Source organism: Elephas maximus, chromosome 1 (genome assembly GCF_024166365.1).
Source record: "Elephas maximus indicus isolate mEleMax1 chromosome 1, mEleMax1 primary haplotype, whole genome shotgun sequence".
In the NCBI taxonomy this organism is placed as follows: domain Eukaryota; kingdom Metazoa; phylum Chordata; class Mammalia; order Proboscidea; family Elephantidae; genus Elephas; species Elephas maximus.
The window spans coordinates 73535246-73677842 of record NC_064819.1 but is presented as its reverse complement, the minus strand read 5'-3'; the positions used below and the strand labels follow the sequence as shown (position 1 = coordinate 73677842).

At 41.3% G+C, this 142597-nt stretch overlaps 3 protein-coding genes, 1 long non-coding RNA gene and 15 other non-coding genes across 25 annotated transcripts; 5 read left to right on the top strand and 14 right to left on the bottom strand.

Annotated features, from left to right (window-relative positions):
• The first annotated feature begins 33367 nt into the window (after nt 1–33367).
• Nucleotides 33368–33441, top strand: TRNAN-GUU (transfer RNA asparagine (anticodon GUU)). Its single transcript has one exon. It is a non-coding gene; the product is annotated as a tRNA-Asn (tRNA).
• A 1464-nt stretch (nt 33442–34905) lies between these two features.
• Nucleotides 34906–40974, bottom strand: ABT1 (activator of basal transcription 1). Its single transcript, XM_049885870.1, has 3 exons — nt 40700–40974; nt 39890–40092; nt 34906–39743 (listed from the first exon to the last, which is right to left on the bottom strand). Exons 1-3 carry the CDS (start codon nt 40944–40946, stop codon nt 39363–39365), a joined length of 831 nt encoding a protein of 276 aa, XP_049741827.1. The 5' UTR covers nt 40947–40974; the 3' UTR covers nt 34906–39362.
• A 2261-nt stretch (nt 40975–43235) lies between these two features.
• TRNAY-GUA (transfer RNA tyrosine (anticodon GUA)) lies at nt 43236–43324 on the bottom strand. Its single transcript is given in 2 exon segments — nt 43236–43271; nt 43288–43324. It is a non-coding gene; the product is annotated as a tRNA-Tyr (tRNA).
• A 5729-nt stretch (nt 43325–49053) lies between these two features.
• TRNAY-GUA (transfer RNA tyrosine (anticodon GUA)) lies at nt 49054–49143 on the bottom strand. Its single transcript is given in 2 exon segments — nt 49054–49089; nt 49107–49143. It is a non-coding gene; the product is annotated as a tRNA-Tyr (tRNA).
• A 2990-nt stretch (nt 49144–52133) lies between these two features.
• On the top strand, nt 52134–52206 carry TRNAA-AGC (transfer RNA alanine (anticodon AGC)). The gene has a single exon. It is a non-coding gene; the product is annotated as a tRNA-Ala (tRNA).
• A 1954-nt stretch (nt 52207–54160) lies between these two features.
• Nucleotides 54161–54248, bottom strand: TRNAY-GUA (transfer RNA tyrosine (anticodon GUA)). The gene is given in 2 exon segments: nt 54161–54196; nt 54212–54248. It is a non-coding gene; the product is annotated as a tRNA-Tyr (tRNA).
• A 3094-nt stretch (nt 54249–57342) lies between these two features.
• Nucleotides 57343–63022, top strand: LOC126077005 (uncharacterized). Its single transcript, XR_007517641.1, has 3 exons — nt 57343–57420; nt 57907–58016; nt 61300–63022. It is a non-coding gene; the product is annotated as an uncharacterized LOC126077005 (long non-coding RNA).
• A 3010-nt stretch (nt 63023–66032) lies between these two features.
• Nucleotides 66033–66105, bottom strand: TRNAK-CUU (transfer RNA lysine (anticodon CUU)). Its single transcript has one exon. It is a non-coding gene; the product is annotated as a tRNA-Lys (tRNA).
• Nucleotides 66106–67362: 1257 nt separating this feature from the next.
• TRNAP-AGG (transfer RNA proline (anticodon AGG)) lies at nt 67363–67434 on the bottom strand. The gene has a single exon. It is a non-coding gene; the product is annotated as a tRNA-Pro (tRNA).
• Nucleotides 67435–68505: 1071 nt separating this feature from the next.
• Nucleotides 68506–68579, bottom strand: TRNAI-AAU (transfer RNA isoleucine (anticodon AAU)). Its single transcript has one exon. It is a non-coding gene; the product is annotated as a tRNA-Ile (tRNA).
• Nucleotides 68580–69109: 530 nt separating this feature from the next.
• Nucleotides 69110–69181, bottom strand: TRNAA-CGC (transfer RNA alanine (anticodon CGC)). The gene has a single exon. It is a non-coding gene; the product is annotated as a tRNA-Ala (tRNA).
• Nucleotides 69182–70072: 891 nt separating this feature from the next.
• On the top strand, nt 70073–70145 carry TRNAK-UUU (transfer RNA lysine (anticodon UUU)). The gene has a single exon. It is a non-coding gene; the product is annotated as a tRNA-Lys (tRNA).
• A 10404-nt stretch (nt 70146–80549) lies between these two features.
• On the bottom strand, nt 80550–89122 carry HMGN4 (high mobility group nucleosomal binding domain 4). Of its 6 annotated transcripts, none has more exons than XM_049885819.1 (4): nt 88780–89122; nt 85837–85882; nt 85577–85701; nt 80550–82350 (listed from the first exon to the last, which is right to left on the bottom strand). In XM_049885819.1, the coding sequence occupies exon 4, from the start codon at nt 82268–82270 to the stop codon at nt 81998–82000; it is 273 nt and encodes a 90-aa protein (XP_049741776.1). In that variant the 5' UTR covers nt 82271–82350; nt 85577–85701; nt 85837–85882; nt 88780–89122; the 3' UTR covers nt 80550–81997. The 6 variants fall into 6 exon arrangements, with proteins under 6 accessions (XP_049741776.1, XP_049741786.1, XP_049741758.1 ...); XM_049885829.1 differs by having other exon boundaries at nt 85643–85701; XM_049885801.1 differs by lacking the exon at nt 85577–85701.
• Nucleotides 89123–89318: 196 nt separating this feature from the next.
• TRNAV-CAC (transfer RNA valine (anticodon CAC)) lies at nt 89319–89391 on the bottom strand. The gene has a single exon. It is a non-coding gene; the product is annotated as a tRNA-Val (tRNA).
• Nucleotides 89392–89814: 423 nt separating this feature from the next.
• On the bottom strand, nt 89815–89887 carry TRNAR-ACG (transfer RNA arginine (anticodon ACG)). The gene has a single exon. It is a non-coding gene; the product is annotated as a tRNA-Arg (tRNA).
• A 4267-nt stretch (nt 89888–94154) lies between these two features.
• On the top strand, nt 94155–94228 carry TRNAT-AGU (transfer RNA threonine (anticodon AGU)). Its single transcript has one exon. It is a non-coding gene; the product is annotated as a tRNA-Thr (tRNA).
• Nucleotides 94229–95981: 1753 nt separating this feature from the next.
• Nucleotides 95982–96064, bottom strand: TRNAL-CAG (transfer RNA leucine (anticodon CAG)). Its single transcript has one exon. It is a non-coding gene; the product is annotated as a tRNA-Leu (tRNA).
• Nucleotides 96065–99652: 3588 nt separating this feature from the next.
• TRNAL-CAG (transfer RNA leucine (anticodon CAG)) lies at nt 99653–99735 on the bottom strand. The gene has a single exon. It is a non-coding gene; the product is annotated as a tRNA-Leu (tRNA).
• Nucleotides 99736–107230: 7495 nt separating this feature from the next.
• On the bottom strand, nt 107231–116336 carry BTN1A1 (butyrophilin subfamily 1 member A1). 2 transcript variants are annotated; one of them, XM_049885784.1, is made up of 8 exons: nt 116265–116336; nt 115407–115538; nt 114821–115168; nt 112435–112716; nt 111285–111434; nt 110755–110775; nt 110635–110661; nt 107231–107969 (listed from the first exon to the last, which is right to left on the bottom strand). In XM_049885784.1, the coding sequence occupies exons 2-8, from the start codon at nt 115483–115485 to the stop codon at nt 107932–107934; spliced, it is 945 nt and encodes a 314-aa protein (XP_049741741.1). In that variant the 5' UTR covers nt 115486–115538; nt 116265–116336; the 3' UTR covers nt 107231–107931. The 2 variants fall into 2 exon arrangements, with proteins under 2 accessions (XP_049741741.1, XP_049741733.1); XM_049885776.1 differs by lacking the exon at nt 107231–107969 and adding an exon at nt 108035–110228.
• Between the last annotated feature and the right edge of the window lie 26261 nt (nt 116337–142597).

The window sequence follows — 142597 nt, the reverse complement described above, 5'->3', positions numbered from 1 at the left end:
GTCATCTCTAAATATATCTTTCATAAAGAAATTAGTGCCATATGTGATAAGTCTTTTAGCTATCAACATGTTTGGAAGCCAAGATATAATCTAAAGTTTATTCGGAGTTCTTTGATTCTAGTCAGCTCTCTGACATCAATCAGTTGGGATGATCACCATCTCAGACAGATGATCACTGGAAATTTGTGTCTCTATGTTCCAGGTTCAGTAGAGAGGGACTGTGACTTACAAAAACAGTGTTCAGGGGCTCATTAAATGAGGCATCTCGTAGGGACTGAAAACTTTTAATGAGCACAGCAAAGTTGAAGACCCAGGCAGCCTAGTTAAATAGCTACCCAACTGGAAAATTTTCAAACTTAATGTGGTTGCTTGGAAACTAGTAGCTAAGTGCCAACTAATGAAAGGTAGAAATTACCATGATTACCAAACTCAAAAGGCCAAAGCAGTTTCATTACCCCTGGTGACATCTGACAGAGAAATAAGGCTGACAGTGGTAAATATACTTCCATCAGAATGATGTAGCAAACAAGTTAAGTTATAACCATTCCATGCTAATTAATACAATTAGTAGAAAATATGCAAGGACTTTTGTGACAGAAATGTTTTCTTCCACTGGCCTAATGTGTGAAGTTAAAATCAAATCACTGCAAATTTGTGTACATCTTGAATTAAAAACACTCTTTTTTGATGAACCCGGTATACGTTACAAAGAAAATATTCTATTAATCAGTCTCATATTTAGATTATGAGAGATGATTTATTCTTTCAATGGATTTTACACTAGGCTCTATTATATTCATTGCGTCAGAGTAAGGTATTTCTCATTTTTTAAAGGCCACCGAGTAATCCCATATAATCCTCAGTTACTGATTAAATCTTCTAATCAAACTTCATTTAGGGACATTTCTATTCCTGACATTAATTCATTATTTTTTTAAAGTACATTGGTTTTATTATTATGAAATATTTTAATGTTGTGTGGCACGAAAGGAGTGATATAATAAACACCCAGATAGCCAATATAAAAGTTTATTGTAGCTTAACCTTACAACTTATTTAAGGAAAAATATATTACACACAGAGTTGTGGCCTCTGTATAACTATCTACATTTGTACCATTCACTTCTTTTATTTCTGGCCATAACCAGAGGCATGAATTCATTCTAATCATTCCCAAGAATGTATTATATTTTGCTAAATATATATGTATTCATAAAAACAGCATAAAAGGCTTTTATACTTGATACATGAGATATTATATCTTACATGTAGTTGTCCAACTTTGATCTTTCACACATTGTTTTTTTTAATTCACCTATGGGAGTATGGAGCCCTGGTAGCAAAGTGGTTAAAGAGCTTGGCTGCTAACCAAAAGGGCAGCACTTCAAATCCATTACCCGCTCCTTGGAAACCCTATGGGGCAGTTCTAGTCTATCCTCTAGGGTTGATTTGAGTTGGAATCGACCTGATGACAATGGGTTTGGCTTTGGGTATGTGGGTATAAATTAAGTTCAATTCATTTGAACTTTTAACTACTTGTATAATACCCCATTGGATAAATACAATATCAATTTATTCATTTTCTACTACAGACAGAAAGTAGAAGGTCAGTGAAAAAGAGGAAGACCCTCAATGAGATGGATACAGTGGCTGTAACAATGGGCTCAAACATAGCAATGATTGTGAAGATGGCCCTGGACCCTGCAACGTTTCATTCTGATACACCTAGGCTCACTATGAGTCTGAAGTGACTCGACAGCACCTAATAACAACAACATATGTTCTGTTATTACCAGTAACAATTGCAGTGAATACTCTTTTGCCCAACTCTGTATAGCTGATTGTTCTTTTACTGTTTACTAGGGAGGTTGAGCATCTTTTATAAGCTTATTGCCTACAAGCATTTCTCTTTCAGTGCATTGGCTTTTATATCTGTGACATATTTGTCTGATGTACCAGAATGCTATTTACTCTATGCATACTATTACAAAAAAAAATTTTTTTTAATAATATTATGATCATATCTAGCAGCAATACAGATTTTCTGGAGATTTATTATGTTGATAATAACATTACCTGAAAATATCAATTTTATCTCTTCCTTTCGAATTATTTTGATTTTTAATTTGTTTTAATTTTTGTCACTTTGTATTGATAAGGATTTCCAGAACAATGTTGAATAGTAGTAATAGTGGATATCATTGCTCAATTCTGGTATTAATTGGGATATTTCAAATGTTTAAAAATTAATTTTTAGATTTGCAATATTTCTAGATACCACATATCAGATTAAGGAAATTATTTTTTATTCCTGACTTTCCAAGTGTTTTTATCATTATGGAGTGTTAAATTTAGTTACACTTTTTTTTTTTTTGCAACTATTGTGATGATTGTTTTTCTCATCGAATCTGATAATGTAGCCCAATATGTTTACAGGTATTTTGATATTAAACCATACTTCCATTTATGAAATAATTCTTATCCAATTATGATATTGGATGTACATGTATATTACTATAGTAAATTTGATAATGAATTTTTTAGGTTTTTTTTAAATTTATACATAATGTGATCGTTCTGTACTTTTATTTCTACTAGTACATTTGCTTAGCTTTGTTATCTAGATTATTCCAAATTATAAGTGAATTGGGTAAAAGTCTCTGGTTTATTGTTTGTTGGTTTGTCTTCCATTCTCTGGAACAGCTTGCTATAATGGGGATATCTGTTCCCTAAAGATTTCTAATAATTCTCCTATAAAATCATTTGGGCTTGGAGTCTGTTACACTTGAATACCTCTGATTATCCAATTTCTGTAATCCTTATTAGTTTATTCATGATTGTATTTTTTCTGAAGTTGATTTCATAATTTTTATTTTCTAGAAAATTATCCTTTTTTTCTAAAATTCCAAACTTATTGGCAACATTTTTTTTCTCTCTCTCTCGTGGAATGCATTTAAGGCCATTCCTAGCATCAGTATAGTTACCTCCCACAAACGTTGAAATGTACTTGTTCTGTTTCTTTATACAGTTCTTATGTCCTTTTAACACATGTGTTATATTTTAAAAATGACAAACATGCATAGCTTTATTACTTATGTTTATCTTTATTGTTTAATTTGTATTTAACTGCATTGTGGTAAGAAAATGGTGTCTATGTTGTAAAATTATTTGTCCAAGGACACTAGTAAATATATCTTTCTCTTAGTTTTCCCACAATTTTTCTTTCAAGCCATTCCCATTTTTACCTTCCTCTGGTTGAGATGAATATTTGTATACTTCAATTTCTCCTATCAGAATATATTCCATTCCAAGTTGCTTTACTCATTCTTTTATAAGAAAAATTGTTGACTGTTTGATTAGATACTAAACACCCAGAGGGCATCTTCTATTTCTTTATCATTTACTTGGTTGTACATTTGTTTTATCAAAAAGATATAGATCTAGTTTACCTGGATTGTGTTTTGGTCAACTACTGGCCTACTTTATTCTAATAAAAATGCTAATTTTTCATGAAATCCCTCAAGTTATTATGGTTCTGAAAATGGGCATTTTAACCACTTGGTGTTAGTTGCCGTCCAATTGACACCAACTTATGGTGACCTTATAACAGGATGAAACACTGCCCTGCACAAGTACTTAAAGATATATTCATAACTTATAGCAGCTTTTTCTTAAAAAAAATTGAAACAACTCAAACTGTAACCAATAGTCACAAGACATCAATCATGTGGGAATACAATACAATATTTAGCCCTACTCTAATGGGTAAATACCCTATTGTATTTTCAAACAGTTGATACCTTGAAATTGTTCAAAACAATGAGGGAGTTCTAGTTGGTATATATAGTCATTGCACATAGAGCTCCCTTATATTTTAAACACTTTAACAGCATGTATTTAGTGTTAAGAGGAAAATCCAATTTTCAAAAAATATTGATCATTCGAATTCATTTTTTAATTTCTTTTTTAACTCAGAAACCATAAACTGATAGAAGTGTGAGCTTGAGTTTCACTCTCTGTGAAAACCTGGAAATGACTTGAGCTCTTTAACCACTGTTTTCGTTTTTACACAAGAAGTATCCCAAACATAGACAATGTTTCTCATGATTATCTTGATCATATTACAGTAAGCTGCACACAACGTTTCCATCAAAAAAAGAAAAAAAGGGGGGGCCAACATGGTGCTATAGACAGAACCACCATGCTATCCTTCTACAGCAAACACCCGAAAAACTAAGAGAAGCAGATACAAATGTCAATCCTGGAACCTAAGTACCAGATGAAGGAATGAAGAACTCATGCAAGCACCAAATGGAATAAGAAACTGACAGAGAACAGAGAACAAGGAGAGCTATGGAGTGGAGTTCTCCTACAAACTAACACGGCCAGATTGGCCATCTTGGATTACAGCCACTAAAGAATGCAGACAGGAAGTTTGGGAAGGCAACTTTATAGAGCTCCCAATAGGAGACAGAGCACCCAGTAACCAGGGATACACACTTTCCCACCAACCCCTAACCTTCTTCCGTTTATGCCACCTCCGCCACTTTCCAACAGGCCATGGATACTAGGCCAAAGAGACATTACATTAGCTCAATACTGCTGGGATCCACCCCTCCCTCCTCCCCCCCCCACCCCTCCAGCTCCTTTTTTTTTTTTTTGCTTTTTTTTGTTGCTTCTCTCTCTTCTTTCATTTCTTCCAGCCAGGTAGACCAGCATGCAATCACCTCCACTTCTTGATGAGCTGTGATTTTTTTGGTTTGTTTGCTTTGTTCTTTTTTCTTTTTCTCAGTTTCTTCTCTCTCTCTCTCTCTCTCCTTTCCTTTCTTCTGCCCACCCAGCCATGTGCACCCCTGTCCCTTGGAGGCACATGCTGCATCATGTGCTCATGGTCTCCCTGTAGCTGCACTGTCATCACCAACTGGCTCCCTCAGGGTCATTTATTATTTGTTGTTTGTCTCTTTTGTTATTGTTTCTTCTCTCTCTCTTTTCTTTCCTTCCTTTCCTTTATCCCATCTGCCCAGCCCCATGCGCCGCTCCCAACTTACTGGTTAGCTGTGCTGTACTGCCTGACAGCCTTCCCAGGTCTGTGCCACCTTCATAGGCCAGCTCCCTCAACGCCATATTTTTTACTTTTATTTTTATTTCCCCTTCAACTTTTCCTTCTCCCTCCCACCTCAGCCCTGCACTGCCTCCACTCCTTCCTGAAAGGCCATACTGTGCCACCTGGCAAGAGAGACGTCAGCTCACCGCCACCCCAATTCTGCCCCATCCCCAAGAGCCAGCTCTCCCACCTCCATCGTTGTTTTTGTTGTTTATTTATTTATTTGTTTGATTGCTAGTTTCTTCTCTCTTTTTATCCTCTTTCCTTTCCTTTCTCCTGCCCACCTAACCCCGTGTGCCACCCACGCTGATTCAAGCCCTAGTGCTCAGCTAGACGGCCACCAGCACATGGCCTCACTGGGTCTGCCCTGCCCCCACCTGCTGAATCCTAATGCATTGCCATTTTATTGACTTTTTTTGTTTTCTTTTTCTTCCTTTTTTCCTTTTTTTTAAATACCTTTTTGTTTCTCTCTCTTCTTTCTCTTCTTTCACCCACTGACCTAGCTGTACACATCACATCCTCTCCTTTCCATCCTGCCCATCTGCACCATGTACTGAGTGCCATGCCCCTGAGGGGTACTGATGTGGCCTCCCAGACTCTGCCCTGTGCTATCCCCCATGCCTGCCCCATCAATCCAGGTTCATGCTGCCAACTATCTATTCTCCTCTCCACCCCAGCTACACCTGCCCTGCCACACCATAGCTGAGTGACCAGCCCTGCCCAACTGGACTAGGTGGTGTGAAGTATCATGCCCACAGGTGAACAAGCAACAAAACACACCCAGGCTGCCCCCCCCAGACATAACCAAACAAAACAAAAAAGCAGAATGAAACAAATCCACAATCAATAAATGAAGAAAGTACTTTCTGAATGTACCCAAGACAGCAGACAACATCAAAACATATTTTAAAAAGCAGAGCAGATGGCTCTAGAAAGCAGCCAAAATAAAACACCAGACAACTTTCTGCTAGAAGAAAAGGCACTGGAACTGCCTGATAGGAAATTCAAAACTCTAATATTCAGGGTCCTCCAACAGATGAAGGAAAATTCAGACAAAAATAAGGAAAAAATGGACAAAATCATGGAAAATACAGACAAAATTATGCAAAAAACAAAAAAGGGAAGAATTCAGGAAAATAATACAGGAACAAAACTTCAAAATACAAAGGAAACTACAAAACACTACTGCAAGAAACTAAAATAGACCTACCTAAATGGCAAACATACCATGTTTATGGATAGGTAGAATTAACAATAATATGCTAATGCAAAAAATAAGCATATAATAGCTATTACAGAATAAACCCTTTCAGTAACTACTACAGGATTATAGCGATGATTCTAAGCAGGTTATGAAGTTAGAACCAACAGAGAATAATGTCAGTGATATTGGAGCAGTACAGTGATAACACAAAAGTTAACTCTGAGAGAAAAAAATAGCAAAAATTCAATAGAAGACAAGAAAAAGCAATGAGTATTAAATGAAGCTCAATACTTTCAAGAACTAGTGTTAGGTGTGGGTTGGATACAGGTCTGCTCCAGAGTCTTGGGGAGAGCAGTATACACTAAGTTTCGTCTGCTTCTGATCTTTGTAATGTTTGAAATTCAGCTTAAGTCTTTTTGGTGGGCTGGACAGCCCAAACAGGAGCCACAGTCTTCTTTAATTGGGAGGGGTGTATTTAAGTCTTAACTCCCTGCAATTTAGCAGAAAAGGATTAGTAAGGAGAACTACATTGAACATCAGGAATAGTCTTATAAAAACCTTATGGTAATTCTAGTTTATTCAGTCCCATGTAGCTAATTTGGTTTCGTGTTATTTTGGATAAGCTGGAACTTCAAAAATTTTGTTATTTTCTACATGACTTCTAAAAATCTTGATTTACTCCAATAGGATCCATGTCTGAAATATTATAGTCCTCTTTATAAGTTTGATATAGTCCATTTTTTGTTGAAATATAATGTTCAAGCATTTTCAGCAAATCAGCAAAGTAAAACCTATCTGTGGATGACAAAACTTAATATAGCCATGATTAACCTATAATAATAACCAAAAAAACAAAGTTCATTGCCACTGAGTCAATTCTAACGCGTACCTACCTTATAGTAACCTTATAGGACAGAGTGGAACTGCCCCATAGCCTTTCCAAGGAGCGGCTGGTGGATTCAAACTGCCAACCTTTTGGTTAGCAGTCAAACATGTAACCACTGCATCACCAGGACCCCAACTTATAATAATAATACTTTTTAAAAGTGAAAGGCTTGACACAAATTACAAAAGTAATGCAAAGCCAAATAAAGTTAGTTCAGACAAAAATATCTCTAAAACCTTATTTTAAAAGAGCTTCAGGTATACCACACAATAATCTTGAGACATGGTACTATATAGTCAGGACACATCAAGAATATACTAAGGTTATTAAATCTCTAAACATTTGAAATGATGTGAATTTCCCTAGTTAAACCATTGGCTTGACAATGCTAGATTTGTCCTGATGGCGTAGCGGTTAAGAGCTCAGCTACTACCCAAAAGGTCAGCAGTTTGAATGCACCAGCTGCTCCTTGGAAACCCTATGGGGCAGTTCTACTCCGCCTTATAGGGACGCTATGAGTCATAATCGGTTCTACAGCAACAGATTTGGGTGTCTGGGAATTTTTTTAAGTTGCAATTCAAATAATAAAATAATGACATAATATCATGTGCTTGTTTATTATCATGCAAATATTATTGATATAAATTTTAACCATAATAAAATTTGCTACTTTTTCTAAACAACACATTCTATGTAACTTGTATTAGATTCTTTTTTGTATTACTATTATTTTGGGTTTTTAATAAAGCAGTAACAAATCTTTTATGGCTTCCTACAAAGTTTCAAAATTGTCATGTCTTAACTATAGGTTATTGAGAAATAATACTTGAGTTATCTAACCAAATATTTTAAAGATAAGAACATAGCTTTTTCTAAAGCCATGTGGCTTGGCTTTTGATTCAGACATTTATTTTGTTGAACCCTTGCCTTCAAAGCCGATTGCATAATGAGTAAAATTAACCTTTTAACTTAGTAATTAAGGAAAATTCTGTTATCGTAGCAGTGAGAAATCCAATTCTTTGTTTTATATATTATTTAACATTAAGCTTTAAAAAATTCTAATGAATTAACTTATTAAACTTTCAGTTGCAATAAACAAAACTTCAATTATATCAGACAAAAAAAGTCTTTAACAAACTTTTCGAACTCCTTGTCTTTGCAATATATTTCTTATAGCATAATCCCTTAAATGGCAAACACATTCATTATTTGACCCAAATATACATATATACATCTTTTCTATCTAATGTAAGTTTAGCCTTTTTTCTTTAGTATTTCTAACTTTCTATGTAATTTTCTCTGACCTTCTACCACTTTCTATAAATCTATCTATATATTTTTTCTTTTTCTCATCTTGGAACAATAAGTCTCTTTAATTTTAGGACAAAATTACTATTTTTTCCCTTGATAAAACATATTCCATATGTTCAGTTCAGCTTAAGTTACTTAAAAAGATCTTGAAAACTATCTTAAGTTGACATATTATAAAATATAAAAATTTTTATTAGAAAAAATTTACTTTTATCAGTTTCTGGGAATATTAAGACTTTTTAACTTATATAAGCACTTATTTATCATTAAACTAATCAAAGTAAGTTCTTAGAGGAAATGCTGTAATCTAATTTAATAAAACCATCCTGAGTGAAGAAATTATCACATGTTCATAAGCTTATTTTCTGCATTTTTACATTATTGTTGTTGTTAGGTGCTATTGAGTCAGTTCTGACTCACAGTGATCCTATGTACAACAGAACAAAACACTGCCTGATCCTGCACTAGCCTCACAATCATTGCTGTGTTTGAGCCCATTGTGGCAACCACTGTGCCAAACCATCTTGTAGAAGGTCTTCCTCTTTTTCAATGACCCTCTACCAAGCATGATGTCCTTCTCTAGGAACCTGTATAAGATCCTTTAAAGAAGAAATTTAGAACAATTTTTCTCTTTTTAAGGCCTTGTTATATCAATTAAACAATTCATCTTTTTAGTGTAGTTTTTAAATATATTAACTTACATTAAAGTTTCTCAGAGTAATTACCAAAACCGAGGAGCAAAAAAGTAGTTTTTCTTGGAAAAGTCAGTCTCATGAAAAACAGTAACTACCAGCCATAGCCTTCAACTTGATGAAAGACAGAAACTTAAACGTAAAATACTAGAGGCAAGATTTAAAAACAAAGTGAAACCAGAAAACTACATAAATCTAGGGTCTGTGAGGGCAACTCCAGACTTAGGCTTATAATACTATACAACATAAGTAATTTAGTTTCTTGTTATAAACTAAAAGTTCCTCAGAAGAAAGTGAAGACAACACAAAACCGGAAGTCATTTACTTAAAGTGATCACTGAGATTCTAAATTACTTCTAAGCATATTCAGCTTATAGTTGTTTTAAAACATGAACTTAATTTTTTTTAATAATTTTTATTGTGCTTTAAGTGAAAGTTTACAAATCAAGTCAGCCTCTCACACAAAAACCCATATACACCTTGCTACACACTCCCAATTACTCTCAAATTTTTTTTTTTTTTTTAATGAGACAGCCTGATCTCTCCCTCCGCTCTCTCTTTTCGTGTCCTTTTCGCCAGCTTCTAAACCCCTCCACCCTCTCATCTCTCCTCCAGGTAGGAGATGCCAAGTGTCCCTATTTTTTCTTCCATGATCTTTATCATTTTAGATTTTATATTTAGGTCTTTGATCCATTTTGAGTTAGTTTATGTGCATGGAGTGAGGTATGGGTCTTGTTTCATTTTTTTGCAGATGGATATCCAGTTATGCCAGCACCATTTGTTAAAAAGACTGTCTTTTCCCCATTTCACTGTTTTGGGGCCTTTGTCAAATATTAACTACTCATATGTGGATGGATTTATGTCTGCATTCTCAATTCTGTTCCATTGGTCCATGTATCTGTTGTACCAGTACCAGGCTGTTTTGACTACTGTGGTGGTATAATAGGCTCTAAAATCAGGTAAAGTAAGGCCTCCCACTTTGTTCTTCTTTTTCAGTAATGCCTTATTTATCCAGGGCCTCTTTCCCTTCCATATTAAATTGGTGATTTGTTTCTCCATCTCATTAAAGAATGTCGTTGGGATTTGGATCAGAATTGCATTAAATGTGTAGATCGCTTTTGGTAGAATAGACATTTTTATAATGTTAAGTCTTCCTATCCATGAGCAAGATATGTTCTTCCACTTATGTCTTTTTTTGTTTCTTGCAGAAGTGTACTGTAGTTTTCTTTGTATAAGTCTTTACGTCTCTGATAAGATTTATTCCTAAGTACTTTATCTTCTTGGAAGCTACTGTAAATGCCACTGATTTGGTGATTTCCTCTTCGATGTTCTTTTTGTTGGTGTAGAGGAATACAACTGATTTTTGTATGTTTATCTTGTATCCCGATACTCTGCTGGACTCTTCTATTAGTTTCCGTAGTTTTCTGGAGGATTCCTTAGGGTTTTCAGTGTATAAGATTATGCCATCTGCAAATAGAGATACTTTTACTTCTTCCTTGCCAATCTGGATGATGCCCTTTATTTCTTTATCTAGCCTAATTGCTCTGGCTAGGACTTCCAGCACAATGTTGAATAAGAGAGGTGATAAAGAGCATCCTTGTCTGGTTCCCAATCTCAGTGGGAATGTTTTCAGGCTCTCTCCATTTAGGGTGATGTTGGCTGTTGGCTTTGTATAAATCCCCTTTATTATGTTGAGAAATTTTCCTTCTATTCCTATTTTGCTGAGAGTTTTTATCATGAGTGTTGAACTTTGTCAAATGCCTTTTCTGTATCAATTGCTAAAATCATGTGATTCTTGTGTTTTGTTTTATTTATGTGGTGGATTACCCCTAATTGTTTTTCTAATGTTGAAGCATCCCTGCGTACCTGGTATGAATCCCACTTGGTCATGGTGAATTATTTTTTTGATATGTTGAATTCTATTGGCTAGAATTTTGTTGAGGATTTTTGTGTCTACATTCATGAGGGATACCCGTTAATATAGGTCTATAATTTTCTTTTCTTGTGGTGCCTTTACCTGGTTTTGGTATCAGGGATATGGTGGCTTCATAGAATGAGTTTGGTAGTAATCCATCTTTTTCTATGCTCTGAAATACCTTTAGTAGTAGTGGTGTTAACTCCTCTCGGAAAGTTTGGTAGAACTCTGCAGTGAAGCCGTCCGGACCAGGGCTTTTTTTTTGTTGGGAGTTTTTTGATTACTTTTTCAATCTCTTCTTTTGTTATGGGTCTATTTATTTGTTCTACCTCTGTTTGTGTTAGTTTAGGTAGGTAGTGTGTTTCTAGGAATTCATCCATTTCTTCTAGGTTTTCAAATTTGTTTGAGTATAGTTTTTCATAGTAATCTGATATGATTCTTTTAATTTCAGTTGGGTCTGTTGTAATATCGCCCATTTCATTTCTTATTCGGGTTAATTGCTTCCTCTCCTGTTTTTCTTTTGTCAGTTTGGCCAATAGTTTATCAATTTTGTTGAGTTTTTCAAAAAAAAACAACTTTTGGTCTTGTTAATTCTTTCAATCTTTTTTCTGTTTTCTATTTCATTTAGTTCAGCTCTAATTTTTATTATTTGTTTTCTTCTGGTGCCTGTGGGTTTTTTTCGTTGCTCTCTTTCTATTTGTTCAAGTTGTAGGGATAGTTCTTTGATTTTGGCACTTTCTTCTTTTTGGATGTGTGCATTTATTGATATAAATTGGCCTTTGAGCACCGCTTTTGCTGTGTCCCAAAGGTTCTGATAGGAAGTGTTTTCATTCTCATTGGATTCTCTGAATTTCTTTATTCCATCCTTAATGTCTTCTATAATCCAGTCTTTTTTGAGCAGGGTATTGTTCAGTTTCCAAGTGTTTGATTTCTTTTCCCTGCTTTTCCTTTTATTGATTTCCACTTTTATGGCCTTAGAGTCAGAGAACATGCTTTGTAATATTTCAATATTTTGGATTCTGCTAAGGGTTGCTTTCTGACCTAAAACGTGGTCTATTCTAGAGAATGTTCCATGTGCACTAGAAAAGAAAGTATAGTTGGTTGCTGTTGGGTGGAGTGTTCTGTAGATGTCTACGAGGTCAAGTTGGTTGATTGTGACATTCAGATCTTCCATGTCTTTATTGAGCTTCTTTCTGGATGTCCTGTCCTGCACCGAAAGTGGTGTGTTGAAGTCTCCTACTGTTATTGTGGAGCTGCCTATCTCACTTTTCAATGGTGATAGAGTTTGTTTTATGTATCTTGCAGCCCTGACATTGGGTGCATAAATATTTAATATGGTTATATCTGCTTGGTGTATTGTCCCTTTAATCATTACATAGTGTCCTTCCTTATCCTTTCTGATGTATTTAATTTTAAAGTCTATTTTGTCAGAAATTAATATTGCCACTCCTGCCCTTTTTTGATTGTTGTTTGCTTGATATATTTTTTTCCATCCTTTGAGTTTGTTTGTGTCTCTAAGACTAAGGTTTGTCTCTTGTAGGCAGCATATAGACAGATCTTGTTTTTTAATCCATTCTGCCACTCTCTGTCTCTTTATTGGTGCATTTAGTCCATTTATATTCAGGGTAATTATGGATAGGTATGAATTTAGTGCTATCATTTTGATGTCTTTTTTTGTGTGTTGACAGCTTCTTTTTCCAACTTGATTTTATGTGCTGAGTAGATTTTCCTTATATATTGTCCTTTCCTCATATTTGTTGTTGTTCGTTTTGTTTCTGCTGAGTCTGTATTTTTCCCTTGTTTTTTATTTTGATGAGTAGGATAGTTTGTCTCCTTTGTGGTTACCTTATTTTTCTAAATTTATAACTTTTATTTCTTTGTATCGCCGTATCTTCCTCTCCATATGGAAGGTGTATGATTACATTTCTTAGTCCCTCTTTATTATTTTAATGTTGTCTTCTTTTATATAATAACATCGCCGTTACCCTTTGTTGGGCTTTTTCTTTTTTTTAATTTTACTCTTTTTTTTTTTTTTTTAATTTCCCTGTCTGGGTTGACTTCTGGTTGCTCTGCCCAGTGTTCTAGTCTTGGGTCGATACCTGATATTATTGATTTTCTAACCAAAGAACTCCCTTTAGTATTTCTTGTAGTTTTGGTTTGGCTTTTACAAATTCCCTCAACTTGTGTTTATCTGGAAATGTCTTAATTTCACCTTCATATTTAAGAGACAGCATTGATGGATATATGATTCTTGGCAGGTAATTTTTTTTTCTTCAATTTTTTAAATATGTCATCCATTGCCTTCTTGCCTGCATGGTTTCTGCTGAGTAGTCCAAGCTTGCTCTTATTGGCTCTCCCTTGTAGGTGACCTTTCTTTCATCCCTCGCTGCTCTTATAATTGTCTTTTTATCTTTGGTTTTGGCAAGCTTGATTATAATATATCTTGGTGACTTTCTTTTAAGATCTACCTTATGTGGAGTTCGATGAGCATCTTGGATAGATATCTTCTCATCTTTCACACTATCAGGGAAGTTTTCTGCCAACAAATCCTCAACAATTTTCTCTGTATTTTCTGTTATCCCTCTCTGTTCTGGTGCTTCAATCACTCGTCGGTTATTTCTCTTGATAGAGTCCCACATGAATCTTAATGTTGCTTCATTTTTTAAAATTCTTTTACCTGATTTTTCTTCAAATATATTAGTGCCAAGTGATTTATCTTCGAGCTCAGAAATTCTAGCTTCTACTTGCTCAATTCTGCTCCTCTGACTTTCTACTGAGTTATCTAATTCTGGAATTTTATTGTTAATCTTCTGAATTTCTGATTGCTGTCTGTGGATTTTTCCAGCTTATTAAACTTTTCATTATGTTCCTGAATAATCTTTCTGATTTCTTCAGTTGCTTTATCTGTGTGTTCCTTGGCTTGTTCTGCGTATTGCCTAATTTCCTTCCTGATGTCTTGAAGGGTTCTGTATATTAAACTTTAGTATTCTGCATCTGGTAATTCCAGGAATGCACTTTCATCTAAAAGATCCCTAGATTCTTTGTTTTGAGAGCCTGTTGAGGTGATCGTGGCCTGTTTCTATATGTGACTTGATATTGACTGTTGTCTCGGAGCCATCTATAAGTTATTGTATTAGTTTATGCTTGCTTACTGTGTCGTAGCTGCTTGCTTTGTTTTGTTTTGCTATACCCTATGGGTTGCTTGAGTGAGCTAGCTTGATTATTTTTGTCTTTGGAGCTCTGGTGTCCTGTCCCCAGCTGGCTAGAGCTGTTATCAGGTATATCAGTCTAGTAGTCCATTCAGTTTTCTTGTATGAATTCAGCTGAGGTTTCAAGGTAGCTGATCATCAAGTGTGTGGTACAGGCTCTGTCCTACAGTCTTAGAGGGGCAGGGGTGATTGGCGTATATACCTGTATCTGATTGCAGAAGGGGGTCATGCTTTGAACAAGGCAGGGGGCTGAGAACCGACCCCCAAGTGTCCCCAAGGAAAATGTGTCTCTGTTCCCTAGAGCATGCTGGTGGGTGGGCTCTGCAGAGGGACCACGGGCACCCAAAGTTTTTGGTTGTAAGGACTGGGAGGTACCAGTTATCCCTGAACCCCTGTCGCAGGTGGCTGGGCGACCCAAGTGGAGCCACCAGTCCTTAGGTCCCTGTTGTGGGTGGGTGAGGACCTTGTTTAATAGGCAAAGCAATGTCAAACGTCAAACACCCACCTCTCCACCACACCGCTGAAAGGCTGAAGTTTGCCAACAAGGAGCTATTCTCCCGAAATAGACCCACACAGGTCCATGCAGATGGGAAAGGTGCTCAAGGTCCATGGATGGTTTATGCCTGGACAGGAGCACCTTCTGTCCTGAGCTCCCCCAGTTAATGGTGCTAGCAAATTGTCTTTTCCCCCCAGGTGCAAATTTTTTCGTTCCCCAAGGCCAGGAGGACAGCTCCAGGTGCTCACCAGGGTCTATCTCAGGCCTAGTGATTCAGCCGCTGAAACTTGGTTGGGGGGGGGCAGTAAAATATATGCAAGTACTTAGCTTTTGCTGAGAGTACCCTTCTCTTCAGGTTCCGGAGGTGTGAGTGGGCTGTGTGGCTGGCTGCTTCTCCCTGCGGAAACTGTGGCCAAACGCTAGGACCAGCCCGCCACTGCCGCCACTCTGGGAATGAATGGTGCCTGAGGGCTCTGCATGATTCAGGTCCAGTAACTGCTCTCCGCTTCTGAACGGTCTCTTCCTTCCCCTGCCCCTCAGTTCATTGTCTAAGCTTGCCTTTGTTGCTCAGGGCTCCCAGCTTGTCACAAATATACTTGTTTCACTTGTTTTTTCGGGTCTTTGGTGTAAAGAGGGCTCAATGGAAACGGCTGTCTATTCCGCCGTCTTGGCTCCGCCTCCAGTTGTTTTGATTTTTTAGAGACCTGCAAGGGAAAGGTGGTGAGACCAACAGCTTGATCTTCCCACTACTGGTTCTCATCTACCTTTCTGAACTCAGTGCAGCTTATCTTATCCCTAGTGAATATTTTTGTTGTTATCGTTAGCTAAGAATCCTCAATTAGTGGTCATACGTTGGAATATTCATCTTTTAAGTGCTTAAAAATGTTTTCTTCTGATTTAGAATTAGGTAAATCTCTCCTCCCATCCCAAAGAAGGCAGGCTTATCAGTGAGATGGTTTTGGAGGGGGGGAATGAAAGGGCAGAGGGCAGATGTCTGAGATCATTTCAGCTCTGTAATCAATGAAAATTCTAAGTTTGGATGGGAATTTTCATCCTATGTTGCAGCTCAGGTGACAAGCTCGCTGATGTCTCCAGCCAACACCCTGCAAGTATCTGAGGCCACATGAGTGATCTTGAAAGTGGATATTTTCCAGATGATTACAATCCTAGCTGACACCTTGATTACAGTTGTTTAGAGGCCCTGAGGCAGAGACACCCAGCTAACCAGTGCCTAGATTCCTGACCCTCAAAATCTATAAGATAAAATATATTTGTTATTTTGAGCTGCTACCTTGGGGATAATTTGTGCATTGGTTTCCTAGGGCTGCCCTGAAAAATTACCACAAACTGAGTAGTTTAAAAGAACAGAAATTGATTGTCTCAGAGTTACGGAAGCTGGGAGTCCAAGATCAAGGTATCCGCCATGTTGATTTCTTCTGAGGTCGTGGGAGAATTTTTTCCATGCATCTCTTCCAGGTTCAGAGGTTCCTTGGTTTACAACTGCAGTGTCACATGGTATCTTTCCTCTTTCCCTCTGTCCATGTGTCTCTACAGTTGGGAAGCTCTGCAAGAAGTGATTCTCATGTCTATGTATGGAGTGCTTTTTCTCATTTTAAGTTTCATTCTGAGGTCTTGAAGTCCTGATCTTGTCCACAAAGCAGCCCCTCACGATTTGATTCATAGTCTGGTCAGAAATATTAACTCTAAGACTGTCTTGCTTATCTAGTGCTGCTATAACAAAAGTACCACAAGTGGATGGCTTAAAGGAAGAAAAGTTTATTCTTTCACAGTCCAGTAGGCTACAAGTCTGAATTCAGGGCATCAACTCCAGGGATAGGTTTTCTCTCTCTGTTATCTCTGGAGGAAGGTCTTTGTCGTCAGCCTTCCCTTGGTCTGGGAGCATCTCAGCACAGGAATCTCAGGTCCAAAGGATGCACTGTGCTCCCAGCGCTGCTTCCTCGATAGTATGAGTTCCCGGTGTATCTCTGCTCCCTTCTCTCCTTTATATCTCAAAAGAGATTGGCTTAAGACACTATCTAATCTTGTAGAACTCATCAATATAACTGTCACTAATCCATCTCATTACATCATAGTGATAGGATTTACAACACATAGGGAAATCACATCAGATGACAAAACGGTAGACAATCATACAATACTGGGAATCATGACCTAGCCAAGTTAACAGATATTTTGGGGGGACACAATTCAATACATGACAAAGACCTTATGACTAATCAAGTACAATACACAAAGTGTTCCAAATTCAAGAATTTATAGGCTAAATCATAAAACAGCAAAGGAAAACACATCATAAAAGTTCTTATTTGAGAAAACAATAAATAGATGTTTAAGAGCTAATAGTCCAGTTCTCTGCAAAGTTTCCGTTAATTTTGTGTGTTTCAAACAATCCTTTTGTCATGAAAACTTTCCTGTTAACTGCAGTTCTCATAGTGCTATCCAGCATCTTCTGAACACCATCCTTTGCTAACTCATACCTGTGCACGTTCATCATCGTCATCATCCCATTATCAGCACAGTGAGCTCATATTACAAATTCTGTTTTCTTGCCAGGTCAGTGAGTAGGGTGCTCTGGTTAATCAAATATTTTGGCTGAAGGTTTTCTTGCTTGTCCATCCTGTGTTTTTTAGGGGAATAACTCTGCCCCAACTAGATGTGATTCTGATTGTTTTCACATCATGGAACCCCATTACTCTAACCACAGCTGCCAGTTTGTGACACAACATAGATAAAGCAGACTACTTTTTTATAAGACTTTAAATCCTGAGTGGAAAGGACACAGGGAAAGATGTACTCTAATAACCAATGGCAGGCCATTGTGGCTGGAAGGTGGTAGCGGGAAGATCCTGCTATTAATCAAACATGGACAGGTTGCCAAGGCCAGATCCCTGCATGGGTGATTAGGGATTGGGATCTATTCCTAGGGTGGTGGCCAGCAGCCAAATGTTTAAGCAAGGGATCTCGGCCTCTCAGTTTCAGATTGTATCTTTTTTTTTTTTTTTTTCCTCTGAGATTCTGCTCTTGTATATCTGTCTGTCCATGTCTCTGGAGATCTCTTTCAGTATCTCTCCATGTGGCTCTCTTTCATTTGTCTCTCTGCCTCCTTCTCTCCATGTCTGTCATCCTTTCTCTCTCTGCACCTCTAGGCCATCTCACAGAGATCCCCATAAATTCTACACCTCACCCTTATAAAGGAGCAGAAGAGCATGAAAGCATTTGTATGTCTCCACATTGGTTTCTTCACCACAGATGTTCTTAAATTAGTAACCTCCTGCAACCCACTGCCGTCGAGTCGATTCTGACTCATAGCAACCCTATAGGACAGAGAAGGACTGCCCCATAGAGTTTCCAAGGAGTACCTGGTGGATTCGAACTGCCAACCCTTTGGTTAGCATCTGTAGCACTTAACCACTGTGCCACTGGGGTTTCCCTCTATCACTTGCTGGCTATGTAGTCACTGGTATCTTACTTAACACAATTGGCTACTGTTGTCTCTTGTAAAAATACCAATGTCAGTGTTTACTACATTTGGCTATTTTGAGAATTTGAAAAGAAAATGCATGCAGAGCAGCTAGGTACCATGCTTAGCAATACTAATGCTGCAAAAAATATTATTTACACTGTTTTTCCTCAAAAGTTCTACAGCCTGATGTTAAAAAATAGAGAAGCAAAACAAAACAAGCACAAACCAAGACCGCATGACCTTACCAGTAAACAGTAAGTTTCTGTACCTATCGTTTGGAGATTCAGAACAGAATCTTGAGAAAATGGAGGTAGAATATGTACAGGTGTTTCTTCTACATAGCTCCAATTTTTATGATTATAAAATAAATAGATGTATAATAGAGAATACACTAAACTGCAGACAAGTATGGATTAAAAAAAAAAAAAAACATATCCTCCCATGTAAGAAAGTTACTTTTTCTTAAATAAGCTTTGTTTTTTTAGGACAGTTTCAGGTTACAGGAAAATGGTGCAGAAAATACAAACCATAAAAACCAAACCCACTATCATCAAGTTGATTTTGACTCTTGGAGACCCCATGTGTGTCAGAACAGAGCTGGATTCCATAGGGTTTTCAACCGCTATAGCCTTTCGGAAGTAGATTGTCATGCCTTTCTTCCGTGATGCCATTGGGTTGATCTGAACTGCCAACTTTTTGGTTAGTAGTCATGCACAAACTTTGCAGCAACCAGGGATCTCTGCAGAATATAGAGTTCCAAAAACCACCCCCACCACCACACACAGTTTCTCCTCTTATTAACATCTTGCATTAGTGTGACATATTTGTTACAATCGATGAACAAATATTGACACACTATTAACTGAAGTCCACAGTTTACATTTTGGTTCACTCTTTGTGTTGTATAATCCTATGGGTTTTGACATATACATACATCATATCATGTATTCACCATCGCAGTGTCATACAGAGTAGTTTTGCTGTCCTAAAAATGCCCTTCGCTCCACCTATTAATTTCTCCCTCTCCCTCAAACCCCTGGCCCCAGTAATCTTTTTGCTATCTCTATAGCTTTGCCTTTTCCAGAAAGTCATATGGTTGGAATCATACAGTATGTAGCCTCACAAACCAACTTCTTTTGCCTCGTAATATGCAGTTAAAGTTCTTCTATGTCTTTCGTAGCTTGAGAGCTCATTTCATTTTATCATTGGATAATACTCCATTCTGTGGAGGTATCACAGTTTTTTTGTTTTGTTGTGTTTTGTTTTTGTTTTATCCTTTCACTCACTGAAGGACATCTTGGTTGCTTCCAATTTTTGGCAATTATGAATAAAGCTTCTATAAACATTTTTGTGCAGAATTTGGTGTGGACACAAGTTTTCAACTCATTTGGGTAAATACCTAGGAGTGCAATTGCTGGATTATACGGTAAGACTTTGCTTAGTATTGTAAAAAATTGCCAGACTGTCTTCCAATATGGCTGATCATTTTGCATTTCCTCTAGCAATGAATGACAGTTCTTTTGTTTCACATCCTTGCCAGCATTTGTTGTTGTCAGTGTTTTGGATTTTAGCAACAAAGCCGCTTCATAAAAATTTTTTATTTTGAAGTAATTACAGATTCATAGAAAGTTGCAAAGACAATACAGAGAGATCTGTGAAGTCTTCACCCAGCATTTCCAAATGGTTATACCCATTGCTTGCAAGTGGATGCTGACTTGTAGTGACTTTATAGGACAGAGTAGAACTGCCCCATAGGGTTTCCAAGACTGTAATCTTTATCAAAATTAGAAAACTGATATTGGTACAATGTGTGTACAGTTGTCATTTTATTCCATGTGTAGTTTGTTCAACCACCACCACAATCTAGTACAGAACTATTCCATTACCACAGAGATACCCTTCACGCTAACCCTTTGTAGTCATGACCACCTCCCTCCTCATGCTCCCACCTAACATCTGCCTCTCATTAATCTCCTCCCTATCCATAATTTTGTCATTTAGAGAATGTTATATAAATGAAACCATACCATATGTGATCTTTTGAGAGTGGCTTTTTTCACTCAGCAAAATGCTCTTGAGATCTAAGTTTCTACATGTATCAATAGTTTGTTTTTTTCTTATTGCTGAGTAGTATCCTGAGGTATGGTTGTACCACAGTTTGCTTACCTGTTGACCCACTGAAGGACATTTTAGTTAGTTCTAGTTTGGGGATATTACATATAAAACTGCTTTGAACATTCATGTAAAGTTTTTGTGTGAACAGAAGTTTTCATTTCTGTAGACTAAATGCCCAGGAGTGTGATTGCTGGGTTGTGTGGTAAGTGTATCTTTAGTTCATTAAGAAACTATTTTCCAGAGGGTCTTTATTATTTTATATTCCCACCATCAGTGTATGAGTGATACAGTTTCTCCCCATCCTCATCATCGTTTGTCATTGTCCGGATTTTTATTATTATTATTATTTTAGCTATTCTAATAGATGCATAGTGATATCTCATCATGTTTTCGATTTGCATTTCTCTAATGGTTGATAATGTTGAACATCTTTTATCCTCTTTGATAAAATGCCTCTTTATGTCTCTGGCCCATGTGGAAATTGGTTTTTGTTTTTTTACTGTGGAATTTTTGAAAAAAATTTGTTTTATTTATGTTAAAAAATCAACTTTTCATAGTTCTCTATAAAATAGGCATGAAAAAGTACATATTAATAATGCAACATGAACTAAGCTACGTAAGTTTTAACTAATAATATTAACTAGCATGTAATGTTAATATAGAATCACCTTATGTTCTTTTTTTACTGTGGTAAATATACAGGTGATAAAATATTTGTTGCTTCTACATGTACAGTTTTAAGAGTTCTTTAAATTTTCTAGATAAGTGTCCTTTGTGAGGTGTGTGGCTTGGAAATATTTTCTCCCTATCTGTAGCTTATCTTTTCATCCTCTCAACAGAATATCTTGCAGAACGAAGGTTTTTAATTTTAGTCAAGCCCAATTTATTGATGTTCTTCTTTTATGGGTTGTGATTTTGGTGTCGTGTTTAAGAACCCTTCACCAAGCCCTAGGTCCTGAAGACTTTCTCCTATTTTTTTTTCTAAGCTTTATAGCTTTACATTTAAATTTATGATCTGTTTTAAGTGAATTTTTGTATAAATTCTAAGAATTAAGTTGAATTTTTTTCTTTATCTTTCTCGCTCTTTCTTACTTTTATTTATTTATTTGCCTGTGGATATTCACTTGCTCCAGCACCATCACTTGCAAAGACTATCCTTCCTCCATTGAATTATGCTGCACCTTTGTGAAAAATGAATTAGGCATACTAGTGAGGGTACTATTGTCCTTGTGTGCTTGTTTTGTTTTGTATCTTTATGTTTCTTCTCTTTTCTTTTTTTGGGTGGCAGGGAGGATTTTCAAGCTGAATTTCAAATTCATATGTAAATGCTGAGGTCTTAGATTAGCCAAGGAAATTTTAAAAAATAAGAACAAAACTGGAGGAAACTCAGTATAAGATAACGAGACCTACTATAAAGCTATATTAGTTAATATGGTGTGATATTGGCTCAAGTGCAGCAAACTGGACGAGGGGACAGAATAGAAATTCTAGAAACAGACTCCCTCTCAAATACAATGCCCTGGTTTGTGATGGCACTGCAGAGTATTGTGGGAACAGATGGTCTTCTCAGTAAATATTGCTAGGTCATTAGGATATCCACTTGAGAAAATATGCTATGACACCTACTCAAATCAACAATAAAAATCAATTCCACACTGATTGAAAATATTTATTATTATTTAACATAGAAGCAAACTAAGTCCTGACTTTCCTTTGAGGAGTGATTTTATTAATACTTATAACTTCTTTATCAGATATAGGACTATGCCAATTGTCTGTTTCAGTTTTGATAAATTATGTGGGAAAGACGAAAAAAGGGTGCAAAGTATTTGCCAGTCCACTCACAGAGAACAACAACAAAAAAAAACCAAACCAGTTGCCATGGACAAAATTCTGACTCATTGCTACCCCATGTGTTACAGAGTAGAGCTACCCCCACAGGATCTTCTTGACTATAATCTTTAGGATGCAGATCAGCTGGGTGACTCAAATGCCAGCATTTCAGTTAGCAGCCAAGTGCTTGACCGTTGTGCCACCAGGGCTCCTATGGAATGTGGTAGAAATGATGCCACACAATTCCTGTGGCTAGCTCTTTGCAGCTTTTACGTTTCTCTTGGAAAACATGCTATTGGAAACCCGAGGCTTCAGGTAAGAAATCTGTCTTCCCTGCCAGTGAGACCACATAGGCCACATTAGAGGCCCTGGAACTGTAATGCAGAAGGAGAGTGTTGCAGTGTCCCAGTTCAGCCTCCAGAGGACCCCAGCCCCAGCTGCTGTCTGCAACCACATGAGAGACAGCCAGTGAGAACCACCCAGCTGAGCTTAATCAACTCCAAGAACTGTGAGAAATCGTTAAATGGCTGTAGTTTTAAACCATTAAGTTTTTGGGTGATTCATTATAAAGAAATACAGAATGAAATGTTGTGTTATTCAAGGAATTTAATCAAAGATGTCAAATCTACTGGCACAGAATTCTTTATAATATCATCTTAGTATCTTCTTAAATGTCTGTAGGAGCTGTAGGGAGTCCTGGTGGTGCAGTAGTTGGCTTCTTGGCTGCTAACCAAAAGGTTGGCAGTTCAAATCCACCAGCCACTCCTTAGAAACCCTATGGGGCAGATCTGCTCTGTCCTGAGTTGGAATTGACTGGACAGCAAGGGGATTTTTTGTTTTTTTAGGATCTGTAGGAATATCATTTTTCATTCCAGATGTTGGTAAATTTGTAAATTTTTTTTCTTTCTTTCTTTTTCCTTGTAAGTCTTGCAAGTAGTTTATCAAACAAACAGGCAAGCTAACAGAAAAAGCTTTTGGCTCTGTTGATCTTCTTTATTACACATCTTGTCTTAGTCATCTAGTGCTGTTATAGCAGAATTACCACAAGTGGATGGCTTTAACAAAGATAAGTTTATTATCTCACCATCCACTAAGCTAGAAGTCTGAATTCAGAGCACCAACTCCAAGGCTAGGCTTTCTCTGTCTGTCTGCTCTGGAGGAAGACCTTTGTCATCAGTCTTCCCCTGGTCTGAGAGCATGTCAGCACATGCAACTCAGGTCCAAAGGACTCACTCCACTCCAGGCACTGTTTTCTTGGTGCTATGAGGTCTACCTGTCTCTCAGCTCACTTCTCTCTTTTATATCTCAAAAGAGATTGGCTTAAGATACTATCTAAGCTTGTATATCTCATCAATATAACTGCCTCTGATCCATCTCATTACATTATAGTGATAGGACTTACAACACATAGGGAAATCACATCAGATGACAAAATGGTAAACAGTCATACAATGCTGGGAATCATGACCTAGCCAAGTTGACAGATATTTGGGGGGGACACAATTCAATCCATGACACACCTCTTTTCAATTTTATTAATTTCCTCGCTTACCTTTATTATTTCCTTTCTTCTACTTTTTTTGTTGTTGTTAAATTCACTCTTGTTTTCCTAGATTAAGCTTAGCTGTCTGATTTTTATGTATTTCTTCTTTTATAATATGAGCAGTTTAGCTACAAATTTCCCTGCAAGAACTACTTTAGTTATATCTCACAAATTCCTAAAAGATTACATTAGGCAATATCTTCATGGCCTTGAAGTAGAAAAAGAGTTTTAAAATAGGATCCAAAAATAACTAATCATAAATAAAATGATTAATGATTATCCAGTAGTCGCAAGTATAATGTATTTAAATAGGGACACTAAGAATTATCAGGAAAGACAGATGACGGTCACAGAGGTGTACTAGGAGCTCCTGATGGGAACCTAAAATAAGCACGTAATGCTGATGCTAGGAGCCTCTCACCTGCCTGGGCTCCAATATTTGTGGTTAGGAATAAGAGAAATAACAATGACAGAGGAACACCCTCTCTGATATTTTGGAAGTTGCAAATGGGAAAGGGGCAGGTAAACCCAAGAGACATTAGCACAGATGTTGATGAATGTTCTATTATTATTAGAATTGAAGAAGAGGAAAGAGTAAAGGATAGTCAGAGGGCTAAAGAATATTTCTGTGAGTGGCGATTAAATAAATTCAGTATTTTCTAGAATATAGTTCCACTACTTGTCAAAATTTTTTGTCACTAAACTGTTCCCTTCTGTACATTAAGGCAGGTTTCACCCTTTTTTGATTTTAGAATCAGTTGGTAGAGGGCTTCTTTGAGAAGCTGATAACCTGAAATGTGCAAAGGCATAGAGGGGAGGGCAGAGTGGCATGGCAGAGATTACCTTCCTGACCATCACTTTCGAAGTCAGAAAAGGAAAATATTCCTTACTGGTCATCTTACTTTCCTCTTGATGCAAAGATATCAACTAAGCAGCACATTTTAACAGATCATTTACAAACATCCAGCACTATGACAGGCACCGTCTGGACTATAGAACCATGGCGTATGACTGGTGAAATTCGAAGAGCATACAATTATTGAACACCCCCTATGTTTAAAAGAATGTGCTAGGGGCTGGGAATACCAGGACAAAGGTCTCATGAAGATTAATATCTACTAGTAAAAAAAAGAAACATGGATGCATAGAGCATAAACTCCATTCAGCATAGACTTTTTATTCTTTGTGCACTCCTCTATCCCCAGTTCCTAGAATGATACCTGATTCAGAGTAACTGTTAATGGTTGTTGATTTAATAAACAATATATTGAGAATTAATATTGTTTGGTAATTTCCAAATTCAGTTGGATCACCTTTCTTGGGATTAGGCATAAATATGGATCTCTTCCAGTTGGTTCACCAGGTAGCTGTCTTCAAAATTTCTTGGCATAGATGAGTACTGCATCTGTTTGTTGAAACATCTCAATTGATATTCCATCAATTCCTGGAGCCTTGTTTTTCATCAATGCCTCCAGTGCAGCTTGGACTTCTTCCTCCGGTACCATCGGTTCCTGATCATATGCTGCCTCTTGAAATGGTTGAACGTCAACCAATTCTTTTTGGTATAATGCCTCTGAGTATTCCTTCCATCTTCTTTTGATGCTTCCTGCATTGTTTAATATTTTCCCCATAGAATCCTTCACTATTGCAACTCGAGGCTTGAATTTTTTCCTCCTTTCTTTCCACTTGAGAAATGCTGAGCATGTTCTTCCCCTTTGGTTTTCCATCTCCAGCTCCTCACACGTCATTATAATACTTTACTTTGTCTTCTTGAGCCACCCTTTGAAATCATCTGTTGAGTTCTTTCACTTCATCTTTTCTTCTTTTTGCCTTAGCTGCTTGACGTTCAAGAGCATGTTTCAAAGTTTCCTCTGACATCCATCTTGGTCTTTTCTTTCTTTCCTGTCTTTTCAGTGACCTCTTGCTTTCTTCATGTATGATGTCCTTGATGTCATTCCACAACTCGTCTGGTCTTTGGTCATTGGTGTTCAATGCGTCAAATCTGTTCTTGAGATGGTCTCTAAATTCAGGTGGGATATACTCAAGGTTGTATTTTGGCTCTTGTGGACTTGCTCTGATTTTCTTCAGTTTCAACTTGAACTTGCATTTAAGCAATTGATGATCTGTTCCACAGTCAGCCCCTGGCCTAGTTCTGACTGATGATATTGAGCGCTTCCATTGTCTCTTTCCACAGAGGTAGTCGATTTGATTCCTGTGTATTCCATCTGGTGAGGTCCATGTGTATAGTAACCGTTTATGTTGGTGAAAAAAGGTATTTGCAATGAAGAAGTTATTGGTCTTGCAAAAGTCAAATATGCGATCTCCAGCATCATTTCTATCACCAAGGCTATATTTTCCCACTACTGATCCCTCTTCTTTGTTTCCAACTTTTGCATTCCAATCACCAGTAATTACCAATGCATCCTGATTGCATGCTCGATCAATTTCAGACTGCAGAAGCTGGTAAAAATCTTCAATTTCAACATCGTTGGCCTTAGTGGTTGGTAGGTAAGTTCGAATAATAGTCATATTAACTGGTCTTCCTTGTAGGTGGATGGATATTATCCTATCACTGACAGCGTTGTACTTCAGGATAGATCTTGAAATGTTCTTTTTGACAATGAATGCAACACCATTCCTCTTCAAGTTATCATTCTCAACATAGTAGACTATATGATCGTCTGATTCAAAATGACCAATACCACTCCATTTCAGCATACTAATGCCTAGGATATTGATGTTTATACATTCCATTTCATTTTTAATGATTTCCAGTTTTCCTAGACTCATACTTCGTAATTCCAGGTTCCAATTATAAATGGCTGTTTGCAGCTGTTTCTTCTCATTTTGAGTCATGCCACATCAGCAAATGAAGGCCTCAAAAGTTTTACTCCATCCACATCATTAAGGTCGACTCTACTTTGAGGAGGCGGCTCTTCCCCAGTAGTCTTTTGAGTGCCTTCCAACCTGGGGGACTCATCTTCCGGCACTATATCAGGCACTGTATCAGACAATGTTCTGCTGCTATTCATAAGGTTTTCACTGGCTAATTCTTTTTTAATGGCTAGTTCTTTTCGAATAATATCATTAATATCAAATGCAAGCAAAATTTTGCTGAGGATCATTCAAAAGCTGCTGCAGCAGTATATCGACAGGAAACTGTCAGAAATTCAGGCCGAATTCAGAAGAGGATGTGGAATGAGGGATATAATTGCTAAAGTCAGATGGACCCTGGCTGAAAGCAGAGAATACCAGAAAGATGTTTACCTGTGTTTTATTGACTATGCAAAGGCATTCGACTATGTAGGTCATAACAAATTATGGATAACGTTGCAAAGAATGAGAATTCCAGAACACTTAATTGTGCTCATGAGGAACGTGTACATAGATCAAGAGGCAGTTGTTGGGACAGAACACAGGGATGTTGAGTGGTTTAAAGTCAGGAAAGGTGTGTGTTAGGGTTGTATCCTTTCACCATACCTATTCAATCTGTACGCTGAGCAAATAATTTGAGAAGCTGAATCATCTGAAGAAGAACGGGGTGTCAGGAATGGAAGAAGACTCATTAACAACCTGCATTATGCAGATGACACAACCTTGCTTGCTGAAAGTGAAGAAAACTTGAAGCACTTACTAATGAAGAGCAAAGACCACAGTCTTCAGTATGGATTATGCCACAACATAAAGAAAACAAAAATCCTCACAACTGGACTAATAAGCCAAATAATGATAAATGGAGAAAAGATTGATGTTGTCAAGGATTTCATTTTACTTGGATCCACAATCAACACCCATGGAAGCAACAGTCAAGAAATCAAAAGACGCGTTGCATTGGGTAAATCTGCTGCCAAGGACCTCTTTAAAGTATTGAAAAGCAAAGATGTCACCTTGAAGACTCAGGTGCGCCTGACCCAATCCATGGTATCTTCAATTGCCTCATATGCATGTGAAAGCTGGACAATGAATAAGGAAGACCGAAGAAGAATTGACAACTTTGAATTGTGGTGTTGGCGAAGAATATTGAATATACCATGGACTGTCAAAGGAACGAACAAATCTGTCTTGGAAGAAGTACAACCAGAATGCTCCTTAGATGCAAGGATGGTGAGACTACTTACATACCTTGGACATGTTGTCAGGAGGGATCATTCCCTGGAGAAGGACTTGGTAAAGTACAGGGTCAGCGGGGAAGAGGAAGACCCTCAACCAGATGGATTGGCTCAAGCATAACAAGAATTGTAAGGATGGGGCAGGACCGGACAGTGTTTCGTTCTGTGATATATAGGGTCGCTATGAGTCAGAACCAACTCAGCCACACCTAACAACAACATTCTGAGAATAAATATAGACATATGTAAGCTACAATGAAAATGGAAATGGGTATTAATTTAAAAGTAACAAAATTTAAGAATAGCAGAGAAAAGAGGTGTGCACATAAGTTGGAGTATTTAGAGGAAACTTGAAAATGTGTTATTTGAAAATGTAGTTCATTTGCAGAATGAGACCTGAAGCAGACAGGAAGGAGGATAAGATTCAGAGGGACAGCCAGGGAAAAGGAACAATCACGAATCACATGAGTAAGAGCAGTACTGGGTGGAGTTGAAAGAGGAGGTAGATTAGGGAGAAGACCTATTGACCGGAGTGAACGTCAGATTAAGGAACAGAGAGGACCTACTGTATGAAAGACCTTGGGTACTGGGCAGAGCAATTACTTCTTTACTGAATTGAAATGTACTAAAGCATAGCAACAACAGCAACTGTTGGTAACCCCAGTGTCCCTTAGTTGTAGGAATAGCTTCAAGATTAGGGAGATGACAGTAAGACTAGAGTGTTAGTACTACTGAGTGTCTTGTGTTTTCTAAAAATTATGCGAGGCACTATTGGATGTGGAGCTTTTTAGAACTCTCTTTTCTTCTTTCAGAGGTAACATTCAGAGACTCCATCCTTGAACACCACATTGCGTCTCTGTCCTCAGTCCTAGGTTCTGTCTTTTAGGATGAAGCCGACCAGTTTGCTGGACAAAGGCCTTTATGGAAATCCTCGTTAGTTATCAGCTTCCTTCCTACACAACCAACAAGTAAAGTAACATCATTTGTCTCCAGCAAAAAAAAAAAAAAGACGCGTTTTCCTGGTTGATTTCCCTTTCTCTCTGCAGCTACGCTATTCTTTTGCCTTTGTTGATATGGTTTCACTCTGCATACCCCCTCCCATTTCTTAAGAAGGACCTTTCAATCACACCAGACAGGACTTCTCTCTTACTTCCTGCCCTCGTCCTCCATGGTTTTCAACGGATTTTCTGTTTTGAAGCATGGTTTGTGCTGGAATAAAGCACAAATACTTGTTCCTTTTCAGATGTCACTGGAAAGCCTCTGACCAAAATTAAATGGAAGGGATATTACTGTGATGCTAGTATCTCACTGCTGGCAGAAAATTAATCTCTTTGACGCAGATGGGAAGGATTGAAGACAGAAATTGATTGAGGCTCATCTCCCCGCCTACTGGTTATCACAGGAAAGTGCAGGGACAATGTAGGGAAATGAAATCAATAATTAAAGGCCTTGTTTAGGCATTTTCAAGTTATCTCCTTTAATCTTCATGACAACTCTGCAAATAATATTTTGCACCACTTTAGGAGGTGATAATGGGAATAGGGGAAATACATCCCAACTTCAAAAAGAAAAAAAAAGTATTAACTCTCTTTGGGGAATACAAATTGATTAAAATGTATTAGTGCTTCTGTTGCGCCAAGTATTCTTCGAGGTGCTAGCATTACACAAATTAATGGGGTCTCCAAATCTCGTGTCCTAGGAGCTCAGAGCCTACATAAAATTGCTGTAATACAAATGGGCAAGAAATAGGCGATGAACAGTCTGTACAAACCATGCATTTCTTTATTCCCACTGGCAGTACAGAACCTCCATTCCATGACCCATCATCTCTATTGGCCTGGAGTTGACTCCCTGTCCCTGTCAAACTCCACCCTTAATCCATTCTCCAAATTACAGTTATTTTTGTTATATTAAAAAAACCTGTTGCCGTCGAGTCAAATCTGACTCATAGCAACCCTACATAGACAAACATAAATGAGTAACTCCTTTTCACGACATTCTTCAGTTGCCTTTCCATGGCATTCAGGACAAATGTCAAAACCATCTGTGAAGTGGTATTTTTAAAATCCCAGGGCCTAAGTCAAACTTAGACACTTCTTTTTAAATAATATTTTATTGTGTTCTCAGTGAAAGTTTAGGTTCCTGTTCAGCAATTTCTACTCAGACTGTTCAGTGATGTGGTTTATATTCTTCACAATGCATGAACCTTCTCTTTATTCCCATTCTGGTTGTTCTGTTTTCAGTAATCTAGTTTCCCTGCCCCCTTACTTTCTCATCTTTGTTTTTACAGTGATTGTTGGTCTCATATAGTTTATTTTTTAAAGGAACACAGTATTCAAGGGGGTTATTCTTTATTTTGTGAGTCAATCTGTGTTTTAGCTAAAAGGAGACCTCAGGGGATAGTTTCATTTCAAGGTTTTAAGAGTACCTCAGGGCAATAGTCTTGGGGAGTCCTCCAGACTCAACCCAGTCCACTAAGTCTGGATTTTTTTTTTTTAAGAATTCGAGGCTTTGTTTCACATTTTTCTCCCATTCTATCAGGATTCATATACTGTGGCCCTGATCAGAACCAGGCACCACCTAGTTCTTTTGGTCTCAGGGTAGTTGAGGCAATGGATATGTAGACTCTTAATCCAATAGACTAGTTCCTTCTGTGAGTCTTTGGTTTCCTTCCTTCTCTTCTGTTCCAAACAAGTAGAGACCAATAATTAAATCTTAGATAGCCGCTCTCAAGTTTTTAAGACTCCAGACACTACTCATCAAACTAAACCAAAAACCAAACCAAACCCAGTGCCACTGGGTCAATTACGACTCATAACGACCATATAGGACAGAGTAGAACTGCCCCGTAGAGTTTCTAAGGAACACCTGGCGGATTCAAACTGCTGACCCTTTGGTTTGTAGCCGTAGCACTTAACCACTACACCACCAGAGTTTCCACTCGTCAAACTAGGATGTAGAAAATAAACTTTATGAATAATTTTATGCCAATTGACCAAGTTGTGCCATGAAACTATGGTTCTAAGCCTTGAAATCAAGAAAAGCAATTCTGTGAGGTGTTTGGTTATGTCTAACAGGTATCCACAACTGTGCCTCCTGTGGGCTTTATTATGTATATGAATATATATGTATGTACACATACATGGATACACGTGCATATACACATATACACATCCATACACCTATATATGCATACATATACACTCGCATATACATACTTGTACATATATGCCTACATAAATTCATACACATATACCCACATATATATTTTTTAGTTGTTGGTGTTGCCACCTTTGGTCACTTTTGAGCACAAAATCTTTCAGGAGTTATTCATTCAAAGATTACATTTTAAAGTCTACAAGTGAAAAGTATCTATAAGCTGGGAGACACTTCTTAGATGAAAATAACATTAAATTAAAAAGTAAACACCTAAACAAGCCAGCTGGAAATCCAATCTGGAATGTAGTGATTCATAGACAAAGGCATGATCCAGTGAGCCTTTGGCCAAAACCTCTGTAAGAGGCAGGCATAGAATTCTTGGTCATAAAGTAAAGAGATTATGATGTTTGGCTTATTCCTGAAGAATAGACATTTACAATTTTGCTGGTTGGTATCTTCTGCAAGGAAACCCTAGTGGCGTAGTGGTTAAGTGCTATGGCTGTTAACCAAGAGGTCAGCAGTTCAGATCTGCCAGGCACTCCTTGGAAACTCTACGGGGCAGTTCTCTGTCCTACAGGGTTGCTATCAGTTGGAATCGACTCAGTGGCAGTGGGGTGGGTATTTCCTTCAAATTCCGGGGAGTGCTTCCCCTCAAAACTCCCCATAAATGCCGTTGAACCACCTATCCAGTCCCTTTTGTCCATTTCGGCCTAGATTCTCAAAGAGGCATCTTTAAAGGCAAAGCTGGAGAGATTGAAACTCCAGTAAATCATTGCAGAACAAGTATAAAAGAGGAGGAGACCCTGACTTTGTTTAATACTGCAAACTGCCTGCCTCCAACTTCCTAGTCTCCTCATCCTGCTCAACTTTTTTTTCTCCATAGAAGTTATTATTCTAAAAATATTATGCAGTTTATGTTTATTATCTGCCTGTAACCCAGAACCCACAAACCTTCTGGTACCCCCCCAAAAAAATAAACTCCAGTCTTCATCTGTGGCACAGCTGATGTATCCAAGTGCCTAGTACAGTGCCTGGCTCTTGGCAGACATTCAATATCCGTAGCTTGAGAGAATACGTGAGTAGGCAATATCCAAGAATCAGAATTTCAGATGGTGGACAACCATCCTAATCCAACCAGACACCTGGGTTTTAAATGTGACTAAAAGGAGTAGAAAGATAAATGGGGTTCTGCAAATTACCACATCCATTCGCCCCCACCCTTCGCCATGTTTTCTGTCAACTCACAGATGCTTAAGAAAAAAGGAAAACATTTGTAAAATTTGAAAGTCAGAATATTCAGAAATAAAGAGAAAATTATTAGAAGGTATGACATGCTGCCACCTCTATTTTGTTCCAGTTCTTTCTCAAGTTTACTCCTGAGCCAAAAAAGATTGAAATTGTCGCCCATTTTAGTCTTCAGAACACAAATATACAGTATGATCGAAATTTGAGAGTTTGGGAGAGGTCTGCAATTTGGTGGTAGACCATAAACTTCCAGCATAAGTGATCCTGGGTTCAGTCCCTAGGGTCTTCCATGTTAAACTATCAAAACCAAAATCAAACCAGTTGTCCACGCGTTGATTCCGACTCATAGCGACCCCTTAGGACAGGGTAGATCTGCCCCTTCCCTCTACCCGCGGGTTTCCAAGGGAGTAATCTTAAAGGAAGCAGACTGACACATCTTTTTCCCGCGGAGCAACTGAGGATTCGAACCGCTGACCTTTCACATAGCAGCCGAGCGCTGAACCACTGCACCACCAGACTTTTAAACTGCTATCAAAAAAAAAAAAAAAAAAACCCGTGGCCGTCCAGTCTATTCCGACTACTATAAGATTCCTAATTCTTTTAAAAGATTTTCCCCTAAATCATTTTCTCCTCTTTGCTGCTCTTGCTGGTGTCTCTCCCATTTAACATACCTTCATCTATGCAAAAACGTTCCGGTGGCTTCTGTCTTAACCGAGCAATCAGAGAAAGCTTCGTTAGTGAATAAGTGAACTGAAAATAAACTGTCCGGATGCGTGTCTTTCCTTTGATTGTAGTCATACTTTTCTGAGGGACAGGCAGCAGTCCCACGTCCTGCTCCCCACCCAATCAACATTCTAAGGCTCCTCTGTATCTCTGTAACTGTATATAATAGCTATATCACCTCTGTTTAAGAAAAAACACTTTTAACATAGGAAACACGAAAGTCACAGAGTGGAAAGCATTTTTTCTATATTCATATTCTGCAAAAGGCTCGTTTCTAGACTACATATGGCTTCCACTGAAAGAACTAATTGTTTCGGGAAGACATATTCTAAAGCAGCTGTCTCTGTGGCGCAATCGGTTAGCGCGTTCGGCTGTTAACCGAAAGGTTGGTGGTTCGAGCCCACCCAGGGACGGCTATTTTGGCTTTTGGCGTAAGGTCAAGTTTTGACGCCTTTCACAAATTAAGTGAAAGTCTTACTACTAACTATGCCTGCTCTAATATTTTTTAATAATCCCGCATTCATTCCATTAAAATTTACTGAAACCCTTCTATGTTTTTTTTTTTTCTTCTTTGTGTCATCAGGTGTAAACTCAATCCGACCGTCTTGAACCCAGTCTGTAATCTCTCACTTTTAAACTGTGCTGGTCGATCCACCAAGCAGCCTTATTGGCACAGTGGTTAAAACACTCAGCTGTTAGCTAACAGGCTGCCAGTTCGACTTCCCAGCATTTTCCGCGGGAGAATTAACGTGGCACTGTTTCCTTGAAGATTTTTACAGCCTTGGAAACTCTATAGGACAGTTCTACTCTGTCCTATAGTGTCACCATGTGTCAGAATCGAATTGAGGGCGGTGGTTTGGGTTGGGTTCATCCAGTAGAATACAAAGAGCAATAAAGGTCTTGCCAAGGCCTTGCAGAGCTTGTCTTCTACTCTGAGCTTACTCCCTTTCTGCCTGAATCAGCTTCTTGAGTTGGGCTTTGGATTTCCACTTTCTTTAGGTTTAATTTACTGTTATTTTTCTTGATACTTGAGAAAAAAATTAAATCAGTGCAATATTGAATACATGTGGTGATGGTGGCCATCATTTTCTCATTCCTGGCATGAAAAAAAGCTGTGGATATTTACCATTGAGAATTATGTTTGATACATAATTTATAAATATCCTTTATCAGATTAGGAAAATTCCCTCCTGTTTCAAGTATGCTGAGATTTTTGTTTTCATAAACGGATGTTGAATATTATCAAATGCTTTTTCTGCACGTATTCAGATTATTACTTCACTTCCCCCTTGTTAACATGTTTACATGCCTTGATTGATTCTCAAGTGTTAAATCAGATTTGCGTTCCTGAAATGAACCCAACTTGCCATATTGTGTTATTTCTTTTATATTTTCCTAGATGCAGTTTGCGATCTCCCCAGGTTACCTGGCTGCTGGTGCGATCTTTTGTAACAAAACTATCTTAAGATGAGCCTGAGATGCTGACCCTTAAGTATATCAACACCTAATGCTACCCAGCCTGGGAATACAATTGCATTCATTCATTCAAGAAATTCTTAGTAAGCCCTATTATATCTGTTTTATTTTCTAAGCTGTTGGCAACTTGAGGAGAAAACTTTCTTTTTCAACTTGGTATTCTCTTTATCTAGCAAAGGTGGCAATGGCACTCAGGAGAATTCTGATAAATGAATATGCCAACTTGTCAAATCCCAACACTGGGCTTTCTGGCTCCCTTGGAGACATCATGACCTGAGGAAGCAGCCCACAGGAAACAAACTCACAAGGAATGAACGCAAAACCAGAACATCTAGTTCCTAGGATATATCACCCAAGGGAAGTGTTTGTACACAGGCAGGCATGTGGGTTGCGAGGAATGTTAAACCAAGGAGATCATAAATGTTTACTGTCTGGTCATTTTTATTCTCTCAAATAAAATAGGTCTATCAAATTAATATTTTAACATCGCTATTTTAGAGCCAGGATAAAGAAGTGGCTGAACCCACATCACCCAGAAAACACATGGATAATTACATCAGTGGCAGAGGAGGAAAAAACAAGCTAAAGAAACAACATATACAAAAACCAAAATCATCTAATTTTTATAATCACCCTCTTAAAAAAAAAAAAAATCACCCTCTACTTCCTGTGAATTTGTTAACAGAGTTGATCAGAGTCTTAATCTATGTGGGATTGTGTACAGATTTCTTAGTTTATCATGACACCTGAGTTTTCAGGTCCTCCTAGTGGCTTGCACTGATTCTTTGCAGCCTCCAGAACTGCTTGTGTGCTGAACCCTCCATTATTTAAGTCCCAACACGTGTAAGTCGATCTGAAGGGCATCCTTTCTGCCCAACCTCTCTTCTGGGCCTTGTCCACCTTTCAATTCGTTCTAACGCAATACTCCCTCCATGCAGCCCTGTTTGCAATTCTAGGAGCACACCGGGTTCTTTCAGACACTGCTGTGTTGTTTTCCCAGTTCACTTTTCAGGAATGACCTGGAAAACTTGGTGAAGACTGAGCCATCTCTGAAGACTGTGATCACACATTGGCTCTGCATTGAGGGCACTGCTGACCTTCCCAGGTAGTCAGCCAGGCCTTCACATGGTCCCCACTCATCTCTTACACACATCTACCACAACGCCTGTGGTACCTCTGTATATTTGTTTCTTAAATGCCTGTCTTATTCTATTGGCCTGTTTAAGACTCACGGAAACCCTAGCAGTGTAGTTGTTAAGAGCTATGTCTGCTAACCAAAAAAGGTAAGCAGTTTGAATCCACCAGGCACTCCTTGGAAACCCTATGGGGCAGTTCTACTCTGTCCTATAGGGTCACTGTGAGTCGGTATCCACTCAACGGCAATGGTCTTGTGTTTGTTTTTTTTATGACTCATAGTGCCCAGGGCCATGTGTTATTATCCGTTGTCATGCATTTTTCACACAGTGGGTTAGTAAATGCTGAATTAGTTAATTGACCAATAAACTGTACTAAGAATTAAATACGTAAATGAATAAACAGGATCAGGATGACCCCACAGCTTTTGGCCTGAGCACCTAGAATAAAGGAATTCACATTCACTGAGATGGGGATGACAGTAGGTGGGGTAGGTTTGGGAGTGGAGGGAGAATAGGAGTCCTTTGGAAATAAGATTGGGATGACTATTAACCTCTAATTGAAGATGAGTACGTAAGAGCATATGAGTCTGGAGTTTACCTGACAGTTTGAACTGGAGATCAAATGCTGTGAGTTATCTACATGTAGATGGTATTTAAATTAATCAGATTAGAGATTTCCAAGAGATGGGGCACTGATAGATGTCTTGCCTAGTGCTCCTATAACAGAAATACCACAAGTGGATGGCTCTGACACACGGCAATTTATCCTCACACTCTAGTTGAAGTCCGAATTCAGGGAACCAGCTCCAGCGGACGGCTTTCTGTGTCGGCTCTGGGGGAAGGTCCTTGTTGTCAGTCTTCCCTTGGTCTAAGAGCTTCTCAGCACAGGGAACCAAGGCCCAAAGGACACGCCCTGCTCCTGGCACTACTTTCTTGGTGGTATGTCTCTGCTGGCTTCTTTTAAATCTCAAGAGAGACTGATTTAAAACACAACCTAATCTTGTAGATTGAGTCCTACCTCATTAACATAACTGCCTCTAATTGTGCCTCATTAATGTCACAGAGATAGGATTTACAACACATAGAAAAATCACATCGGATGACAAAATGGCAGACAATCACATAAGACTGGGAATCATGGCCTAGCCAAGTTGACACATATTTTGGGGGGACACAATTCAACCACCAACAATAAGAGAAGAGGTCCAAGAACTAAGCCCTGGAATAACCAATGTTAAGAAGTCTTGATGCAGAGAAGGAGCCAATACTGAGAAGCAGCTACTAGGAAAACTGAGACTGTGGTGCCCTGAAAGCCAAATGGAGCCCTGCTGGCCAAGTGGTACATTCGGCTGCTAACCAAAAGGTCAGCAGTTGAAATCCACCAGCCACTCCTTGGAAACCATATGGGACAGTTCTACTGTCCTGCTGGGTCTCTGTTGCCAACACAAAGGCAACAGGTTTGGGTTTTTTTTGGAAGCCAAATGAAGATAATGTACCAAGAATCAGTGTCACAAATGCTGCCCGTGAGTCATGTAGGAGGAGCCTGAGAATTGACCATTCACTTAACAAGATGGGAGATCGTTAAGGACTTTGACAAAAGCCATTCCCATTAAGCGGTAAAAGTGAGAGCATAAGCCTGACTTAAAACCAAAATCAAACCCATTGCCATCGAGTTGATTCTGACTCACAGTGACCCTATACGACACAGAACTGTCCCATATGGTTTCAAAGGCTCTAATCTTTACGGAACTTGACTGCCACCTTTCTCCTGTGGAGCAGCTGGTAGGTTTGAACCACCAACCATTCAGTTAGCAGCCGAGCACTTAATCACTTTGCCACCAGGGTTTAAAACAGAACACAAAGACAAACTAGAGGCAGCAAGTGATAATTCTTTCAAGGTGTTACGCTGATGTGGGGAGTGAAGAAATGGGGCAGTAGCTGGCAGAACTTTGGGGAGATAGGAGACATTTATTTTAAGATTGTGAAAATATCATGTTTCCATGTGCATATGAAAGCTCAAGAAGATAAAAAATGATGTGGCATAGTTAAAGAAACATCCTGAGAGGACAGTATCTAGTGTACAAGCAAAGAAAAATAGTACTTAATAAGACGACTATGTGATTATTATGTAGTCACTTTATTAACTTACTCAAAGTGAACTGTCTATTTGTGTGGTCCCCATTGGATCCTGCCCCTACCTTCCTTGGACTGGTGTGATCCCTACTCCTCTGGCCACCTCCCCACCCAGGCTCTCTATTCAGCCTGAGACACCCCCATTGTGAAGCCAGAGACGAACAATAAGAAGACAGAACTACTCGGCATCCAACCCAACCAATTAGGAGAAATCAGGTGGGGCCAGAATGTCTATGGTCAGTCCTGGGTGGTCAGGCCCTGGAAAGCCCTTTCTCCACTTATAGGCAGACCAGCAGTCCCTGCAGGTCCACAGGTGACAGTGCACTACATCACCACTCTACCAACCCTGGAAAATGGGTGTATCATAACTGCCGCGTGCGTTCCTGGGCAAACTGCAAGTAGTGGCCTAGACCTGTTTCAGGCTGACGCTATACTTCATCACACTTGTAACCTGGGCCCACAGCACCGTCTTTCTAGATGACCTCATTACGCTTTTCTGCACCCTTGGGTCCTGATGCCTCGGCCCAAGCTGGCACCTTTGAATCCCATCTCACCCACCTGCCTGCTGCTCCTTCTACCCTGGATGTGCCATCACCAATCTACTGCTGCTCTCCAGTGGTGCTGCCTGCTAGCCTGTAACTCTCAAATGGAGGGCTTTCTGTAGTTCTGCCAAACCTTCTCCAATGGATGAATATGGGCTCTGAGTGAAGTAACTATGAAAAGGTAAAAGGAGGGTTCTGAGGCAGTGAGAGAGTTGGGTTTAGAAGTCCCTGGGTGACACAAACAGTTAACTCTTCAACTACTAGCCGAAAGGTTGACGGTTCAAACCCACCTGGAGTGACTTCAAAGACAGGCCTGGGAATCTGCTTTCAAAAACTCAGAGCCTTGAAACGACTATGGAGCAGCTCTACTCTGCACATATGGGGTCGCAATGAGTCAGAAACAACTGGAGAGCACTTAAGAACAATAGATGATGCAAGGGGGGGCCGGCTTCTGAGGTTGGGAAATGGAGTGATGGTGAGTCAAAAGGGCATAAGGAGATGGAAAATGGAACTTGCACAACATCCCCCCAGAAACTAAAGAGCATAGTGTGCGTACACTATTTTTTTCCTTGCCTATTCTATAAATACATTTGCAAGGTGGCCCACCCCGGTAATCTCTGCCCATTTACTTTTTCGAAATAAAAAAGATGGTGCTACTGCCCTCCCCTGTGGCTGGTAATTAGGACACCACTGCCTGGGATAGCCATTATGGCTCTGGTTGAAAGTAAAGGCCCTTCCTTGGGTCCAGGAAGTGGGATTTTTAGGGGGCCTCACCGGGCAGGAGTGCAGGCAGCCAGGAGTCAGATAAGAAAAAAACTGGCACCTATAGAAGTCGTAATTATGCTAGTATGAATTAGGTACCAAAGGCAGGTATGTACAGAGGGCAATGGCAAGGAGAGTCACACAACTTTCATGTTTAGGTCCTCACCAGACCCTCCTGATCTGAGAAACACAATAAAATGCCTGCCTGAATAGTCACTAGCACTCTAGTAAAATGTAGGCAGGAAACAGGGTAGGGCCAAGAGGTGGGAGGGACCTCCCTGCCCCTTAGGAATTCCTGGTCACTGAGGGTCCCTCCCTGCCTTCTGAGGGCTGTGGAGCTCCAAAGATCTTGGCAAGGAGCCCTCGGTTAGAGCGGGCTTGTTCCTGAGCAGTGGCCAGACGAGCCCGTTCACGACCCCCTGGACGGGCTGCCTTCTGGGCCCTCAGCTCCTGCTCAGTGGGGCGCTGCGCAAAGGTCCAGGAGCCATTGGGGCGGGAAGGATCCCCTTCAGCAGCAAGGAAGCGGTTTCCCTTCTCCACACTTCGAAGGTAAAAGTCAGTCTCACGCTTGGCCTGGGCAACCTCGGCCCTCAGGCGCTGCCTGCGCACTTGGCGCTCAAAGGCCAGGTGTTCACTGAGGTGGGACCAGGTGAAACGATGCAAGTACTGCAGGCAGAAAAACAAAAAGATCAGGGTGGTCAGGGCAGGAGAAGTGATCAGAACCGCAGGATCGACAAGAGGCCATGGGGTACCGAGGGCAGGGGCAGGGAAGGGGGAAGATGAAGAGTGCAGCAGCAAGCCTATCTACTCACCTTGAGGTTCCACAAGTCATAGCGAAAGGGGCTGCGCCTACGGGCACCCATGGGCGTATTGTGCAGACTGGCCGCCACCCGCTTGGCCACACGCTTGTCCCGGAACTCCACCCAACCTTCGGTGTAGTCCTTGCTGTACTTGGACCGCTTCTTTTCTCCAGTGCCCGCGGCCGCCTTCTTTTTTTTACGCCGCACGAACCCATCTGAGAGCCAAGAAGAGAGCCGCTGTCAAAGAAGTCAGTGCCGCGTCTGCACCTCCCACTCGCCTTGCTGTTTTCCAAACCCGCAGGCCAGGGTCCCACCTCACAGTCTTTGCACGGGAGCAGTGATCTGGGAGGTATACCCTTGCCCCATACGTAATTCAAGTCTTTGCTCGAATGTCATCTCCTTAATCAGACCTGCCCTGAACACTATTTCAAAAATTGCACACGCCCCAACCCCAACCCTTGCCTGGAAAGGATGGGGAGGAGTGGCTGATTATATACTGTTTCTTGGCAAGGACCTGATGACAAGTCGTAAGTGTTCAGTTCCGTGAAAAAGCCACTGAGATTTTACCCAGGAATGAATCATTTAACAAACCGGTGAACTGAACCCCCAAAGGAGGTGACCAGAGGCTTGATTCGAACCTTCCTACTAACAATCCGAGCACTAAAGCCCAGCTAGGAAACCCACGATACACCCCATCCCAAGTGACATGCACTACCGATTTACCAGCCAGGACTCTGCCGAGACAACGGGAAGTGCCTGCGTGCCCACCCCCCAGTGAACTTCACCTTTCCCCCCACTCCCGGTCAGGGCCTTTGCACTTACCTTCGGGCTGGAAAAAAACGCGCCCGACCTCGCCATAGGCACTGAGAAGGTTGCGTACATGCAGGGGACGGAAGCGCGGCGGGATGTGACCCAGGTACACAATTCCCGGCACTACCCGTTTTTTGCCGCTGCATTCCTCCTGCTCTTCTCCCGGCTCCTCCTGCTCTTCCCTCGGCTCTGGGTTTTGGTTTCCCCCTTCCAGCGGCTCTTGCTCCACCGCTTCCTTCTCCCAGCCTTCTGCCTCCATGCCGGCTGGCACGTGAAGCACGACAGCCGTAAAGCTCCGCGCAGTCTGACGCACACCGAGAGCGACGACCGGTAGCGAGGGGGAGGGGCCAAAGGGAATGATGACAAATGAAAAGACAAGATGGGGCGATGAGGGCGGGTGCAGAAAAAGAGATGGCGAGCGGAGAGGGCGGAAGTGGGATCCCAGATCAGCTGCCGGGTTCAGAGCGTGGGGGCGGGATCAAAGGCTCGGGAATGCCAAACAAACCACTCCTGAGCTGGAGAGGCAGGACCGGAAGAGGCCGATCTTCAATTAGAACAGCCCCTTTGCAGCGCCTTGCTGACGCACAGAAAGGTCGAATGAGGCAGGCTTATCCGGGAGTTTAGGAAAACAGTTTTTTTCGGTTAACTCCGTATGTTCTAAGGAGACCTGGTGACGCGCACAGCCTAAAGATCTTTGGTTGGAACTCACCAGCCGCTCCGCAGGAGAAAAGACCTGGCGATCTGCTTCCCTAAAGATTAAAAAAAAAAAATTTTTTTTTTTTGATTACAGCCTAGGAAACCCTATGGAGCAGTTTTCCTCTGACTTATGGGGTCCCTGTGAGTCGGAATCAAGGCACACAACTACAACCATATGGTCTAGCGATCAAAATGCCATTTTACCGAAGGACCTGGGTTCTACTTCGGTTGACGGTGGAGAGATCACTCTCCTTTTAAAGTTTACTAAAGTTTCCATTTTTTAATTTGATTACGTTTGAGTTTGGAAATTTAGAGTTTTGAATATTTTGTTTAAATTTGAAAATGTATTTCATTATTACTTTTGCAAATTTAAGTTTTTGAAACATGTTTAATTTTGAAAAATTAAGCTTTGAACTTTTACAATTCAAACTTGATTTTGTGAATAAGATGTCTAAAATATTAAAATGTGTAACAATTATTTCATTAAAAAACTTATCTGGCGTCTGTTATACGTTTGTATTGATATATTATTCATGTTTTTTCTGTGTTACAAATATGTTGTCAGGTTGTCAGGTGCATACATGGCCTGGACTCAGGCAACCACCGGGCGGCGTACTCAGCCCTCTTCCCAGTCCTGTCCTCATAGGTTTCCCCTCAGATCCCAAACCACTGTTCCTTTGTTTGTGGGACAGTAGAGTTTGGGCGGTCCTGGGGGCGAACCCAACGGGAAAACCGAAGTCTCATTCCCGGCGCCCTCAGCCTCCGCCTCTGCTCCTTCTAGTCGACAGAGGACGCGCCCAATAGGGGACGCCATCCGCGCCCTTAATGAGCTGCGCAGCTCTGCGGTTCCTCGGATCTGCACCCGCGGCGGAGCCGACTCTGAGGGCCGCTCAGTGGAACCGCGTACAGGTTACTAGGCCGGCTTTCTGGATGAGGCCTGGGACGCGTTTGAGGAGTATCAATAAAAGTCTGTTCTTTCTGCGACCGGATAATACTTCCCATCGGTCTCAAACGCGGGCGCAAAGCCACGCACAGGACTGAAGTGGGTGACATATACGTCCACAGTCACAGCCCAGGATAACTTTTGCTGGGTAGGCCCCAAATATATTCCTAGAGTAACGCGATGCCTGCGCTCTTTCATGGAGTATCTAAAATTGTAATAAACTAGACTCCTTGAGTTCTCACCCGCCTATTGTATTTTTTAAAAATCTCTCAGTTGCTGTCTGCTCCTTTATGGGAGGGTTGTGAGAGGAACAGACGCGGGTGCTGCTTTTAAATTCTTAATGCCGATGTCTTCAAAACACAGTAACAGTGAATGAAATGAAAGCACATCTTAGAGTTGCTTCAAAAGATAAGGGACGGGAGAGAGATGAGGAGAAGTAGATGATGCAAGAGTGGCTGTCAGTTGCGTGATGGCTACAATGGGAGTTCATTATACTATTTTCCCTACTTTTTGTATGTTTCAAAATTGTCATAAATGTTTATTCAAAAAGTACCATCATAACAGAAGGGCCATCGAACCTTCAAAAATTTTTAAATGAAAACCTTGGGAGCAGGACTTCCTTCCCCTTCTGCACGCTCCTTATGTCCCCTTCTCAGCAGAACTCAGTGGAAAATCAATTGTCCAGGAGACCAGGTATTACTTCAGCGACCCAAATGACCTGTGAAGCAACCATTGTTAGCAGTTTCTTTTTTATGTACCTGGGGCTGGTTTATATATTTTTTTAAAGATCCCGACAAGTATGCCTTTGAGCACAATTGTCACTTACCTGCGGTAAGGGGTTATTGCTATGAGAGTCCGAACCCATAGAAAGACAACATGAAGCTTCACTGAGCTTTAGCAAAAACTGAGTCCTTCGAGCCGGATTCGAACCAGCGACCTAAGGATAGCCAGCTTGAAACACCTACAGTCCTCCGCTCTACCAACTGAGCTATCGAAGGGCCCTGTGTTGGTGCCCCTTAAGACATTTTAAATAATATTTGTCCTAATGATCTTTTGATTATATTCAATTTTATTTCGAAATTACAGGTAAATATGAGGGAGTTTTCTAGCGTGCTGTAAATGTTCTATGAACTGATCTGGGTGCTTATTACACAAGTGTATAAATATGCAGAAATTCATCCCCTTGAAAGCTTAAGATTTGTGCTTTTTATGGTACACATGTGACACGTACGTTTGAAAAAAAAAATCCACCACCAATGTTCCATGTCCTGCTCCCCTACATATATAGAACCATTGCCCGTATTAAGCCTGTTGTCCAGCTGTACTGTCCACTTAGCGCCTCTGCTCTGTATCTAAGGTGTCGTCATTGGTTGCTGAATGGTAAGGTTATTCTAAATATAAAAAAATTAGTTGAAGAGAAACCTACTATCTTGAAGCAGAGTTACTGCCCAATTCGTTTTGGAAACACTGAGATCCTCCTTTCTGAAGGATGAAGGAAAATTATGGATAGACACAAACATACTAATGAAACATGAGAGGGCTATGTGTGTTTGTACTTTTTTTTTTTTTTTTTTAAGGAATTGCATGGCTCATGAATTGCACAATTACAATGAGACAAGTAAATGAAACACTAACTCTTCCTCCTATTTAAAAAAGAAATGTAGGTGCTCCATTTATACGGATACTGTCATGCATTGCTGATGAGTGCTGAGTTTGGCTTTCAGTTTGCTGGCATCTAAGACAGAATGGGCACCAATGGGTGAAAAAGTAAACCATGTAGATTATGTATTTACGGAAAAGATGGTCTAGTTAATGTATTTATTAAAAAAATGCTTATTAAAGTGAAAGTTCTCCATAACTGTACTTATGAAAAAATACCAAATTTTTCCTCAAAAAGAACTTGTTCAATAATTCCTATGAGAAATATTGACAGGACATAATTAAATTTAATTCAGTGATTCTGTTCCTTTCCGTAGGAAACTAAGATTATCTGGCCTAGTAAAATTTTTTTCCCAATAATCTAACCTAATTTAGCTAGTGTAGAGAAAGCCTGGAAAAACCGACAGTTTCTATTCAGGGTGATTTTTCCCATGTATCTGCGCTGAGTCTTGGACACCAAAATGAAAGCAGCTGAGCTGTCATTCCACCTGTCAAACCTCAGGGTCTCACTTCATTCTCAGACAAAAGCTCCCCCAATTTTCAGAGAGGAAGGCAAGAATGGGACCTGACAGGAGCCTTGCTGTTTTTCTCACCAACTAGTGCTAAGGTATAAGTGCTCCCTTGAGACCCCAGAGCTTCAAGTCTTCTAGCCACATGGTACTCGAAGGTTGATTTTATTCTGAAAAACTCTTACAGCTGATCTCGCCAGTTCTTTTAAAGTTCTTTTACCTGTAAACTAATCTGAGCATAAGACTCCCATCTCAGGGTCTTTAAAGTTTCAATTCTATCTATCTTGAATGCTCTTTCCCCAAGATCGGGGATATAAGGGCAAGTAATCTTCACACTAGACTTAGATCTTGCCTTTTGGGAAGACTTTCTTCCTCTTTATACAGAATATAGTGTCAGAACTACCAGCTATTCGATTCTTTGGGGACAAGTTTTCCCAAAGGCAGACTGAAAATTGTAGTATGAAATCACCAAATCCAAATCTTCCTAATTCCTTGTGCTCCTAAAATTACAAGACGATTTCTTAATGTTCTGTTTTACACCTAATTACTATGAGCACACTGACCTTCATATTCTAGGGGAAGTTTCATGACTATCTCATACATGTGTGCCATCTGTGGTCTAAGATTTCTGCTTCCGTGGCTGAAATGGCTACAGGAAACATGGGCTTTGTCTTGTCTTCTGTTCTTATTCCTGAGGGCAGACGGGGCTGCTCAACACCCCTAACTCCTTGTAGTTCAGCAGTAGCAATTATTACCTGGGAGCAGGGCAGATGTTTTCAGTCCCAATAGAAGCCACACATGCAGCGTCCAGGGAATTGATTAGCAGTCTAATGTGTTAGCCACTTAACCACCTCATCCGCTCTTTTGTCTGTGTTTCGTCACCAATAATCAGTACGTCAGACTTGCCTGACAACCGCAGCGCTCGGCCTAGATCCAGTCTAGTCGCCCAAGGACGTACCCACCAGGGGGCGCCATCCTCACGCTTCATGGACCGCCTGGCGCCATGGTTTCTGCAATCTGCACCGCAGAAGGGCTGACTGCGAGGGCCACGCCCGAGCTCTTTCTATTACTTAATATTAATATTTATATTACTTATTAATAGAAACATGCCTTAGCTGTGGGTCCTGGTGCTTTTTTTTTTTTTTTCCTCACTCCGACTCGAACCTGCTCTAGGCACGAAGCTACCCAGAACGGCCAAATCAAAAAAAACCCAAACCTGTTGCAGTCGAGTCGATTCCGACCCATAGCGACCCTACAGACCAGAGTAGAACTGCCCCATAAGGCTTCCAAGGAGTGACTGGTGTATTCCGGTGGCAAATACGTACTTACTTACAATATGGGTTGGACAGTTTTTCCCAGGACAAGGGCCCAACTACGTTCCTAAAATACTGGTGGCCTGGGCGGCCTCCTCAGCTCACGGTTGTCGCACCTTCCTCGCGTTCGCACCTGCACTCTGTTAATTTGAAGGGAGACAACTTTTTCGTCAATTTTCTTCCCCTCCTAATGTGTGTGCAGTGGGGCGGGAGGACGGATTCGATTCATTTTGAATCCCAACACAGATCTCTTGTAAACACAGCAACAGTGGGTGAAATGAGAACAAGTCTTCTTTTTACCCAGAAAGATCAGGACAGGGGCGAGGTGTGTATTTGGGGGTTGTTGTTAGGTGCCGTCGAGTCGGTTCCGACTCATAGCGACTCTATGCACAACAGAACGAAACACTGCCCGGTCCTGCGCCATCCTTACAATCCTTGTTATGCTTGAGCTCATTGTTGCAGCCACTGTGTCAATCCATCTAGTTGAGGGTCTTCCTCTTTACCGCTGACCCTGTACTCTGCCAAGCATGATGTCCTTCTCCAGGGACTCATCCCTCCTGACAATATGCCCAAAGTATGTAAGACCCAGTCTCGCCTTCCTTGCCTCTAAGGACCATTCTGGCTGCACTTCTTCCATGACAGTTCGTTCTTTTGGCAGTCCATGGTATATTCAACATTCTACACCAACACCACAATTCAAAGGCTTCCTTATTCATTGTCCAGCTTTCACATGCATATGATGCGATTGAAAATACCATGGCTTGGGTCAGGCGCACCTTAGTCTTCAGGGTGATATCTTTGCTCTTCAACACATTGAAGAGGTCCTTTGCAGCAGATTTGACCAATGCAATGCATCTTTTGATTTCTTGACTGCTGCTTCCATGGCTGTTGATTGTGGATCCAAGGAAAATGAAATCCTTGACAACTTCAATCTTTTCTCCATTTATCATGATGTTGCTCATTGGTCCAGTTGTGAGGATTTTTGTTTTCTTTCTGTTGAGGTGCAAGGCATACTGAAGGCTGTGGTCTTTGATCTTCATTAGTAAGTGCTTCAGGTCCTCTTCCCTTTCAGCAAGCAAGGTTGTGTCATCTGCATAACGCAGGTTGTTAATGAGTCTTCCTCCAATCCTGATGCCCCGTTCTTCTTCATATAGTCCAGCTTCTCGTATTATTTGTTCAGCATACAGATTAAATAGGTATGGTGAAAGAATACAACCCTGACGCACACCTTTCCTGACTTTAAACCAATCAGTATCCCCTTGTTCTCTCCGAACAACTGCCTCTTGATCTATGTAAAGGTTCTTCATGAGCACAATTAAGTGTTCTGGAATTCCCATTCTTCGCAGTGTTATCCATAGTTTGTTATGATCCACCCAGTCAAATGCCTTTGCATAGTCCATAAAACACAGGTGAACATCCTTCTGGTGTTCTCTGCTTTCAGCTGGGATCCATCTGACATCAGCAATGATATCCCTGGTTCCACGTCCTCTTCTGAAACTAGCCTGAATTTCTGGCAGTTCCCTGTCGATATACTGCTGCAGCCATTTCTGAATGATCTTCAGCAAAAGTTTGCTTGCGTGTGATATTAATGATATTGTCCTATAATTTCCACATTTTGTTGGATCACCTTTCTTGGAAATAGGTGTAAATATGGATCTCTTCCAGTCAGTTGGCCAGGAAGCTGTCTTCCATGTTTCTTGGCATAGATGAGTGAGCACTCCCAGCGCTGCATCTGTTTGTTGAAACATCTCAATTGATATTCCATCAATTCCTGGAACTTTGTTTTTCACCAGTGCCTTCAGAGCAGCTTGGACTTCTTCCTTCAGTACCATCGGTTCCTGATCATATGCCACCTCTTGAAATGGTTAAACATAGACTAATTCTTTTTGGTATAATGACTCTGTGTATTCCATCCATCTTCTTTTGATGCTTCCTGCATCGTTCACTATTTTCCCCATGGAATCCTTCACTATTCCAACTCGAGGCTTGAATTTTTTCTTCAGTTCTTTCAGCTTGAGAAACGCCGAGCGTGTTCTTCCCTTTTGGTTTTCCATCTCCAGCTCTTCGCACATATCGTTATAATACTTTACTTTGTCTTCTCGAGAGGCCCTTTGAAATCTTCTGTTCAGTTCTTTTACTTCATCAATTCTTCCTTTTGCTTTAGCTGCTCGACGCTCAAGAGCAAGTTTCAGAGTCTCCTCTGACATCTCTCTTGGTCTTTTCTTTCTTTCCTGTCTTCTCAGTGACCTCTTGCTTTCTTCATGGATGGTGTCCTTGATTTCATCCCACAACTCGTCTGGTCTGCGGTCACTAGTGTTCAATGCGTCAAATCTATTCTTCAGATCGTCTCTAAATTCAGGTAACATATACTCAAGTTCATATTTTGGCTCTCCTGGGCTTGCTCTGATTTCTTCCATTTTAGCTTGAACTTGGATATGAGCAATTGATGGACTGTTCCACAGTCGGCCCCTGGCCTTGTTCTGACTGATTATATTGAGCTTTTCCATCGTCTCTTTCCACAGATGTAGTAGATGATGCAAAATGGCTGTGAATTTAGGGTGGTTGTGTCTTGGTGACAGGTACGATGAGAGTTCATTATGCTATCTGCTGCTTTGAAATTGTCACCAATAAAAGGCTTCGTTAAAAGCCGCTATGTGTCAGAATCGACTCGAAGGCAACGGTTTTTCTGTTTTGGTTTGTTTTTTTTGTTTTTCAAAAGTACTAAGATGACAGAGGTACTCAAAGACCATCGCACATCCAAAGAAATTAAAATAAAAACCTCGAGCCGCAAAGCATCCTTCCATTCTGCATACTTCTCAAGCTCCTTCTCAACTGAACTCTGTCGTGGGCGCCGCCCCTGATTTGTTGGTCCGGCGTGGACACGGCAGAAGCCCCAACTATCTTGGTGGCGGGAGCGGCAAGAAAAACTGCATTTGATGACCACTGGTGGTGGGAAACAAGCATGGGGGCAAGAAGCAGGGATCCCGCAGGAGAGTTGAGGGTGGGGGACGAAGCGGAAGAGAAGGGCGTCACTGTTGCCAGGTAAGAATTTCACAAGTGAAAACTGAAAACTACGTCTGCCTGAAAACCTTGACTTTCAGTGAACCTGGGGCCCTTCCCTGAAACAATCAGCGCCTCCATGTTTGAACTGAAATGGCGGCCTAACTGGAATTGTCTTTTTGACAGGGTAACATTTGAGATGGCCAGTATCTATGCAGATGAGGTCAACAGTTTGCAAAAACGCCGTCCTTCGGGCCGGATTCGAACCAGCGACCTAAGGATACCTAGAGCTAGTACACCTACAGTCCTCCGCTCTACCAACTGAGCTACCGAAGGGGGCTTGGAGTGCCCTGGTCTTAAAAATCCCCAAAATAATGATTATTCTGATAGTGCCTGCTCTTGTATTTATATTGACTTTGAAAGTATAGCTATTTCTGAAGTAGTCTTCTTATGCACTGGAAGTGTTCTATATAATGATCTGGGTCTGGTTTTATGAATTTATAAACATGTAAACATTTTATTAGGTTGCGTATTTAAGATACTAGGATATTACTGGATGTATGTAAACTATATCTCAAAACAAAACCAGTACCAGGATCCTACGTCCTCCTCCTCTAGGTATCAACCTCCAGGATTATGCCTGATACCCTGTTGTCCCTCGGTTACCTTCCTTTTCTCTCTTAAATGTGCTTTGGTTTGGCAGGGAAATGATATGGTTACCCTAACTACGGACAACTGTGTTGAATAAAGTTTTAGGGTCGTGAAACAGCGATGTCCAGTGCATTTTGTACCATTGACATTCTCCTTTCTGAAAGTCAAATGTGAGATCATGTATATTCATAACTCTAACGATGAAGCATGTGGGTTATTTTGTGTATACACGTGTGTGTGTAGATTTTTTTAGTTGGATAAATTATTTGGGTGGTTTATAGTATATTGCAGAGAGGAGCATTTAAAATGAAACAAAAACCTTCAAAACTTTTTATTGGAAGTATATTCTTTTTCAAAGCAAATTGTCAAACATCAAGTTTCAGCCAGGATTGTCACAGCTCAGCTTCTTGCTCCTAAGGCAAGAATGAACGCAAACAGGTAATGTGCTAAACCGCCCGGAGGGAAAAGACCTTCATTGATGATGTATGTAAGGAAGACTCTTAAGTGGATTTCTCAATATTATTTTAAAATTTCGACAAAAAAAAATCACAGTCACCAACACCTCCCATCAGAAATATTGAGAACAATTATATTTAACTCAGTAATCCCTTTCCTTGAGAAACTAAGCAAACATCATCTGGTAACATTTCCTAACCTAACAGAGAGTGAACAGCTTGGGGGGGGGGGGGCAGAGAGAGGATGGAAAATGGCGGTTTCTTCTGCCTACTATCAGGTGTACTATTTGGGCCTTGGATATGCGATGCAAAAGCAGCAGAGATACCAACATGTGGTGAAATTTCAGGGATGCTACTGGATTCAATTGCTGATACAGCGAGGAACTGTCTCTGCCAGGATTCAGAAATTTTACTCAGGTAACAGAGGAACAGGAAGCCCCAGGAAGCAAACAGGAAGGAGCAAGTCCACTTTTCCCTCTCCATCCTTGCATTCTCCCTCTGGCTTCCCTAAAGCTTAACAGGGATCAGGTAGTAAAGCAGCAATGTGGTTTATAGGGTCCCATCCCTGTGTCACAAGGTGGATTAAAGAAGGGTAGGTTTGGAGTTGAGAGTCAATAGTTTCACAACTGATAAAACTTCCATGTGAATTTTAAGGTAATATTCTTGATCTTCATTTTACCACTGTGGAAACCGAGTGATTGGAGAACTTAATACCTAATACAATGTTATTAGAAATGCGTACTTCCAACTCATGGCTCAAAGCCTCTATACAAACCAGTCGCTTTCAGTTCAGTCATGCCAAAGCACATCCCATGGACCTGAGCTATGGGGCTGAGCTAGTTTCTTTCACTCCAGTCCCACACTTGCTCCCCTAATAGGGTCATAGAAAAGAAGCAGAGAGAAAAAAATGAGGACATTTGTAACTGAATAAATTCTGGCCAGCGAAGAGTAAGGAGAAAGCACCTAAATGATGATAAGAGTCAAGGCAAGGCTGACCTTGAGCAGAGGTTTGAGATAAATGATGAGTTTCTTCATATATTTGGATCACCTAAGTTTTTAACTTTCTTGCCTAAGATGTGGGGGGCAGGAAGGCGGGGGTGTCGTTTCATCCCACAGAAAGTTATCTATTTTTTTTTAGCCCTAATTGCAATGAAAAAGCAAAAGAGAAGATCAAGCATTAAGGACAGTATAAAGGTCTAAAAAGGCCTAGTACTGGTGCCCTTCACAGCATAGGGACATAGAGTCACTTTCTTAAATAAGCTGTTAGGCTTTCTCCATTTCAACCTTAATCATCTTGCATCAATTTAATTGAGGCTAGAAAACATAAAACCCTAGAAAGAGGAAGTCTCTAATAGTGGAATTTCAGGCAAAGAAGCAGTCGCAGGCGCCAATGTTGGGTAGGGGCCTCCAAAACAACGCCCAGAGGAGCCTCCTCTTCAGAACCAGCTTCTGACAGCACCAACAAATCACCTGATGCCTGGTACTTGACAGGTCCGTAAGAAAGAGGGAACTGCTTTTGTCTTTTTTGCAAGGACTCTGGCTCTAAGGCTGTAGCCATAAGTATATTCGCGTCCCTTATTAATGTTTACCTTGGGGGGCGGGAGGAGGAGTGGGAAACTTGTACTCAACCCTTGAGGAAAATTGTAACTACAGGGGCCTGAATGCAGTGAGAAATTAATCAGGACGCAGGCCCCCTCGTGGCCATGCATCTGAGAGCGGTGATAAAGAAAGGGACATTCGTAGACCATAGTGACCCTGGACAATCTGTTTCTGGGGACAGCAGAGACAACTGGTGGAAATTTAGGGGAACAGGGATTGGAGGGAATTACTGGGAAAGCCAACGCCAAGCCTCACTGCTTGAGGAACTTGATATTTCTTCATAGGGGCATCTGCAATTTCCTTTGGTTCCCGTTTTCCCTCAGTACGATTCCAGTGTTAAACTTACGCCTAATTCCCAAGATTTTCTGTGGACTTCGCGTCCTGATCTACGGGCACTCTGTGTCCTTCTCCCGACAGGACCCAGCAACCTGGAACAGATTAGAAGTGGTCCTGAGGGGCGGAATTTGTCCAGGGGCTATCTGATCACAACTGAGTCGCAAACCTGCTCTTAGTCCTGTTGGCTCTAACTACAAATAATGACCACACATTGAAATAGCAGAGGGTCATGAATTACTTCAAGATATTAAAGAGTGTAAAGGATGTATAGCCACGTATCCAGCCGGGGAATTAGCTCAAATGGTAGAGCGCTCGCTTAGCATGCGAGAGGTAGCGGGATCGATGCCCGCATTCTCCAGTTTTATGTTCCTCTTACCCTTGAGCCTTTACTCTCGTCCTCAGTAAATATGTGCCAAAAAACATGTTAGCTTGACAACATGCGCCCATTTCTTAATAGGAATGGTCTGTCCATGAAGACCCACATATTTTAAAGTACCGCGGTCTTCAACCAGTGCTAAAATACACAAAGCCAACTTCGGGATTTCTCTCATGATTTCCAGGCCTGAATCTTTGTCTCCGCCATGTGGTCTTACAAATCTACACTTTAGTCCTTTGTGTATTAACATTACAGTTTAATTCTCAGAATCTGTTTCCCATATGCCCGGCCTATTGAGGGTCACTTCAAGTTCTTGCAACTAGGGCAGATGCACTCCCATTTCTTATGGAAATGATGGAGACCCAAAGAATATGTAGGTGTGTTTGAGATTTGTTTTTTTACAACCACTTTTCCTCTTCTGGAGTCATCCAGCTGTATCTTAGGTAGTACTGAGGTGTTTAGCGGTGCTGGAATATGGCGGAATACAGGTTAAAATATAAGAGGGGAATTGCGGTGGAGGGCCTATCTGGATTAGAATCCAAGGTGTCTTGGCAAGCTCAAGCTAGAACTATCTAATAAACTTTGTATCCAAATCCCAAACCTTATCTTTGAAAATTGAACTATTTTTCCTTTTAACCTCAACTCACTTTCAAAAAGCAGGGAGTTAATTGAGAGCCTCCAATTTAGACCAGTCTCCAGCTATTGTTAGGGATAGTCTCCAGTGTCTTTTTTTTTCTCAAACTACCACCCTACTTCAACGAGCCTGGGCTTCGGTGTTCTCTATTAGCTCTCCAGGTAATTCTGATACACGTCAAAATTTGAGGATCATTTGCGTAATGGATAAAAGTTCCGGAGCATGAAGAGGAAGGTTAAAAAAAAATTCGCTAAGCACAAGATCCTCAGACGATTCTTCCTTGCTTTGATCTAAGGTCTTTGCCGTCGAGGACTTCTCCAAGGTATTCGAAATCACCTTTTTTGAGACAGGATAAAAGTGGAACTAATATATATTATATTATGTATTATGTAATAATATATAATATATATTAATGGAATTGGCACTAAATAAGCAAATGCTTTCTATTGTTAAGCGAGATAATTTCCCACATGAGGAAGAAATCCTGCCCACTTTTCCAATTATTTTATTTTATTTCTATTATCTCCCCCAGAAACTTTGTTTTTCTTCTAGCAGTGGATCTCAAACCTTGCAGTACATTAACATCATCTAGGGAGCTTTTTATAGGCTCGCTGTGAGTCGGAAGGGACTCGATGACAACGGCTTTTAGGGGGCTCTTCAAAATGCCAGTGTCTGGGTATCAACTCCAAAGTGGCCAAAGTATAGGCTCTTTGTAAAATCTCCCCAGGAAATTCTGATATCCATCGAAGTATCTCAGGAGTAGTGAGAACCACAGTGACATAATTAAACGGAAAAGGAAAGGTACTCTCCTGAATTGTATCCGGACCCCGACGCCTTGGGCGGCTGCCTAAGCTTGAGCGCTCCACTTGGAAAAAACCTTGGCTGCCTAAGCTTGAGCGCTCCACTTGGAAAAAACCTTCCCTGCGCCTCAGAACTTTCGGACCACAAGGGGGCGCATGTGTACCACCAATTACTAGCGAGTCTGCGCCCTACCAGCCCGCCCCTCTCTGCGGCTCCGGACTCCTGGTTGGGGGAGGAGACTCTTCTCGGGACCCCAAGTCCAGCGGCCTTGTCTCTGATCCATCTCGTCAGCGCTCGGGGGTACTCCACAGCCCCCGCTCGTATATAAACTAGGACTGAAGTCTGATTGTACGTATTAATAATTGTTATGGAGACCAATGATTCAAAAATAATAGAGCAATACGCCGCACATCGAGGATAGTCTTTAATAGACGCACGTAAAAGATACGTGTAAATAGAATGTGCCTTTCCGATGGTGCAAAAACACTACAAAAGACGAGTTCCTTCGAGCCGGATTCGAACCAGCGACCTAAGGATGCCTGACAGCCTCCACTACAGTCCTCCGCTCTACCAACTGAGCTATCGAAGGACCCGCGAAGTCTTTGGAACCCGCCGAGGATGCCATCTCTGCGCGAGGTTGGAGGCTCACGCATTTGCAGTTTCAGCTGCCCCGGCTGGTAACAGGTCCCGCCCTGCGGCCTCTGCGTTATCTGTGATCCAGCACCCCTCCAGAACCGACATTCAGAGGTCCTCTGCCCCGACCAGGGAGAAAACTGGAACACTGCCACTCAACACTTTGCAAAAAAGGAAAATTAAATGTTAGGATAAACAAGTAACTGATAAAGGCTTAGCGATGAGAATCTCGATTTTGACCTCTAATAATTAACAGAGAGAGAGAGAGGGAAATAAGCATACTAAAATGTTCTTCACTTGACATTAGTCCCTGTAGATAAACCAGACCATAACACTGATTCTTAACAACCTGTCGACGGGGAGCTAAAACAATATATTTTTTATTGATCTACCCTAACACAGAGGTAGAAAGTAATATGTCACTCAAGTATCAGTTAATTTTGCAAAGTGAAAAATTCTAATGTAGTTTTCTATGACTGAAAGGTCAGATGGCTATTACGCTTCCTTGTCAACGAAAGAGCGGTTTATAAGACTTAGATATAGACCAAAGAGCAGAGAAATTCACCTGAGGTGGCATCCAACGTCAGGTATCTGTTTGGTTCATCTTCAAGTTACATTAAAGGTCATTACCTTGTCACATGATGGAACCACATGTATAGGGCAAATGACCCCACTCATGCAAGTAGACCAATGAGACAAGTATTCACTCTTCTGTGGTACAAAGACTTATATTCCCCTCCTCCTGGGTAAATATTAAAAGCAGGTTGTTAGTTAACTTGGCCATTAACATAAAGTCTTCATGAAACATCTTATTTTGAGTGGGACCAGTATGAAGTGTAAAATTTTATTTCATCCTCACTCCAATTGGAACTATCTGTTTTATCAAAATACACTTTTTGAAACTTTAAATGCATGACTCATACAAATGAAAGATGAACAGTTGACAAAAGACTTAACTCAGTAAGAGAGCCAGTAAGACGGTAAAACTGGTTCGAAGAATTATAGGAAAGACAGTATTTATAGTCACTGAAAGAAGCAATGCTGTAATAATATGGCTAAACGAGATACAGACTGGAAAATGCCCTACAGGGCAATACAACTGTAGTTTTTTAAACAGGGCTGAAAATAACTACACCTTTATCAGACGAAGTTCATTCACCCTTACAGAATTGTAAAATATCCTAATCAATAAGTAGTAAATCAAAGTCACATACTCATAGAGCAGTGATTCCCCACAGCGACAATTTTGCCTCCCATTTGACAACATGAGGAGATTGTCAGGGTTGAGGAGATGCTACTGGCAGGTAATACGCAGAGATCAAGAATGCTGCTAACCATCTACAATGCACAGCCTCCCACAACCAAAAATTATCCAGTCCAAAATACTTCAAGCTTAAGTATTCTCTGACTAAGACTCACATGTATATATGGTCAACTGATTTTTAACAAAGGTGCAAAGGCAGTTAAGTAAAGAAAGGGTAGTCTTTTCAATAAATGGCACTGGAACAACTGGATATTCATATGCAAAAAAAATGAACTTCCATCCATAACTCACCATATGTAAACAATTAACTCAATATAGATTACACACCTAAATGTAAAACTTAAAATTATAAAACTTCAAGAACGTGTTCATTTGTTTGTGTGCTGAACCATTTGGTCTAAGTTACAGAGATCATGACAATTCAACCCTAAATACTTTAGCATGTATCTAAAAAATTAAGTGATTATTATACTTATCCACATCACCATTATCACACCCAATAAAATTAACACGGATTAAAAAAAAAAAAAAGTGTTCTCTGACTAGAGAATGAGATTATCCTTGGGCAAATCTGTTTGAAAATGCTGTAGGTCTAGGATGACATTGAAAAGACATGTAGCCACTTTGTTGTTGCTCTTGCCTAGTTTTACATTTTAGATGATTACTTAATCTGAAGGCTGGAGGAAGCCTGGTAAATATAATCGACTTATTTTTTAAAGTCAATATGAATTTTTTTTAAAGACTCCATTAATTTCTTTTTAAAGGTTTTTTTTTTTTTAACTAGTACATCTCCCTTATCACTCTCAATTTGTACCTTTCCCTTAGCTATCCGTATGCATTTTTCTAAAGTTCTGAGATCTTTGTCATCTTAACGTTTTCTAATCTTCTCCATTTTTTTGAAATTCTACAACCACCACCTGATTCTGACCCCGGCCATGTCCTGACAGGACACCTGTGATCTTCAAATTGGTTTCCGATTTGCCCCCTCAGTTCTGTTTTCCACACAAGACAGAAAGGCCTCACCGAAAAGAGTCATTAAAGAGAGTCCCTGTTTCCTACCACTCTCCCCACAGGCTCTTTACTGTGAAAGATAATAATTGGGTTCCCCTGAAATAAATATTGATTCACAAGGAACGTGACCCCTCTTATTAAAAGTCTGATCTGCCACTAGTACCATCCAGTGTATAACAAGTGTGGTCTATGAATTGTTATGATTGTGGATTGGGGCTTATACTTAAGGGACCTTGTGTGCAGCCCTGCACCTGCAGGGAGACAGGATCCACTCCTTCCTTCCTTTTCTCTTGTCTCACATTTCAGCAGATTCACAGAGAGGCTGAGACAGGCCTCAAGGAGACTTGAGCGAGAGGGGGAAGTGGCAGATTTGGAGGATCCCTAGGGATGTGTGTAAATAACATGTATTCCTGTAGGTCAGGAATCATGTGTGATTCTTCTATTCATACTCAGAATTATTTTCAAAATAAAATATAACCCAACACGAAAACAGGAAGCAGGAAGGATTTGGTGGTCTTTTCTTTTTCTCCTTCATAAATACTCTTAGATGCGAGAGGGAGATGAGAGTCTCCGAAACCTCTCCTGCGGGTTCAACCTCCTCCGAACCCTGCGAGACGAGAGAGGGTCAGGAGCGCATGTGGTCCCCAAGCCCAGTAGCCGGAGCCGGAATCTGAGAACACCTACGCTCTGGCTCAGGGCTTATTTGACTTGCTAATTAGGAGGCGGCTACAACTTTTGAGACGACTGGTACGGCGCCCTAACGCACACGGAAAAGGAAGCATCGCGAGACCTTCCCCTCATTTTCGCGGGAGAGTTCTCTGTGTCGGCGCCCGACGGCTGTTTTGGCCTGAAGGTCCGTGTAGCTCTCCTTCTTTTACACTTTTGTCAGCTTCCTCACTCTAACCACCCGACACACTTTCTTTCCCTGTGTGTTTGGTAGCAGCGTGGTTTTTGCGAAGGGTTAAGAGGGAAATGGTGGACGGAAAGCAGACGATGAGGGCATTCTGCGGGCCGTTGGGGGCGGGGACGCAAGATTGGTGCGGAGATGGGGAGCGGGTCGGAGGCGGGATGGGTCACGTGACGTCACTGGGGTCACGTGCGGGGAAGGCTTGGGTGTGTGCGGCCGTGGAGGCTGGGGACCGCGGTGGGGAGGCAATGGCAGTTGCTCTGCTGTCAACGGGCCCGGCCTAAAACCACACCGGCGATGGGAGAAGGAAGTTTTATAATGCGCGCTGTGCACCCTCATAGTTGTCGGTCAAATAAATGTTATTTTAAGTGCGGCCCATGTTGCAAAGTAACGTTCTTCTGTTCATTCATGAACTTCCATTCACTCCTTCAGTAAAGGTTTACTGCGTGCCTGCTGAGAGGTTGGGGAAGACCCCTGGAGTTCTTGCGAGCTGATGTTCCACACAGGAAACTGGAGTGTCGGCCTCCACTACAGAGACGGGAGTGAGTGCAGAACCAACTTCTGTGAAATGTGTTTTAATATGTACGGTATTGTAATATTTAACAAGAACTAATCATATACATAGACACTGTTGAACACTATTTAGAAGTAGATAATGAGTTTCGGTAGTAGAAGTTACAGCTGTATGACAGGTCATTTAGTAGTGTGTAGGATGGAATGGACGGAACACAGGTTTTGGAGCCCCTTAGGCTACTTTTGAATGCAGTTTCTCTCACTACTGTGTGACCTCTGCCTTCTCTGTGTCTTACGCATGGTAGGGATGATGAAGATAATAGATATCCTAACAGGGTCGTTTTGAATATCAAATGAAATAGCATTTATAAAGCACAATACATGAAATTGCTGCTCACTGCCCACCCCACAGGCTCAAGCAGGGGAACCCACATAAGACGTTTTGAAAGGCTTTCATCTGGGTGTCGTCCTTGAGAGGTTTAGAGTCTATGAGTTCAAGAATACACCAGATGAAGCATAAGGTTAACAATTTAATCCTTAACAGGTCTGAAAAAACTTAAGTACATGGAATTCAGATGACACAGGAGATCAGATTTGGGTGAACTTAATTAAGTAAGCCCAAGATGGGACAAGCTCTCTAGAGAGGGCTTTTGAAGGACATGATTGATTAAAATCACTTACGACAAAAGTAGAGCGAGCTATTTTGGATTCATTCCAGTATCAAGTATATGTAAGCAAGATCTAAAAGTTACTTGATTTTTTTTTCTTAACGTTGGGCTCAGTGTCATAATTGAACAAAGACTTCAGCTGTTGGAGTTTTGAGATTAATATGTAATCAGCAGTGACGTTTATATTCACAAACTTGTATTAAGCACTGACTATACAGATTATACCAGACAGTACTCTAAGTTCCTGGGAACACATAGAGACAAATACGGCAGTTTCAGTCCCCAAAGGCTGTACAAAATTTAAAAGCTCAAAGAATAAGTTTGAGTCATTGAGTTAAAGGATTTCAGTTTTGGACATATGACTCAGAATACTTAAAATTCAAGGTTATGGGATTGCTCATAATGGAAAGTGTAAAATATGTGCTGGACCACAGACAGACATTGAAAATGATTACACATGGCAAAGTTTGTCAACAGCTGCCCTGCCTTAAGGTAAATCACTTTTCCTCATAGACTAATTGCAAATATCTAACATGAGGACTATCTTAGTTATCTAGTGCTGCTGTAACAAATACCACAAGTGGATGGCTTTAACGAATGGGAATTTATTCTCTTAGAGTTTAGGAAGCTAGAAGTCTGAATTCAGGTCGCCAGATTCAGGGCAAGGCTTTCTCTCTCTGTCAGCTCTGGGGGAAGTCCTGGTCGTCAGTCTTCCCCTGTCTAGGAGCCTCTCATCACAGGAACCCCATGCCGAAAGGACTCACTGTGCTCCTGGGTCTTCTTTTGTGGTGGTACTGAGGTCCCTTTCCTCTCTGCTCACCCCTCTCATATTTCAAAAGAGGTTGACTCAAGATACAAACTAGTCCTGTAGATTGTGTCCTGCCCATTAACATAATGGACAGCTCACTCCAAAATAGGATCATAACCAATGGCGTAGCGGCTAGGATTTAACACATAGGGCATTTACATCAGATCACAAAATGGAGGACCACCACACAGTACTGGGAATCGTGGCCTAGCCACATTGACACATATTTTGGGGGGACACAATTCAATCCATGACAAGGACTGTCATAACCAGATTAAAATGCACTTTGTAACTAACAACTAGCATCAGTATTTCCAGGGTAAAATTTGATGTTTTTCCTTGAGTTTTTTTGTTTGTTTAAATTGATTTGTAACTTCTTAAGCCTCCATGATTTTTAGCAAATGTATTCTATGCTAGAACTGTAAGATTAAAAAGAGGAAAAACCAAAAGAACCAGGATATAAGAAAATTAAATGGTAAAGTTTATAAAACTTTGCTAGACATTACATAGCTGTAAGGAAACACTCCAAAGTATCTGCTCAGTACTAGACATTACATACCCTTCACTGACAGGTCAGGGACTATGTCTGTCTTGTTGTGTTCATGGTTAGCTTGCAAGCACACAACATAGTGCCTTGCCTGTGGCAGGTCTTAATAAATGATAATTGTTGTTAATGCTAAATAAAAAAATTTTAGTGAATAAAAAACTATGAGGTAGGAATTAATATTGTCAGAGAGGTGATTTGTCCAAGATTTTATTGCTCCAGTCAAGATCCCTTCTGACTTTAGAAGAATCCATGTAATATCTTAGGGCATTGATGCCAAACACAGCAAGTAGAAACAGAATCAAGTGGCTTGGTTGAGTCTCGTGGAGAAAGGGTACAACGTAGAGAACTCCGAGAAGACTTTGAGTTGCAGAAGAATTCGGTGAAAGATAATGTGGAAGAAATCTGAGATAACCTATTTCCTGATTATTCCCAATCCTTTCAGCTACATGTCCTTGCACACAGTCTTCCAAAGTGATGTGGAGAGTGGAGACTTCCCCGGAGAGGCCTTCTTTCAGTGTGGCTAGTCTAGGTCTATCCTCAGTCACCTGGCCCGTCCTCACAGTGCAGCCCTGGGACAGGGCAGGATTGCTAGCTGGAGCATTTCCCTTTTTAATTGTTACACCTGTGGACTCTTTAGCTAAGAACTGTGGAAGGCACTTTCTTGCCCGGTACTTGGATTCTTACAGGCATCAAGGAGAAGGTGTCCTTTTTCTTACCTCTCTTTATTTTACTGTTTTCCCTCTCTGAAGCCTCCCTAGAGTCTCCTGTATGTGCATTAAACATTGATGTATTCTCAGATGATAAAGTATGTCCCGAAGAAGGTCACCTATTGGTGGAGTTCAGGTGTTATGTCCAAAAGGTGATTTGTGTGCTCTGAAAACACTCACAGATATTATCCTAGCTGAGTCTCATAACAACCCTGTAAGCTGAATACACAGAACAAGTATTACTCCCCTTTAATAGGAGACTGAGAGTCTGATCATGTAATTGATTTGCCTAGCACAGAAAAATTTTTAAGTGGCAAAAGCTGTATCTACGTACCTATGCGCAGTACACCCCTTTTGGATACTCACAAGGCTTAGAGCAGAGTCAAGGCTCTGTGAAGTCCTCCAGTAAAGGAACATGTTTAGCTTTCTCAAAGCTAGTGTTTTTGAAGTACACTTAGCAACGGAATCTTTACTTAGAGTAACCTTCCTTAATGATCTGTGTGATACTAGAACATGTTTTGAGAAATGCTGCTATAAACTGCTCCATCAGAATGAAGTTAAAGAAAAAAATTTTCTCTTTAGGAAGTTCTGTGACCTGCCCCCGCAAAATCATCTCACTGTCTGGCAAACAAATTTTTGCTGCATCTCAGCTGTATCCTTTATGGTATATTTTAAACACATTTTCTGCTGTTCTGTCGTTGGTAGAGAGGAAGAATAGCTGGTTGCCATTTTCTATGAAAAGAAATTGCTACATCTAGAGACCTTTATTATGCCATTCATCTGCACAGTCTTGGCTCTAGCAGAATAAGTCCTGAGAGCAGATAGTTTTCTTGACAGGTGAGAAGCATCTTTAGATCATATCTGTGTTCGGAAGGATAATTCTCTCAGAGGTAGGGTGAATGGAATGGAAGTGGGAAAAACCAAGCTCCTAAAGGCAACTATTGGGTCTTGCTCTATCTTCCATACTCAACATATTGTTTGGGACCAGTGAGTGCTCAGTTCATGTTGGACTAAATTGCAGTGTTTCATTCTTTTGTACATAGGGGTCACTGTGAGTCAGAATCGACTCGACAGCACCTAACAACAACAAATTAAATATCTAATATTTTGTCTTACGTTGTCTACTTTGCTTTACTTGTCCAAATGCATTGTCCTACACATACATATTACTAACAAATTTATTGTGTTTGTCTTTAAATACTTTGCCAGGTTTTAAGATGGTTTTCCATTTCTATCATATAGCTATGTATGTGACTGCTGACTGACTCATCGTACTGCTCAGACCTCTGGCTTCTGCCGGTGAGAGATACAGAAGGCCCACAAGGCAGGTAGATGATCAAGGGTACTATTGGGCAATTCCCCCCAATTCATTTACCTTGTTGAAGTACCCAGAGCTTACTTAGAAAGAGCATATTGTTAACAGATATTCACTTAAAGGATATGTAAGTGACTTATAAAAGGTGAAAAGATGCTCACTTTCACTCCTAATAAGAAAAAAAAAAATACTGAGATACTATTTTTTACCTGTCAGACTGGCCAAATGAACACTGGGTTGGTGAAACTGTGAAGAAACAGACATTACTTAAGGAAAATGAATTGATATAATTTCTGTGGAGCACAGTTTGGCAATATCTATAAAATTACAAAAGCACGTTCCCTTTGACCCCACCTTCTAGGGTTTTTATTCAACCAATCTCCTTGTGCATGTGCAGAATGACCTATAGGAAGTTATTCGCTGCTGTGGTGTTTTAATGGCATAAACACCCTAAAGACCACCAGTACAAGGTTGATAAAAGAAATGGCATATCCATATAATGGAAGACTACAGCTCTAAAAAAAGGAGGAAGGGGGTGCTTTATGTGCTGATATGAAAAAATCTTTGATGATTATATGCATTGTACAGAACAGTGGTATGTTATCTTTTTATAAAAAAGGGGAAAATAAAAAATTTGTATTTATTAGTTTATGTATGAAGAAGTCCTGGAAGGATATAGACAAAATTAATAACAGTGGTTGGGTTGTTCAGGGGTTTTGTTCTGTTTCTGTTTTTTGAAGAGGTGGTAACTAAACTGTTGAGTGAGAGACTTCGCTTTATGCTTTTTATATTTGAACATTGTGAATGTATTACTTACATAAAGAAATAAACTGAATTTTAAAATAAGGAGCATGTGAGTTTTATGAACATGAATTTCATGGATCAAATATCTTAGGAATTAAAATGCAGTATTCAGTAGTTATCAACCTATTCCTTTTAGTTGTCTGTAATCGCGTAGAGTTGTATTTATATGTCCTAAACACAAATTCTTTTGAGAGAGGTTTTGTTCTTTGTTGTTTTTGTTTTAAACCACTATGCTTTGAGGAAGAAAGGTTAAAAGAATTTTTAAAACAGCATGTTCCACCAAGCAGGCCGTATTTACTCATGAAGCTAATTTAATTACTAAATCTTGTTAAGCAGTATCTTAAAAAATTATGAACATTTAAGAGGGTTAAAAAGCCTTAATGTCTAGGATTCCTTCTCTACATCATTATAAGGGAAGATGGAATCCACAAGTTTCCAGGTTACAGCTGGTAAGAAGTGGCATTTTAGTAAAGAGATGAGTACAGAGATGCCCAGAATTTTCCAGTTCCTGGCACCTTTAATCCCTTTTTTTTTCCCCACAGTGTCCCTAGGCCAATAAATAAATAACAATTCCATTTATTAAGTAGGTAGTTCCAGGTATTTATGTTCTAACAACCTCTAGCCATTTGAAAAAATACGTGAATTGAAGACAGTATTTTTTATTTCATACTTAAATAACCACAGTTACCAAGTAAAGGGATGTGTGTGTCTGTTGGGCATTGTACAACTTCTCTAACCTTGGCATCAGACCGGACACCGCTACCCCCACTCTTCGTGTTCCATATTGATGTTCATGGTGTACGTTTTAATCACAGCAACTGCCAAAAACCCAGCTTTCCAAAGATGTGGCATCATTAAAAGGAATGTAGCACTATCCAATGCTGAAACTGAACTACCCAGAGCTAGTTCCTGGCGGATGTTACTATGTTTCTCTTAAAACATTAAAATATCTCACAGCAATTGGTCTTTATTTGCCTGGAGCAACAGAGGAAGGAGAGTTAGGAATAGAAGGAAATAGAATAGAACGTGTGGCTAATTGCCTCCTTGAACAATTTCCTCCTTTGCCACAAGACCAGAACTGGATGGTGCCCAGCTACCATTACTGAACGTTTTGATTTAAAAAAATCTATAGAAGAATCCTGATCAGAAGAGGAATAGTATGGAACAGAATTTCTAAATCTCATGGAATCCAGCATTTCTGGAGCCGTGGAGGCTGGATGAAGCCCAAAATTAATGCACTGAGATACTCTTTAAACCAAAAATATCCCCTGAAGTCTCCTTAATACCAAAAAATGGTTTAGCTTAACTGGTAAAGGGATGTCTGCCTTGAGCTTTATGCTCTTTTAAGATCTGTCTATATGGGATCAAATCGACAGCAGCAACTTGAAGGATTAGATAGGAAACTTAGAGGGCAATGAGTATATGTTAATAGGGGAGGAACAACTCAGAAAAAGAGGGTGAGAATGGGTGTACAACTTGAAGAATGTAAGCAATGCCACTGAACTGTATGTGTAGAAACTGTTGAATTGGTTTATGTTCTGTGTATACAATAAAAATTACAAAAAAATATTTTTTAAATATCCCATGGCACCCCTGTGAGCTGACTACAGCAACTCAGGGGCTCCGTGGCACACAATTTAGAAATCATGAGTATGGAATCATTAAAGAATCATAGAACAGCATTGTCCAATAGAACTTTTTGATGTGATTTAGTACCAGTGGGTCAGATATGGAAGCCACTGACCACATGTGGTTGAGCTTTTGAAATACGGCTAGTGTGGTTAAGGAAGAGAATTTTAAATCTACTTAGTTTTGGTTAATTTAAATTTAAATAGCCACACGTGGCTAACAAACATATTGGATAGTGCAGATGTAGAATCTTGGTGGGTTAGTGTCATTATGCTCTGCAGTCTCCACAGCCTTATAAAGGCTTGATAAAGACCAAATGGTTACAGTGGCTTGCAGAACGAAGAGCTAGTATTCCTACTGGCCTGATTATATAAACAATCAGAATATTGTAAACACACACAAAATCAAACCTGGGCATTACATCCTAGATTTTTCCCCTCCATAGAGATGATTTTATAAAGGTCCTAATCTTCTGATTTCTGAAATGTATATCCGTTTGCTAAGATCAGTTGTAAATTAATTGGTTGTCATTCTCAATTAAGTAGTCATGGGAATCAAAGCAAGCGTTTGCTTTTTTAGCAAGTTACACTTTGCTCTTACCAGCGTTTCAAAGTGTCCCTTGACATAAGTTTCGAATACAGAATCAAAAAAGTTTGGGAAATGGCATATAGTCTATCACCAACTATTGGGAGATCTATGGTGCAGCCTAGGTATGGGTGATAAGGAACTGACAACGGTGTATGACAGTGGTAATAGAAAACTCACCTCCCATTATTCCATATTGACACCTGTTTGGGCCCAAAAGCGGAGCCTCCTTTCTCAAAACTCCATGGACACTGCTGCCTCAGAGCCTCTGCCCAGCAAACTGTTCCCTTTGCTTGGACTGTCTTCACTTTCAGGCTTTACCTTTTCCAACATCTATCTTTCCCCCTGCATCCTGTTTTAGTGGGAGCTGTGCTTCAGAATCACCCGAGGATCTTGTTAAATATACAGCACCCATGCATGCGTACACAGACCTAGATCCTAAACCAGGTGGAAGTTAGGCATCTTTGTGTTTAACTAGCCTCCGAGGAGGCGCCGAAGCTAAACTCTTCAGGAGTCTCAGGAATTGTTGGAATCGTTCAACTCCATAAAATGGAAGCTACTTACGGTAATTACATGATTGCATACTTCATCTTGAAAGCGTCTACCTCTGTAAATGCGCCTTGCCTGACAGCGGTGTGTGACCTTGTATTTGAAATTACTGGGGAAACCCACCAAAACCCACTGCCGTCGAGTCCATTCTTATAGCGACCGACCCTGTAGGACAGAGTAGAACTGCCCCATAGAGTTTCCAAGGAGCGCCTGGTGGATTTGAACTGCTTTCCTCTTGGTTAGTATACCCGAAACCCAACCCGTCAGTCAATTCTGACTCATTGCCACTCTTGTAGGACAGAGTAGGACTGCCCCATAGGGCTTTCAAGGCTGTAAGTCTTTACAGAAGCAGACTGCTTCCCTACTTCTGGGTAGTAGGAGTGTGCAGAGATCAATAGACAAGCACTGAATGACTTAAAAAACAGAAAGCAGCCGCCCAACGTGGGGCTCGAACCCACGACCCTGAGATTAAGAGTCTCATGCTCTACCGACTGAGCTAGCCGGGCACTTATACGTGTTGGATTCCCTAATAATTATAAGAAGATATGTTAGCTTTTTTTTCTCCCCCTAGGGCAAGGACTATTGCTAGGATTCTAAATGTAATCAAATGGTATATTTTTGTATCATAGGTAAGATTACATGAAGCCTAAAGAATGTAAGCATTATCTTGAATGATTAACTTACACTCCACCTACTTTTTCTACATCTTCCTTCATTCTCCCAAGGCTGTCTTGACAGACCTCAAAATGTTTCCAGGAACCAAGAATTGGAGCCTCTGGATGTTACAGTGACCCCCAACTCTGGCACTCCCAGACCTCCAGGCCTGGTTGCCTACGAGACCCAAAAGGCCCAGACACAATCCTGTGCTCTCTCTCTAGCCCATACAGGAGTTCCTCTCCTGTCCTCAATACCAGTCAGTTTTTTTTGCCACGGTGCCACGTCGATGTAAAAAAAATATGTATATGTGTATATATATATATATTTATTTTTTTTTCAATGTGGCCCTGAAAAAAGCTCTGAGGTTTTCTCCCTCCTTTTCACACCTCGTGTTGTTCATTTGTCGCCCTCTCTGCAGTGACAGCTTACATACGCAGAAAAGACGGGGGAGGGTGTCGCGATTATATTTTAATAGAAAGTATCTGACAACCGCTAAAATATAGGATCCAGTGATTTTTACATGTTTTGTTTACCGCTGACCGCAAAAGCGCGTTGACCACAATAGGTACTAGGTAAATATTTGCTTAATGAGTACACCGACGGTACGCTCTAGGAGGGAAAAAAATGCCCGTCTTCTCAAGAAGGGAACAGGAAACCCTGATTCCATGCAACTGGGGAATACTCAAAGCTATGCTAACAAGGAAAGCCGCAGAGGGAAGTTGAAAAACCCATATAAATATTTTCCAAGGCCAGACTCCATAGTTCAGTGTTTTGATTTTTCCATTGAAATCGATTTCTCTGATGTGAGCAATGAATGATGGATGACGTTGAATAGAGATGGGACCATTGTTCTACACATTTCCTGGTCACAATCGCGGAGTCGGAACTTCTGTCAGAACCGGAAATATTTGCCTTTGAAGTTACTTGAGAGCCGAATGAAAACGCAAGAAAAGCCAAAATTGTAAAAGAGTACCTGTTCTTTTTTGATTAGAAAAGTTACCAGTTCATTTATAGAGATCACAAGCATATTCTGTCCACACATTTGTACTCGATGCCATAAATTCAGGTCTTGTAATTCAATTTGTGAGAGGCCAGAAATGAAAAACGGGCTCGTCCGGGATTTGAACCCGGGACCTCTCGCACCCTAAGCGAGAATCATACCCCTAGACCAACGAGCCATCTGGTTAGTAAACGGAAATTTACAAATGTATTAAATATTGACTGACTTGTTCAGCTTTCGTGTTCTTCTGCCTTTTTTAAAATTTGTGTTTATATTTCACTTTGAATGCTTTTAACCAGATCAGCGTGGTTCTCAGAACTTCCCCGAATTTTCTCACAACCTAAGCCTTATTAAGGACCCCTCCGTTGTATGAGAAACATCCGCTGCTCTTGTCGAAAATGCAGAAATTGAACTCCTACAAATCAAAGTCCCCGGAGGCTCCCTAGCTCACCTGTACATTTAACCGAGGATGACTGGGGAACCGTTTGCACGGTCTCAAAACTCACGTGGAGCTGTTGAATGACAATAAACACGGGATGAAACGAGCTGTGTTGGCTCTATTGTGTCTCCCACATTTGAGGTTCACTGAACAGGACACACAACTATACAGTCATGATTAAACAGAGAAAATTAACAGTACAAGGAAGAGGGGAATGCATAATTAGGGTGCTGAAAGCTGTTTTGGTGGGAAATGAGGCTGAGTCAAAACAAATAACATCACGAAATGGGACGCAGAGAGACTGCTGGCGTCAGCCAACCTGAACGAAAAGGCTGGTGACAGAAGGCAAGATCGGTTCTGGAAAAGGACTTAGTCCTTCCTTACCTGAGAAATCAAGGTAACAAGAAAATGTATCTCTAAGGATGGGGTTCCTCCCTTGTTATGTGAGTGGATGCTCTCCTCAAATGAGGAACCTCAACTAGCAATTGGAGATAATGAGCAGTGCCTTCTCACTTCACATTTCAGTAACTGAAGACTTACTCATGTTTTCAGACTGTTTTAGAGCCGTGTATGATTACTGAAAAAAAACTGGTGACACTCTTCTTCAGGATTTAAATCGAGCTCTTAAGGTGTCCTGGTGCTTTTCTGCTTCTCTAAGGCAAATTTTTTAGCACTCCGACTTGCGAAAAGGAGTTCTCAGGGCTTGCGTAGGACGGTTCGGTCTTGAGGCAATATGTTACCTGTGGGGGTCTCTTACTGCAGACCAGGAAAATCTAGCGAATTTAATCGCGGAAGTGAGAAAACGAGTAGTGGCCCGTACGGGGATCGAACCCGCGACCTTGGCGTTATTAGCACCACGCTCTAACCAACTGAGCTAACCGGCCGCTTCCATTAGTGGAGCTTTCAAGTTCATAACAAGAGTTTAGTCTTGTTCTTGATGTCCTATTTTAGAGGCTCGTGTATCCCAGCGGCCGACTTAGCTCATGTAAAGGTAGGCTTCATCCCTTTTTCCAATGTTTGTCCCACTCTTTCGTTCCATGACTCAGCAACGTGGGTACAACAATATTCCCTCCTCCCTTTTAATGTTCTCAGGTCAAGATTTTTTCTGCACCACAAGCCCGTAATATCACAAATTCATTAAAGAGTCCCAGGCAATATTCCAGGTGCTCTTCTTCGGGTATCTGTCTGTTGGGAATGTTTTCCTACGTTCCCGCTCCATTCGTTTCAGATAGAGATATTCCAAAATATTTCAACGCAATCCTGTTCCTTCTCTACATATACAGTTGTATATGTAACGGCTAAAAGAACACTACAGTATATTGCTAAAAAGGTTGATAGAAACAAAGATTTCACATTTTAAAAAAAAAACAGTTCTTTTTTTTTTTTTTGATAGTATTAGCGTCTAAAATGAGGTTGGAGATGCCGGGGATCGAACCCGGGGCCTCATACATGCGAAGCATGCGCTCTACCACTGAGCTACATCCCCAGCCCTCGAGCAGCCGCCTTTGTAGCTCTCCCTAGTTCTTTGAGTCCAGTTTTCTTCCCCCCGCCTACAGTTCTAGGATTTAATGAGGTTAAATTTTCTCTTATTTATTTAACAAAATATTGAAATAGTTGATGGGGCAGCATTCATCAACTTCCCAAGCCGAAGAAACCTTCCATCCATCGGACTCTTGCCAAACATTTAACCTAGAGACCGTGGGGTCATAACTAACTACCTGGACGTTCGGCAAGAAAAGAGTAAGACTCTCCCTTAAAAGCTTCTTTCGTTTTTCCTTTTTTCCAAAGGCAGCTGAGAGCTAGCGCGGGATCAAACAGCTCCCTCTGTCCCTCCACTCATTCAGGTGTCCAAAGTGAGTCCCTCCCTGAAAAGATGATACACTGACTCCTTTACAACCGCCAGCATCGGATCGGCTTCCTTTGGAAAATTCTGTTTGGGCTCAAATATAGAATATTTAAAATATTTCTTTAGGGAGCCTAGGAACTGAATGCCAGCATTCTGTTAGTTTTGTTTTGTTTTTTCAATTTTATTTCCTTGTTGTTGTTTTTGAGAATATAGTGTATTCAACATACACAGCAAAACATGCACCAATCCAACCATTTCTACATGTACAATTCAGTGACATAGATTACATTTTTCGAGGTGTGAAGCCATTCTCTGTTCTTGACTGCACTGAATTCTACATCTGCAAATATACTATACATGACATATATCTACTCTATATATAGAAAGATAATGCTAATTACCTTATTAACGAGCATTTTCTGAACAACTAACTTCATACAGAATCACATCTGAAAGTTCTAAGATCACATTCTAGTTCAAATATCGAAACAGTTTAGCCAGGGTCGAATAAGGTAGCATAGCTTAGCGTGAGCCCGGATAGCTCAGTCGGTAGAGCATCAGACTTTTAATCTGAGGGTCCAGGGTTCAAGTCCCTGTTCGGGCGTTGTTGTTTTCTGTTTTTCCCGTTTTATTTCCTGTATTTTTGTTTCAATAAATAGTAAGGGGAAAGAAGGTAAACTCAAATCAGAGGGTGATCTTACTAAATGAGAGGAAATGCTAAGCACGACGTACAGCCCAAACCCTAGGATCTGTTGGGGAAATAGAGGGGCCTAGAATTCTGGGCAGATGGCTGGGAGCCATAAATGGCACAAAAATCATTTCATCAAAGGCACCAGCAAAAGTTTCGATAACAATGTCGTAAATTATCAAAGGTTGAGCTATTTCTTGAAAAGCAACAAAATCGCAGAGCTGCTTCCTCTTCCCTACATTTGTATGCTTCTTACTGATGCTCTGCTTTCTTAGGCTCTGGAGATACCCAGGTAAACTGTACAGACATAGTGCTGTCTCTCAGAACTGAGGACCAAGAGGGGCAGAAGTTTAAAATTTTTTTGCCCATGACCTATAGCGCAAAGTTGAGTTTACTTCTCAACCCAGCCACACATATAACAGAAACAAAAATTGCATGCAATATTAATTATTCTTACCACATGAACTGTATTCTGATATTTCTGATTCTATCCTCTTAAAAATGCTGGTTAGTATCGACCGTTAAATTGATTTTACATCCCCCTCATTGGTCTGTAGGGTGATCATAAAGATGAAGTATAGGTGGTACCGGGCAGTGAGGGCTGTGTGAGTGACCACCTGCCACGCCCCTTTCTCTGAATACAAATCCCCTTCCTCACGTGACCCAAAACCTCAAGTCACTAGAGCACACCAGTACCAACACCGTCTCTGGTGGAAGCATTAAAGAAACAACTCGCAATCCTTGGTTGAGACTTCCTTTGGTAATAGCCCAAACCAGAATTTTCAGCTAGAAGCTAATGGAGAAATTAGATTTTTCCTTTCCATCAAAAATTGTTGAACAGGCTGCATACCTCCACAATAAAAAAAGAAAACCAACACTGTTGCCTTTGAGTTGATTCCAACTCATGGCAACCCTGTATGTTGCAGAGTAGAACTGAGTCCATAGGGTTTTCTTGGTTATAATCTTTATGGAAGCAGATTGCCAGGTCTTTCTTCTGCAGTGCCTCTAGGTGGGTTCCAACCACCAATCTTTCAGTTAGTAGACAAGCACAAACCTCAAGTCCTACCTAGGGATCTTCATAACCTCTACATAAACATAAATAACAGAACACTTCCCAACAGTTTCCTTCTTAGCATAGGAGGCAGCACACCAGTTACATAATCTGAGCATCTTGAGCTCAAGTCTCAGAGACAGCATAGCATTTTACAACATGAAAAACACTGCAGAAGTGGTAACCCAATGTCCATTATTATTACTGCTATGACAACAACACAAGACATGTCTTCTTAAAGTACCCGTCACCTCATAAATTTAGTAAGTCCACACAGCTTCAGAGGAAAGATTTCCTGTCTGTAGGGGCTACTACACTTGGGTTGTTACCCCACAGTTTCTTTACAATGCTTAGAGATTGCTCAAAAGAAAAAAAGCTTTCATTAGCATTATTTAAATACAAAGGGACAACTCTCTGTCACAAACTTCACAAAATAAGGGGTCCGGGAAGGGAGTCCACAAAATTGAATATTAGATCCAAAATGATTCTGACATGGTCTCCGAGAGTGTGTTGTTGTTGTTGTTGTCAGGTGCCGTCGAACCGGTTCCGACTCATAGCGACCCTATGCACAACAGAATGAAACACTGCCCGGTCCTGAGCCATCCCTACAATCCTTGTTATGCTTGATCTCGCTGTTGCAGCCACTGTGTCAATCCACCTCATTAAGGGTCTTCCTCTTTACCGCTGACTCTGTGCCTTGCCAAGCATGACGTCCTTCTCCAGGGACTGATCCCTCCTGACAACATGTCTAAAGTATGTAAGATGCAGTTTCGCCATCCTCGCCTCTAAGGAGCATTCTCGACGCACTTCTTCCAAGACAGATTTGTTCGTTCTTTTGGCAGTCCATGGTATATTCAATATTCTTCGCCAACACCACAATTCAAAGGCGTCAACTCTTCTTCAGTCTTCCTTATTCATTGTCCAGCTTTCACATGCATATGATGCGATTGAAAATACCATGGCTTGGGTCAGGCGCACCTTAGTCTTCAGGGTGATATGTTTGCTCTTCAACACATTGAAGAGGTCCTTTGCAGCAGATTTGACCAATGCAATGCATCTTTTGATTTCTTGACTGCTGCTTCCATGGCTGTTGATTGTGGATCCAAGGAAAATGAAATCCTTGACAACTTCAATCTTTTCTCCGTTTATCACGATGTTGCTCATTGGTCCAGTTGTGAGGACTTCTGTTTTCTTTATGTTGAGGTGTAATCCATACTGAAGGCTGTGGTCTTTGATCTTCATTACCAAGCGCTTCAGGTCCTCTTCACTTTCAGCAAGCAAGGTCGTGTCATCTGCATAACGCAGGTTGTTAATGAGTCTTCCTCCAATCCTGATGCCCCGTTCTTCTTTATATAGTCCAGCTTCTCAGATTATTTGCTCAGCATACAGATTAAATAGGTATGGTGAAAGAATACAACCCTGCCATACACCTTTCCTGACTTTAAACCAATCAGTATCCCCTTGTTCTCTCCGAACAACTGCCTCTTGATCTATGTAAAGGTTCTTCATGAGCACAATTAAGTGTTCTGGAATTCCCATTCTTCGCAGTGTTTTCCGTAGTTTGTTATGATCCACCCAGTCAAATGCCTTTGCATAGTCCATAAAACACAGGTAAACATCCTTCTGGTATTCTCTGCCTTCAGCCAGGATCCATCTGACATCAGCGATGATATCCCTGGTTCCACGTCCTCTTCTGAAACTAGCCTGAATTTCTGGCAGTTCCCAGTCGATATACTACTGCAGCCATTTCTGAATGATCTTCAGCAAAATTTTGCTTGCGTGTGATATTAATGATATTGTTCTGTAATTTCCACATTTTGTTGGATCACCTTTCTTGGGAATAGGCATACATATGGATCTCTTCCAGTCAGTTGACCAGGAAGCTGTCCTCCGCATTTCTTGGCATAGACGAGTGAGCACCTCCAGCGCTGCATCTGTTTGTTGAAACATCTCAGTTGATATTCCATCAATTCCTGGAGCCTTGTTTTTCACCAATGCCTTCAGAGCAGCTTGGACCTCTTCCTTCAGTACCATCGGTTGTTCCTGATCATATGCAACCTCTTGAAATGGTTGACTATCGACTAATTCTTTTTGGTATAATGTCTCTGTGTATTCTTTCCATCTTCTTTTGATGCTTCCTGCACCGTTCACTATTTTCCCCATGGAATCCTTCACTATTCCAACTCGAGGCTTGAATTTTTTCTTCAGTTCTTTCAGCTTGAGAAACGCCGAGCGTGTTCTTCCATTTTGGTTTTCCATCTCCAGCTCTTTGCACATGTCATTATAATACTTTACTTTGTCTTCTCGAGAGACCCTTTGAAATCTTCTGTTCAGTTCTTTTACTTCATCAATTCTTCCTTTTGCTTTAGCTGCTCGACGCTCAAGAGCAAGTTTCAGAGTCTCCTCTGACATCCATCTTAGTCTTTTCTTTCTTTCCTGTCTTTTCAATGACCTCCTGCTTTCTTCATGGATGATGTCCTTGATGTTATTCCACAACTCGTCTGGTCTTCAGTTACTAGTGTTCAATGCATCAAATCTGTTCTTCAGATGGTCTCTAAATTCAGGTGGGATATACTTAAGGTCATATTTTTGCTCTTGTGAACTTGCTCTGATTTTCTTCCCTTTCAGCTTGAACTTGCATATGAGCAATTGATGGTCTGTTCCACAGTCAGCCCCTGGCCTTGTTCTGACTGCTCATATTGAGCTTTTCCATCCTCTCTTTCCACATAAAAAACCACAGATGTAGTCAATTTGATTTCTGTGTGTTCCATCTGGCGAGGTCCATGTGTATAGTCGCCGTACATGTTGGTGAAAGAAGGTATTCGCAATGAAGTCGTTGGTCTTGCAAAATTCTGTCATTCGATCTCCGGCATTGTTTCTATCACCAAGGCCATATTTTCCAACTACTGATCCTTCTTTGTTTCCAACACTCGCATTCCAATTGCCAGTAATTATCAATGCATCTTGATTGCATGTTCGATCAATTTCAGACTGCAGCAGCTGATAAAAATCTTCTATTTCTTCATCTTTGGCCCTAGTGGTTGGTGCGTAAATTTGAATTATAGTCGTATTAACTGGTTTTCCTTGTAGGCGTATGGATATTATCCTATCACTGACAGCGTTGTACTTCAGGATAGATCTTGAAACGTTCTTTTTGACGATGAAGGCAACACCATTCCTCTTTGAGTTCTCATTGCCGGCATAGTAGACTATATGATTGTCTGATTCAAAATGGCCAATACCAGTCCATTTCGGCTCACTAATGCCCAGGATGTCGATGTTTATGCGTTCCATTTCATTTTTGACGATTTCAAATTTTCTTAGATTCATACTTTGCGCATTCCAGGTTCCGATTATTAATGGATGTTTGCAGCCGTTTTTTCTCATTTTGAGTCGTGCCACATCAGCAAATGAAGGTCCCGAAAGCTTTACTCCATCCACGTCATTAAGGTCGACTCTACTTTGAGGAGGCAGCTCTTCCCCAGTCATCTTTTGAGTGCCTTCCAACCTGGGGAGCTCGTTTTCCCGCACTATATCAGACAGTGTTCCACTGCTATTCATAAGGTTTTCACTGGCTAATGCTTTTCAGAAGTAGACTGCCAAGTCCTTCTTCCTAGTCTTAGTCAGGAAGCTCAGCTGAAACCTGTCCTTTGCGGGTGACCCTGCTGGTATCTGAATACCAGTGGCATAGCTTCCAGCATCACAGCAACACACAAGCCCCGGCAGTATGACAAACTGACAGACACGTGGGGGGGCAACTTATAGTAGACGGTTATAAAATGACACTGGATTAATTGAACAAACTATATCTCCATTCTACATCATTCTCCTAATCTCTAAACCTGTATGTTAATTTGTCTCCATTACCCCGGATATCATCAAACACCAAAAAAAGCTACTGAAAAAGCTCATTGCTGGGAGTTGTATAGTCAGAAAACTTCAGCTTCCGATATCTCTTTCTAATTCAACCATACAGCGGACACAGAGGTTTTTGTAAAATGCACATCTGCTCGGGCTTTTCCCCTGGCCTAAAACTTTTAAGACAGGATAAAATCTGAAATCCTTTCCAAGAGAAAGAAGCCCTTCTGAACTGGCTTTATCTCTGATTGTACTCCACCCCACAACCCCCTTCTTTGCTCCTATGCTTCATCTAACCTCATCTTACCTGTGGCTGCCAGGTCTGTGGAAAGGTGTGGGCACTTTCTAGTGCTTCCCACAAAGGTCATGGCTGGAGGTTAGTGTAAGGTCCTTTTTGAGCTTTGCTTTCAAGGAGGGATGGTTGAGAGACCATGGAGTCAAACCCTGGAGCTTTTCACTGTTGCTTTTTTTTTTTTAACTCTTTCCTGAAATGGGATAGCTTTTTCTCCTTCTATGGAAGCAGAATATTTCTTTGCTTTGGTGAGGGCAGGGCCCTCTGGCCCTTCCCTGTAGCCTTAGCACACATTTGAAGCTCAATAAATATTTGCTGAATGAATCAATGAACCAGTCCTTAATGGCATGCCCTCCTCCCTGTAATCTCTTCCTTTGCCCTTGCTTTGCCACCCTTGGCACACTCCTAATACCTGCCAGCTTTATACACTTCTTTTATACCACAGCTAGAGTGTGTAGACAGCACTCTTTTAGCACTCATGCCTAATTGATTAATGGACTGAGCTCTGATTTATCTTGCCCAACATAACTCCTGACATGTGGGATGTAAGTAATAATTACTGAATGAGGCAAGGAGTACCCGTCAGGTGATACTTGATGTTTCTCTTTCCACCTATCTTTAAATTATTGTCCCTATACAAGGCAGAGTGGAATGGAGGAGCATCTGTGAGTACAGCACTCTGTCAGTGTGCTTGGGACTGGTCTTGAATCTTCAGCTCTCAAGACTTCATGTGATAAAACTCCATCCTGTTCACCTAAAAGAAATTTGAGCAGGTGCAAGAAAAGTAATAATGAAATTACTAATATCTGTATTTATGGAGGGGTTTCAATGTGCCAGACACTGGGTTAAGCACTTTTGCAGTGTTTCTTAACATGGTGGCTGGTAAACTTGGATGGGGAAAAAAATTATGTCTTTAAAATCTCTAACCTACAGCTGAAATTTAGCACTTCCTTCAGTTATGAGTGTAGGTAACAAACCACAGTCAAAAGAGAAGTACCTGTGGCTTTGTCACCAAGAAAAAGAACAAATACTTTTGTATTACATTACAGTTGTTACAAATATCTCATATTTAACTATTTTGAAATTATGGTAGTTATGAGATGTGCCTTGTATAATACACTAATAAAGAAGCAGAGTTATTACTGCATTGCAAATTATTTTTAATCATTTGATAAGCGTTTTATAGTATAATTGGTTTTCTTTGTAATCATATGTGTGTCTGCTGAACGCTTTTAAAAACATAATTCGGAGAAGGTTTCCTTGGGCTTCTTCATGCTTCCAGGGGGCTCCCTGGCATCTAAAAGGTTAAGAAAGCCCTGCGGATATTCACTGTCTCCAAGGCTAGTCCACCTCTAGGTGCTGACAATCCGCTTCTGTTGAAACGCCACCAAAACAGGACTGGGGTAAGAGCCCCCCGAAAGTCAGAGCAAGGTCTGCGAGGGAATGAGAAGCAAACAGAAAACTGAACGGCCGCAGCCTCCTTTACTCAGCAACCAGAACGCAACCCAGAGCTGGCCCAGCCAGAGGTGACATCGAGAGGTGCGGACCTCCCAGTCGCCTAGAAGGGATCGGAAGTGCGTCCGAGAGCAGATTGGCCGGAGGGACCCCCCATCCGGATGCTCTTCTGACCGCACCCTCGCTCGGATCCTGTAGGTGTTTTGCAGTTTTTCTTTTTTTTTTTTTTTTTGACTCTGGCTTTTACGAGATGGAAGCCATTGGAGGGTTTTGAGACGTGTGACATATTTTAGAAGGGTCACTGTGACTGACCACTTGAGAGTAGAATGAAGAGCGACAAAGGCAGATGCAGAAAAATAAGTTTCCCTCCTTCCCAACTCTTTCAGGGCCAAAAAAAAGTCAGAAATTTGATTAAAAACTCTAGATCGCTTAGGCTGATTCATGTCAGATACCCAAACTCTCAAAATATTTATACTATTTTATAAATTACCAGGATGGCACTTTGTGAATTTACAGATAAGAATATAAGTGCCAAACGGTTCAGAAAAGTGGGCAGGGAGATTCCCCTCCCCTCCCCCCACCCCCACCCCCGCCAGTAATGTGTACCTGGCTCAAAAGCTGGAACTGTTTTTCAAATAATAATCACTTTGAAGAATAAATTACAATTCTTTGGTGGTTTGATGAATACTGATTCGGCGTAGAGGGAAGCAGATACTATGAAGGAGGTTTATTTATAATTTCCTTAATTGGTCTTCCCTACTTCACAGAAATATTTGTCTAAAAAATTAGCATCCTTGTTCAGAAACAATATCCCTGCTAACTTTATATTGCTGGAGATAGAGTAACATTCATAAATTCCATATGACCAGTTCCCCATGGAATTTGTTGGTTTTACTACTACCCTTCTTCATTGGAAATTACAATTATCTGGCTTGTAGAATACTGGCGTTACTTTTATTTGATGGGCTTCTAGTGGTATCTTAGGAAGTTTCTGAATTTATTCAGAAATACCAAAAAAATTTTGGGGGGGAAAGATTACATTTGAGATTTATACCAGTGATCCTCAGCCTTTTCAACAGTGAGGAGTTTTCTAGGCCCTGAAGATATAGACCTGGATCCTATTCTGGATTTTACCACTCACTGTATAATCTCGGGGCAAGTTACATAATCTCTGTTTGCCTCAGTTTCATTAGATGTAAAGTAAAATGGGGGTAGTAATATTATTTAACTCACAGGGTCGTGGAAATGAAATTATGCATGTAAATCACTGGGCACACACAGTGTTTGGTGGACAATCAGCACTTAAGAATTACCTTTTATTATAGTCAAAAACAATACACTGTAATTTCTTTGGTTACGCATTTTAATTATTTTTTATTTAATAATTTATTGAACATCTACTATGCACCACACTTTCTTAACATCTTTGCAAATGTTATTACTCTGACTGGAATCATTTCTCATCACCCCTTGCCTGACCTATAGGGTTGCTGAGTCAGAACTGACTCGACGGCAACAAGTTTGGCTTTTCAAGTTTTTGCCTGATCAACTCCTATCTGCTTTCATTTTGCTATTCAGGTGTTAACGTTCCCGAGGAAGTCCTCCCTAGTACTCCTTCATGCCTTGGCATCAGTCTGAGGGTCCTGCAATATTACCACAGCACAAAGAATACTACTGTGTGATGACTTGACCCTGTATGAATCTGGGCTCTCTGAGAAAAGAGATTATTTCTTTTATCTTTGATTCTGATCTGTGCCAAGCCCAGCTGTCTGTCACAGAGAAAGTACAGATAAACGTTTACTGTTTACTGAGTAAGATGGAGTGGGAATAGTAGAACAGAGGGATGGTAATACTGCATGATAAATCAGAATTTCCAGAAATCCACTATTACAAAGGGAAATACTGGTAACATATAACGTGATGCTAGTTTTACTATATATACTACTACTGTATATAATATACTGTCTGGCCCTCAGTTTTGTGGGTTCAACAAATAATTTTTTTTTAATCAGTTTTCCAGTAGTGATTAAGCTCTGGTAAATACGAATTATTTTTTCAAAGTCCCAAGTAAGCTTTATTCATCAGAACGTTAATTTGGTAAACTGCAGTAGTAAATGTTTCCATATAGTATGTCTAATTCTTTAAACAACCTTGTAAAGTAGGTATCAGTTCTTGCTATACTACTGAGGAAACTGTGGTTCAGAAAGGTTAACTATCCGAGCATGGCATTCCTTATTTACTGCCAACTGTCTCACACCTCATATCCAGTCCACTCTCCTTCACTGTTCCCTACCAGGTCCAAGTCACCAACATGGTTTGTCTGGATGATTGCGACAGCTGTCTGGCTTCCTTCTTCCACTCTTGCCCTCTTACAGCCTATTCCCCCATGGAGCAGATAGCCTCCTTGTTCTTCTTCAGCTTGCCAAGCACATTTCTACCTCATTTCTTTGCCATTCCCTCTGCTGGAATGCTTTCCTCTCAGATATTCACACCTTTTGTTCCCTCACTTCATTAAAGGCCCTGCTCAAATGTGTTCTCATCAGAGAGGACTTCCCCAACCACTCAATCTAAATAGCACCCTCTTACACTTCTTTCCTTAAGGCTTCTTTTTGCATAAATTTGCATATTTATTTTCTACCTCCCTAGATAGAACATGGAGCCCTGGTGGTGCAGTGGTTAAGAGCTCGGCTCCTTGGAAACCCTGTGGGCAGCTCTGTTCTGTCCTATAGGGTCACTATGAGTCAAAATCAACTTGACAGGCAATGGATTTGGTATTTTTAGGTTTAGCTAGAACATAGCTTCATGAAATTTGAGACTGTTTTCTTGCTGCTGTATCCCTGGCACTGGGATAATATTTAGCATTAGGAAAAGGAAAAGAAGGTACAAGGACTTCAAAGAAACAAAAATACTTGCATATACAGCAGATATGGTGGTTGTGATGGTTAAGGTTGTGTGTCAACTTGTTAGGCCATGATTCTCAGTGGTTTGACAGTTATGATGTAGTTTGGCAGTTACATAATGATGTAATCACCTCCATGATGAGATCTGATACAATATTATCATCTCCATGATGAGATCTGCTTGAGTAGCCAATCAGTTGAAAGAGAGTTTCCTTTGGGGTATAGCCTGCATCCAATATATATGGACTTTCTGGCAAAGCTCGCTGGCTTTTGCTCACTCTGGATCCTGCATCTGACTTGTCATCATCTGAACTCCAGTTCTTGGGATTTGAGCCAGCGGCTTGCCATACTGCCTGCCAATCCTGGATTTGTCACCCTCACAGCCTGCTGTCTGACCTGGTGATCTTGGGTTCATCAGCCACTGCAGTGACATGAGTCAAGAGAAGCCTCCAGTCTGATGTCTGGCCCACAGACTTGTGACTTTCCAGCCTCTACAACCGTGTAAGCCACTTCTTTGATATAAATCTCTCTCTACACACATACACACACAAGCTTCACTGGTTTTGCTTCTCTAGAGAACCCAGCCTAAGACAGCTGTCTCTGTAGAAAACCCAAAAGAATATACAAATGTAAGAATTAATGAGGGTTTCGCAAGGCTACTGGATGCAAAAATCAACAATGGTAAAAAATACAAAGTAGTAACTGAAAACATACCATATAAAATAGCATCAAAAAATATAAAGTCCCTAAGAAACACTGACAAAAGAAGGCATTTATGGAGAAAATTATAAAACTTTATTGAAAGACATTTAAAAGGCCTAAATAAATGGAAAGCTGTATCATGGTCATGGATTAGAAGACCCAATATTGTAAAGATGATATGGCTTCCCAAACCAATCTATAAATTCAACAGAAATTCAATCAAAATCCCAACAAGTTTGCTTTGTTTTTTGATATAGAACCTGGAAGAGCAGGTGGCTAAGAACAGCCAAGACTCTCCTAAGAAAAAAAATTTGATGGTGATGTTGAAGGTGGAGGTGGGATTTGTACTCTAATATTAAAACCTTTTTTAAAAAGTGTAGTAATCAGGACAGTATAGCACTGGCACAAGGCTAGACAAATTGATCAGTAGGTCAGAATAGAGCCTATCAACAGACTCAGACACACACACAGATACACAGAAACTTGATTTATGAAACACCTAATGTCACAAATCAGCGGGGAAAGGACGAACTTTTCAGTAAACAGACAACTACTTATTCATATGGAAAAAATATTAAATTGGACTTCAACCTCATACTTTTCACAAAAATCAGAGCAGACAAAAGGTAAATATGAAAAGCAAAACTACAAAACTTTCCAAGGCAGTACAGGAGAATGTCTTTCTGGCTTCTGGTAGGAGACGATTTCCCCTCCTAAGCAATTTGTATTCAGCTTTTTTTAATTTTCAGAAACAATCACGTTACTCCCACCAGGGCATCGGCAATAATAACACTTTAAATTCCCAAATTCCCCTCTGGAAAAAGTCACTGTAAAAGTCAACAAAGTCCTTTTTTGCTGCTTTGTACAGGAAAAGTTTTCAGAGGGGTGGACATCTCACATGAGGCATGTAGTTTAAGAGCTCTTCACAGGCCAACTGATGTGGAGGAAATAAACTAAAAGGTGCTGAATTCTCAGTGGGATGATTCGCGAACTAAAAACAGGAACTGTGGATCTTCCGAGCAACACCATCTTGATATCATCACCAGAAATTCTGTATTGCCTGAGTACTGTTGCCTGACACTGCTAATTTTAGGGGTGCCAGGACCACATCAAGACTCTTGTTTGAAGAAGTTAAGTCTATGCTGATGGCATCAGGGAAAGAGAAGAAGACGTGAAGTTTTGCCCCCGCCACACACACACAAGGCTTCTGTGTCAAAGTGGCCTGATGCACAAATGTGAGGGAATCCCTCATGACCAAGAACAATCCTCGAAACCCGGGATAGAAAATCCTATTTTCTTCCCTTTCTATCTAGCTTCTGAGACACATTCTATTAGTGGTATTTGCCCTTTCCACAAAAGAGAACAATGAAGCATTCTGTATGCTAATAACATAACTTAAAAAAAAAAAAGCTAAACCAAAATTCTATAGTTTTACAAAACTTGATTTAAAAAAAACATAGTATTTTGAACAGCAGTTGTTAGAAGTACAGAGCTATCAAAAATGTATACTTCACTTTGCATCTCCAGTGCCTTCCGCTTTCTGTGCCTGGACTGTAGAGGCATCTCTGTTTTTTGCAGGGTTGGTTCCATCTTTGCCAGCATCTGCTTTCCCCTTTCTCCCCTTGGGAAGTTTCTCTCCCTTCTTTGTAGGCGGCTTTTTTGGCCTAGGCTCTGGTTTTGGAGGGGCAGGTTTAGCAGACAGCCGCGCTGATCTCCTCTGTGGCTCATCCTTCACCTTTGCTTTGTCACTTTTAGCATCCCCTTTAGCCTTTCGCTTGGGCATGGTGGCAGCAGTGTTTGACAGGTGGCTTTGCTAGTCCAGGGGGCGCCTCTGCCTCCCTCACACTGCTCCGGGACAGGTTTCTTTAATAAGACACAAAAATGAAAACAATAAAGGGAAAGATGAACAAATTTAACTATTTCACTATATTAAAAGTAATTAACTTGTGTTTATCAAAAAGAAATGATATAAAAGTAAAAGGATAAGTTGCAAACAGGGCAAAAATATTTGCAACACATATAACTGACAAAGGATTGGAACCCAGAATATATAAAGAAATCCTACAGACCCATGAGGAAACGACAAGATGAAATTTTAAAACAGTGGACAAAAGTGTTAACAAGCACTTTTTAGAAGCAGTATGAATGGTGAAAATATGTTCAACCTGATGAGTAACATGGGAAGCGAATATTAAAACCACAGGAGATAACATTTCATAGCCACTGAATTGGTAAAAACTAAGTGGTCTAACAATATCAAGGGCTTAGCTGATGTGAAGCAATCAAAATAGTAGTTAAATACACTGTTGGTGTGTATGTATGTGTGTATGAATTAGTGTATTCACTTTAGAAACCCGATGTGGTATTATCTAAAGCAATTTTACTTCTAGGTGTTTACCTAAAGCGATTCTTGGAGGTATGCACAGAAGACCCCTATAAGAATGTTTCTAGTAATACTGTAATTTCAAAAAATTAGAAGCCACCCAAATGCCCCTCAATAGTAATGGATAAATAAATCATGGTAATATCTATACAAGGGGATACTATTCAGCAGCAAAAATGAATAGACTACAGCTGCATGCAAAAACACGTAAAAATATCAAGAATATAATGTTGAACAAAAAAGCAAGTTGCATACCTCCTTTGCCATGAGACCAGAAGAGCTGGATGGTGCCCGGCTGCCATTACTGAATATTTTGATCAAAGATTCTACAGATGAATCCTGATCAAAATGGGGAAACTGCAGAACAGAATTCAAACTCTCACGGACTCCAGACTTTCTGGAGCCATGGAGGCTGGATGAACCTCTGACACTATTGCCCTGAGATAATCTTTAAACCTTATACCAAAAATATCCCCTGAAGTCTTCTTAAAACCAAAAAATTGTTTAACTTAACTAGTAAAAAATGTCTGCCTTGAGCATTATTCTCGTCTAGTTATTTTTGTTGTTAGGTGCTATTGAGTCGGTTCTGACTCATAGCGACCCTGTGTACAACAGAACAAAACACTGTCCGGTTCTGCACCATCCTCACAATCGTTATGCTTAAGCCCATTGTTGCAGCCATTCTGTCAATCCATCTCATTGAGGGTCTTCCTCTTTTTCACTGACCCTCCACTTTAACAAGCATGCTCTTCTATGGACTATCTATATAGGATCAAACTGACAACAGCAACTTGAAAAAGACTGGATAGGAACTTTAGGGGGCAGTGAGTTTATATTAATGGGGGAGGAACAAGTCAGAAAAGAAGGGTGAGAATGGCTGCACAACTTAAAGAATATAATCAACATCACTGAACTGTACATGTAGAAACTGTTGAACTGGTGTATGTTTTGCTGTGTATATTCTCAACAATACCAAAATAAATAAAATAAAATAAAAGAGCAAGTTGCAGAAGAATACATACAGTATAGATCCATTTATATGATGTGTAAAACCAAATGACGTGTTATTTTGGCTGCAAGCAAGTAGTAAAACTAAATAAAAGCAAGGCATAAGTTTAGAAATCAGGACAGTAGTCACCTCTGACGAGGCTGGGAAACAGACACGACTGGGGAGGGCCTGGAGGTTAGTCCCGAGGTAAGAAGAGGTGGTGGTGTTCTCCTCCTTGAACTGGGCAGAGGAGAGGGTGTGGCTGTTGCAACATGATTCTCTGTATCTTGCATGGAAAAACTTTGTGTCCTGCTCAGTGGTTCCTAAAAACTACTAAAGAGGTGAGGGGTATAGCAGAAAGAATACTAGGTAGCCAAGAGTACAGATTCAGTGCCACAGAGGCAGGAAAAAAAAGTGACTTGAGTTTGGCTAATTAGGACCTGTACCTATGGCTGCCATTCACGGGCACTACCTAGCTTCTTTAGAACTTTCAGCCAAGACTAGCTACTCGCCCCTTCTGCCTCGCCCTTGAAAATATTTCCTAGGAAATTTCATAACCCTGTGCACTGCCCCCATGTCACCATTTTTTTTTTTTTTTTAATTATCTTGTCCTACATTGATTTACTGGAAAACACAGAAGTACTTGGGCAACCTTAGATTTCATTCATTTACATGTTGCTTGGCTAACAAAGTGACCACTGGTAAATGGTGCTAAAACATCACATTATCTATGCTCCTCGTTTTTTTTCCTCACGGCTAGAATTTCTGGAAATTTTGTATTTTTCCTTCTTTCTTGTGGGATAGAGATAGACATGAAATTCTGTATAAAGCAGAAGGAAGAACTAGTGTTCTTGAGTGTGCCCTGAATCAGTCAGTATCTCCCCTAGTATCTTGAAAGGTACTCTGGAAACAGCGATTAAAATTGAGAAGGGAAACAGCTGTGTTCTTACAGTGACTAGCTCTTTACTGAAAAGCTAATGTGAAATAAGCCCGGACCCTTCTCTGCCCTCACTGTGCTCTTCCCTTGCCCCCTTTTCAGGGAGACTGAATTACTGAGGGGCTAGAAAGTAATGGTGTCATTAATCTCCCTGCTACCACTGAGGCATGCTACAATTGTGCTGATCCAACTAGACCTGACCCATTCTGTCCTGAAGACATCTTCTCCTAAACATTATATGAATTTATACCTAATTTCTGTTTCCCTTCTTCTCTCTCTCAAATATACCACTAAAGAAATGTTTCAACAGATCTTAAGAGAACAAGAGATTTTTATTTTTTAATTAAAATTCAGGCACAATAAGGGAAAGGAATTTTTAAAGAAAATATTTGAGAAGGATTCCAGAAATCATGTAAGGCAACTTTGAGTAGGGTAATAGTGGACCCAGAAAAGGAGTGGGAGAGACAGCTATTCTTAAAATGAAGGAACCAATGTTGAGAGACATTATAAAAACCAAACCAAAAAAAGAGACATTATAGGATATGGGAATCACTTGTTCTAATACTGGGATGACTTTTTATACCTGTTGCTCTAGCATAATATTAACAGTGCTTCCTTTTACTCTCTCAAGTGTCTCAGCTTCGGCAGTAAATGATACGGTCATCCTAAATATTCTGCCTATATTCTTAGAGACCTTTTTATTGCCAGACAATGACAGAGGAAATTGAAGGATGAGTTTTTGTCCTAGGACATCCTTCGCTACAGAATGGATACTCCATACCATTCTCCTTCCATCTTACTCCAAAATTGTGTTTCTCAGCCCATCTCCTGGTGTGGGAATGCTCACACAATCTGTTTCCTGGGCTCGGTCTTCTTCAAGATAGATCACTTGCAGTCCATTTCAAGCTGAGGGACCGTGATCGCCACATGTCAAAGGCCAAAACACAGCAAGTGACAATAAAGATAAATTTATGGAAAACAGGCCACTGGCTGGATACCTTATCTAGGTATACAAATATGAATTAGTTCCTTGAAACTCACCTTTAGAAGGCTGATCAGGAGACCCAGTGACTGACTGTCCAGAGACCTTACAAATGTAGGAGACAGATACACAAATAATGAAAAAGGGCCAGAGGGATAAAAGGTCATTTCCATGAAGGCTGAGGAGGGTTGGAGAAAGAGGGAGCTCTCACCACACAGTGATGTAACTTAAATCATTTGTCAAATAATAAAACAGAGAAGCATTATACAATTAAGAATATTCTATCATGCATGTGAAAGAAATCTTGTAAGTAATTTTATAACTTTGGGGGATATAAAGATATGAATTTCAATGGTATCACCAGGGCAAGAAATTATCAAGACAGATACTGAGGTTATTTCCCAAGACACAGGAAAAATTCTTAGTTTTAGGAATCTAACAATTCCCCTTTGTTAAAATAACACTTCCAAGGACAAAATTATACTAACAGAGAACAGAACAAAACAAGTTAGTGAAATTTTTAATCACATATCTTCACATTGCACAGAACTGGGCTGAAATTCTTGTTAAAGATTGCAATTTAAGTCCTCATTTAACCAGCTTACTTATTTTGTATGAAGAAGGGTCTCTCTCCTTCAGCAGCTGCAAGGGAGAGGTAATATCTGCTCTATCCCTTTCTTAGAATCCTTTGGTTAACTGGGAAGACTTCTAATTTTTCATTAGAAAAAGACCCATGAAGCTTGAATTAACCAGAAAAAAAAAAAAAGCTTTTTTTAAAAAAGACAAATTAAAGGAGAAAATACAAGTTTTCTTCTGAAAAAAAATATGCTAATGCTGCGGAAGATGAGATGTGGGTACGAGTTCATCTGTGAGATGAACTCCTAGGAATTGCCCAAACTGTATCAATAATGTACATAACACACAAATCTCTGTCCTCAGAAATAGGAAACAGTGCAAAGGCCTTAGTGACCTGGGACACATCTTGAATGAGATTAACCTTGAGGTCTCACCCAGCTCTCAAAATCTCTTTTCCATGATTTTGCCTCTGTCATTGTGGGTCTGTTTCAGGCATCCATGGACCAACTTCCATCTCATTCAATACTCACCTCCCACCTCATTCCCGACAAACACATGTAGGGCACATTTTAGCAGCATCCGCCTGCTCCCTTGACTGTTACTGAACTGGGGTTCTGGGTGATAGTTCTAACTTGGGTTCTTGTCTCCATCCCACGGCAGAGTCAGAAGGCCACACTTTCTCTCTGCCTCTTACTTATGGTGAGGTAGTACATTGAAAGGTTACTAACACCAAGCTTAATTAAGAGAGAATAAAGACTATAACTTAAAAAAAAAATAAAAATAAAAGATTGTATGCAAGGTGTGGTGTGCTAGAGGAGCAAGGAGTCACATGGCGTCAATCACTCTCCAGGGCCCTATTTGTTCTCCACCTTCCAAATGAAGTATAACTCCACTTGGGGTTAAGTTAGGGAGGCTGAGGGAAAGGGGTGGTAGGACCATGAGAAATCATGTAAGACAACTTTGAGTAGGGTAATAGTGGACCCAGCAAAGGAGTGGGAGAGACAGCTGTTCTTAAAATGAAGGAACCAATGTTGAGAGACATTATAAAAACCATGAGAAAGGGCAGGAAGTCAAAAAGGTAGAGCTGCTGCTGCATCCTTCCAGAATGCACCTGTTTGGAAGAGGACTAAGCCATAGGCTCCCAAACAAATTGTCACCCACCTGCAACTGCCTGGCTTAGGGCTCACTCGGCTTCCCAGCTGAAGCACTCTTGCCCACTGGGATCAGAGAAAGATGGGGAGGTCAAAACCCTGTCACCTCCTGGGCCCCTGGGACCTTCCACTCCCTTTCAGGGCAGCACACGAACTTACTTTTATTTCTGGGGCGGCGGGGAGGGGGGAGGATATAGGGGATCTTAAAAGAAAAGATCTTAGACAAATTGCTACTGAGTACATGCCCAAGCTTATTATCCTGCTAACAAGAGAACCAGCAAAATGATAAAAGCATGAGTCTTTCAGAGAGGGTATTTAAGTGCAGGGGTAATAAGGCCAAGAAAAGGAATGCCTATACAAGCAGGCTGTTTAAACAAAACACCCCAGCTCATTAGGTAAGGACTACACTTTCTTTTCTTATGGTCCTAAAAACATCACATTCATATCACTCATTAGAGGGTACGTGGAAAGGGTGATTTGAGAGGCTAGGCCTGGCTAACCCCTAGAAATAGTAATAATACCTGTAGTAATAATACATTTAAGAAGTAAATCCTGAAGATACCCTTGAGGCTGTCAGGTGGAATAACAATATTTCTTTCCCACAAAAGCGTTTCATTGATTCAATTAACATTAATGAAAGCAGAACAGTGTCAGACAGAGGTCGGGGTCAAAGAGTCAGCAGTCAAAGGCCAAACCCAGTGCACAAGCCCTGATTTTAAACAGGTGTTGCCATTGGTTTTTCTCAAGCTGCAAGCCAAAATTCACTTAGTCTTAACTTTGGGACCCATTTTTTTTTCTGACAGAAAGAGCAGTAGGTCAAAGTAGAGGGAGATTCAGCCCCGGGGTGTCTCCTAGGTGGGAGTTTCCTGAAGGTGATGCCCTGTAAGGTGGCAAGGGAGGGAGAGCCCAGCCCAAGATAGACCAACCTACCCCCTACGACCTCTTCCAGGCCACAGTCCTGCCGACTCAATCCTTTCAAACCCTCTCCTCGCCTGTCTTTTTTATGCATCTCACCTTAGAGGCCCCGTGGGGACATTCCTGTCGCGCCTGTAGCCTGTGCAACCCCTCCTCCCGGATTCTGCCTTTCCCAGGGATTCACACTCGGAACCCAGGAGAGACACTGCAGTTACTTTGGAGAAGGGATGGCAAGGCCGAGGTCCCCAATCATGACGAGGGCCATATTGCAGGAGGGTCCCAGGTACTTGCAGGGCGGAGGGACACCCTCTCCATTTTCTGGAGGAGCACAGTAAGTCCCCTGAACCGTGAGGCGCTTACCCAAGTCTCGCGGCCTCCGAGGGGTACGGGGATCCAAGGAGTGGCGCCGGCGGCGCGGGTGCCCTCGGCTGGTGGAGGGCGGGCGCAGACTGTGAGACGCTGGAGACGCGCGGGGCCCGCACCGCCGCGAACAGGAAGGCGAGGGAAGGCGAGGATGCGCTTCCGGGGCTGCGGGCGGCCTGCCGCGCGTCCCAGGCCGGGAAACCGAAAAACCAAACCAAACCTGTTGCCGTCGAGTTGATTCCGACTCACAGCAACCCTATAGGACAGAGTAGAACTGCCCCATAGGATTTCCAAGGCTGTGATCTTTTCTTTACAGAAGCGGACTGCCACATCTTTCTCTCGCGGAGAGGCTGGCGTTCCGGTTTCCGCCTGATGATTGCGAGTGTGGGCCTCCTAGGCCGAGGGACTTCGGACCCACCCTAGGCAGCGCCGCCTTAGCGACTCCGCCGGAGCAAGCAAGACAGAAAGAGGAGGGGGCGTGTTTATGAAAGTGTGATATTTAAAAATAAAAAAAAATAATTATGAGAAAAAAAATATGTTTCCGCCCGGTTTCGAACCGGGGACCTTTCGCGTGTGAGGCGAACGTGATAACCACTACACTACGGAAACCCGATGTAAAGCCGCTCTCTGAGTCTAGTGTTCTGCCTTTAACTCCCACGCTCTTCCACTGGCCGTCCTTGTGAATGTGCCTCATGTTAGAGTAAGCATGTGTCTCCGTGCGGGCTTCTCAAATCAGGGAAACCAACGAGACTCACAGACCGCATCCTCTCGGTCCAAGTCTTAATTTCTTCCCGTTTGCATTAATGTTATTTCAAACTCATCCTTCAGCCGAGATAGACAGGCCAGGTCGTGGAAGACGGGTACGTTGGGTATGGTCGCATGTGGAATTTTCCCTCCAGCTGTGGTCAAAAGCCGAGTATTCTGCCCTCAGGAGACTTCCGGGTAAACTTTGCCTTGCACAGATTTTCTTACTTATTTGAACTCAGGTGGGCTGAAGGGGTGAAAAAAAGAGAAAAGTGGAGCTGCACAGACCGAGCCAGCCAGGAGTCGAACCTGGAATCTTCTGATCCGTAGTCAGACGCGTTATCCATTGCGCCACTGGCCCTGCGCGTAGGTGGCGTAGTAGCGGGTATCCCTTGATCAGACACCAGGCCGCGGCACCGGTTTTTCCTGTAGTGTTTGCACTTTGGCTAAAAGCTGTCTTTTTCCCCCGCTAGTTTTTTTCTTTTTTCTTTTTTTTTTTTTTTTTAGCTTAGCTTAGTTTAGGCTAGCTGTGCGTGGGCTCCCCAGCGACCACTTCTGCACGCGCTTTAGGGTCTGTACTTTCCTTCCCTGGCCTGTCACTGTCGGCCGAAAAGTGGCGGCGGGAGGCAAGCCCGGCATCCTCTGCGGGTATATGACCTTTCCATTCATGCATATGTACATGCATTCATCCATTGATTTCATTGATTCAAGATGATGCTGTACAACCGTAAATAAAACTAACATGATCCCTGCCCTCAAGATTAGCTGACTGAGGCAGAGACAGATAAGAAAGCACTAAATAAGTAAAATAATGGTGATATAAGTAAAATAATGGTGATAAGCTCTTGCAGGAAAAAATAAAACGGAAAAGGGAGAGGAAAGCCCAGCAGTGAAGATGAACCAGACAGAAAAGTGGGTATCAGAGGAAAGAGTGCCCTGGACAGAGGAAATCGCCGGGACAAAGGGTAGGAGGTGGAAGCAGCTTGGGGTGTTCCAGCCGTGAGCAGGCCACGGCCAAGAGGAGAGGGTTAGGAGACTGGTAAAAGGGGGAAGCCAGGGAGATGGCCTTGCAGGCCTTGTAGGCCGCCGCAAAGGGTTGGCTGTTAGTCTGTAGGAAATTGGAAGCCTTTGGAGGGTGACATGACCTGACTTTCTTATCTCTCCCTGACTCGTTGAAAAAAAGAAAAAAAAAAAATCAAATATTTACTAAGCAAGACGGTGTGCTAGGCAGCCTCATTGCATGTTTCTCCTACAGCAGGGTTTACATCTCAGAATCTGACTCTTTTAAAAACGAGCATCGTCAAGTAGCACACACTAGAATACTCATTTGTTTGCTTTCTCAGAACATGTCTCAGGTGTGTGTGTGTGTGTTTAAGCCTCTATATTCTCGGGAGTCTTTATCCCCATGCCTGTTGAGCCACTGTAAACAAGTTGATGGCTAATGAACAGGAGTAAAACTACCTGATACTGAGAATGTTCATACTGAGATTAGAAAATATTCTCGGTTCATAAGGTTGCAACAGCTCTAAAGAAAAATATACATGTTTCTGCTCTTTCTGCATAAAAATTAAGGTAGGCCCAGTTACGGATTCCTCCTAGACCATAGAACAGGGGTCTTCTCACCAGGCTTTCTCCTATGGGTACACAGCGCAGTTTGGTGAAAACGAACTCCATCTCAGAATAACACTTTTAAATGTAAAGAAAAAAGGTAAATGCATAAGATTTCAAAAGGAAACCAATTATGTTGAAATAAGCTATCAAAATATTAAAGAACTATGACAGTAATATTTGTGCTTCTTTATTACTGCACTAAATAACAAGATCCAACACTGAGTCTAATAAATATTGTAATTTCAAAATAATAATGAGCATAAATTTTATTTTACAAAATCATCAAGAACTGAAATTTCATGAGAAAATATTTGGGATTTCCAATAGTGATAAAGTCATAGGAGCTAAAATATGTAGGTTTGTTGCCTACATTTATAACAAAAGTAAATACAAAATTTTAGTAACAGGTTAATCAAAATAAGCTTTTGTTTTCCCATCCAAGTTCATGGACAACCACATCCCCATTAGAAGCAAGAGGAGATTTCTATTCTGAAAAGGAGTTTGGAAGCATTAAAAACTGTGCCTGAATTTTCATAAACAAAGCAAATGGGAGTACCTCCCCTTCCGTTTTATCCCTGCCACACAGGAAACCTCCCAGAGAGGGAGGCCAGATCTCAGGGCCTTTTGGAGGTCACAGGTCCCATCTGCACCTCAAAACATCTTTCAACTCAGGTGGCTGAAGGCCCTGTCCACTTTTGCTCTCCCCAATGTTTGTCTGCAAACCCCTCCCTTTGTCTTGCAGGTTTTGAAGGCCTCTTTCACTCTCTCAAATTTCTCAGCCATGTTCACAACCTGATATGAGTTGGGGCATGCTTTTATTTTGTTTTGGATATCTTTCTACTGGGTCTTATTTTCTGAGAGTTACAATTCCAGTCTCCAGTCTTTTCTTCAGTGGTTGTACCAGTCAGGTGTCTCCAGAGAAACAGGATATATATACTTCTGTTTCGAAGAAGAGATTTCGTTCAATGAATCGGCTTATACAATTGTGGGGGCTGGAAAATCTGAAATCTGTAGGACCGGTCGGTCGGTCAGTAGGCTGGAAACTGTTGAACAGGAGCTGATGTTGTAGTCTTGAGGCAGAATTTCTTTCTTAAGGAAACCTCGGTTTTTCTGCTAAGGCCTTTCAACTGATTGGATGATACCCACCCACTTTATTGAGGATAATCCCCCTTACAGTCAAGGACCTGTAGATATATAAAATATGTTCACAGCAACATCTTAATGTTTTTGATTGAATAACTGAATACTATAGCCTAACCAAGTTGACAATATAAAACTAAGGATCACAGGGACATTCTTCTCCCTTGAGTTTCAGTGCACTGTTCTTCTGGGTTCTCAGGCCTATGGAAAACTACACTGTCTGCCATTCCCACATTACTTTGCATTATTGTTAATAGTCTGTGTCACTTCGATCTACAACTTCTCCAGTTTTGGATGTGTGGAGCAGAGCCAATGTGAGGGACCTTTCCATAGTCCTTCCTGGTCACACTGGAAACTGAGTAGAAGATGTAGTTCACGCCCTATTTCTGGAAATTGTTGCTCAATGTCTTGGTTTTCTCTTGGGGCTTGTCTCTGGCTAGTTAGACAACTTCTATGACTTTTTAGAAATTCTGTGCAAACATTATCAGCTGCAAGTCAGAGGAAAAAGCCAAACTGTTGGCTCTGCTGTGTAGCCAAATGTCTGCTACAGTTTGGTCAAAGTCGTATTAGGTGTGACTGTGCTGACTATGGTGCCTTGGTGGTGCAGTGATTAAGAGCTAGGCTGCTAACCAAAAGGCTGGTGGTTTGAATCCACCTAGCTGCTCCTTGGGAACTGGCTCTGGTGTTTATAATTAATTGGTTCTAAACAAACTAATAATATGGCTAGTCTTAATATATGAGAGAAATAGGTACTTATTTCATTGAGACTCAATCAAATTAAGTGTTGAGTTCATAGACTCTCAATCATTTTATGAAAATAAGAAATCTAGCAGAGTCATAGACTTTTATTTTTTCCCCATCGTGTATGTGAACGAAGGTAAGTGCCAGTGGCTGCCTTACAGTATGAGAGAGAAATCCTTCAAATACTGATACAGCTTAGAAACATGAAGTACCAATTGCCACATTAACACCAGGACAACAGATTTCAAGTAAGACAATCACAATTACAGGGTTTTCCTTGGAAGTTACTTTCACAACATCATAACAATTTGTAAACTAAACCCCTTTGTTCAAATCATACTTCCAAGGACAAATTTATTTTAACAGAGAACAGAATAACTTGGGAACAGTTACAAAGACACAAGCCCCCATGACAATATATAAATTCTTGTGAGTGCTCTCAATTTGACACCTTATAAAACTGGATCCTTTGGACACGTTTTGTGAAGAAAGCTGCTCTCCCTCTAAAGCTGCAGAGGAGAGGGGACTTCTCCCTTATTTCCTTCCAAGACTAGGTTTTTAATTATGAAGTCTTGCATTTTTAAGGCCCACTTTGGAATTTCCATTAGTTAACATTATAAGCAAGTAGCAGGCCAGTGGAACTCAAATTTACTGAGAAATACTTGGAATTTTAATTAAAACTCTTGAAATAAAGAACATATAGCTTGCTTCTTGCAAGAATCAATTCTTGGTCTTGGGGTCACCTGGAAGGGTGTTAGGGTATACACGTGGTCTCTTCCTTTTCCTCAGCTTCCTTACCTCAGTGACCCAGGTCATGCTTTACCAACGTGAGGATGACGATGATCGTTCCTGAGCTTATGCCCTTCCAGCTGGCCTCTCAACGAAGATTCTTCTTGAGTGCCCCACGGATTCAGGCTCGCGCCCGCGTTTGCCTATCACTCGAAGGGGACTCAGTTTGCCCGCAGCTGCGCGGTTTATCAGTTCTTTGGGGGGCCAGACGGGGGTTCCTTTTGAGGTTCTGAGGATACATCTGGGCTGCTCTTGACTTCTGGTAGATCTGGTACGGAAAGATAAATACAGAACAGAAGCAGAGAGCATTCCTTTTCCTTGTGAATAAAGAAGAGCGCTGCCGTGTTGGCTCCGTGGCTTAGCTGGTTAAAGCGCCTGTCTAGTAAACAGGAGATCCTGGGTTCGAATCCCAGCGGGGCCTTTTGCGGTTTTCCGCCCTCAAAAAAGGGAGTCGGGGTAGCCATAGGGTTATGTGTGTATGTAATCTTGAAGGTAACTTTACCTTATGGGGTTTCAGAGAAGTTTTATGTGGATCTGAGTTTGGTTCTCTCTCAATGTCTACAAAAGAGAGTTAAAGATAATTTTTTTTTCTTTCAGAAGAATTTCTGTATTTCTTGTATTTTTATTTCATATAAATATTTTTTCAGAGCGCACAAAAGAAACCAGGGAAAGCAGGAGGTACAGCCACCAAATATAAACTACAAGCAACATCATAATCTCTGGTCACTGTATTCTCTTTCCTGGGGAAATCCCAAACGGATGCACTCTCAGTGTTTTAGAAAGGACAATGGCTGAGAAATGTGTTGTTGAGGAGGCTGCAGCATCTCCGACAATTCATAGCACCGAGTAAAATCTAATCATATAAAACAATCCGGCTGTTTAAAAAGATAGCCTTTTGCTTAGCGTTTTTTGGAAAGGAAAATCAAACAGAAAATAAATATTTGCCATTGTGACTTCAGGATGAAGCTGGCAGGGAGAAACATCCATTTGATTGTGTTCAAGGAGTGGGTAGCCTCCTCCGACAGGCAAAAACTTTGAGGCCCACAGCACATCCAGGCGGACTAGAAGTCAAGGAAGGGTTGAGAGGTTCCTTCTCCCAATCTCTCCAAGAGAAAGAGAAAATAAGAAGTGGAAAAGAAGCCACGAGTTTTACTCTTACTTGAGGCCCTTCACATAGAAACAAAAGGTCAGGGAAATGAAGTTTGCTGTAACTGTTGTCCGCCCGCCCACTCAAATCCCAAGACTCAGCAGCCCCCACTCATCGGGCACAGAAAGTTCCGTCAGCCTGGCTTTTGTCCTCAGAGCACATTATTTTATATAAATTGCCAAGGTGGAAATATGATCTCGGGTCCTATCTGCGGGGAACAAAATGTCCAGATACTTTGGGGAGTAGCTCAGAAAGCAGCTCTACTTCTAGGGAGAGTTTTCCTTCTCACTCTGGAAATTAATTCCTCAGTTTTCTTTATAAGCATTTGAAAGGCAGACCCTTCTTTTTCACCAGAACCCTCTACCTTCACCCAGAAAAGCCTTTTTTTGAAGCTGAAAGTACAGACTTCTCCCAAATGGTGAAGTAGGCTGGGTCAACACTATATCACTCTTTCATCCTGTGACTAAGCCTGCCTAAACTTCCACCCTCCTGCTCAGGCTCCAGTAATACACCTTTACAGGGTTCTTGTGGCCAAACCCGTTGCCATCGAGTCGATTCCGATGGTCTGTACCACTGCGGATGATGCTGAAGCCATAGGACATTCCCAGTGAAGAGTCTCACCATCGCTACCAAAAGCAACTCTTCCTAACTCTCCATATATCAGTCATGGAAGCAATCTATGTGGCAAAGTTGAAATGCAGTGCAATCAAAAGTTTGTTTATTCATTCAGTGGCTGTTTGTGGAAGGACCTATTATGTGGCACGAACTATGCTAATCACACAGGCAGGAGTCATGAACCCTAACGAGGCTGGTGGGAAGGTGAGGCAAATAATTCAATGGCAATTACACTACCAAACAACCAACAAACCTGTTGCCACCGAGTCAATTCTGACTCCTCGCGAACCTGCGGAACAGAAAACTGCCTCACAGTGCTTCCAGAGAGGAGATGGTAGATTCAAACTACCCAATTCTGTTGGATGGCAGTCGAACTCTTAACCACTGCTCCGCTAAAGAGCCAAAACTGTACTGTCAGGAGTGGGATTCGAACCCACGCCTCCAGGGGAGACTGCGACCTGAACGCAGCGCCTTAGACCGCTCGGCCATCCTGACTTCCGTAAAGCGATGCAGTCAGATGTAATATCACTGGGACGGCCGGAAGCGGTGGCCCACATTTGGACACTTGCCGCAATCTGAATGCGGTGGAAGGAGAGGGGGAAGACTTCATGGAAGAAGTGATACCCAGACTGAGCCATGAAGGAGATGTAGAATTTACCCAGGCAAGAAAATGTAAGCCATGGAGATGGAGTGGAAGAGGTGTTCCAGGCAAAGGAAATAGTGTGTGTAAAGACCTATAGGTGAGAAAGGACACTAAAAAAAAAAGGACACTAGGTTCAGGTAAATGGGAACACTTAAGGAGTGGAAGTATGCAAGTCTTCAAAGTCCTCTTTGCCTGCAGAAAACAAACAAAAAACAAACCTGTTGCCATCGAGTCAATTCTGACTCAGAGCAACCCTATGGAACAGAGAACTGCCTCATAGGGTTTCCAAAGAGCAGCTGATAGATTCAAACTGCCAAATCCCGTTAGGCATTCTCATCAGACATCATGCAGACCACAGATGGACTTGACTTCCAGAGTTGATAAATATCAAGCGTTTCATGCGTTCTTTCAAAAAAGACCATGTATTACCAAGACAGTGAGGATGGCATTTGGGCTTTGAAATTGTGGATTAAGTAGGGCATTTAGCTGTGCTACTGAGGTTCTCATACATGGAAGAGGAGATGGAAGGGACTGTGTTTCCCATTACATACTAGACTGCAGCACTCATTTGCTGGCTTCATGTCTGTTTTTTGCTGCCAGCCTGTTCACCCCTCGGGGGCAGGGGCTATATCAGCCCTGCTCACTGCTGTTATCTCCAGGGTCCAGCACAGGGCCCGGCAAATGATAGATCCTCAATTATAGCAAAAAATAGCATTTATTAATTGCTTATTATTTTCCAAGCACTCTCTAAGCACTATATATATATTAGTTATGCAATCCTCACAGCATACTTCTGAGGTAGATAGCTAGATAACTGCCATCGAGTTGACTTCAACTCATGATGACCTTATGTACAACAGAATGAAAAGTAGCCTGGTTCCTTCCTTATTCTTATGATCGCCCACATGTTCGAGTTCATCTTTATGTCTATTGTGCCAATCCATCTCACGGAGTTCTCTCTCATCTTTGTTGGCCCTTTACATCACCAAACATGATGCCCTCCTTTAGCAATTGAGCCTTCCTGATGAATGTGTCCCAAGCAAGTGAGTCAGACAATGTTCTGTTGTGATCCATAAGGATTTCATTTGGTAATTTTTGGTAGTAGATTGCCAGGCCTTTCTTCCTAGTTTGCCTTAGTCTGGAAGGTCTGCTGAAGCCTGTCCACCATGGGTAACCCGGATGGTATTTGAAATACCGGTGGCATAGCTTCCAGCATCACAATGACACACAAGCCACCAGAGTATGACAAACTGACAGTGGGTGGTGGACTCATGAGGTAAGATATGACTATTTTCTCTATTTTAAAGAAGAGAGCACTGAGACATAGGAAAGCTAGGTCACTTACCTGGAAGGTCATTGTCATGGATTGAATTGTATCACCTCCAAATACCTGTCAACTTGGCTAGGTCATGATTCCCAGTATTGTATGACTGTCTACCATTTTTTCATATGATGTAATTTCCTTGTGTGTTGTAAATCCTATCACTATGATGCAATAAGATGCATTAGCGGCAGTTATATTGATGACATCTACAAGATCGGATAGTGTCTTAGGCCAACCTCTTTTGAGATATAAAAGAGAGAAGCGAGCAGAGAGACATGGGGACCTCATACCACTAAGAAAGAAGCACTGGGAGTAGAGCGTGTTCTTTGGACCTGGGGTTACCGCGCGGTGAAGCACCTAGTTCAGGGAAAAATGGACGAGAAGGACCTGCCTTCAGAGCCGTCAGAGAAAGAAAATCTCCTGGAGCTAACGCCCTGAATTTGGACTTGTAGACTACTAGACTGTGAGAGAGTAAATTTCTCTTTGTTAAAGCCGTCCACCTGTGGTATTTCTGTTACAGCAGCACTAGATGACTAAGACAGTCATCCAGCTCACAAGTGGCAGAGTCCAAAGGTTAGTACCCAAAACAACAGCAAAAAACCCATTGCCGTAGATTCCGACTCATAGCAACATAAATTGCATGGGATCAAGCTGCTGGTCCTCCAGGCACCTCTAAGTACTCCTCCTAGCTCCCTGGGAGTCACACCTATTAGCCGTTTTCTCTACTCTCAAATGTTGCCTATTGGTGCAGTGGTTAAGAGTTTGGCTGCTAACGAAAAGGTTGGTAGTTGAAATCCACCAGCTGCTTGGAAACCCTGTGGGGGCAGTTCTACCCTTTCCTATAAGGTCGCATGAATCGGAATCGACATGATGATAACAGGTTTGGGTTTTTTTGTTGGTTTGTTTCATATGCTGCCAGGACCCAAGCAGGGACCTAAAATCATGTTTTAATCAGAATATCTAAGAAAGAAAAATTTTCTTTTTTTCTAAGCGGGAAGAAACGAAATGAACATGTGGCCACCTGAGTGACATGAGAAATCTTGTTCATTTCTACTCTTGTTGATGACAGTTTCTGCTTTTGTAACCTGGTATTAGATTGAATTTTTTTTTTTTTTAAGAATGGTGGTGGTGGGGAAATTTGGTCACCTGAGGGTTTTTTTTTTTTTTAATTAATTGGGGCTTTGCAATAAATTATGTAAGAATAATATTCAACGTCCAAATTATAAGTCCAAAATAGAAACATTGTATATTACAGATTATAACTGTAGTTATTAATGTTCAAGATAAAAAAAAGGCTGGACATCAGGAAACTTGAATCTTAGGGCTCTTTCTGGAGATGTCACAAACATAACTTTCTCTGTATGTCTAAGTCATCCTCCATGGGTCTCCTGTGCTGAACTGCAAAATTAGATTGGCAGACACCATGGCCAGCAATTCCACTCCTGTTGTATCTCAAATTTTACACTGGTTCATAATGGGCCATTCACTGATAGAACTGTTACTTGTGGTGGCAAGACTCTGGATCCAATCTGGGAGTGTGGGCACACACTGAGAACTTCTATGGAACAACTAAAAGCAATTGGATTAGACGTGCACACAACACCACAAATAAATCTCAAAACTGTGGTGTCAAATAAATGAAGTAAAAGTAGACATATTAGACAGTCCCATTTATGTAAATTAAAAAGGCACACGTCCAAACCAGTAATGCATGTTCTACAAAAATATATAGAAATAAAAGGATGCCCTTCCCAATGATTTCATATGGGAATGGGGGATAGAAATGAGAATAAGAAAAGTGAATTTAAAAAGGATTCTACAAATAAAACAAAAGATGAGCCCTGCATACATCAGTGAAGATAATAGGCCATGGATGGAGGAGTAACGTTCGTTCAGCTCTTTGAGTGTGGTGATCAAGACAGATCCACTAGAGACAGAGAAACAAAGAAAGGAGATGAGATTAAAATAAGTAGATAATTCTTTAATCATCTTTCGGGTACAAAGTGCTTTCATTCCAAAGCTGGGATAAAGTTTTTGAAAAATAGATCAGCCTGTGGCAAATACATACAAAAAGGCAGAATGCCTCGATCGCTGCAATGACACAAAAATGCCACATTGTCAGGAGTGGGATTCGAACCCACGCCTCCAGGGGAGACTGCGACCTGAACGCAGCGCCTTAGACCGCTCGGCCATCCTGACTTGCTGAGTGACAACCCCGCTCAGCACTTTCTTCTGTCACTACGAAAAATGCTATTCTGTGTCTCCCTCTTTCTTTTCCTCTTTTCTCAAAAATTTCGAATTCGTTGATTGAAAGCGAAACCGCCACTTCGTTGACAGTCCCAGACACCGACCTCGGGGGAAGTGCAGAATAGGGCCGGCGTTGCCTGGGCTGCAGAGTGACAGATTCGACATCACGCTCCCCTGGCGGGCGGAGCATTTCAGGGCTGGGTACACGAGAAGAATGAGGACGTTTACTCCCTAACCTGGACAGAAGCCTAGTTAAAATAACCTCACCGAGGTTGAATTGCCTTGCTTAATATATATATATATATATATATACATATACATATATATATAAATTTTGCTTAAATTTACGCTTTCTCACAGGAGGTTTTAGGATTATTCCGTTTTTGCTACTTTGAGGCCCAACCTTCAGGTGCTTGCTAACTCCGCCTCTCATTCCCTTTCTATCTCAGGTTTAAAATCTGCCAGGTGGTGGACCCCCGTGACTGGAGGGGCGTAAGGGGGCGGCCTTCCTGAGTTGAGTTTGTTGAGCTGTACACTGAGGATTTGTGCACTTAAATTTTTTTTTTTTCTTTTTAAAGCAAAAAAGGTGAGTAATTTCTGTATTTACTAAACTCGGTGCAGGAGGCACTCGATAGCAAACCTTCACTGCAGCCATTTTTCTAAACATACATAAAAATCAGATTCAAGTTTTTGTTAACAGGTGTTAGCCTTCAGGATGCTGTCATCAGAATATCACTGACTGGAACTCAGGGAACCTGAGTTCTAATTTCAAACAGAACTAGAACTAGCCAGCTAACTGCCTAGGAGATCTTAGAGAAGTCATTCTGCCTCTGTGGACGTCAGGATCTGCTCTTAGACACCTTTGAGTTTCACCATGAATTCAACTGAGGAAATACAATGCCTAATTCCTTGGTTTAAGCAGTGGTTTTCAAAGTGTGACCCAGAACCATCAGCATCAGCATCCCCATTCCCAGGGAACCAGCTGGAAAAGGAAATTCTCAGTCCCACCCCAGAACTACTGAATTAGAAACTTTGGGGTATAGACTTGGGCAATCTGTGTAACAGGCCCACCGCTTGATTCTGATGCAAGCTCAACTTGGAGAACCACCGGTTTAAAATACAATAATCCTATTATTCTTAACAGAGAAACTATTCTGACTTTAGGAGAAGGTGGGATATAAAAGCATATAAATAATGCCTTTTATAATCCTCTAGGTAGAGTTCTTCCCTGGGGAGATTTTAAAACATACCAACATCTCCCCAACCCCAGACCAAGTCAATTTCTGGGGATGGTGCCTGGGAATTGTATCTTTAACCCTGACGTGATTCTGACATGCAACCAGGTTTGAGACAGTTGTTTGGGGGTTTAGCTTTTTAGAGAAAGTATGAATCTTTCTTTTATGGATGAGGAAGCAGCCACATTCAAAAACATGTTCAGACCTATGTGCTACAGGCTGTGGTCCAAAATATTTTTGAAATATGGAGCAGACCAGTCAAAAGCACAGTTTACAATGGATATTTGTAAGGCTGAGTGAATGCGCTCCCCCACTGGAAGTGTCTGACAGTGAATTACTGAAGACTGCCAGAGATGACCACAGCCGAAGGACGGTGTTCCTTGGTCCCTGAAATGGTGGAGTCCACCTTTTCTGAGAGATGAAAGGAAAACAGTCTACAGAGAATATTAAAATCTGATTATTGGACTGGTTGTCGGGAGAAGCTTGTGAACATTTTGTAAGGACAGACATATCTTAGGGTTGCAGGCAACTGTTCTGGATTTTCGGAGTCAAGCAACACTCACTGTCATCGTGAGATAAAACCACAGAATGAACCTAGGTATTTTAAGGGCCAGAGAAAGTAAAACTTCCCCTAGCAAGAAGGAGTGGCAATTTCATGGGAAGATGCATTGACTAAGAGGTGCAGAACTTTCTTTCACCTCTTCATTCACAAAGTTGATCTACCATGAACGTATGTACCAAACAGTAATGAGAGAGAAAGGCGGAGAGATCATGAGGAGTTTGAACTATATGAGAATGGATACGTATATCTGAATAAGGAAGTATTGTGGTTAAAAGCATGAGTTTGGTTTCTGAAAGATCCATGTATGACCTCTGCCACTTATTATGTGCCCTTGACCAAGTTACTTATTCTCCCTGAGCCTCAGGTACTTCATCTCTAAAATGGTAATAATTATTGTAATTACCTCATAGAATATTTTTAGGTAAATGGGATAACACGTCAAGTTTTTAGTTCTACACTTGGCATCCAATAAATGCTAGTTACTATTATTGGCTGTTATATCAATTATATACAGTAACATAATGTTCAATAAACAAAATATACAATAATCAACACTACGGCTCTCTAGTTGTTGCAAGGTCTTCTTTCTGGGAAACCCCGAAGAATAGGAGTACATATTGGAGCTTAAGCGTCCAGAAAGGAGCCCTGGTTGAACACTGGCTAGCTAACAGAAAGGTAGGCAGGTCGAACCTACCAGCTGCTCAGCAGGAGAAAGATGTGGCAATCTTTTTCTATAAAGATTATAGCCTTGGAAACCCTATGGGGCGGTTTTACTCTGTCCTATAGAGTCACTATGAATTGGAATCGACTCGAGAGTAGCGGGTTTTAGCTAAAGTTCCAGAAGAGAATAATGCCTGAACTTAAAATTTCAGAGCAGACTTTAGCAAATTTGCAGGAATTTCAGGGCATTACCCTCCCTCTGTTCAAAGTGATGTGATAAGACTGAAATGCTTGCCATCTTCATGGGGAACACAAGGACACAGTCCCTCTACCATTTGGAACAGCAGCAAACCAGATCCACTTGGCAGTGATGGCAGGCCTTTCCATTGCAATCAGCTCTGCTCTTCTCAGAGGGTACTGTACTGGTGGGTAATGACTTTGACAAGAGATAAGAGCGGCAATTCTTTCATCCAACATTTAGCAAATACTTATTGAGTACCTACTATGTGCCTAGTGGGGACTTTGTGGCGCAGTGGTTAAGAGTTATGGCTGCTAACCAAAAGTTTGCAGTTCGAATCCACCAGCCACTCCTTGGAAACCCTATGGGGCACTTCTGGTCTGCCCTGTCCTATAAGGTCACTACGAGTTGGAATCCACTCGATGGCAGTGGGCTAACAGGTATGTGCCTGGCAGTGTTCTATGTGCTGATAATCCAACAGTTAAAAAAACAGACAGAAGCTCCATCCTTATCAGGCTTACACTCTACTGGGGCAATGAACCTGAAAAATATGGAGCAAAATGGGCAGAAGCTGGAGGCTTCTGATAATGTAAGCTCAAGCCCCTAGGCCTCAAGGGAATTTGCCAGTTTAGTTCCTCAATGAAAAATTGGATTGCCCCTTAAAAAAGAGAAGGAAAAAACCCCACATTTTAAAACAATATTTTTAGAAAAAGCAAAAATAAATAAGAAAAGGGAAAGACATATTAGTAAAAAAAATTTAAAGTAACTGTTTCAATTATTTATTGTTGCATAGCAAACCGACCCAAAAGCCAGTAGTTTAAAACCACAGCTAGCATTTCTCCTGATTCCGTGGTTCTTCTGCTGGTCTTGCCTGAGCCACTCATGCCCTTCATTCAGCTAGGTTGGCTGGGCCTCTCTGCATAAGGCCTTTCACCTCCAAGGAGGTTAGACCTGGCTTCTCCATTTGGTGGGCAAAAATTTCCAGAGAGCAAGCCCCATGGACACTTATGTTTTCAAGCTTCTAATTACCTCACATTCACCACTGGGCAAAGCATGTCACAGGGTCAAAACCAGAGTCAGCATCCAGAGAGATTACACAAGGCTTGGGTCCAGGATAAGAGGTTTACTCAAGTCATTTGTATAACAATTTACCACAGTGGCCTTAAAGAATACTGAGAAAGGACAGAATAAAGAGTTAGAAAACTAAGTTGTAAAACATGAAATTGAAAATTAGGTGAAGAAGAGGAAAGGGAGTTAGTGTTCATACAAGTTTCTCGGGGTGAACTGTCCTCTGGGAATCTGTGGTATTTACCTCTGTTAGAGGGTGAAAGGGCCCAGGCCTCTCAGGTAAGACTGCCAGATAAAATACAGGAAGTCTAGTTAAGTTAGAATCTCAGATAAATAACAAATAATCTTTTAATATAAGTATGCACCAAGTAGACATACTTTATTTGCTAAATCTGACAATCTGACCTACTCTCAAAGAGGCTGAGATAGTAAAGGCCCAACTGCTAGGCGGGGTTTGGACCATCCTTACCCACATGTATCTGGAAAACACTCAGCAGCCATCTCTCTGCGGTAGGTCAGTCACAGCTACCATGACCTCCAGATCCAAACATGCTGGAGCACACTTATCGCTTAATCTCTCAGTTGGCATTTAAAGAATAATTAATATGTGCCAGGCACTTTTATTTGTTTGCAAGCAAAACAAAATTCCTATTCTCATGGACTCTTGCTTTTATGACAAGACAGACAATAAGGAAAATAAATAAGCATGTAATTTCAAGAGGTGATGAGTGATTTGAAGAAAAATAAAGCAAGGCAAGAGGTCAGAGAATGGTGGAGAGGGGTTGGGAGTAGGGTGCTATTTTTACAGAGGGTGGTTAGGGAAGGTATTTGAGCAGAACCCAAATGAAAGGAGGGGTGAGACAAACAAGATACCTGGGGAGGGGAGGCTGGCAGAGGGAACAGCAAGAACAAAGGGCTTGAGACAAGAATAAAGGAACAACGAAAGCCCTCTGTGTCAGGAAGAAAGGAATAAAGGGGAGAGGGGAAAGAGATAAGACTGCAGAGGTAGCCAAGGGCCAGGTCGTATAGGTGGGGCCTTCCATATTAGGGAGCCTGAGTTATATCCTGACTGCACTGGAAAGATATTGGAGGATTTCAGTGATATAATCTGATTTGTCTTTAAAAACAATACTCTAGCCCTTGTATGGAGAACTGACTGTATGGGGCAAGAGTTGAAGCAAATGCTATTTCGAAAATCCAGGTGAGCGGTGATGATAGCTTAGACCAAGGAACTAGTGGTAAAAGAGGAGAGAAGCGATCACATTTAGGATACATTTTGAAGGCAGAGCTGACAGGACTTACTAACAGATTACTAATGGAGGTGGGTAGTAAGATAAAAAGAGGAATTAAGGCTGACTCCTATGTTTTTGGCCTGAGAAATGGGGTGAATGCTAAAGCTATTAATGGAAATGGGAATGACCAAGTTAGGAATGGGTTTGCCAGAAGAAATCCAGAGTTGTGCTTTGGACCTGTTAAATTTGAGGTGTCGTTAGTATATACAGAAGCCCTGGTAGCAAGGTGGTTAAAAGCTTGGCTGCCATCCTAATGGTGAGTCGTCTGAACCCTTTGAACCCACTAGCCGTTCAATGAGAGAAAGGTGTGGCAGTCTGCTTCCATGAAGACTTATAGTCTTGGAAACCCTGTGGGGTCTTACAGCATCACTATGAGCTGGAATCACCTCAACAGCAACAGGTTTTTTTTTTTTATTATTATTAGTATATATTTTCAGTTAGTTATTTGTAGTGGGGGTACAATGAAATTTCAGGTGCTTCTGAAATCTTATGGTGGGTGTCTTAGTTATCTAGTGCTGCTATAAAAGAAATACTATAAGTTAAAGGCTTTAACAAACAAAAATTTATTCTCTCACGGTTTAGGGGACTAGAAGTCTGAATTCAGGGCTCTTGGGAAAGGCCCCTGTCTCCTTTCAACACCTGTGGGTCTGATATTCCTTGGAGATCTCCATGTGTCTTGGCATCAATCTTTCCCTGGGTCTAGGAATGGGTCCAAAGGACGCACTCCACTCCTGACTCTTCTTTCTTAGTGGTAGCAAGCTCCCTCTCTCTCTGCTTGCTTCTCTCTCCTTTTATCTCTTGTAAGGTAAAAGGTGTGACTCAAGCAAGGATGTAACCTCAGTAAAGCAGTGAAGGGTAGTAACTTAAGTAAGGAAGTACTTAAATGGTGTGACTCAAGATACAACCCACCCTAATCCCCACCACATCAGATTTATAACACATAAAATGGAAGATAGTTACATAAGATCACAAGATGGAGAATGACTACATCATTACATAACTGCCAAACCACTGAGAATCGTGGCCTAGCCAAGTTGACACATATTTTAGAGGGATACAATTCAATCCATGACAGCAGGTTTGGTGAAGCACTGGAGGTGAGACATTTCTTGCCTTTTAGAAGATTCAGAAATAAAGCCAGAACTACTGAGTCTAATCATTGTCTCTAGTCACTCGGGACAGTTCTAGTACTGGTGCCAGCAGGAGAGGGATCCTCAAGGCATGTTCTTAGGTCATCAGATAAGTTCTTCCTCAGGGGTGGATCATGCAAGCTAGAGCCAGGGGGAAGAAGGGCACTGGTTTTTTCCTAGAAATTTACCACTAGCCAGCATTGTGACAGGTGACCAGGAAGAAAAGCAGGAAACTGGGGGGAGGGGGGTGTCACAGAGCTGACTAGAACTTGTGACTGTTTTTCTCTCCAGTCTTAGAAAAAAGTTGCTGTGACAGCCCTGTCTATTCTGGGCATGGTGGTAGTAAAATTCCCTTTCAGGATACACATTAAATCAACAAAACAACTGCCCGAGGTTCCCAAGTATTTTTAAGAAGTTTGAACTTAAAATAAAAAAAAATTATTTTCTGAAAGTACGACTTTAATCACAAATACTTTTAAACCAGGGATAAATGGTGTTCTCCAAACGGTACAGTGTGGGAGTGGGTGGGGTGTGAGGAAGGGGCAGAGAAAGGAGGACATTGGCTGCTGGGGGTATGTGAAATGATGGAGGAAGGAGCCCTTTCTCTCTGGCTCTCCAGGTGCAGGTTCTAGGTGCAGGCAGAAGGTAGCATACTGCATGGATTTTTTTTTCTCCTGTCCTTTCCTAAACCTACGGATCCCCTGAACCAATAGGTCCAACCCTGGTAATTTCTGTAAACAATTTTCTGAAGCTCCAGCCCCCAGTTTAACTTAATCTGTTCTCCTACCCAACTGTGGTTTGCTCAGTGGAAGGTGTCTTAGACAGGTATCAAGAATATCAGCATTTCGGTCCTGTCTTGGCCACCTACTGTATGTCTATGATCAAATCCTTTTATTTCTCATGGCTTCAGTTTCCTCATCTCTGAAAGAAGGTGCTTGGAGTAAATGTTGACTATCACTTCTCATCCTAGCTCAATTTTGTTTTCATCTCAACCCCCTCTCAGAAGAAATCTTCTGTGGTCTCCTAATTCAAAGCCAGTATATGGTTTCATTTCAAAACAATCTAGTAATACTTCCACTGAAATGTATTAAGATCTTAAATTCCAAATCAGTAGAAAAACACCAGAACCAGAATCAAACATATGGAGCCTGGGAGCTGAAAATGACAGAATGTAGATAATAGAGTATTACTGTCACATTTTTCTTAAAGTGGAATGAATGTGATGATAATAGACCTGTCAGGTGCTCAGATTTCCCACCCAAGAGTCAACATTTGGTTTTAGTTTGATATGATCCTCTGTGAGGGTGGCAGATAGAAAATTTAGAAGAGTTGCTTTTTAGTTTAATCATGAGACATGTAATATGGCGCAATAATGGATATAATAGTTTACTGGGAACATAATTTGGATTTGGTGAAGTTGCAGTGTGACAAGTAGTAGGTCTGATTTTGACAATTTCTCGGTAAAAGGAATACATGTAAGATGATTTTCCCACCTTTTGGTGACTGGGCAGCAGCGCAGGTTGAATTGCATTAAGGTCAGACTTTATGCGAGGGGACTATTCCTAACAGTGATTTAAGGCAACAGAGGGTCTAATGGGCTTTTCTCTGGACCAAGAGGGCCTTCAAGCAAGAATCCAAAGAGCTCCTTTCTGGGATGGTGTTTTCCAAAGATCACCTCAGTTTTGTTTTTATTTTTTTTTAATTTTGAGGCATTACCCTTGAAGATGTCCCAAATAATCCCCCCTCCCGGGAAAAGTGCAGTTAATTTGAAGGGATGGCTTCACTCACCCACACCAGGAGTCAGTTACCTTCCTGGTGGTAGAAATGGAGTCACCACCCAAAGAGAGGCTGACGGTAGCCATTGACACTGTGACCCCCATGGTCTATGTCAGCCTGTCATCAGGCCTGGGATGGGTCTTGAGCTAGATAAAATGGCACTGCTTTTACCAGCTGCTTTCCATGCTCACAGGTTTCTTTCCTCTGTTTTTGTTTCAGTTCCACCTGTTGGGATGAAGAAAGGAAGATACAGAGGCTGCTTTCAGCAATGGAACAAAATTATTTATTAGGTAAAGACCATGGGCAACATCTATGCTGGAAACTGGAAGAATACAATGAAAATGCAAAGTACGAGCCTGGATAAATTTGGAATTCATTGGTGAAACAAACCCCAGGAAAATGGCCAGGGGCAAATACAAATAGGTGCGGTCTTATTGCCAGTTACTCTTAAGAATGATGACGCAGCATTTGGGGGATGCCGAAGAGAAGCAGCATGTCGGGAAGCTGGGGAGATGGGGAGACAGTGGACGGTGGCACCACGTGGAAATGGATAGAAGTTGAAGCAAATCGAAGGTGTGTTTGGGGGGTTTGGATGTTGGATGGGGTCTGAGGGGGCAGGAAGCTGAAACTGGCTGAGAAGCAGTAATGGTAATATCTCTGGAGGACAATTCCTAGGAAATGCCTTTGAAATGGAGAGATGCTAGATCAGAAGGAAGAAAATGGGGAACTTGTGGAGCTAACAAATTGAAACTGGACTGATGTCCAGGCAAGGGAGAAACAGGAGGAGGCAAAGAGGGACAGGGCTCGAGGAACGACCATGCTGACAACTTTGAGTTTTGTCCAAGATGCTCTCTTCTGTCAAGCTTTTTGTCTGCCCCTCTAGCCCTGCTCATTCCAGCTCCTCTCTATTCCTCTTTCCTATACCCAGATCCCATAGAAGTAGGGCCTGTCTCCTCCACCCTGTAGGACATGGCATGGGATTTTTTTAAATTGTGCCTTAGGTGAAAGTTTACAGGACAAATTAGTTCCCCAATCAATAGTTTGTACGTAAAGTCTTCCATGACATTGGTTTCACTCCCCACCGCTTGTCAGCACTCTCCCCATTTCTGTCCTGGGTTCACCATTTCCTTTTGTCTTTCTACCCCTTCCTGTCTTCTCATCTTTGCTTTTGGGCAAATGTCCTTTTGATCTCCTACAATTGATTGTTCTAAGGAGCACATTCTTCTCAGGTGTTATTGTTTATTTTATGGGTTGACATGGAAAATTTAAGATTAGGCCCCCAAAACTCTAGAGTTCATTGTTGTCCTGGGTTTTACCTCACTTGCCAACACCCTGGTGTCCCCTCAAATGCCTTTGTGGGATTTCAGCCTGGAATCTTTCCTTCCCAACACCTTTGGGCTTTATGCTTGTCTACAGTCTGTTCCTCTGCATGTCCCTATTCTGGATGCCAAAATGTTTCCACCTCAATCCCATGCTAACCTAACCTTACCTCGATCCCTGAGCCGTTCTTTGAGTTTGCTCTAAGTCCCTCCCTGTTGGATCTGGCCTCAAGAGATAGGAGCGCACTAGAAGTGGTTTAAGAGTCACCCCCCCACCCCCAAATATTGGTACAGACACAGATTAGGAAGGTCTTACACCCAGCCTCTCTAGCAGCAGTAGCAGCACAACCTTCCCAAGCCTAATTTATCTCTCTCTCTTTTTTTTTTTTAATAGGAAGAAACAGGAGCTGAATGAAGCTGACAGCTGAAGCCTCAGAGGTGATGAGGCAGAGGAGTTAGAGAAAGAGAAAGCAGCTGAGTTAGGATAGTCCTTAAGATGCCCCTTGGCTAGGTTGGGTAGGGATCAGTTTAGAATGGAGAGTGTCTGTATCCCTGGATGCAGAGTCTTCCCTGATGGGGGACAGTGGGATCTCCTTAAAAGGGTCCTGGGCATCAGCAACCACTGTGACCCCCTCAGGCTCATAAGTGATTGGGCAAATGGTCAGGGGCTTCTTACCACAGGACCATAGGCAAAAGAAGGGCCGGAGGGGGCCAGAGAAAGAGACCGTGGGGAAAGTATAGATAAGGGATCCATCAGACATATTGTAGAAGGAAATGTCCCCTGATTCATAGTCCAGGAAAATTCCAACCCGGCGGGGGGCTCCTGCCAATGGGAGAGGGGTCCGGAGTGGCGTGAGAGCCCAGTAGCCATTTCCATACAACTCCACAGCCCAGAAGCCATTCTCAGGAGTCATGGGGTCAAATCCTTTCTTCATTACATTCTCCCTACACACTCCAATCACCCAGTCAGTCCTGTCTCCCACCTCCACCTCCCAGTAATGTCTTCCTGAGGTAAAGGTCTCACGACCCAACACACAGGGCCAAGAGTCAAATCTCTCTGGCTTTTCAGGCAGTTTCTGCCGTGAATCTTCCAGTCGGACAGATTTTGAATCCTCATACAGAAAGAGATGGGGGTGGGCTGTATCTGGATCCAGAGTAACATCAACTGGAAAGAGTGAGAGAGAGGAGTCCAAGAGTCAGTGAGTGGTAGAGGTTTCAGGATCTATCCCTCTTTCTCCAAAGAAATAGATCACTATTTTAGGAGTTGACAGGTCTCCTGATGAGAAGAGCTGTTTGGCCTGTTAAGCTGTCTCCATTGCCTCCAGGCTCGCTCCCTCCCTCATCAATAGCCACAGGATAAGTGCTGACTGTCCCCAGTGCCTACTTGGACCTTCTCTGAGGGCGCTTGTGTTCTGGCTAACAAGAAAAGTGTTGAGGCCATTTGCTATCACCTCTCCCCTCACTATCCTCATCACTAAAATGATATTAGTGTTTTTATTTGTAAGTGTCATAGGACTCTGAATCCCTCAGCAAAGAGCCTCAGAGCCCTTGAGAAGTTCAGAGCCACTGACCTGCATGCAATGTAGCCTTCTTCCATTCTGCAATGAAAGAGAGAGATTGTCATTGACAGGTTGTAGAATCAGAGAGAGAAAACCTTGTGGGTGAAACAAGGACAAGAAGACAGAACTTACTGAGCTCTTCCAGAAGTTTCTCTGGAAAACAAATGGAAATATCTCAATGTCCTATAGAGGATGTGAGGGAGGGGATAAAACTGAAGTGGGAAACACACCAACAAGAAACTGTTTCATTCATGAATACCTGAGTATTGACACATTATCAATAAATCGAGAACAAGGATTTTTTTGTTTGTTTAGCTTTCTAAGAAATATACAGGAAGTTCCTACTGGCTTGAGATTAGATATTTAAAAATAAGAGATTGCTCCCAAGAAGCTGAGTTAAAAGTGGGGACACAGTCTGAAGGTGGGTAGTAACTAAACATCAGATTTAATACTTCAGTTAGAATTGGTTCTGACTCTGCCTGTGCCCCAAATCCCTGTTCTTCTCCATCATATTGAATATTTGTGACTTCCAAATCTTTATAATCTTTCCCAACTTTGAATCCAGAATCAAGTATTTTCCTGCTGGAAGTCATCCTAAAGGACTTGAATAGAACCCCACTCCGAAGCACTCCTGACTAGTAACCTGGGATTCTGTGACTTACCTTTAGGGCTGAATTCATTCTTCCTCTCTCTGGATCTTTGCCTATATACTCTCCAAGTGAAAAATATGGACCCAATGGTGAGAAGTCCTAGGACCATCAGAATAACGGCCATAGCCACCATCCAGGGAGTCAGCCTTGGAAAGAAGGGAGCTAAAACAAAAATTTCCAAAAAGGACATTTATTGAGAAACTCTGAGTAAGTCCCACTTCTCTCCTGATTCCAAAATGGGAGAGAAGAAGGGATGACCTGGACCTCTCCTGCTCCTCCCATGGCAAAAATAGTGGCTCCAGTGCCATTCTAAACTTTTCAAAAAAAAAAATTGAACTTGGGTAGAAAAGAGCAGAGAAAGTGAAGAATGATGCTGAACAAGAGTTTTTATGGGATAGGATCTGTGAAATAAAGGATATAATTGATCAATTCCTGTTATTTTGGAAATTCCTCCATAAATATCAGGGGAGGGTGGGAGCCAAAGAGATAAGTGAAGTAAATGAGGAAAGGGAAGTGACGCCTCTGTGTGTAACATCCTGTTGCTGTGGAGTGGATTCCGACTCATAGTGACCCTATAGGACACAGCAAAACTGCCCCATAGGGTTTCCAAGGGCCGCCATTGGATTCAAACAGCTGATCTTTTGATTAGCAGCCAAGCTCTTAATTACTGCGCCACCATGGCTCCACATGTGTAACATAATAAGACTGAAATAAAGATCAAAGAATAAAACAAGGTTTATGCGTGAATCAGAGTTAGTATCTGTAGAATAAATAGGAGAATAAGCTTCCCTGAGGACCTTGAGAACATATTGAGGAGAAGTCAAGGGTAGAAACAGTAAAAATAGAAAAACAATTTAGGCTTCTTGTTCACTCAAGGACAGAAGACTCTGGATTAGAAAGGCCTCCAGTGAGAAGGCTTCTCTACCTAAGGTGTATCTTCAAAGATGGAAAATCTGGAATTTCTATGAGGTCTAGATAGAGTTTGTACCTTTAGAATCTTTACTCTTCTAGTGAAGTTGGTGAGCTTCCCCAAGTCAGAAGGCAGGCGCTTCAGTGGGGCAAGTGGACAACTCTATCTATGAGGTCATGGCTAGGCAGGCGTACCAGGTGGTGTGGCTCTGAAGCTGTGTCAACATATAAATCCATCATTAGTTCCACTAACCTGGTATGGAAATTCCTACTTCCTTCTCCTGGCCAAGAAGCAGGTTTCGGATGCAGCAGGACACATTTCCCAGGGAGTTGTCTCTGATAATCAGTGAAGCTGCCACAGTGAACAGGCCTTTCTCATCAGGATTGCTGGACTCTGATGTGGATGGAAATTTCTCTCCTTCGGGAGTTCTCCACTGCACCTGGGGCTCTGGATACCATCCCACTGAGGAGCACTCCAGCTGGATCTCACTTCTGTCTTGAACTTCCATATGGATGTGAGGATCAGAGCCCAAAGCTATGGAGACAGAACTGGCCTTAGTCCTTAGTGAACACCCTTCTGGGAGCCTTATAACCATAGGACAACATAGTCTGAAAAAGACAGAGAGACAGAAGCACAAGGGGACTGGGAATGGGAGGGACTCATCTCCATATTTCATTACACAATGAAACTGAGGTATCAATAGAGGGAATTTCTTACACCTTGGCAGAGAAGGATGTCATGTTGGAATCTAGTCACTGGTCCTAGCCCTAAAGGAAAGACAGGCATTTGAGGTAGTCTTTGAAAGAGGGACAGGGGATTGATGGACACACACGAGGGGTCTTTGATCAGGTACAGGAACAGCAAGATCAGTAAGTGGTTTAGGTTGGGAGTTTCAGAGATAGGAGGGAGCTCTGTGGTTGGAAGTATTAAGGGAAGGCTTTGAGTTGCAGGAGAACTAAGACTGAGTGTTCAAGAATGAACAGAGAAGGAGCATCCTTGAGGAAAAAGAGGGTTAGAGGATCATTGCACTGAGATCACAGATGACAGTTTAAGTTTCCTTTAGCTGTGATGCTGATTTAGGAATTTTAAAAAATGGTTTCAACTTCATCTTCCCTCTCACAATTATGTTCCAACATAAATCAGTTCCAAAGCTTCTCATCCTGTTTATTTTGCCTCATTCTTTTCTTACAACTCCACAGAGTACAGGAAAACACTGAGCTGCAGGGTGTAGTCCTTAAACACATGTCCACAACCACTGGCTTAACTCCATATTCCAAGTTTGCACAGATACGTGAGAATGTGTATTCTTCCCATGAAAGGGGTTGCTGCTTTCAGCAGATTCTCAAAGGTGCGCATGACTCATAAAAGGTGAGACCCATAGTTTTATGCTACCAAATCTCTAGGTTTTTATAATCAAACTGCAAGATACTTCTTCCCTAAAAATGAAAGCGTGTGAGTTCCACACACTGTTGCTGCCGGGACATCCTGTTATAAGGCAGGGGCCCAGGTTTCATTTAAGTATTTTTCCAATGTTCTTTATGTGATTATGTCTATGAAAGGCAATGTATTTTTATATTTGATATTTTAGAGCAGCCTAAGGCACAGGAAAAATGACTAAAGACAACTAATTAGGAAACCTAATGTCATATGGTGGAAACCCTGATGGCATAAGGGTTAAGGGCTATGGCTGCTAACCAAAAGGTTGGCAATTTGAATCAGGTGCTCCTTGGAAACCCTCTGGGGCAGCTCTACTGTGTCCTATAGGGTTGATTGCAATTTTTTTTTTTTTTAATGTCACATGGGGTCACTATGAGTCAAAAACTGACTGGATGGCACACAACAACAACACGGCATAGTAATATCTTACAAGTATATAATGCTTTCAGATTTGGCAAAGCGGTTTCTTATATATACTGTCTAGTTTTATTTCATTCTTGTAAAATCCTGCCAGGTAGGTGCTTCCCCAGCTTTACATTAGGAAACATGGCTCAAAAAGAGATTAGCTTGATGCCATTCACTAGTAAGTAGGACAGTCAGGCCTCAATGCACACTTTTCCTCCCGAACGCCTATGATTGCCTTTAGTGTTTCACCCTGAATTTTGTCTGGAAGCAAAAAAGGAAACAAAAGTAAAATCTTCTCTGAGTGGATCAAGAAAGTTAATGATCATGCCCTATGGCCTTAGAAAATCAGTCCTTAGGGGCCAATCCATAAAGCAGCCTCAAAGTATGTAATGGAGATGCTCACCACAGCCTTATTGTAATGGTGAAACACACACAACTTAAATGTCCTATTCTGGAGCTTGACCAAGTAAATTATGGTGCACTCTTAGAAAAGACTGCTACGTGGCCTTTATATCTTACATTTATTCAACTAATAACATGGGGAAATGCTTATTCTATAATTGAGGGGAACAGCAGGAGGAAAGTGAAACAAAGCTGTACAAGAAAGACATTTGGTGCTCTCTCTCCCTCTCAACTCAAGCCCTCTTCCCACCCATCTCTCACTTATAGGTCTGCCAACCGCAGTCAACCCAAGAGATTTTGAAAATGAATCTGATGGTCTCCAAAGTAATTCGATCTATACGAAAATATATATCACATGGGAGTCACTGGAGAAAGTCAAAACCCATCTACTCACCAGCCACCTTCAGCTGCACCTTGGCCTCTTCATAGATTTCACCCCTTCTGAAAAAGCACCGGTATTCCCCATCGTCGGAGGCCCTGACCGGGTGGATCCTCACAGCCACGCGCCCCGCAGTGATGTTGTCTTTCACCAGCGTGGCTCTCCCTCGATACTCAGGCATCTGCTCTCCCTCTTGCTCCACACCGTCCCGGTGCACTAACACTGCCGGCGAGACCTTCTTCCGGAACCACCGCAGCTCCATGTGCTCAGCACTCACGTTTGGGGAGAGGTGACAGGGCAACTCGATGTCTTCACCCACCAGAGCCAAGATGGGCTCCTGGGGTCCAATCACGTCAAAGAGGGCTGCGCAAAAAACGAGCAGGGTCAGGGACAGGGTGTGTGTAGAGATGGGAGGTGAGGGCTGTCCCAGACCAGGCTCCTGAGAAAGGGCAGAGTCCTTTGCAATGTTTCTCTTTTCAAACAGCCTTAGGGTGTCTATATGGACCTAGTGGAGGTGGCTAAGGAATTGTTTACATTTATGGAGAAGTTTCAACTCAGTAAGTCAGAGATAAAAAGAGAGAGAAGCAGAAGCGAGGCCTACCTGAATCCAGCTTGGGGAGCTGGAGGAGAATGAGAGTGAGCAGACATCTGGGGAGGCAGGAGTTTGGGGAAACTGGCATCTCCAACCTTTCTGGACAGCAAGATATTGGTATGAAGCCACTGGAACTCCAGTCTAGAAGATGAATGGGTAGGCATCACTGTGGGCTCTGTAGACTCTCTGTTCTCTGTAATCCATTTGTATCTGATATCTCATCTCTCTCCTCCCCAGTGTGGCTTTCCAGTCCACTCTGTCATCAGCAACTGCCCACTCACTCATCATCCTAAGTTTGATCAAGCATATATGAGACAACTAAATGAACCCTAAAACCCCAAAAGAGACTTTGGAGAAGAGAACTGTGTGACACAGTACCCATTAAACCTTTGGCCATCTAGTTGATTCCGACTCATAGGGACTGTATAGGACAGAGTAGAACTGCCCCATAGGGTTTCCAAGGAGCAGCTGGTGGATTTGAACCAACAACCTTTTGGTTAACAGCTGAGCTCTTAACCACTGCCACCAGGTCTCCTAGTACCCATTAATGGGTTGTATAAATGAACAAATCTTGGGATCACTGCACTAAAAAAAAAATCTTCTTTCAAATATAATACTTTGGTATTTGCTTTTAGCAGTGATGATACAGATAAGGGGATGGACAAAGTGATAGACACCAAGAAATGAACTGGAGTAGAAAAGACAAAACATACTGACAAGGTAGAACAAGAAAGGGGAGCTGAAGAAAGCTAAAGAGTTTGAAGAACAGAGGGCCTAGTACCAGAGAAGAAGATGTCAGAAGGAGAGAAGAATGCCCCTTAGCTGCTCTCTCTTACACGAGAGATGAGAGTAATCGCGGATACTGACCTGATGATCTTGGAGGAAAAGGCACCAAGGAGCCACTGCTACCAAGTGAAAAAGCTGGTTGTGGCCCCAGAGGCAAACGTTAAAGGCCAACAGGAAAAGGAAGGGGGAAGGGTTTTCAGGGAAGCCTGCCTCCAAGAAGCCTTGCGTACTTACTTTGAAAACAAACAAAACAATTTCCAGAAAGATGAAGTGTCTGTGGTCTTCAGCTCAGACATCAGGGTACACACTAATGAACTGGGCTAAATAAAAGGGGGTAAAGTGAAAAAGGAAGAGGGCCAAAGAAACACTAAAATGAGATGTGAGGCCTTGGCCAGTTAATTCACCTCTCTGAACCTTAGTTCTTTTATCCTTAAAACGAGAATATTATCAGTAATAGCTTCTTTGGAGGATTAAGTAAGATGAAGCATGTAAAGCCCATAGTAGGGACCCAGATGAGGGTAAGTTGTTATTCCATTATTTCTGTGGAGTGAAAAATGAAAGGTAGGGGACCAAGGTAGCAGTAGCCTCCAGCTCCCTGCTGGCAGTCCTCTTCTTCATGGTCTTTCTCACTGAAGCTGCTGTGTCTGTTGGCATAACTCCATTGGAGGCCAAACTTAAAGGTAGGCTAGGAATGAGCCAGCCCATGAGGTGTGATTCTTTTTTTCAGGACCTCAAGGATGCTTCTTGTTATAGATTGAATTGTGTCCCCCCAAAATGTGTGTCAACTTGGCTAGGCCATGATTCCCAGTATTGTGTGATTCTCCACCATTTTGTCATCTGATGGGATTATCCTATGTGTTGTAAATCCTACCTCTACGATGTTAATGAGGCAGGGCTCAATCTACAAGATTAGGTTGTGTCTTGAGTCAATCTCTTTTGAGATATAAAAGAGAGAAGTAAGCAGAAAGACGGGGGTGGGGGGGGACCTCACACCACCAAGAAAGCTGTGCCAAGAGCAGAGGCAGTCCTTTAGACCTGCAGTCCCTGCACTGAGAAGCTCCTAGATCAGAGAAAGATTGATGACAAGGAGCTTTCTCCAGAGCCAACAGAGAGAGAAAGCCTTCCCCTGGAGCTAGTGCCCTGAATTTGGACTTCTAGCCTACTAAAAAAAAAAAAGAGTCTAGCCTACTAGACTCTGAGAAAATAAATTTCTGTTGTTAAAGCCGTTCACTTGTGCTATTTCTATTATAGCAGCACTAGACTAGCATTAAGACACTTTCTTACCAAAGTTCTCTCAAAGCAACCCGTGAGGCCTATAATTCCTTATTTTGGCTAAATCTCTTATTGCTATGGAAAAAAGGAAAACTATTAAAAAAGAAGATGAAAATCACCCATAAAGCCACAGACTGACAATAACCTCTGTTCACATTTTGGTATATTTACTTCCAGTTTTCATTCTATGCTTATATACCTCATAAAAGCAGACTCGGGATTAGCTGCAATATAACTTTTTACCTAATTCATAATATTGTTAATAGCTGCATAATATCACATATACTTCATATAATCATGTCAAGATTATGGGACTCTTTATACATAAATCTTTGTCACATCTGCAGTTACTAAGGTTACTTCCTGATAAACTTTCTGATAAACTCCCAGAAATATAAAAGTTGAGTCAAAGAGTATGCATGTTGCCAAAGTCACTCCCTGAAATGTTGAACCCATCAGTGGAAGTATTCTTCTCACTAAATCCTGCCAGCCCTGAAGGTTATTATTTCTCATCTTTATTAACGGGATAGGTGAAAATTTATCAAATTATTATTTTACTATGCACTTACATGATAGTGAGGTTGAACATTTTTCATATGTTTATTAACTATTCAGTATATTTTGTAAATGAGCTTTTCAGGCCAATTGCTCATTTTTTTCTAGACTCTGGGTAGCTGTCTTAGTTATCTGGTGCAGCTATAACAGAAATACCACAAGTGGATGGCTTTAACATCCACTACTGTTTTCTTATTGGTATGAGATCTCCCTGTCTCTGCTCTCCTCTCTCTTTTATGTCCCAAAAGAAACTAGCTCAAGACACAACACAACCCAATCCAGTAGATTGAGTCCTGCCTCATTAACACAACTGCCGCCCATCACCCCTCATTAACATCAAACAGACAGAATTTACAACACATAGGAAAGTCACATCAGATGACAAAATGGTGGACAATCACAGGATATCCGCAATCATGGCTCAGGCAAATTAATACACACATTTTTAGGGGACACGATTTAATCCATTACACTGGCCCTGCTACAGTTTTCTACCCATCTGTACAATCTTTTATAAGTTAAAGATATCAACCTCTTATTACATTTGTAGCAGAAGTCTTTCTCTGCTCTCTGTTTGTCGTTTGCCATTTAATTTGGATAACAATTAAGACAAACAGAAGACAATTGCTCCAGTTGACCCACCAAACTGCCAGGGGAGTGATTTTTCCCGAATGCCAATCTGATCATGTTGTTTTTTGCTTAAAAATCCCTCCATATCTCCCTAATGATCCCAGCGTCACATTCAGGCACCTTATTCTGGCCAAGAAGTTGCTGTAGGATATGGTGGTACTATTGCTGCCTTCCTCTTAGCTTTGTCTTCCTCCTCTCCTAAGGCCTACCCACCCGCCAAGAGAATTTAGAAAGATGTTTGAATGCCTCAAAACACAGCATCTTTTCAGGCCTCCAGATTGTAGAGCTTGTCTCTCCTCCTTCTAGAACATTCTGTCCTCTCTTATCTACTTGGTAAACTTGTTTTCTTCCCTCAAGAGCTTGTTTAAGGGCCACTCCTTCTACAGCCTCTTCCAAAAGTAGGCAGGATTCTCCTTTGCTCACTTATTGTACTTCACTGTGATCCTACCCAAGCACCCCAACCAGAGAGGTTTCAGGATGGAACGTCCCAGTGCTGCCCAATTCACATGAGGAAGGCCTTCGAAGTCATGGGTTTTATCTATAAATTTAAAGCAAATTATTTTACTCAATTTTGTGTAAGGTCTGTTTAAATATGACTCTGGGTATCCTTTGTCTCCTCCACATCTTCAGGGAGAACCAACTCTCCAGGTTTGTTCTGTGTGGTGGACAACTCCCTGGTCCTTATCTCTTGGCTCACAATTGACCTGATCCCTAGTTAGAGAAGCAGATGTGTTTATTGTCATCTTTTTTTTCCAAGTCTATCTTCGTCTCCAAATTGAGATCTTCAAATTCGTACTCCCTATCTTCTTACCAGTATATAGACAGAAACAAAATTTGCAGCTTAAGTCAAACAAATCTGCCCTTGGTCTTCCTAATCTGAGATGCTTCTGCCCCAGTTTCAGCTTCACTTCATGCCTGATTTTCTGAAAATATCACCTATAACCAATTTCCCCTTCCTTGTCTCTTTTCTCTGCTTGGCCCACTTCAATTAGGCTTCTGTCCCCTGTTCTACCTTGTCAAAATTGATTTGTGTCCCCCCAAAATATGTGTTGGAATCCTAACCCCTTTACTTGTGGGTGTAATCCCATTTGGGAATAGGGGGTTCTTTGTTATATTAATGAGACCACATCAGTGTGGTGTGTGTCTTAAACCTAATCACTTTTGAGATATAAAAAGAGCAAGTTAGGCACAGAGACAAACAAGTACAAACTGGTGAAGATAGATGCCACACCACATGAAGATAGATCACCAATGAACTGAGGAATGCTGAAAGAGACAAGGATATTCCCCCAGAGCAGAAAGAAAGAGAGCCTTCCCCTAGAGCCATTGCCCTGAACTTGAACTTCTAGCCTTCTGAACTGAGAAAATAAATGTCTCTTTTTTAAAGCCACTCACATGTGATATTTCTGCTAGAGAAGCACTAAGAAACTAAGGACAAATCCCATAGGTTATTTTTAGGGGAAGGGAGCTAGACCGAAAAGAAAGAGTCTGGAGAAATGGAGAGCATGTGGTATTGAGAACCCAAGCTATTACATGGTGGCCACTACTCTGATTGGATAACATCTGAGTCATTTTGACAGACAGGGCTTCAAGGAAATCTCTGCCTCTCACGGCTCCCATTGTCTGTGAGATGACTTTGTGATGTAGGCGTGCTATTATGAAGTTCCTGCTGTTGCCAGAATAAATCAGTATAAACCTTTCTCTTTTAGATGTGGAAACCAGTTGGGCTGAGGAATGTGATGTGCACCATATGGGAACAAACCTGATGGCAAAATGCCAGGGTTTTTTGGTCCTCTTTTTCACCATACTCTTCACATTTTCCAATGTCATCCATCTTATCAAATCCATGTTTATTCTCATCTTTGTTTTACTTGACCTTCATCAGTGTTTTACTGAGGAAACAACTTGCTCTTTTTCTTTTTTAGATTAGTTTTTGTTCTATAAAAGTAATACACAGAGTTTTTTAAAAAATCATTTGGTACAAAAAGCTTTTAATGAGAAGCATCATTCCCACCTGACCTTATCTTTTATTCTCTAGAAACAATCACTTCAAATGCCTAGCCGTTTTATCTGCTATCTACATGTATATGTCTTAAGTCAGTAACATGTTTATGCTGCTATTTCTTGCTATGTCTATTTTTAGGTGTTTCTTGGATGCTATGTTATAATCACTGATGACTTGGCTCTCTTATACTACAAATAGAAATGTACCAGAACTTTTGTTCAGTGTTTCCAGTACTTTGGTTAAATAACTATTGTTTTACTGAGCCAAGTAGTATATATGACCACATTTATTTTCTTGTAGAACTTTTTTGGGGGGGTAGGGGGGGCATTAAATGGTTTATCTTTTTTCTTTAGTTTTCTTTGTTCCCACTGCATTTTTTCTCTCTCCTAACAGCTCTAAGTTTAATTTCCACAGTCAACATATTGGGTAACTTACCAGTGCTACAACCTGATTAGTTATCAATGCCACAACCCCCACACCCCACCACCTCCATTTTTCCCAGAGCAGCATTTCTCAGACTTAAGTGAGCATATGTGTAACTAGAGAGTCTTGTTAAAAAATAGATTCTGTTAAATAGGTCTTGAGTGGGGCCAGGATTCTCCCTGCTGGATACTCCGGCCCACAGAGTAAGGTCTAGAGCATTTTTGTCTGCTCCTTACTCAGAAGAAGGAATTACAGGTCAAGAAACAGCTGCTGGCTTTGCATGAACTATGGAAATGAACTCTGAAATGGTTCTGGCTCAGAGACTTGGACTTGTTTCTTTTGCATGTGGCCAAACCAAGCCAAGACAAAGGACTAGGATGAATAGGTGTCATGTACAATACTGTATTCTTCTATGGCTTGCTGGCGAGCTTTGTGGTCAGCTCTGCTTTCTCAGGCCACACGTTACTGACATGCTGTTAATAATTGGATATGAGCTAATGATTCTTCAACATTATAATACTGACATAATTCTCCTATTTACCAAATCTATGTTAAAGTTAAGGAGCCTTGGTGGTAAAGTGGTTAAGCACTTGGCTGCAATCCCAAAGGTCAATGCTTCTAACCAACCAGCTGGTCCTTGGGAGAAAGATGTGGCAGTTGATTTCCATAAAGATTACAGCCTTGGAGGCCCTAAGGGGCAGTTCTACTCTGCTCTGCAGGCTCACTATGGGTCAGAATTGACTCAATAGTAGTGAGTTTTGTTTTTTGGTTTATGTTAAAGTTATGCACGTTATAGTATAACAGAGTTGTATTTGTGAAGGGTAGGTGGAATGGGAATGAAGAGGAGATGGTGGATTTCTGTGTAGAAGCAGGGCTAGTGGGAGTGGAAGGAAGTTAAATGTGCCCTGGGGAGCAAAAGGTTGAGGTCTGATCCGATGGTGACATCACTGAGTCATATTACTGGAAATGCTTTAGAAATGGAGAGTTCCTAGAACAAAGAAGAGGGCCAGACAAGGAATTTATGGGCTCCAATTAAGTGAAGTTGGATGGAGCAAGGGAGAAATAGGAGGATTCAGGGAAGGGTTTAGGGTCCAGTGGCCCAACCTTTGAGCTCTGCCCAGAATCTATCCCATTGCAGCCTTCGAGCTACCTCCCATTCCTGTTCATCCTAGTTCTGCTTTCTTCTTGTTACCTGGTGGAGCAGTTCCCTCCAAAGCAGGGCTACATTCTCTCTCTGGAACACAGGTTATGGAAAATGTGAAAATGCAGGACCTAGGAATTTTAGGAGCAGGCTATGACTTCATTATTGACCTGAATTCACCCTGCTTTTCTTTGTTATGGCTTATCAGACCTTGTCTTAGTTTGGGTTTCCCCCAAAGCAAACTCTGAGACCAAGATTTGGATACAAGTAATTTATTTGAGATATGATCCCAGAAAACACTGTTGGGAAGAAAGGGAGTGAGACAGAAGAACCAATGAAGGGCATGTTAATTCCTGAGTTACCTTTGTGGGCACCTGGGGTTTGATCTTACTGGGGACCCTCTGAGAAGCTGTGGAACTGGAACCTTACTCCTCCATCTCAGAATTGTCACTGAGGGGTGAGAAAGCTGAAGGGTTTATCCACAATCCCGTCCCTCATTGGCTGAAGTTCTCCTGGGAAGAATACCTGCAGGCAGAGAGTTGAAGGAAGGCATCAGTGCTTAGGAGAAGTATCAGCAGGTGGCCTTGAAGGTAGAAGAGAGAGAAAGAGGAAGGAGAGACTAAGAGTTAGTGAACATGAGAGATTCAAAAGGAAGTTCTCTTTCTCCAAAGAAATGAGACATGATGGTAGAAATTCTCAGTGTCTTTAGGAGAAGACCTTTTTTAGCCTGTTCACTGGTCTCCATTCCCAGTTCATGACCCCAGCTTCCTACCCCCACCTTCACAATCCCTTGATTCCTGCCACTAATTATCAACCACGGATTAGTGTACCTTCAAGTGATTTGTGGAAGAAGAAATGGGTCAATTAATCTTGTGGTCATGCTCCAAGAGACCTGTATATCTTCTAAGGAAAATGTTGAGGTAATTTATCACATCTCTCTCCTCTCCACCCTCATCACAAAAATGTTGCCAATATTCTCATTTATGTGAATCCTAAAGATTTGAAAAGGAGCCATGGTGGCGCAATGGTTAAGTACCTGGGTGCTAACAGAAAGGTAGGTGGTTCAAACTCACCAGCCTCTCCATGGGAGAAAAGAGCTGGTGATCTGCTCCCATAAAGATTTCAGCCTAGGAAACCCTAGAGGGCAGTTCTGCTCTGTCCTATGTGGTCACTATGAGTTGGAATTTACTTGATGGCACACAACGACAACAAGGCTTTCAATTCTTGGGAAGTAGGAGATTAGAGTCCCAGAGGAGTCAAGAACCATTGACCTGTATACAATTGCACCTTTTTCATTCTGTGTAACACAGAGATTATATAACAGGTGCAAAGCTTTGTTTGTGAAGCAATGGGGGAAAACCTCCCAGAATTTTCCAAGCCCTGTTACAAGTTTCTTTGGAACAGAACTAAAACCAATTATCATTTGAGTTAAAGACATGGGAAGGAGAATGAAATGGAGCACATGAAACATACAATGGAGGGGATGTTTTGTGAATATCCAATTAATGAAAAATTGCCAATAAATCTTGAATAAGGAATGCATTTTGTTTCAGCATTGGTTCTTAGAAACCTGTAGGAAGTTCCTTTTGGCTTTAGATACTAAGAGATTTTGCTGTATCTGGGGAACTGGAAGGCTGGGGACATTCAGGTGGATGGGAGTGAGCGCTGGGAAGCAGAGAGTGGAGTTCTGACTTGCCTATAACTGTACAGAAGCCCATGATGAAAAGCCCACCTGCAGTCGAACCAAGTTGGATTTATTGGTACTTGTTGCAGCAGCATGGGGTTCCACATACTGTGGCTGGATTACATACCTCATGCGGAATTGGGAGGTGGGGTGAGAGGGTGTGGGAAGAATTTGGTATAGGACTTAGGTTTGTTTAGGTGATTTGGGGGAACTTCAAGGAAGCAGAGGTTTTCTCTGGATGAATGCTGTCAGGAAGCTGGGGACAATCCTGGTTAGATATTGGGAGGAAGAGAGTCAGGTTCAAGTTGTCAAGCAGCAGCAGTTATTCAGGTTAGCCGGGAGAGGGGGATGTTAGGCCATTTTCTGGTTTGCACAGTGTTCTTATTTTTGTGCTCTGGACTGATTATGGGGTGGTCTTGTTTTTGTCTCATACCATCATGATCACAGAATGACCATGTCTGATGTTAGTGTTCTGTGATATAATTTAAGTAGGGGACCCCATAGCCTAGCAATGTTAGTGCCTGCCAAGCTCCCAGCTGACAGCTGTCAGGGCTACTTTTTTCTTTCTTAACTAGAACCTGCATTCTCCTTCAGAACTAAAGAGATCTAGGGTTTTGGAACCTTTATAGTTGCTTTTAAATTTGAAAATGTTAGAATCATATTTATAGCTTCTAGATTTCTAGATTAAGATAACTTTTGACTGGAAGTCATCTTAAAGGGCATGGAATCCAATTACACGTCTTGTTTAGATCCCTATAAGGCAAAAAAAAAAAAAAAGTCCAACAAGATATGTCTTACTGGGACTCAAGCTCATTCTTCCTCTCTTTGTTTCTCCCTCCTTTAATTTTCAAAAGGAAATACTGCCCAAATAAGAAATCTGAGGTATGTTGCAGCCACTGAGTAGAGAATCAATCTTAGAAGTAAGGGAGCTAAAACAAAATGCCCCAGAAAGATCTTGTGAGAAACTCTGAAGAAGTTCTGCTTTTTCTCCTGATTGCATGAGGGTTTGGAGTAGGGGTTTGACTTCTCTGAGAAAGAGAGCAAGAGTGAGAGAGTGAGAAGATGTTATGGGAAAGGGCTTGAGAATTGAAGAATAAAATTAAACAATTGGAGTTTACATTAATTCCCTCTGAACTAACAAATGCACAATAGGAAATGAGAGGATAGGGGGAGGTGAGTTTGGATGGGAGAGGTAAGAAATAGAAAATAGAACTTGTCCTCCTGAATCACAAAATGTGACCCTAAGTGAGGAAAGGATCTGACCTTTGTTTGGAGATTCTCCTGCCTTCCCTTTCTCCATCTTCTCAAGATTCACATAGAAATAGGAATAAGTCTGCTTCCTTGGAGCCCTCTCTTTAAACTGACATTACTGAAGCATTGCTTTCCTCCATGAAAAGCTTATTTTTTTTTCTTTTCTTTTAAAATCTTCAGCTTATTTAGGGAGAGATTTTTGGAACAAAATTAATAACTCTATAAACTCTTCCTGAATAAGTGGGCAACTCTGGCCACGAGGTCATTGTTAGGCAAGTGTCTTAAATGGGGGTTCTGAAGCCATAAGAACTCATTATCAATTCCATAACAACTTAGAAATTGTAGAAATCTCTACTTCCTTTTCTTGGCCATCGAGGAGGCTCTGCATACACCATGAAGCATTCACCAGGAAGATATTTCTGATCAAAGACGCCACAGTGAACAAGCATTTATCAGGATTGCTGAACTCTGATGTGGATGGAAGTTCTTCTCCCTTGGGAGTTCTCCACTGTGCCTGGGGTTTGGGTACCATTCAACTGAGGCGCACTCCAGGCAGATCCATTCGTACTTTTGAGCTTTCAGATGAATTGGAGGATCAGAACTCAGAGCTATCACGAGAGTAAGTGGCCTTAATGGTTTAATTGATTCCCCACTGGGAACCAATTCCCTACATAATTGAAAAAAGGAAAGAAGTATAGCAACCTAGGTAAACCATGAATAAAACAAAACAAAACAAAACCCACTGCCATCAAGTCAATTCCGACTCACAGCGACCACGAATAGGAGCCACTTATTTGCCTACTTCATTACCAAGAGCAACTGGGTGAGCACGTGGGTATTGAAAATGGGACCTTTACATACTTCATCTGAGAAAGACAGATCTTAGAATCTAGGCATTGGAACTTCCCCTAAAAAAGGACTCATACTTGAGGTGGCCTTTGAAATATAGGCAGGAGTTTGATGGGGAGATGGGAGAGTGCTCTTCCAGCCAGGAGGAAGAATAGAACCAATGGCTTAGGGGTGGGTAAGTGGTCAAGGCTGAGAGCTCCAGTAATGGGAGGGAGCCCTGTAGTTGGAAATACTACTAGAAGGCTTTGAGGAAGAGGTAAAACGTGTGCTGGATCTTGAATGATGGTGAAGTAAATTAAATTGTTGTTATTAGTTGCTGTTAAGTCAGCTGTGACTCATGGTGACCCCCTGTACAACAGAATGAAGTGTTTCCCGGTCCTGTACCATCTTCAGGATCCTTAACATGCTAAAGTCCATTGCTGCAGCCACTGTGTATTTTGAGTGTCATCGAACCTGGAGACTCATCTTCTAGCACTATATTGGACAATATTCTGTTGTGATCAATAGGCTTTTCACTGGCTAATTTTTGGAAGTAGATCACCAAGCCTTTCTTCCTAGCCTGTCTTAGTCTGGAAACTCTATTGAAACCTATCCACCATGGGTGACCCTGTTGTTATTTGAAATACTAGTGGCATAGCTTCTGGCATCATAACCACACACAAGCAACCATAGTATGACAAAGTGACAGATGGCAGCCTTTCCTGAATCCTCCTCCTTGACATGTCTTCATCACAGGCAAACTGTATCTGCCCTCCTCCCCCATCTTTAACTTTGTATTTGGCCTCAGGATTTGCTTTGGCCAACGGCATGTGGATGAAAGAGACAACGTGCCAGTTTCAAGCATAAGTCTTAGAACACCTTGCATGTTTTCACTCACTCTTCAATACCATAAGAATCTGCTCTGACCAGCCCTCCAGCTCTAGAAAGATAAGAGAAAAGTGAAACAGAGGTGCCCCAGACAATCCATAGACCTGTCATGTGAAGCTGATCTGTCCAGCTACTGCAGCTTGAAGCAGAAAAACTCATCTGAGCTCAGACTAGATCAGCCACACTCAGATGACCCAGCCATATGAACAATAATAAATGATTGCTGTTTTAAGCATAAACCTGGGGTGGTTTGTTACTCAGCAATAGCTACCCAATGCAGAAATTTGGTACCTGGAAGTGTAGTGTGCTACCATATCAAAAAACAAAATATGTGGCATTGACTTGTGATAGGCAGGAGGGGCTGAGGAAAGTAAAATAGGTGACTGTAAATGGCAAGGAAACTGTTATAGAATGCTGAAAGGAATGACAACCTGTGTTATGTGATCACCAAAATTGGTCAAACCGTTACCTCCAGAACTTGGGAGATATAAGATGTATCTAATGAACTTTTGGATTTAGGCAAAGAAATTTCCATGTAGAAAGTATGAGTTGGTTGCTTTTAGTTTCACATATCACAAGAAAGAGATGAGTTCAGGAAGAACTGGCAATATCCATCTGCCCGTTTGTTGTACTGTGGTGTCTTGTGCGTTGCTATGATACTGGAAGATATGCCACCAGTATTTCAAATACCAGCAGGGCCACCGATGGTGGACAGGTTTTATGGAGCTTCTAGATTAAGACAGGCTAGACAGAAAGACCTGCGGATATACTTCCAAAAATTAGCCAATGGAAAACCCTATGGATCACAACAGAACACTGTCTACCTTACTTGCTTTGGATCTGACATCAGGAGGAGTCAGTCATTAGAAGAGAACCTCGTATTTGGTGAAGTAAAGGCCAACAAGGGCATAGGAGACTCTTGGTAAGACGGATTGACACGTCAGCCTCAATGATGGACTTGAACGTATTGGTGATTGTAAGAATGATGCAGGAGTGGGCAACATGTCATTCTGTTGTGCTTAAGGTCACCAAGAGTCAGAGTTGATTTGATGGCAGCTAACAACGAAAGATATATAGACAGCTCAGAACTTTCTAGGTTGGAAAATAAAACTGTTTCTTGTCTACAGTCTCTCCAGCCAGTAACTGATACAGCCTGGGGGCAAAGACAAAATCCAGGAGATGCCAAATAAGACCTAGCCTTAGGCTACAGATCAGATGAAGGGTGTTGCTGTAACACACCCTCCAAGTCCTCTGAAAGGAATAAGGTCGTGTACAAATGGGCTCCTAGGAAGCTTAAAGGTGTGATCACACAGCAACCCAATATACTCAAAACATCACAAAGAAAATTTAGAGAAAGAGGCATTTCTCTAAAATAATTATGCTGCTCTTTTTGATATATGGGCAGACTAAAATCAAATACAAAGAAAGCTCACAAAGTTTTGAGAAAGCTGTATTGAAACAAAATGATGTCAGCTGGCACTAAAAACGACTGAAATTCTTTGGGCCCCTAAATTTCTAATGCCATGAAGCCAGCTGAGAAAGCACATCCACCACCAAAAAAGGCTTTCTCCAAAGTCCTCTTCAGAGAGGCTGAAAAGGAGGATGGAAAAAAAACAACCTCCCAGAGCAGAGGAGAACAAGGACTGGGGAGCTACTCCCAGAGAGCAGAACCACAGCCTAATCAAGGCACGTTTTCTACCCGCAGAGTAGGGCGAATGGCAACACTTGCCCAACAGGCCTTCAATAGTTTCTCTTGCAGTGGGAGTTAATGTGGCAATTCTGCCCCTTTTCCATCATTGGAGTATGTGTGGGTAGGGGAGACAGGAGATGGACAACTTGTCTCTATTGTCCATAGGTCTCCAGATCAAGAAGGGCTGGAATCAGAGCTCAAGTAGAACATGAAGTCTGGGACTTAAAGAATGATGCTGATAGAGTGAGAATTTTGACTGTCCTGAGGTTGGGATTGAATGAATTCATATTTTTATGTGTGAAGAATGTGAATAATTAAGGCCTAGAGACAAACTGTGGTTGAAAAAATTATTGATTATTCCTGAATCCACACCCTTGCCATTGCATCTTCATGGGTGTACTATGCGTCCCCATCCCTTGATTTTTGGTGTGGCCATGTGAATCACTTTGGCCAGTGGCATGTAGGCAGAAATGAGAGTGGGCCAGTTCAAACCTAAGTCATAAAAGGTCTCATGAGTGTCACTTCTCTTCCTCTTCCGCCTCTGCCATCGCCGTGAGAAGATGATGCCCCACCTTGCTTGCTGGTCCCAAGAAGATGATAGATTCATGGAGCAGAGAAGTCTCCTTTGGCCCATGAATCTGCTGTGAGAAGCAGAGCAGCCAAACTGAGCTCAATCTATATTAGCCAAACCACAGTTATCTTGGAGTAATGAGAGCAATAATAAGTGATTGTTCTTTTAAGCCACGGAGCTTTTTGATCGCTTGCAATGAAACAATAGGTAATTGGTACAAATGAGTAGAATTTTGCAAAGAGAAAACTGTCTTAAAGAATTAAACTTTCTACATACCAGTTTTACCAGCTGTAATATGGAGTTGAAAATCTCTGTGTCACAGGGTTGTTGTGAGAACTCTGTAAGAGTGAATAATAATACAAAAAGCCATATGAATTCATTTGAAAAATCCCCACCAAATGAAAATCCCTCCTGGTACAGGTGAGGAAACAGAGATACTGCAAAGCTGTGACTTTCTTAGAAGAATATGATCGTGAGAACAGGACTGAATTCTTCCCGTCCTGACTCCTGGTATTGCGTCTTTTCTTACAATAAAACTGTTCAAAGCGTATATCAACAATATTAGAAATAAACATAAAAAAGCAAACACACAGGCCTCAGAGCTGCAGCCTTCACAGATTTGCTGTTTTCATTTTTTCCTGTTTCTTTCCAGCTCTGGCCATTTATATTATGACGGTTTGGACCAGCACTAACAAAATGTTGTATTTTTTAAAAACTTTTTTTTCCCCCAGCTCAATATTATAAAACTTGATCATCGAATTGCCTCAAAACCAAAACACTATCTCTGATGCCATGGTTTTATATGCATGGCCCATTTCCAGGCCTCTCTGGCCACTGAACGTGAACCCAATGAGTCTAGGCCTTTCTGGTCACTGTAAGTAAAACCCATGAGTCCACTACTTATCCGTCTGCTTACCTGGGAGTTCAAGGTCAAGCCATGGTCAGAGAGCCTGCCTGAAGGCTTATTCCAGGGACACATGAGCCAGGCCAGCTCATCACTGGTTTGTCCTCCTGGGACTTTAGGGTACAATATTTTCTTATCCCTATTTTTTTTTTTTTTTATTCTAGGCCTAGGAGGATTGACTCAGTGATCTGGAAATGTTAGGGGTGGGGTAGAAATGAATTACCAATTCTAGGGACCCCTTAGCTGTCATCATGGGTTATAATTGCCTTCACACTCTTGTCCCCCTCTCGGCTGTCTGGTCCCGCTTCGTCTATCTCTGACCTCCATTTGTGATTTCCCCTTCCTCTCGGGAGGCCCTATGGTTCTTTCTGTTCTTTTATATCCTAGTGTGTCCTTTGACCTAATGTTAAAGCAGCAGATTTTCAGCCTGTTACCTTCATGTACTTTCCTCCTCAGCTGAGAGCTGTGTGACAGCACCAGCTTTCCTGAGACTGGACCCTGCCCAATGGTAACAAGCAAATGTGTTGCTGCAAATCTCAGATTGGAGCCACCTGCCACAAAGCCAATACTGAGACAGGAGGAGGTAAGTATCAAGAAGGCTTTACTTGAATACCAGTATCCAAGATTTTTTTTATCCAAGAGACAGAGGGGACAAGTTCTATCCCAAATTCTGTCTAACTCTAAAGGGCTAACTGGAGGGTTTTATAGAGCGAAGGTAGGGGTTTAGAGATTTCCAGGAATGTTGATTCTTCTTTGAGGTGAACATAATGATAAAGTGACCTATTATTGAAGTCTTGCAAGTCTCTTCGCACCATCCCGGAGTCTTGCAAGTCATCCTGGTTTCGGTCACAAGATGGATCTGAGTTTTGTTCAGCTATCTCGGTCCTGTGTGTTTTGCCCCCTGGGAGATGAACATAGTTTAATCAACAACAAAAAATTGATTACCTTATTTTTCTTCAAAGGAACAATCGTGAGACAGATTCCAGAGCAAGTAATTATGTTTCAAAGACTAGAGATTAATCACAGTTTATACAGCTATACTAAAATACTAGAAAATATATTCTCTCTACTTCAATACTAAAACACTAAAGAAAATATATTTTCTCTGTTTCAAATGAGCTACTAAAGCAGCAGCCTAGTAGGAGAGAGAAGAGCAGGGACCTGAAGTGGGTGTCAAGAGGGCAGGTGGAGGAGGTCCTTGTATGTGACTAGAGGGAAGAAGGGCTCATTTTCCACCAGGGGGCACTGTGCCATAATAGCCACTATGGCTGGGGCGTTATGGCTCTGAGATCAGGGAATTAATTGGTCTGTTGGGAGGGTGTATCCCCATTCTGTGAAGGATCACATTGCATACAGCTTCAAGGTCAGCTAGAGTGAGAGCTTAGGGCCCTCTCAGACCTTTCCCGATCATGCGCACAGCCCTGGGTTTGCACACAACCCTACCCATTCACATGGCCTGCTAGAATCCGAGGAATATGTCAGAGATTTTTTAAAGTCTTCTATATACATTTCATTGGAGCCCTGGTGGCACAGTTATTAAGAGCTCGGCAGCTAACCAAAAGATCGGCAGTTGAAATCCTCAGGCCACTCCTTGGAAACCCTGTGGGGCAGTTCTATATGTCTTACAGGGTCAGTGTGAGTCAAAATCGACTGGACGGCAACAAGTTTGGAGTTTTTAATGTGTGCTTCATTAATCATCTTATCCTAACAAACTTTTTGGTTAGCTTATTGTTTTCCTCAGCTGTTAACCCACCACCTCAAGCAGCTTCAATGTTACACAATTACGACTCAGAGCCCTGGCGGCTAATCTTAAAAGTCGGTGGTTGGAACCCACCATCCACTTTGTGGGAGAAAGCTGTGGCAGTCTGCTTCCGTAGAGATTACAGCCTTGGAAACTCTGGGGCAGTTCTACTCCGTCCTATAGGGTCGCTGTAAGTCGGAATTGACTCGATGGCAGTGAGTTTTGTTTTTTGTTTTTGTTTTCAACAAATGCCCCTAGAGAAAAGTCTGCCAGCTGTGTTATCTGCGGAAAACAGCACCTATGGCAATTAGTTTTAAATTGCTGAATGATCTCTCACAGCTGGCAATGGATAAGGCGGTGGCCAATAGCAACTTCTCCGTGGCGGGGGCAGGTGTTCGCACTGGGCAAGGCCTGAGTCAGGTTACATAAGAGCAAGCCATGCAAGAGTGGGCTTCCGGGGGATCACCAGAAAGCTTAAGTAATGACAATTCTCTGGGAATATTCCAGTCCTGTTCTGCCTCTCTACAGGCTGCCAGGCTGCTGGTTTTCAAGGCTACTGCAAACCTAGGAGCGGGAGGATGGAACAGGGCAAGTTAAAACACCACAAAGTTTGCTGTTCTTAGAAGGGTCAGCTGTTTTTCTTGACTCTCTGCTCCCCAGATTGCTGCAAGCCTTTGGGTAATTTACAATTCTGAAAAAGTTGATTCTGACAATTTTGGCCAATGTTTTCAGTGTTTTTATGGAGGAAAGGATTTTCAGAGGCCCTTTAGTGTGAATGGTAGAGACAAAAAAAAAATTTTTTTTTTTGTCTCTACCATTCACACTGACTCTACTTTTTTTTTTTTAATGTCCAAAGGTATAATTTGGAAATAAATAACACTTTACAGCCTTCGCTTTTCCCTCCCAGGGTAGATTTAGCTTTATACTGGCTGTATGTATCTTACAGTAGCAGTTCTCAGACTTTTTTGGTCTCTGGACCTGTTTACACTCTGGAAAATAATTAAGGACCCCAAAGGGCTTTTGTTTATATGGGTTATAAATCTCATCTTTACCACATTAGAAATTTAAACTGAGAACATTGTATTTTATTTTTAAATAAATTTTATTTTTTTTATTACACAAGTAATACATATTCATTGTAGAAACATTAGAAAACATTAATATGTAAAAAGAATAAAATAAAAAGCACACGTAATCCCACTCCCAAAGACAACTGCAGTGAATATTTTCGCGTATATCTTTACAGCAGAGGGCAAACGTTTTTTGGTATCATTAAATATTCCACAGGATTCATCCGGCGCCTGCATGGCATTTCATTGTATGGGAGGGTGAGAACATTAAATACAAGAATATACAAGGACTAGTCGTCAGAGTGATGCTATCATCATATGTTATTTAGCATCTGGAACACTCCACTTTTGTGACAGAATGCCTTTTTCACTAAAGGGGTAGTATTTTTTATCATTATGAAGGAAACCCCGGTGGCTGAAGGAAACCCTAGTGGTATAGTGGTTAAGTGCTATGGCCGCTAACCAAAGGGTTGGCAGTTCAAATCTGCCAGGTGCTCCTTGGAAACTCTATGGGGCAGTTCAACTCTTTTCTATAGGGTCGCTATGAGTCGGACTCCACTCCACGGCACTGGGTTTGGTTTTTGGGTATCATTATGCAGGGAGCCTCTGTGTGGTGCAAATGGTGAAGCACTTGACTATTAGCCAAAAGGCTGGCGGTTTGAACCCACCCAGAGGCTTCTTGGAAGACAGACCTGGAGATCTGCTTCTGAAAACCCTATGGAGCAGTTCTGCTCTGCACACACGAGGTCGCCATGGGTCATCATCAACTCCGTGGAAACTAATAACAACATTTCACTGATTGATTTTATGTTGAACCATTCCTGTATTCTACATTCCTGGGACAAATTCTACTAAGTTACGGTGTGTGATCCTTTTAATATGCTGTTGGATTCGGTTTGCTAGTATTTTGTTGAGGATTTTTGCATCTGTGCTTGTAAGAGATATTGGTCTGTAGTTTTCTTTTCTTGTGGTGTTTTCTGGCTTTGGTATCTGAGCAATGCCAACCTCACAGGATGAGTTAGAAAGTGTTCCCTTCTCTTCTATTTTCTGGAAGCATTTGAGAGGGATTGATGGTAATTCTTCTTTAAATGTTTAGTAGAATTTGCTAGTGATGCCATCTGGTTCTGTACTTTCTTTGTTGGGAGGTTTTTAATTACTCATTTAATCTCAGTTGTTATAGGTCTGTTGAGATTTTCTACTTCTTCTTGAGGCAATTTAGACAGTTTGTGTGGTTCTAGGAATTTTTCCTTTTCATCTATGTTACTTATAGTAGTTTCTTGGTATATAGTTGTTCATATTAATCTCTTACAATCTTTCTTATTTCTGTAAGGTCAGTAGTAATGGCCTCACTTTCATTTCTGGTTTTAATTATTCGTGTCTTTTCTTTTTGTCAGTCTAGCTAAGACCATCAATTTTGCTGATCTTTTCAAAGAACCAACTTTCGGTTTCATTGAGTCTATTGTTTTTCTTTTCTTTATTTTGTTTATCTCTGCTATAATCTTTATTATTTTCTCCCTATTATTTCCCTTGGGCTTCACTTGCTCTTCCTTTTTTAGTTCCTCAAGGTAATAAAGTTATTGATTTGATATTCTTCTTTTTTTATTGTAGGCATTTACAGCTATAAATTTCCCTCTGAGCACTGTTTTTGCTGAACCCCAAGTTTTGGTGCACTGTGGTTTCATTTTCATTCATCTCTAAGTATTTTCTAATTTCCTTTGTGATTTCTCTTTGGCCCACTGGTTGTTTAATAGCATGTTGTTTAATTTCCAAACATTTGTGAAATCTCCAGTTTTCCTTCCAAAATTGACTTCTAGTTTTATTCCACTGTGGCATTAGGTTCAGACACACATGCAAGTTTATTTCCAGAACACTAATAAAGACATAAGTAATACCAATAACAATTTTAACAGTTAATCAACATGTCACATTTCTAAGAACTAAAGGCACTTAATAGTACATGTAGGAATCTACCTTAATGTAGGTGAATGTAGTTTGATAGAGGGAGTATAAGAAAAATAGGAGTATTGACATTCTCTGCTGTGAAAGAAAAAAGGAAAAATAGGATTTTGTTAAATTATAAAATAGGCCAGTGGTATGCTAATCTACAGGGGGAAAATGCTTAATTTGTATCATTTGCCAATTTCTGTGGTGCAAATACTCCTATTATGGTTTATTTCCGTACACTAAATTCCTGAAAATATAAGTCAGTTCTGGTTAACTGGTACACATACCACAGGAACAAGTAGAAAGGCCCTGGACATTAGTAGGGCTGCCATGGGTCGAGTAAACAATTTGTGCCATACTGGGGAAGCCAGCACAACTTGTACAAGGCAAGCCCATGGTAGCTGTATAGACACATGGACCTGAGGGACTGAATTGCTGGGCTGAGGGCTGTGGGGACCATGGTCTCAGGAAACCTCTAGCTCGATTGGCGTACAGAGTTTGTAAAGAATATGTTCTACATTCTACTCTGGCGAGTAGTGTCTGGGGTCTTAAAAGCCTGTGAGCAGCCATCTAGGATACTCCACTGGGTCTCACCCCTTCGGGAGCAAGGAAGAATGAAGAAAACTAAAGACGTAAAGGAAAGATTAGTCCAAAGGGCTAATGGACCACATCTGCCATGGCCTCCACCAGACCGAGTCCAGTAAAACTAGATGGTGCCTGGATACCACCACTGGCTGCTCTGACAGGGATCACAATACTGGGTCCCAGACAGAGCTAGAAAAAAATGGAGAACAAAATTCTAACTCAAAAAGAAAAACCAGACTTGCAGGCCTGACAGAAACTAGAAAAACCCTGAAGAGTATGGCCCCCGAACACCCTTTCAGCTCAGTAATGAGGCCACTCCTGAGGTTCACCCTTCAGCCAAAGATTGAGCAGTCTCATAGAACAAAATAAGACTAAAGAGGTGCACCATCCCTGGGGCAGAGACTGGAAGGTAGGAGGGAACAGGGCAGCTGGTAATAGGGAACCCAGGGTTGAGAAGGGAGAGTGTTGACATGTGGTGTGGTTGTTAACCAATGTCATACAACAATGTGTATACTGTTTTGATGAGAAACCAGTTTGTTCTGTAAACCTTCATCTAAAGTTCAACAACAACAACAACAAAAAATTTGTGCCAGTGATGCCTCGGAAAAAAGGCCTGGCCATGTGCTTCTGTAAAGATTACAGCCAAGAGAACCTCACAAAGCAGTTCTACTTTACGACACATGGGGTCCTTATGAGTAGGAATCCACTTAATGGCAGCAACAAGTACGTGTGTGCGTGGACATCAGTAATGACTGTGACTCTTCAGGCCAATCAACAACTAGGCAGATGGTTAGGGGCTTTTTACAATAGGATCATAGGCAGAAGAAGGGCTGTAGGGGGCTAGAGAAAAAGACTGCGGGAAAAGTATAGATATGGGATCCATCAGACATGTTGTAGAAGGAAATATCTCCTGATTCACAGTTCAGGAAAATTCCAATCTGACAGGGTGGGGTCTTGTCAGTGGGAGAAGTGTTCGAGTTTCATTGAGAGCCCAGTACCCATCTGCATACAATTCCATACCCCAGAACCCATTCTGTGGAGTCATGGATTTCAATCCTTGCTTCATCACATTCTGCCTAAACACTCCAATCACCTAGTTGGTCCTATCTCCCACCTCCACCTCCCAGTAATGTCCCTGTGAGGTGAAGGCTTACAGCTCGACACAGAGGGCCAGGAGTCAAATCTCTCTGTTTTTTCAGGCAGTTGCTGCCTTAAATCTTCCAGATGGACAGATTTTAAATCTTCACACAGAAAGAGTTGGGGGTGGGCCATATCTGCATCCACAGTTTACATTAACCAGGGAGAGAAAGAGAGAGAAAGTCAGTCAGAGGGTCAGTGAATGTTAGAGGTCACAGGACCTATTCTTCTTTCTCAAAAGACATATAGCACTATTTTAGGAGTTGACAGGTCTCCTCAGGGGGAGAGCTGTTTGGCCTGCTCAGTTCTCTCCATTGCCTCCAGGTTCTCTCCCTCATCAGCAGCCACAGGGTGAAGTAACAGCTGACGGTCCTGAGGGCTTGCAGTGCCTAAAAGGACCCTCTCAGAGAGAGCTTGAGGAAGGAAATGGGGTTCAGATCACCTCCTGTCACGGACTGAATTATGTCCCCCCAAAATGTGTATATTAACTTGGTTAGGCCTTGATTCCCAGTATTCTGTGCTGTCCTCCATTTTGTGATTATAATTTTATGCTAAGAGGATTGGGTGGAATTGTAACACCACCCTTACTCAGGTCACCTCTCTGATCCAATCTAAAGGGAGTTACCCTGGGGTGTAGCCTGCACCACCTTTTATCTCTCAAGAGATAAAAGGGAAGGGAAGCAAGCAGAGAGTTGGGGACCTCATATCACCAAGAGAGCAGCACCAGGAGTAGAGTTCATCCTTTGGACCTGGGGTCCCTGCGCCTGAGGAGCTCCTCGGCCAGGGGAAGATCAATGATAAGGAATCTTCCTCCAGAGCTGACAGAGAGAGAAAGCCTTCCCCTGGAGCTGACACCCTGAATTTGGACTTGTAACCTACTAGACTGTGGGAAAACAAATTTCTCTTTGTTAAAGCCATCCACTTGTGGTATTTCTGTTATAGCAGTACTAGATAACTAAGACACCTCCTGGCTGTCTTCCAAGGGCCTTCTACATGCCCCAAGGCAAATATTGAGGGTGTTTTTCATGACTTCTCTTTCTCCATCCTCATCATTCAAATAGACTTGAACTCTTTTCATCTCCACTTATCCTAGGTCTTTGCATTCTTGGACAGTAGGGTCTCAGAACCCAGAGAAGTGTCAACTCACCGACCTGCATGAAGCTGGTCCATTTTCCATTCTGAAATAAAACAGAGGCATGGTTAGAGAGAGAAAATCTCGTGTGTTTAACAATTAAACACAAAACTGAATCTAGTTATATTCAGGAGCTTCTCTAGGAAATAAATAGAAATACTTCAAAGGTCTTCTGTAGCTGGAGATGTGAGAGGAGAAAGAAAACAAGTGTAGGAAACATGCAGTGGAGGAACTGTTACTATCTGTGAGTATCTGATCACTGAAAACAACTATCAGCCAATCAGGAATAAGAAGTGGTTTTTTTTGTTTAATTTTGTTTTCTTAGAATCTTGTGGGAGTACTTGATGTCTTGGGATAAGATCTTTATTTACTAATAGATTGCTGGTATATCTGAGGGAGCTGAATGAAAGGCAGCACTGAAAAGCTAGTACCCATTTCCCTCCAACTTCACAGTCCGGAATCCATACTCGGGAGTCATAGGGACAAATCCTTTCTTTATCACATTCTCTCTCCACACCTAATTTACCCAGCTGGTCCTATCTCCCACCTTTATCTTCCAGTAATGTCTCCCTGAGGAGCGAGAATGGGTAATGAGACATTATTGGTTCTCATGTTGAATTTGGGAACTGGAATCTGACTCTGATAAAAACCCCCATTCTTCTTTAGGAATTTTAGGTATTTTATGTCCTTATAGTCCCTTTCTACCTAGAAAATTCAGGATTAAGGTGACTAAAATTCACCTTAGTAGGCATCTAATCCAACCATTTATCTAAAATTTGATTCCCCATGAGATACAAACACCCATAACTTACCTTTGGGGACAATTTCATCCTTTCTCTGTTTTTGTTCTTTTTCCCCCCTGTGTTATTTGCAAAGTGGTATTTTTCTGATGATGATAATGAGAAGTCCTAGGCATATTGCAACCACTGTCAAGGTCTTCCAAATTGGAAAGGAGGTAGCTAAAACAAAACCCCCCAAGAAATGTATTTGCTGAGATGTCTGGGGAAATCCATCTTTTCCTGTGCTTACATGGCTGGGGTAGGATGTGACACTGGGCCCCCTCCCTGTCTGTGCTGCATCTTGCTCTGCCCACCCTTCCTTCCTGTGACAGCAACAGTGGCTCCAATTCCTCCTCAATTTTCATAGAGGTTTTGATACCAGGTGAGACGAAAGAGAAAAAGAAAGATAACAAACGAGAGTTATTTAGGATCTGTGAGATAAAGAATAAAATTTACTAATTGGGGTTGATGCCTAAATCCCTCTAAAACTGATCAGTGCAGATGGAAATGAGGGAATGGGGAGCTGAGTTGAGAAGAGCAAGTGGCACCTCTGAGAGTCACAGAATAGGATTCAGTTGATGATTTAAGTTTGAGGAATGGTCCCCTACTTTTTGGAGATTCCCTTTCTTTTCTCTTCATTTTTAGTATTCAAATAGGATCAGGAGAAGACTACTTCCTTGCAGCCCTCTACCCTTTATAAACTTGCACGATCAATATCTGCTTTCCATAGTGTTTAGTGAATGCAATCAACAAGTTTGATTTGGTCTTGTTCTGTTTTTGATTTTTTTAGAGCAAGTGTTCTATCTCCAAAAAATTATTTTCCCCAGAAGTTGAAGAGGCCCTATTGCCAACACTGTTTTCTTGGCAAAGAGTCCATAGTTCCCCTTGGAAAAGGATTAGGCCAATATATGCAAACAGAGGGTTATGGAAACACAGTGAAGAAACTTTTTAAGAAGCTTTCATCTGTTTATTTGGGATTATTTTGAACACAACGTAGAGCAATCTTTTTGGCTCCATCAAGCACAGGAGACTTTCTCTGATATTATTTTCTAGTTGTGAAATTATCTTGTCATTCATTCAATATATATATTTACTGATTGCATACTATGCTCAATAAGATCACTAAAATCAATAACATAGACACAACTCTAGCAAGACTGGCAAACAGAGAAGACACAAATTGCCAAATCAGTAATGAACAGGGGATATTACTCCAGACTCTACAAACATCAAAAGGGTAATAATGGAACACTAAAACAACTCTAAACACATCAATTTGATAATTTATGCACCAATTCCACAAACTAGCCCAACTCACTCAATATGAAATAGGTTGAATACTCTATAACTACAGTCATGCATAGCTCAAAGTCCATGATATGGCCTGTGAAATAGGATGTTATGTGATTTGGATGTTGTGCGGACACTGTACTATAGCCAGGTGGTCTCCGGATTATGAACGAGTTCCATTCCTAAATCTGTCTTTAAGTTTAATTTGTATGTAATTCAGAACAGTTAGGTATGGTTCCTATCCAACATCAGCTAGTCAAACGTTTGTATAAGTAAATAGTATATAGTGTACTTTTCTATGCATTAAAAACAATAAACACTTCCAGATATGCTAAAACATCTTTAACATAAAAATATAGCAGCAATAGTAATAATATTTTGATGAACATTGCAAAGTAGCACCTGTTCGTTATTATCAACCACTATATGTACCTCCAATTTTTAATATAATAGACTTTATAGGGTTGGTTCATAACTATGGGTTGTGTGGAAGTGGGATATTCATAACCCGGAGACAGCATATACATAAGCCAGTAACATGGGCATTTATGATTATCAAAACATATGTATTACAGGTTATATATGTGCTGTACCATTACTGGCAGTGTAATCGCTCTGTATACAAGAGACATGAGATACAAGTATTGCGTGCGGGAAAATGTGTTTGCTATGCCCGGTTATGACCGTTACGTCCCGTTCTCCAATCAGGATTTCTGAACTCTGTTATAATCATATAGGACCATGAATGTATATATATGTGGTTGGATATTGCCTGAACAGATATTATATAGCGCATGACTGCATTCAAGTATTGGCTAATTCAGTGTTCTCAGAGACTTCATAGAACATAATTACTGTGAATAGCAAGAACAGATTGTATATGTTAAATATCCCTATGTTAACCTGTCAGGAAATCCTTGACTGTACTGTCCTAATATGTTTGGAATCCATCTACTTCCCCACAATTCCCACGATGCCATCTACTCCAAGCCTCTATCATCACACTATTTGATTAATGCAGGACCTTCCTCACTGGGCTCCCTACTTCCATTTGTGTCACCTACAGTCTGTGATCAACATAGGAGCCAGAGCCATCATCTGAGTCAGATCACGTCAGTCCTTCCCCCATGACACTGCATTGGCTTCCTTTTCACTCAGAGTAGAAGCTGAAGTCTTTACAACGACTTACATGGCCCTCCATGAACTCCAATTCTTGCTTCCTCTCCACACACTTTCCCTCTCTTTCCTCTAGCAACACTGGCCTTCTTGCTGGTCCATGACCAGGCCTGGCACGCTCCAGAACGAGGGCCTCAGCATTGACTTCCTTCTGCCTAGAACCCTTTTCCCCCAGATATCCATGAGGCTCATTCCCTCATCTTCTTCAGCTCTTAGCTCAAAAGTCAGCTCCTCCATGAGGCCTACCTTGACCACAGGATTATTACCAACTGAGCCCACCTTCCTTAAAAAATAAAAAATATGTATTATTTTTTTTTTTTTTAGCCTGCTGTATTTCTTCCTTTGAATTACCACTTCCAGGGAGTCCCTAGGTATGCAAATGGTTAATACTCTCAGACGCTAAATGAAAGGTTGGAGTCCACATTAAAAAAAAAAAAAAAAGGTGCCCATAAATGGAAAGATCTGGGATAAGTAGACACGTGTCTTGTGGTATAAAGGGGCTACCATGAGTGCAGGCATGGGGCAGCTTGGGAGAAGGAAAGGCCCCGTGACCTATCTCACAACAGTGTGACTGGCTGTCCCCTGTCAGGCCTGTGCAGCTGGTGGTGCAGTCAGGGAAGCTCTTTGAACAGCCCAGGAATATTTAAGTTTCACCTTCCCTGAAGCTGGGGGAAGAAAAAAAATAAAAATTTTATTTTTATTTGGAGGGAAGGCTTAATACAAGCCTTTGTTGTAGGACATGCCAGGAAGACCTACCTCCTAATCGTCTCCACCCTTGTGTCCCTCCTGGGCCCTCCCAGGAATTAAAAGTTTACGAGATGAGAGATCAGGTAAATCATTGCCCAGCTCTGATTATAAGTGCGCCCAGCCCCTCAGGTAAAAAAAAAAAAAACAAGAATCTCCTTAATCCAGGATGCCAAAAACCTGAAAAACTTCCACTGGAAGATCTTGATTCGGAAATTTTTTTCTTCTCAAGGAGTTGATCCAAGCTACAATCAGAGCCGAGAGAGCAGATAGGATCAAAAAAAAAAAAAAAACAGGCTTGTGACCTCTATCTTTGAGGAGAGGGCTGGGATCACTAACCAGTCCTATACTAAGCCTAACGGTTCGCTTTTCTCCATACTCCACCCCACTTTATTCCCAACCCTGAAACCCAGAGAAAGGAAGAAGGAAATTCTAAAAAACTAAATTCCTCATGCTATTGAGAACAAGGAGTATATCAGGAAATGGAAAATGAAAAATAATACTTGGGTGACTCCAGGCATTTTCTGTTTATTTGGACTTTGGTTTTCAGAAAGACTCTGCTTCTGTTCGAACCTCAGCAGTTTGCTGTGAGGCCCTGGATGGTCTGGTTTCTATTTATCTCTCCTGCCTGTCCCATTCTCTGTCTTTGCACTCACCACATGGGCCTCTTGATGTTCCTTTAACTAGTTCAATTCATTCTTGCTTTGGAGCTCCTGCGCTCCCTTTTCCTGCTGGTCTGCCTCTCTTCTCCTACCTCTCACAGGGGTGGTTCTTTCTCAGTTTTTACGTCTCGGTCATCATATCTCATTGAAACCATGATCTCCTCTAGGAGGCCTTCCCTAACTTTACCATGTAAAAGTAGCCCCACCTCACCGTATTCCTCTCTCTAACATCATTCTGCTTATATCCTTCATGGCACCATATAAACCAAACAAACAAAAAAAGCAACCCATTGCCATGGAGTTGATTCCAAC

Coding starts and splice junctions, on each gene's coding strand:
- BTN1A1 (XM_049885776.1), bottom strand. CDS start 115,485: ATGCCAGTTTCCCCAAACTCCTGCCTCCCCAGATGTCTGCTCACTCTC. Junction 110,662..110,754: donor GAAACTTCTGGAAGAGCTCA/GTAAGTTCTGTC, acceptor CTTTCATTGCAG/AATGGAAGAAGGCTACATTG. Junction 110,229..110,634: donor GAAGGCTACATTGCATGCAG/GTCAGTGGCTCT, acceptor CACTCTTTCCAG/TTGATGTTACTCTGGATCCA.
- HMGN4 (XM_049885819.1), bottom strand. CDS start 82,270: ATGCCCAAGCGAAAGGCTAAAGGGGATGCTAAAAGTGACAAAGCAAAG.
- ABT1 (XM_049885870.1), bottom strand. CDS start 40,946: ATGGAGGCAGAAGGCTGGGAGAAGGAAGCGGTGGAGCAAGAGCCGCTG. Junction 40,093..40,699: donor CGTTTTTTTCCAGCCCGAAG/GTAAGTGCAAAG, acceptor CTTGGCTCTCAG/ATGGGTTCGTGCGGCGTAAA. Junction 39,744..39,889: donor ATGACTTGTGGAACCTCAAG/GTGAGTAGATAG, acceptor TTCTGCCTGCAG/TACTTGCATCGTTTCACCTG.